The sequence below is a fragment of the Cyprinodon tularosa genome, unplaced genomic scaffold (genome assembly GCF_016077235.1).
Source record: "Cyprinodon tularosa strain WSP-4 unplaced genomic scaffold, ASM1607723v1 ctg354, whole genome shotgun sequence".
NCBI lineage: Eukaryota > Metazoa > Chordata > Actinopteri > Cyprinodontiformes > Cyprinodontidae > Cyprinodon > Cyprinodon tularosa.
The window spans coordinates 346264-490442 of record NW_024039068.1 but is presented as its reverse complement, the minus strand read 5'-3'; the positions used below and the strand labels follow the sequence as shown (position 1 = coordinate 490442).

General features: G+C 38.7%; 1 protein-coding gene across 7 annotated transcripts; it reads left to right on the top strand.

Annotated features, from left to right (window-relative positions):
• The first annotated feature begins 53199 nt into the window (after nt 1-53199).
• LOC119790060 (DNA-binding protein SATB1) lies at nt 53200-133387 on the top strand. 7 transcript variants are annotated; one of them, XM_038295380.1, is made up of 14 exons: nt 53200-53543; nt 55044-55077; nt 69956-70197; nt 76206-76382; nt 76969-77095; nt 81109-81232; nt 93096-93207; nt 95466-95543; nt 99937-100430; nt 102347-102559; nt 106342-106464; nt 107708-107863; nt 127140-127346; nt 130927-131556. In XM_038295380.1, exons 3-14 carry the CDS (start codon nt 69981-69983, stop codon nt 131554-131556), a joined length of 2658 nt encoding a protein of 885 aa, XP_038151308.1. In that variant the 5' UTR covers nt 53200-53543; nt 55044-55077; nt 69956-69980. The 7 variants fall into 7 exon arrangements, with proteins under 7 accessions (XP_038151308.1, XP_038151306.1, XP_038151312.1 ...); XM_038295378.1 differs by lacking the exon at nt 55044-55077; XM_038295382.1 differs by lacking the exon at nt 55044-55077 and having other exon boundaries at nt 53201-53543; nt 81109-81157; nt 130927-133387.
• Nucleotides 133388-144179: the final 10792 nt, after the last annotated feature.

Below are 144179 nucleotides of genomic sequence, written 5' to 3'. Positions count from 1 at the left end.
ACTTGAGCTCAATCCTATAAACGCACGGACACAGCACACAATGCCTCCTCACACCCGTCCCCCCTCCTCAAACCGCCTCCCCAACAGCCATAAATGCCCTGTGGCTCAGATCAGGTTTTATCAGCCTTCTCTCTCTTCCCTCCTCTCCTCCTACATCCATCCATCCATCCTGCTCTCCCTGGTTTATAGTCTCTTACCTCTGCTCCAACTTTCCCATCGTCTCTGAGCTCAGTGTCTCATATTCAGAGACAAATTCATCAATTTCTTAGCTGTCTTTGCAGAGCTGAGGGTTATTTTTGTCAAATTAGAACACCAGATTTTCTTCCTTAAGGTTGATCAAGTGCCATTTATTTGTTTTAACAAACAAATAAATGGCACTGCAAATGCATAGTACAGTATGAACCACATCTTCTGTGACTTTTAAGAGCAAAGATAGAGAATAATTTGATATAATTGTGCTGTATTGTTGGTATATCTCCCTTCTGTTTAAGTGTAAGGAAATAAAATCAGATTTTTTAGAGCATCAATCCCTATTATGTCTATGTGTTTGTTACATTTGACCTGCTGCTGATATGAAGAGTATGTGGATTGGGATTTTTGCTGCATCATTACTGGATATGTTATTTTTCCTGTCACTTCTTGTGTGTTTTTTGTTGTTGTTGTTTATTTTATTTTTTTTCTTACATATTCATGTTCCACTAACAATTTACGAATTCACTTTCAGTCCTTCCAAAGTTCCTCAAATGGTCACTTTAGTTCATATTTTAAGCATCTGGCATCCTGAGGTGAGTGAATGAAGCCATTATTGGGTCATATTTGAGTGGATTTCTTAGGTGTATTCATGTTAAACTAAAGCTTTGAGGTTAACGGTTTAGCATTTTTTAAAATGTCAAAAAATGCATTCACTGCCCGTCTTTTAGGGGGATTTAATCGTGGATATTACAGTGTAAAGTCAGAAGTATGGCAGTACCATTGGTATCCTCTTCTATACCTGGACGGGGTCACCTTTTGCAGCTGCTTTTTGTGTCTCTGCTTCTGTCTCCTTGAACCCCAGCCGGCCTCAGCGAATGGACGCTCACACTGAGCCTTGTTCTGCTGGAGGTTTCTTCCTGTTAAAAGGGAGTTTTTCCTCTCCACTGTCGCTACAAGCATGCTTAGTGTGAGAGATTGTATTTGAATCAGTGAGTCAATGCAATCAACTGGTTTTCCTTAGATAGAAAACTTTGAATCAGTTTGACTGTATGATCTGGTTGAACTGTAAAGTGCCTTGAGATGACATGTGTTGTGAATTTGGAGCTATATAAATAAACTGAATTGAATTGAATTGAATTCTTTACAACCAAGTAAGAAGATCACTCTGCTTCATTTCATTAATTTCCAGACAGTTTAAATTTTTTGGCACTTTTGTGCAGTCAGCATCAAGCCTTATTGTGTTTAACTGGTAAACAGCTGATACCTTTAAGAACCACTAAAGGTAAAACCAACCTCTGCCAACTGCAACTATTACTACTCATACTGGTAAGGGTAACTCTCAACAACAGGGCAGGCTGATAATGAAGAAAAATGGATATTACTAAATGGAGCAAAGGGCTGCTGATGTGAAAATCCTTAAAGCTTAGTCTAAACTTTACAATTGTTTGCCCTTTGTTTATTATAAGTAGGTGATGTTGTAGCTGTTGTTTTGATTGTTAGCTGTTGTGGCTAATAGTACAAATAAACATGTGCAGCACTACTGAGCGACTTTTTGCCTTAAGAAAACATTTATTTTAAAGAAGGATAAAATTACATTTTATGATTTAGCGTAGCAATTTCTACATTAGCCAGCCCTATAAATAGCTCTAAACAAGGTTCATATAAAATCATCCATGACTCTTTTATTAACTCTATGCTTCACTTTAATGATCTCCTGTCATGCTTTAAAAACATCTAAGCCTGGTTCTGCTGGAGCTTTCTTCCTGTTAAAAGGGAGATTTTCCTCTCCACTGTCGCTACAAGCATGCTTAGTGTGAGGGATTGCATTCAAGTCAAAGAGTCGATGCAATCAACTGGTTTTCCTTTGATAGAACACTTTGAATCAGTTTGACTGTATGATCTGGTGAACTGTAAAGTGCCTGGAGATGAAACTGAATTGAATTAATTCTATAAGCTTACTTTTAAATAGTCTTAATTTTAGTATTTCTAGTATTTTTACTAACTGAAACTTAAAGAAAAACTTAGCTTAAAGGTTTTCTTTCTTTATTTCTTTATTTATTTTTTATAAATATAGAAGTTGTTGTTGGAAAGAAAGGTAACTAATTTTAAACGTTGTGTCTAAAAATAAAGAGCTTGAAGAAGGTATTGTTCTTTTCCTTTCTGGTGCGTAGCCAGAATATTCACCACGTTCGTCTATCATGTTCCAAACATTAACACTACAGAAGTAGTGAAAAACGGCAAAGACAGTAGGTCCATGCCATCTATAAGTTTTACATTTGCAAATCAAATAAAAAAAATAATTAAAGGGATAAAATTACCTATGGTTGGTTGTGCCTCCTAAGTTGTGACATAATCACAAGGCTTGGCTTTGATCTAAATTACTGTAAAGCAAAATGAAAAATTGAAGCAATTTCACAGACATTTCTAATTGTGTTTGGGTTTTCCGCCTTTGGTTTGAAACTTTTTTTTCAGAGTAAAATGCTTTCTTTGTATTTATCAACTAATGTATATTTTGGGATATCCCCCTTTTCCTATGTAGGTGTTTTTCTTAAAACCTCAGGTTTGTAATGTGGCCAAATGTGATCATTTTGAAGCCAAATGTTACCATAGTTGGAAAGGAGAGCTCTCTGAAGTCTAAAAACGGTTTAATTTCACTGTTTTATCTCAGAATAAACCGAAACTATTGAATATACTTTTTGAAATGTCAAATGGCGAGCAAAATATGCTGATTTTGTATATTATGATGGATGTTTTCTAAGGCAGTTCTCAGCAACCTTTTGTGGTATCGCACGTTAAGGCACATCCTGACTGGTGCAATGCTGATGCAGACAACCCGAGTTTCAGCTCCTCAGGCCATCAGGGCTGACTAATCGAAAAAAGGATTGGGCTCATTGTTGCCGTCCTATTAGCTTTTGGTTTTACAAGAAAGCAGGAAACATTTACAGGAACCCCAAGCTGTTAGTTCGAAACATGTCTGCGGGTGATGTTATTACTCTAAAAGTCACAGTCCTCTGTTTGATCCTGTTTGGCCACAAGAGGACCTTTTTCAAGAGAAAATGCAAGGTGCTGCTCTTAGACTTTGCATACAGCAAACTCTGGAACTACTTATCAGCCATCAGTTAATTTTATTTGACCTCACTACACTAAGCTTTGCATTTGCAAGCTCTCTGCGGCTTTAATGTGATTATACTTTGTAGCATGTGGTGAATAAGTGAACTGAAGATGGCTTGTGGCTTCGTTAATGTAGGTCAGCACCAGTTTCCATGATAGATTTAACTGATGTGCACCCATTTTCACAAAAGCTCCAACAAACCTTTGCATCAACTGATGCCCCACGTTCACCCCCCCCTCCCCTTGACCTGAACTATGGTGGCCTCTGATTGGATAAGGGGGATGACGGTGGGACTCTCTGTGAGTGTACATTCTCTGGAGAACCACGCGGCGCCCCCATGTTCTCCTTCGGATCCGTTCCCTGGGATGGTTAGCAAAGCTCTCTCTCCTCCAACTTCCCCACTACGAGTCCCACCCCCAGCCTTCCCTTCCCCAACCTGCTGATTAAATCAAACCTGCACAGGGCAAAAGCGAGATAACAGAGACAAAGTAGGCCGCCTTCGCTCGCTGTCACAGGAAGAGGAAGTGCCCTTGTGTGCCTTCACCTGTGCTTGGTTCCTCGCTGGCGATGCCGCTACAACGTGTTGCACAGCTGGAGACGAGACGACAGGCATGTTAGATCAAAGACGTACGCATGGTTCCTGCGACTGTCAGCGCGTCGAGTGACCGTCTGAGGCCTGAGAACAAAAGACGAGCGAAAACCAAGTCTTATTTTTGATTTTATTGGGAAAGAAAACCTTTTTTCCTTCCTTTTAGCTGAAACACACTTCATACATCTCGTTAATCCGACTAACCCACACTTGATTCCTAAAAAAATTAATAAATAAATGTAGTAATTTGGTTGAATTTAGTTCACACATGTCTCTAAACCCAAATGAATTTGGACATTTAGCCACCAAAGTGAAGGAAAGAAAACAGCTTTGGGTTATTATATAGATTTTACCCACATTATCTTGCCAATTCCCTGGAACATCAGAGATGTGGAATGGCGAGCCCTTCTCTATAAATTCTATAAATGTCTGGTCTTTTTTCATGGATTACCGTCATTTGCCATCCACTATTGTAAGCGCCTGCCAGCCTGGCTTGGCATTTCTGGGCCTGTGGTTCCAACCTTGATACATTTGCCAAATGAATATTTGAAGCCGTAATTAAATTTATCCCACCTCTACACCTTCTGTGAGATGGCCACCTTGCACATTTCTCATAAGAATATTTCAGCTCCTTTCTTTTGTTTGTCTATAAAGAAAAATGCAGCTTTTGACAGTTTAATGAGTTGAAAATTATGAGACTTTTTTTTCAAAAGTAAATCTTATTTTAGGATACTTGAAAATGTTTCTACGTGTCTATTCAGACATAAATACTCTGTGTGTTGAGAGGAGCTTTAAGATCTGCCTCTGGCTTCGAACAGAAACTCAATAAAATGTCAGTAAATATTCCCCAAATTTTGGCAGATTAAATGATGCCAGCATCGAATGCATTAAGCTGCTTTTGACAGACAAGTTACCGTTTCAAGACAACGAAGAGGCATTTAAAATTAGCATGAATGTGTGGTTAAAAAAATGCTTCCACTTACATATCTGCTGAGGAGGTGTGTGTCTTTTCCTCCCTATTAAACCTAGAATCTTAAGCTTGTTCATGTAACATCATGTACAAGAGACTGGAGGACAGACACTGCAGATGTGTTTAGAAGTTAACACTTATCAGCACAAATCTGGTGTTGTTTTAAACTCATTATTATGTATTTAAATTATTTTTTTAAGGAATGAATGATTTTTAACATATAACTACAAGATCTTAAAGCCAGAATTGATTACAAGAGTAATGTATTTATTGTGTAACTTGGACACAGAGTGTATACAAAACGACATTTTGATGCATACAGCTTATGACAGTAAAATGCATATTACCATTTATAAAGAGCAGCAGTGATCTGAATGTAAACAGTGTAAGAGACAAGGTGCAAAAGGCATTGATATGGAACGGTTCAGTGCAATGCAAATGGATAAATATGGTGCATATATAAAAGCAGTAGAACATTGATACATTGATATTGATCTATAATAAACACATGCTTCATGTATGTATATATATATATATATATATATATATATATATATATATATATATATATATATATATATATATATATATATATATACTATTATTTGAATAAAGTTGGGCGAAAAGCAATTGATTTCTGTGTCTGTGGTCATTTGATAAAACGATAAGATAAGATGAAAATCTCTACTGTCACTGTACCACTAGAGTCTGCGGTTGTACAATGAAATTGCTCCATTGACCTATTTAAGGTAAAAAGAGAAACTCTATAACAAAAGCTATGAACCAAATTAATACATTGTATTAATAGTGCAACCATAAATAAGCAAAAGAACAACTGACACTTGTGTTTTGCACATGGCTTGCTTTAAAAGAAGGTAGGTAGTGATCAAAGGTATGGCATTATTGTAAAAACTCTCTCAGAGTCTGCTTTTTGTATCTCTGCTTCTGTCTCCTTGAACCCCAGTCGGCCTCGGCAGATGGCCGCTCACACTGAGCCTGGTTCTGCTGGAGGGTTCTTCCTGTTAAAAGGGAGTTTTTCCTCTACACTGTCGCTACAAGCATGCTTAGTATGAGGGATTGTATTTGAGTCAATGAGTCAATGCAATCAACTGGTTTTCCTTAGATAGAAAACTTTGTATCGATTTGACTGTATGATCTGGTTGAACTGTAAAGTGCCTTGAGATGACATGTGTTGTGAATTTGGCGCTATATAAATAAACTGAATTGAATTGAATTGAATTGAAGTAGGTCGGACTACAGCCCTCTGTGTTTGTAATCATAGGGGAGCTGGGTGTGTACAGTCCCTCAGAGCGCCATTATGCAGTTGCTGAACCATATAGATTTATAAGTCAGCTCATTGTCAGAAGCTGTAGAAAACAATCAGAAGCTCTGACTTTACGGTTAAACCTTTGTCAGAGCTATGTCGGAGGTCTGCATGCATGCACACACCCACGAACTTAAACTTAACCACCTTCACCAAACATTTCTCACTGATGTTCAGATTTACTCTTCCTGAAGTCAAGATAACCTCTTTGGTCTTAGAGATGTTGTTGCCCAAGTTGTTTTTTGCATCCAGGCCCCATTATTCTGCATGTTGCCTCATCACCATGAGCCTCTGCAACTCAATGATGGGGTTGTCAACATACAAGCTCTTAGCACAATGCACAGTCTATATTTAACCAGGATTCTTTGCAGGCTGGGAAGTTAAATTGAATTGGTCGCCTCCCTGTCTCACACACAGCTTTTAGCTATAGCATACAAAAAAAGTCTCAAAGTCAGGGTTTCACAGTGACCCTTAGAATTATCTTTTTGAAAAACTAGATGTTTGTGAACCGCCCTGGAGGCATTGAACCTCATATTTGCAGAACCTGGAAGTCCAGTATCTCAGTCCACAGTGAAGCCAGTTTTACCTTGTTACTGCATGTTTCTTTATTTCTTATGGCTGCAAAAAAATGTGTGTCGGCTAAAATTTACTGGAGGTATATTTAAGCTAACTCTTCTATAAAGATGGAAGGCCATGAAGCTGGAGGAGCCACAATAGGAGTTCTTATATTCATGTGGACTAATGACAGAGGAGCAAAATGTGCTGGTGTGAAGTCCACATTACATCGAATAGCTTATTAGAAATAGAAAAACAACCACACCTTTGACGTCAACCATTGTTGCTGTTTGCTTTAGTGTGTACGCTGATGGTGATGTCTACATTGAATCAGTCCCCTTCTAACTTTTCCACTTTCCTGCTGATTTCAGGTGTTGTTAGTTTTCCCAGCTTCATAGGATCTTATTAGTCTGGTTGGATATAAAACCTAAGCTTGTACAAGTTATCTTGACCAAATACACAATAAATTGGTCAGTTTAAATGAGCTCAATAATATATGTTTTTTCCGCTTGTTTGTTTTCCCCGTTTCTTCCACTCTTTCTACAAAGAGTCTGAATGACAAAAGGTTTCCCTCGATAGCATAGATTTCCACCAACGTTTCCATTTGCCTAACAACAGTATACAAAATGGAACATAACTTTAACTTTTTCAATCAATTTATCTATGAATTGCTACTAATTTAAGAACAGAAAAGTACAATTTTAAGTCTATGAGACGTGGAACGGCTTGTAATGTAGTTAGGTCTGCAGTCTTTTCCCTTCAGAAGACGAGCTTCTGACTGAATCCTCCCTTCGCCGCCGCTGCCCTCCCACTGAAGCCTCTTAGTTACTCTTTGAAGGAGCCCACTCCTGATAATTGAAATCCTAGAGACTCCCAATGATTACCACTGGTTGCTTGCACTTTTGAGTTGCTCTTGTGGTGACATAATTCATTAGTGTTTGTACAAAGAAGTGATTCAGAGTCTTTAAAGTGCTCCTCCATGCAGAATAACTATTAAAGCAGCCATATGCACGTACATTTGGAGCGTTAAACGGTTTGTTGAAGTCAGTCAGGGTACAAGAGATGATAAACATAAATTATGGCTAATACACTGCACCAGTGGCTTTTTAAGAAGGAGAAAAAAAAATCACTGACACAGGGAAAGCACTTTGGATTTGCCGTAGTAGCTCTGTAGCCCCCCCCTCGTCTGTGTTTGCTGAAGCGAGGATGTCGGAAGCCCAACACAAATGGCTCGGGCCTCACCTTGAATATTCAGATGGGTAAGCTAATTGTTTCTGCCTGGATACGCTGTTGTCATTACCTGGCTTCACTTCTAAGCTCCCTCAAGGCAATGCAGATTGTCTTTTGTCTTTATTCACCTCCATTAAAAAGTTTCAGAGCGCACAATGAGACTTAATCATCCTGTTAAATGTTATTTCTTCTTCTCCAACAACCTGCGGTCTGCGTGCAAAGTGCAAACCAGTCTGCATTTTTCTGACAAACACCAACAAGGAGAAGGTGATTTTTCCCACCTAACAGCTGGTGCAAATGATCAAATTTTCAGCCATATTTACACCACTGTTGTCACTTTGGGGAGCTCAGTATTTTTGTTTCCTGTCTTTTATCACACATTAAATAAGAAGATGAAATTAATTCCTGCTTTGATTTTAGTGAAGCTGCAATTTTCTTTTAAATGGGAAATTATTCTTAAGATATTCAGGTTATAATATGGCTTTTTCTAAAGTTTCCATGTATGAATTTAACAAGTATTTAAGGGTTGTTCAATTGATGCTTGGAAAAATGTAACGCCAAACTTAACAAAAATAATTTTTTGTATCTGGATATAACTGTGAAACACACACACACACACACACACACACACACACACAAACACATACACACACACACACATGCATATATATATATATATATATATATATATATATATATGCATTGCAGCTCTTACACTGACATTTTCATTTTTATTCTTGACCTTCCCTTGATTCCCTTGATTCCCCTGCTCTGCATTCATCACTTTGTTTCCCCTTTTTTAAGAAAAATGCAGGAATTATTAGCAGCTTAGTATTGAGAGGCCCCTAAGTAGCTCTCAGGGTGTAAGCCTCCCTCCCAAGTCAAGGCCAACAGCACTCCGAGCCCCTTTTCAGTCATAATGTACATCTCAGCAGGGACATGCAATGATCCCTCGCTTCTCCATGCTAAATAATCATTTTCATTCTCACATTCTGTTTTTCATTCACGTAAATCCACTTCCCTAAAAAAAACCCAACAAAAACTCCCTGTAAATATTAACATGCTGTTAAACAATAGTCCTCAGAAAGGATGAATCAGCAGATGATTCCCAATTCCATGCACACAACAGGGGATTGTATTCAGGCTAAATGTGTGTGTGTGTTTGAATCAGAGTGGGTGAAGGGGAGCTTCTGTTAGCAGCAGCACGAACAGCAAAATTCCAAAACCAGAGCTCTATGATCTGTGGGAAAGCCAGGCAAAATGCAGAGCACCTCGCCCAAGTCTCCAGACGGCCTGATTTGGGAACGCCGTGAAATCCGTGGCACCTCTCCTGGCTTCCTGGCTGAACGGCTGCCATATCTTGTGATGGACTGAGGCAGGAGAGAGCGAAGCAGCCAGGGATGAATACGGCTTAATCTTTACCCAGACCACATGTGTGTGCATGATAACATGGTTGCTTTCTTCCTGCACAGGGTTATTCTCCGCCAGCTGCCAGGTTAGCTGCCGCACACAGCCGTGTTTCGTTGCGATATTTGCCCGCTGTAAAAGGAAGTACTGCACCTAAGGTGGGGGCTAATGCATGTTTTTGGAATTGGTGGTAATTCCCGACACATTTCGAGAGACAGATAGGGTGTCTTATAGCAAATGACAATATATGTAAAGACACCTAACCCCCCCTCCTCATCCTCTTCTTTTAGGTCCTAATATTTTATTTGTGCGAGCCCCATTGCATCGAAGATGAAGGTTATTTTTATACTGAAATGGCAGCATTGTGATCCAAAGCAGCAACACATGAAAACATCTAAAAACGCACAAAAAAACAAGTGGGATTCTGGGAAAACGCTGCTGAACAACGTTACGCTCGCTTCCTAATTTAGATCCAAATATCTGTGCTCAATGCGGAGTGATTTTGATGAACTTACAGAAAACAAAGTAAATTAAAGCAGCTTTATCCTCACTGATATGAAGATATTTTTATCCGTACTTATGCTGCAAGCAGCTGCTCTTCATCCATACATTTTGTTTGTGCACTCAAAGTAGCTTGGTGTTAAATTTCTCCCTCTCTCGTGTAAACTTCCTCCTCCTCCTTCTCCTCCACTCATCTGGCCGGCTGCACAAAGCCCATTTATTATGATTGCATTATCATAAATGATTTTATAACATCTGCTTGTCGATAATTATCGTACAAATCCCGAGCCCCCTGACCTGTGCACTGGATGAACCCCAGGTGTAAGGCAGAGTCGGGCTAATGAGTGGCTCCACGACTAAACATTGTCCTCACATCAGTGCACATGAGCACTTCTGTTAGAAGCTCTGATATTACCCAGAAAATTGAGGGAATATGCATTAATGAGAGGTGCAGTGTTGAATCTAAGCATGGTTGTAAGGAAAAGCATGATTTTTTTAAATGGTTTTCTGTAAAACTCAATTTGTTGAAAGTTTTTTGGCATTACTGGGCTTCATTTTTGTTTTTTTAGAAAGTAGACATACAGGACAGAGGAATAAAGGAAAGAGGGAAATGTTACTAAGATAGCCGTAGATGCTGGCACACCACAAAGGTCCTTGGTTTAAATCCCTCCCTGGTCTTTCTCAGGGACTTATGTTTGGGTTTCTCTCTGCTGTATTTGAGCCTCTTCCCGTAGTCTAAAAATATCACTATTGAGTTGACATGTCTCTCTGAATCAGGGTTTCCAATTCGTTTTCATATCTGGGAGCTTCAACATGATTGAGTCTTCAAAAGGGGAATTTCAATCTGCATAAATTAAACTTCTGATTTTGTCATTTCATTCACAAAGATCACACTGTTCTGTTATTTTAATTTTACTCTCATTGTTTTCTCTCTGTACATTAAAGAACATATACCTCTACTTTATAACAGGATATGAATTTTTGTGGCTCTTGAATGCTGTTTAAATTGCCATGATGGTCAGGATTGCTTTGACCTTGTTCATGTTTGTTTTTTATGCATTTAGCGGACACTTTTATCCACAGAGACTTACAATGAAGACACAGCGTTACATTTATCATCAATATGACAAAAAGTTTTCTAGAGGAAGATCCCTAGTCATAATCATTGGTGGGAGCCGAGAAGAGATAGAGGGAAGTACAGAGAGAGTAGTAGAGGGATACATAGCTATGAGTAAGAGTTAGGATAGGAGATGGAAGAGGTGGGTCTTTAGGAGTTTCTTGGATATAGACAGGGTAGCGCTTGATAGGTCATTCCACCATCTTGGAACACCATATGAAAACCATCTGGATTGTTTTAAGCTTAGTATGGGCACTGCTAGAAAAAAATTCCATCGCTGACCAGAGTGACCGGGTTTTGACATTAGCCTTTGCAAGAGGGTTCAGGTGGACAAGAGCCATTCACCTAAAGGCTGAGTTATAATCAGAAACCAGATCATTTAACTTACATTGATTTGAAATCTATGTTAAATAGATGGATATAACATATTACTAACAGGTTTTCTTAAAAAGAAACAAAAATTGTCCCTTTAACACTTTTTAGCTGAAGTCGAACTCAACGGGTAGAAAGGGAGGTTTTGGATTCCAATATTTCACCATAAGTAAAACTTATTCCAGCTTTTGGACTACAGAGAAATAACAAGACTAACAACAGGACAACCTTACATTCAAATTGACACATGGTAAAAATGTTCAGTTGAAATAATAAGTCACAATAAGACAATAAGTCCAGTCTCTATTTAACCAGCCTGCTCCCAGTCATCAGTGCCAGATTATTTCTCTAGAGTACCTATTTGTGTTCTCATTGCCTGATCCTTACCCATTCTGCCTTAGCACTTCAGAGCCTGCCTGTTCATGTTTGCCTGACCTCTCTTCGGACTCTTGCTGGATTCTGCCTGTGGACTGAACCTAGATCTGCTTCCTGACTTCAACCTGGATTTCCCTTCAGTACCTCTTCGGATCGCTGATCTTCTGGCTTGTCTCCTGTGAACCTCTATGGCACTGGCTTTGGCTTCACCTTCTGGAAGTCCTGCCTTCCTTCGTCTGCTTGAATCTGCTCTTCATCCAGTTCTGCTGTCTTCAAGGCTTCAGCTTCTGGAAAAATCTGAGCACCGCCACCATTAGCCATGTGCTGTTGGCAGCCACTCGGCTGGAATTCACTTCTTCCAGTTGGCACAGACTGAACTTTAGGACCATGGATTCCTGCCTTTGACGTCTCTGCACATCCTTCATTTTTAATAAACGCTTTTGAGAAATCTGCCCATCTGTTTGCCATGAATTCTAGGTCCTCCGTTCTGAGCTCTGACAGAAAGGTGAAAAGCAGTAATTTCCAGAATTTTGAGAAGATGCTGAAAACCCATTTTTCAAAGTCTTTTCAAAGACTATTATTGGACTAAAGAGGGACAAAATTAGACAAGCCAAACAGTCTAATTCCAACTACAATTTCTCGACTAAATCAAGACTATGATGGACCAACCAGATATTTTGGCCTAAAAACTAACGTCTAAATGATATGTGGTGTTTGTACGTAATGAATTCCTTCTGTTATAAATTTACTTCTAAAACATTAAAAAGATGTTTATTAAATTGTTACCTGATTTCGTAAACTGATTTACATATTTATTGACTGATTCACATGTTATTCTCTCTAAAGATCACCTTTAAAATGCCTTCTGTAATCACCGCATTTTAAAATTTTTAACAAGATTTGCAGATTTAAAAAGAGAAAGCTCAGATCAACAGAAAATAATAATGCAAAAGCAGCTATAATTTTTAAAGGCTCACATTACAAACCTGACAACAGGCGTTCAGAGCCTCTGAAATGGATCAATCGTTTTACACAAGTGGTTTTTATTCTCCCTGAACAGCAGTGTGTTTCTTCAAAACAGACACCAGAGCGAAGTCAGATTCCTCCTAATTGAAAATGTAATTAACTTTTTGAAGGCATCAGCTGTCATTTCTGCACGTCAGACTCTGTTGGAGCCCCCATGAGCCCAACTTCCTATCAGTCTTGATATCAGGGGACCTTCACTGGACTACAAGGGAACAAGTGGTCATTGAAAGTACCATTTATAAAGTATTGTTTAATTAAAGCCAAATTAAGAGAACAGTATGCATAATTCAGTTTCTGGTATGAATTACCGTTGAAAACAGAGTGCAACTCATATAAACAAACTTTTCATTATTGTGTTCTGCCTCCTGAGGTCCCTCTATGGTTTTTTCTACAGCTTTTACTCAAATTAAAAAATCAAGGATGCCTATAATATTCTACACATTTATTTTCCCTTTTTACTCATTTCATTTTCTCTTTGTCAATTGCTTTTCAGACCAAGTGATAACCTTAAGGTTTAAATGGAAAGAATGGCATGTCCAAACCTAAATCCTCTTATGAGAACTAAATAAAAAACAAATTACAATTAAATAGAATTAAACTCTAACATGGTAAGTGGTTATGTTTTATTCAGTCACAAAGGGAATGAGAGATGTCGCTTACAAATTGGAAATAATGTGTCTTCTCGAGAACAACGGGTGACCCTTGTTATGTGAAAACTGTTGACAAAGGTAAACTCTCAAAGAAAGCACATATTTCAATCTTCAGTAATTAGATTTATTATTTAAAGCATGTTCAGGAATGGACATAAAGACAGTGAGGGAAAAAGTTTTTTGATTTTAATAAGGCAACATGTTTTGCTGCTAAGAGCGTGAAGTTATAAATCAAGTCCAGCTTTAAGGTGTTACATGAACCTTGATGACCTCAGAAATATTCTAGTGTGACATTTTTCTTAAGTGAGGCTGTAAAGGTTTTTCGTTTACTAAGTTGTACCACCAACATCTTTCTATCTCACCCCAACCTATGGCCCTCTAATGCTTTAAACCTTTGCTTATTATCATTTTAGGTGGTTATGTGCTCTTTCATGGCTTATGAAAATACATAATAACAACAAGGTTCAAATGTGTAATTAAATTGCCTTGTATCTGTGGAACCTGTACCCACTTCTGATTAAAGTCTTTAGAGTTCGGAAAATAGAAAAGTATTGCCAAAATGCTTTTTGAGAATGCACACTACCAACATATGGACAGATCTGAAAAACACAATACAGATCCTTGGAGGGTCACTTAACAGAAACCAAAAAACATAAAATATAAAAATGCTTACAGAAAACTTTGAAGACAAATACTTGAAAGAAAAATAAGTTACACTTGTAGGGGACAGAAAAGAAAAAATATGCATTTACAGAAAGTTCAGTTTGTCCCAGAGTTGTTTATGAAATGGTCTGATGATCTGATTGTTAATAAGTGTGTTTGTTTCGGGTTGATAGTGTTTTTTTTGTCTGAAGAAATTAGTGATAGACTGTGTGGCAGTAATAGTAAAAAAAAAAGTCAATTGACCAAATGAAAATAGAGTAAAGAATTTAGAGAAAGAAGCTGTGAGCACAGGGTTTTAAAATTTGACCGAAGAACACTCTGGTATACAGAGTGGCTCAGAGAGATACTGTAAGTAGGCAATGTTGGTCCTCGAGTGCCACTGTCCTTCAGCTTTTAAATATGTCCTTAAAAACAAATGAATGGTTAATGGCCAGTTCTCCACTAAACTTATCGATATTTTTTTTCATGTGTGATGGGGCAGAGATGCATGCAAAGGCACTTAATGACCAATACTGCCTACCCCTGGAGTAGCCGGTCAGATATTTCTACTTTACTCTGGTTAAATGATCTTTTAGGTAAAGTCGAGGCTTCTTAGATTAAGATCTTTTCTTTTTCAGCTTTTTTAAAAGAAGATATACCTGTTTGGTTTTTTTTTTCTTTACTCAGCTTCATGAGCTTTCACAATTAATATGCTAAGACCTGTAGAGTCTGAGCTGGAGATCCTGGAAATTTGACAATTTCTCTGATGATTCCGTGGGCATTGGCATTGGATTTATATTTACATTCATTTCTTGGAAGATCTGCAGCTGTACTCATATTTTCAACTTCTGAAATTTTATTCATGGTTTGAAATGTTGTATTTTAAATTGTTTAGAAATTGTCACATCAATCCATCTTGATTGACTGGCAGCAAGTGTTGTCTCTTTAATGTCAAACCACCACAATCCCTGTTTTTATAGAGGTAGTCTTAGCTGTAACTGACTCCAATAAGTAACACTGGGTTGCAAATGATCCTTTTACATCCTATTGAACTAGCAGAAGTCTACTTGGTTGTAATTTAAATAAAGAGTTTTGTTAGTATTACCTTTTTCAGGTCATGTAATTTAAGGTGATCCAATCTGCTATCATTTATCTATCTTTCTCTCATTGGTTATTTTTTTTGTTGAGTTAAAGTTTTTTTTTCTTTAAAAAATGAAATAAATTTAATTTTAATTTGGTCTTGTTTTTACTGATAGAAGGATGGTTATACAAAACTTGTTTTTTTTTCTTTTTTGTAACAAGAGTGCTTGAGCTGACATGCACTATTAAATAAACCATCTTTTGACCCAGTTGAGTCCTAATTTTGCATATTCATGCTGAGATAAGGCCAATTCATTCAAATGAAAAAGGACAGGCAGAAATTCCCACCTTTATCTTGCTTTGTCATTTTAGGGTGTAAAGACAAATCCTCCTGTGTTTTTTCCAGGGGTCAGCGCAGGTTTAATTGATTCTTCTTCTCATTCCGTCTCTTATTAAGGCCCCAGCGCCTCTCCATGGGAACAGCTAATTGGCCCTCCCCTGTGGCCACTTGGGAAAGCAGACAGACGTGGTGTGGAAGACACGTTTGCTGTTCCACTGGGACAAAACAAGATAAGAGATTCACGACGACTGCGCGGCTTTGCATCGCTTCTTTGGGGACGTCAGTCGGATGTTTCCCTGCTCCACCATCTGGACTCCAGATTTACCCACAAATGGATCAAGACTAGAGAGACTCTGGAAACATGATTTTTAGCCCATTTGTTTCTGTATATGTAAGAGTTCAGTTATGTATCAGGGCTCTGGTTGATGACTGGTAAGGAAGATACTTGAAAAATTATTACATTTTCAGCACATTTTTATAAAATGTGTTTTCATTTAAATTCCTAATCAGATTTTTTGCAACAGAAACATATTGAATCATGAATGTTCTGCTTTCTGGTGGAAATCCATTTGCAGTTCAGATCATTTATACAGCAGAAAAACTAAATAATCCAATATTTACATTAGAATATGTAGATTTTAATTTTACTCCAATTACTTCCAATCACTTTAATTATAGTCACAACAAAGGTATTTACATTAAATATAATTAAAGTGCTCTCCCAAATGATCAGAATCAGGCCAACAGGATGAGACTTGCAGAAGGCTGTGGATGTTTTTGGACTGTTGTGGTTGACTATTGCACGCAGTCCGTTTCCAGCTTTGAGGTCAGAAGGTGCTTCCTACTCCTCAGCCTCCTTTTATCTACTTCACACTTTTAAAATACAGACTTAGAACTCCACTTGGATTGTGTGACTTTCACCTGGGTCGTGGTGCAATAGACCAGAGCTTTGTTCTTGCAGATTTAATAACGGAATCATGAGAGTTTTACCTTCGGAACTTCATGTGCTTAGCAGATTAAAAGGAAAATGTCTAAGGTCCCCTGCTGTGTTTTCCTCTGTTGTAACTATGGGGCTCTAAAGGGTTATGCACTCTCAGAATCACAAAAACTAAATATTTGTCTGCATACTTGGTTATTTAAACCTTGCAGGGTTTCTTCTTGTAACAGATCCTGTTTGTAGTGTTAATGCATGGGATGTCATTGGGTTCTCTGGAAGAGGAGAGGGGAAATCTAAATCTTATTTTTAATTTAGTTGAGTAAGTGATTTTACCGGAGACTTAAAATGTATCATTTCTGTTGTGATTCTCCCATTTTAGACTTTGAGTTTTTACTTGTCATCTAAGTATTTCTGCTTTGTTGATATTTGGTTTATTTTCCATTTTGTGTTATTTTTACTGTAAGGTGTCTTAAAGGGGTATAGAATGATTATATAGGGTATTTGGTGCTGGTCCTTAAGGTCTCTGAATAGAGTTTTTTTTACATTGTTTGGGCTGAAAACGGCATATTTGCTGTTCTATGCACCCTAATGCAAGCCTGGTTAAAAGCCCTAGAATGCAACAAAAGGTTTTCTTGATAAGATAATTGTTGAGGCATCTTAAATACATTAAAGGTAATGTGGAGGATTTTTTTTAAATCTCCACAAAAAAAGTGCATGTACAGTAAGATCATGCACGAGCCCATTTCTCCTCGTGCATTCCCTGTTTGAAATGAGCGGTTCTCATAGCTCATATAGCTTACTGCATCCACATACAGCAGGGACTATATAATGGACTTTATAGTAAACTCAGTTAACTGACCTTTCGGACAGATGATCACTGATTTTTGCTCCATCAGTGCCTGCACCATATTTGTTATTAGTCTCCGCTGTCGGGTAGCTATAGTCTATGGCGACAGTGAGCCGCTGTAACAGGAAATCCCATTGAAGCTGATCAGAAAGGTAAGCTTCAATGAGTGTCTGAAAGCGTAGCTCACCACACATATGCAGCACAAGTGTGTATGTGCAGAAAAAGACTGCTAATGGGGTGAGCAAGTAGGATGGCCTTAGGTAAACATCACCAGAATGATTGACAATTAGGAGGACCACTTATTTAGATTATCCACCCAGAAATAAATGATCGTCCTTTATACCTTTAAGAAGTTAAACCTTTTAGGTTATTTATGTTAAAATCATTCATAGCTGGACCCAGACAGGCTCAGACTGGGAACAGTTTTCGACCCTGGCATTTTTCCAGGGCTCACTTATGGACCCCCATGCGTCTCAAATGTGAAACACAATACGAATACACAATGTGGACTAACAGATCTATCTTCAAGCATCACACAACAACCATCACCAAGACTTCTATACGGTTTTACTGGCTTTGGTTATTGACACGGACGCGACAGTGACTGCTGCTGCATAACGTCCACATTCACCACATCAGCAGGGTTGCTAGGTGTCACTGAATCATGTTTTCCAGCCTGAAGATAGTTCATAATCGCCTGGTTGGGTTTACAACATTTCGCCCAATTTGGAACAAAGCCTATTGATCTCTAGGGCCATAAATCTAAGGAACATTTTTTTTACCCATAGACGGCCATCCTAAACTGCAAGATTCGGAAACATGCCAATCTGGCTACAATGCACGTAAGACATTAGCCTTTAGATGCAAAACCCCAACATGCACCGCAACACATTTTTGCAAAATATTCTAACATAAATACGTCAAATATAGGAGGAACATCATAGTTTGGTTTAAAGAAAGTATTTTTGTTTTATTATAATTTTGTTTGCTGCAAGGATTTTACAGTTTGAAGAATTAGAAAATTACCATATGCCAACCGTCACTAGGGTTGCATGACAAGGAAGGGCTATATATACTGCATGCATCATTTAGGTAGTTAACATTGTATTACTTCTTGAGCTCCTTGAGACATTTACTGTCACAGGTAGGAGCTTCGGCCGGAGAGTAAGTGTTGAGGCCGGTATGATATAAGGAAGCCCACCGTGCAAATGCCCAGAATCACAGATTACCAGTCTGAGCCTGGAGCCAGATATAGTACAGTACAAAGTGCTTAGGGTTTAATGTACAGTATATGTATGAAAGTCTTAACTCAAAGTCTCCGGTAAATACAGACCATTCTGTTTACAGTCTTTGTATTCTTGCTTTCCAGTTCCTCAACAGAACAATGGAGACACACATTTCAATGGCAATTTAATTAATGTGGATGTTTATATGAATACTGCAGATTGTAAGAGTATGACTGGAGAAAAGTGTAGGATGATCTAAGGTTGTTTATGTTAAGTGTTTGGCAGACGCCCTTTAAGGTGTGAAGAGACAGAGGTTTGTGCGACAATGTTGTGGTGTGAATTGTGGACTTGGTGTTTATTGCAAGAATGCACAACATGTAGCAAACGATGTGCACCAATTTAAGCTGTGCACTGTATAGTGTGTATTTGTACTTTAGTTGTGTTCGAGTAGCTGACCTTGATGTTTATAACTCAGAAGGGAAAAAAAAAAAAACAACAACACCAGACACACGGCACACTTTCAGCCCTGTTCACACTTCAGCTTAACCACAAAAAGATGCAGCAGCAACTGCTCTTTATTCCATATCAAACTACACTTTGCATCCTGTACGTGCTCAATGTAAATGCAGTTTCCTCGAATATGACATTTAAGTCTGTGCAGGTAACATTTGAGTACCTGGAAGGTGGTGCTGGATTTTTGTCTTTTAGTCTGTTTGGTCAAAAAGATTTTCATTTCAAAGCTTTTTCTTTTCTTTTTTTTCGGGCAACATTGCGACACTGAGAAAAGAAAACGGTTTCATATGTGCATCCTGAGATATTCTCACGGTTTGGTGAGTCTGAGGATGGATAAAATTTACAGTAACTTGAATAATAGCAAAACATTCACACCATTCTGACTCAACAAGTGCCCATTGCTAAAGCCACGAATCTCACTGTCTTTGTTGTGGCACGTGTTTTAATGAAATGCCCCAAATTTACCTGAAGCACTTTGTAACACTTTCTCAGTTTCGTTTTTTGTAGACCATCAAACGGAAATCCTCAGGAGAAAAAAAAAAAAGGGTTTTCCACTGTCTGCTTGTAAATCCTCTAAAATATCTTTATTTCTAATCATGAAAAAATTGGTTAATAATTTGTTAGGCACGGTTAGAGCTCTGCTGGAGCTGCTTAAAATATTTACTGAACAAGAAAACATTCTGAGCAAGCATTAAATCATACTAAAACTCATCAGTCATAATGGTAGTAAAACCACAGTGAACTTACAACTATGCAGGAGGAGTGGAACTGAAAATGAATCAGGCGTGAAGTTTCTCAGCGTGAGTACAGACAAATCACAGTGGAATCCAGAGAGAGCCTGCGAGTCAGGATTAGTGTTTGAAGGCTAAACGGTGTTATTGGTTCTGATTAAGGAGCATGTACCTGATACTTTCCCTACCTCCGAGACGGCTATGGATGTCAATAGGGCTAATTGGCTCATTAAATTGGGTATTTAATGGTGCTATAATCATTCTGTGTCATCACTTAAGCCCTGGAGGAGCATGAGGGGCTCTGGCTATTGAATACCCCTCTAACCTCTGCAGTAATTTCTGAGACAAGATTGAGAGGCTTGTCTGACAGAAAGAGAGCAAGTTGCCTTTGAATACCTGGTGCTCCGCGGATTTTTGTTTAGATCTTTTGATTTTCTGGAAGGGAAAAATATCCAAAAGACACATTTTCCACACCTGAGTGATCTAAAATTAGCTGTGCATTAAAAGAAGCTAAATAAAATGTTGTTTTCTGTGCTTGAAACAGTAAAACAATCCAGTACATATTTTGATTTTCTATATATTTTTCCTTTTAAAGGATAGGTCTTTTCCAAACTCATATTTCAGTTATCAAATTAAAACCAAAAGAAAAGTTTTATATTTTTGTTAACAAATCATTGCTGATGGATGGATGGATGGATGGATGGATGGATGGATGGATGGATGGATGGATGGATGGATGGATGTTAGACAAATGGATGGATGGATGGATGGATGGATGGATGGATGGATGGATGTTAAACAAATGGTTGGATGGATGGATGGATGGATGGATGTTAAACAAATGGTTGGATGGATGGATGGATGGATGGATGTTAAACAAATGGATGGATGGATGGATGGATGGATGGATGGATGGATGGATGTTAAGCAAATGGATGGATGAATGAATGGATGTTAAACAAATGGATGGATGGATGGATGGATGGATGGATGGATGGATGTATGTTAAACAAATGGATGGATGGATGGATGGATGGATGGATGTTAAACAAATGGATGGATGAATGTTAAGCAAATAGATGGAGAGGTCATTGGCGGATGAACAAATGGACGGATGGATGGATGGATGGATGGATGGATGGATGGATGGATGGATGTTAAACAAATGGATGGATGGATGTTAAGCAAATAGATGGAGAGGTCATTGGCGGATGAACAAATGGACGGATGGATGGATGGATGGATGGATGGATGGATGGATAGATGGATGGAGGGATGGATGTATGAATGGATGGATGGATGTTAAACAAATGGATGGATGGATGGATGTTAAGCAAATAGATGGAGAGGTCATTGGCAGATGAACAAATGGACGGATGGATGGATGGATGGATGGATGGATGGATGGATGGATGGATGTTAAACAAATGGATGGATGGATGTTAAGCAAATAGATGGAGAGGTCATTGGCGGATGAACAAATGGATGGATGGATGGATGGATGGATGGATGTTAAACAATGGATGCTAAACAAATGGATGGATGGATGGATGGATGGATGGATGTTAAACAAATGGATGGATAGATGTTAAGCAAATAGATGGAGAGGTCATTGGCGGATGAACAAATGGATGGATGGATGGATGGATGGATGGATGGATGGACGGATGGATGTTAAACAATGGATGCTAAACAAATGGATGGATAGGTCGATGGCTGATGAACAAATGGATGGATGGACGGATGGATGGTTACATTCTACTTCAGCTGCTTGACAGTAGTTCCTACATTCTATGCCATTCTCCTCTTGTTCTTCAGAGTGTGATCTCACTGGTTCTACCCACGCTCCATGTCTTGTTTATTATTGTGCTACTTCTCTAAGTTTAATAATGTTAATGTTTTATTCTTATAAGGATACTACAGCGGAAGGATACATTATTTTAATCCACATTTTATTTCACTATTAAGAATTTTAATCAGTACAAAAGACAAGCAGAAATTTGGGACAAAATTATTTTTTACAGCTGATAAGGTCTAGTTTGAAAGTAGAAACGTAGCACTGTGGCCCTGATCTTAGATCATACCAACCATTTGTAAACAATAAAGTCATAGTGCCTCTAACCTAGAGCCTCTACCCTAACCATGTTGGACATTACAACCTCCTAACTATGAATTCCTATTCATTTGTATGCTTAAACAAAAGTGTGGGTAACTCACCAAAACTTGGTCTAGCTCAGGGGCTGACATCTTCTTTAATCTGGCCCTGACGACATACTAAACAAAAGAAAAACAAAAGTTAAAAACAGACACATCTTTTTCTCGATTCGTTTGTCTTTAATTTACTGGAAATTCGTGCCACCTTGGCCGTGGTCTTTGCTTTGAGGATGTTAGGGGGAGGTTTGAAGTCCTAAGGGCCCATAAAAGCTGGCAGGGAGCTGACCACACTGCCACTTTCTCTGAAAGGAATGTCTGGTGTGGCATCAGTCACTGCTGGCATTCTGGCGATGGTCTGCCAGACCCTCATCATTGTGCCACTGCTGCACACACGCAACACCCCAACATACTCACACAGTCACACACACGAGCGCATCACACTCTGCTCTCACCCTGTGCAGGGTAGTGATAGGCAAAGGACGAAGTGAACACATCCTTATCGACGCCAATGCAGATGAAACCTACAGACACGGTTCCTCAACACCCCAGAACCACTCGCTGCACAGTTGGCTACCATTAGTCTCCTTTAGTTTTGACTATCCCAAGGCTAAGAGGAGGTGGGGCACCTTTTTTCTGATTTGTTACATGTCCCCAGGCTAAGAGGCCTTAAGGCTTACTGGGCCATGGAGACGCAGGCTCCTACCTCCGCGGAGGTTCTCAGCCAACCCAGGCGCTTAGCATGGCTGGAACCACCCAATGGGAGCCATCCAAGAGCTGCGGATGGCCAAGATATGTTCAATCCGAGTGTGAAATTTTGATGGGTGAACGTAATGCACTTTTCTGACGGTGGACTGAATGGGAGTAAATCTACCGGCTGTTTAATGCTTTACCTGATGTCAGAGTAGAAATAATAGAATAGAATAGAAAATCCCTTTATTGCCCCACAATGGAGAAATTCTGGTGTTTACAGCAGCAAAAAGATTATAGAAAAATGGTCACACAAATGTGGACCTCAGAAAAAGGTATAAGGTATAATAATAATAATTCATCCATTAAAATAAAAGTAATTTTTGCGATCCAGCAGTGACCTTTTTACCATTACTGTCTGGTAAAATGGTGTCACTTTGACCTCATCAGGGCAAATAGGGATTATGTTTTGATAAAGAATAGCTGATCAAATGTATTAGTGTTTTAAAAACAAAGAAAAATGTTTGAAAACAACTTGTGAAGAAATAATATTTTTGTGAATAACTGCTCACCTCTCTTTGTGATTACAATTTTACATAGCTATATCTAAAATGCATAAGAATCAGAAGGATTTATAATAAATAGAATATATTTTCAATACAGAATTTTACTAAAATACAAAAGTTAAAAAGCAAACTTAAACTAAAATTAATTTGTTAATTTGTATATTTTTCAGCCAACCGGGAGCATCAGTGATTATCGGGGTCAGTGATTTCCCTGGGAAAAGGGAGCAAAACAGATGAAAAAGTTCCTACAGGATTTCCTTTTGCTATGTCTAAAAAAAAAGAGATTTTTCTGGGAATACAATGACCAACACAGTAAAACTTTTTAATTAAGTTAAAGCTTAATTTGATAAATACTAAATGATTTTCCAGGTAAATATGCAGTACAGTTAATATGAGTACAAAGCTCAATGCAGGCTCTGCTCTGGGTCACAAAGGTCAGTCTGAGCTCCTCTTTAAGATTTCAAGGTTGACCGTTTGTAACAGTGCAGTGCTGCCAAATTTTTTTAGCTACACCTGGAAGTTACATGTCTAGTGCCCACAGTGTCATCAAAATGACTTGATGATCCACAAACCATAAAAGATGCTAAAATACATATTGAGGCCAAAAGAAATGATGAAAGGTCCTCAGTTTCTATGTGTGAAGCTTTTAATTTCATTGATTTTCCACATTTGTTCCAGTGTTGTTCAGTACTTCCTCAGCTGCCATTGGCTTAGTGACTGAAAAATAGCCATAAAAATCTTGTGTAGCTATTTTAAAGCTACAGTGTGTAACTTTTAGCGACATCTAGCGGTCAGACTGCAGACTGCAGCAACATGAACATCTCCCCCCACCGCTTCTCCCCCCCAACAGTACGGCGAGCGTTACGGGACAAAATGTCTTCCACGACGTCCGCATCACCTACCTTCTCAAGTGATGAGGTTTGTTTACATAGATAATTTTACAGATAGTATTTCATTAGTCTGTGTAGGGTATAGATTTCATGTAGACTTAAGATAATAAATATGCCCGTTATTTTTTCTACATCGTTGTGACGTTTTGGCGATCTCGCAATCGCTAGTTTGTTCGCTCTGCGCTGCCGTAGCGCAAAGATGTCTGCCTCCATGGCTGCGAGACCCGCTCCTATGTAATTATAAATAACGAATTCTAAGGCAACGCAAATATTAAGGTTAAGAGGCTGAGCTCGTAGATAATGATAAATAACATAGTTATGTATAATATATTAAATTTCTGACTGTATATCCCTGTAATTATTACACACTGTAGCTTTAAACGCTCTACGATGAACAGGGCAGAGGACATCATTTGTGACGTAGGCATATGTTAGAATAATTGTATATAATTGTATCTGTGTAGTGTTATCATGCATAAAGCTGTGTGCTATGTGCATGTGTTTATAGCCATCTTTTCTGAAGTATACTGTGATTTGTAGATTTGCTTTTGGGGAGGTTGTGGTTAATCTACGAGCAGCACTCGACCTGCTGAACTTTGGTGATCAGCTTCAACAGCTTAAACTTTGACTGAACCCTGAGATCTAGAGGACATGTTTACTGAGACTGCAAGTCTGAGTTCCTTACTGTATGTCCCCCCCGTGTAGTCTCAGCTGGGACCACTGATTCCAATAAATAGCTATAGAGAACGCTGGGACTGCAGAGTGGGTTGACATTTGTAAACTCCGCAGTCTCTTCCAACTCTCCTTGCGAGTAAAATAAATTAATTTGTCTCTGTGCCTTCTTTCTTTCCCTGCATGTATGTATGATGTTTTAGGTGCTTAGACCTGACAGCATAACTTAGGAGATAAGTGTGTTCTTAATGTTTGCCAATTTACTTAACTCCCTATAATCTAACTTGTATTTTGTTTCCTCTCTGCAGGAATAGAGGGGGGCTGACCCCCAAACACTAGATGTATGTTAGACATTGGTTTTTAGGTTGAATATGGTTGGTTCGTCATAGTCTTGATTTAGTCCAAAATAATTGCTGAAAATTGGGCTGTTAGGCTGGTCTGATTTTGTCTAATTTTAGTCCAATAATAGAGTTTGAAAAGATATTGCGAATTCAATTTTCAACGTCTTTTCGATGATCTGAAATGACGGCTTTTCACCTTTTACTTTTCAATCAAATGTAGAGATTGTTTGGACATAAATCATGTCGTCTTTACAATGTCTTTTCAACTGATTTTTGCTCGGTCAGAACTATTTCAGCAGTCTCATCCCTCAGTCTGCCTACTTTCCTGTCATTCTCAAAATTTGCATTTGTTGTTTGGATTCCCTCTGACAATAGGATACATAATAGTCAACTTTATCTACTTATTGAATCAAATCTTTAGGTAGTTTGTCACACACAGTTTAATAGGGCCGTAAGTGTAAAAGGCTGAATATAAACACATGTCAAACTTTTTACATAAATTTTACATAAATTGCTATAGAGCTCTCATTTTCCTCAACTTTATCAAGCTAAATTATTTTAAACAGGTCTATTAAAAAAGATTTCAATTGAATACAAGTTTTATTTTTAAAATTGTAACAAATATTGAATTATTCCGTTTTGTATTGATTATAGCAAGGCACTGTACCTAAAAAAATCTCTACAGAGAAACATTCAGATCGCTGTTTCGTTTACCATTGGGTGAAATCAGACTTTTATATTAGTACGAGATTTAAGTTAAAAACCGTCTAATCATCCAGTATTAATTACAGTTAAAAGAGATGCAAAGTTAAAAAAGAAAGTTTTAGCCTTATTGTTTTATGAATATTAACACCCCTAACATGTTATAAGAATATTTGACATGATCAGTAATCTGTTGTTTTTTTTCTAATAAAATGTCCCAGTGTCAACAAAATTTATTAAAGATGACACGTTGTCTAATCAATGGGGTAAAAGCACACTGATGAAGGATTGCAGTAATTTTTAATGCAGACATGTTGTTTTTTTAATTCGCTCTGACTCCCCAGCCTTTGATGGTTATGATTAATATGGTCAGGAAATGTTTGTGAGCAAGACATATACAGCGATTCATCTGCAAAATAATCCAATCATTACCAACTAATGACAGAGGAAGGTGAAAAATGATGCTGTGGCTCCCCAACATGCATCAGGGCCCCATTGATGCAGAGGATTGGACGCCCCACCTGTCACAGCCATGCAGTAATTGCATTGTGGGTTCTCCCCTCCACTCAGCTCGTGCTCTTCTCTTCCCCATCCGCTGCCATTCAGCTGCGCAGACAAAGCTTAATGAAGCCGTCTGACGAGGTGGCAATTACAGACTTCTGTCACTGTCACCGGGGGCAACCGCAGAGGCGGAGGGGGTGGCGTAGGATATCTCACCCCTGAGGGTTTTTGTGCTCCTGCTGCGTTACACTGGATGGCAGGGTGGCTAAGCTGCTGTCAAAGTCAACTGGAAAGAGCAAGCTGGATTAGAGGTTTACTGTTTGAGTAATTGTTAGAAGTGAAGTGAAGCAGTGCAGCGTATGGAGACGTCTCTGGATTGATGGATGATCCGGTGACACTTCCACATTCACTTAAAGATGGAGCATGTGCAGTCAGAAAAATGACCCCCCACTGTTTTAGTGATATTTTTCCCAGTTTTTCTTTATAAGAAAGTTTTTTATGATCCATGAGGAACTTTCCAGCATCGTCCTAAAGAAAATTTTACCAAAGTCATCTAGCGAAACGGCTGAGTCTTTCCTGAGTTAAAAGCTTTTTCCTCAATAAGAGCTTTTGCTAAACTTTGAGCTGACAGAATATTTTTGGTAACGGTGGGAACACTATGGAGGGAGGAGCTCCAGGAAAAGCCTACTGACCTCTCTTAATCCTGTCTGTCTGCTGTCCAATAAAGGCCACAAGTGCCAAAAAAGATCCTAAATTTAAGAAAAGGCTTAAATAAGTTGATTTAAATTTATCTTCCATCCAATAGATGGATAGGGATGTCTCGATCCAATGTTTATATCGGATATAGGTCCGATATAAGCCAAAGAGCTAATAAAGGAATATATCTCTGGCATCTAAAATGTCCGATGTTAACATGCTGATGGAAACACATCACTTCTGTTTAAAGTTTATATAAACCTGTTGGTTAACAAATAATTGAGTGAGTCGTAGCTTATTTATTTTGGTTGACTATTACTTTCTGTTTGAGTAATAGCACTTGATCAAGCCTTTTCTAACATTTTATACTACAAAATGTGTAATAATATCGCATCGGATCAGTATTGGTATCAATCAGTACTCAAAGCTTCAATATCAGTATTGTATCTGAAATGAAAAAGTATATATACATCCATAGTAATAAAGTAAATTTTAATCTTTAAAAATCTTTCAAATGAGTGTATTTTAGTTTTTTGAGAGGGACTAAATGTTATCTTTGCAGGGAGAGACTCTGGCCAGGGTGAACTATGGAGGCTGAGGATCAAAGGAGGTCATTGATCTTGAGATCAGAGAAGTTCACTGGGAAACCTGATTGTTGAAGGCAGGGGAGAAGCTGAAGTTCCTTTAAAGGAGGACATTTTACATCGGGGAAGTTTGGCAGGTAAATGAGAGGAGGCAGCTGGCCAGTTTTATCTTCTAGAGGCTAACTTTGTAGATGGAAGCAGGACAGCGGTAGATCAGTGATGCCTGACAGACAGACAGAGCAGAAGAGTGGCAGGGGGGCTGGCCGGTGTCTGCACAGTAGGTAGGGTGACAAAATACTCTTTCTAGGGCTAAATTAAAGCCGCTATTTTAAAAGTCACTCACAAACCTCTTAATCTCATTCCCCATCTTAAAAAAGCTTGTCTCTGCTACCTCTTTCACTATAGGTCACAGCTACATCCAGTACCTGATTGGATTTCGTAAAACAAATTTTGTAAAGCAAACAAAAATATGTTTCAAAGCCGGTGAATTTCGCGTCCTGTTCTTCGTAGGTGCGGTGGTGAGCTAGCTTCATCAAATTCACCAAAAATGAGCCATTCATCTCACTAGAACTGTGATTATCTTATGACTCTGTTTCACCTTGGTTTGCACCAGAGCCACCCTCTACATAGAGATAAGATGGAAAATCTTTGCTCCAGCTGTGAAATTCGTGCTCGGTATTAGTGCACCTTAATGATGTCATTAAGCTGTGCAGATCTCATAAACCACACTTTTATTCTGTCAATATTGAAGACAGTTTCTGAGAAAGGCTACCCACACCTTGTTAAATTTAAGGCATAATTAGTTAAGGCAATTTTCAAAGCAGAGGGTGACCCAACCTGGCACCAGCTAGGTGAGCCTAGTAAAGTGGCCAATTTAGCATAAGTGTGAACGAGTTGGACCTTTGACATTCTTCAAAAACACTAATACATCACCGTGCCTGTTGTAGAGATGGGTTTTGGTCCTGCTTTACCATTTGCAAAGTTGGACCATGTATCATGTCACATTTTTATTATACCTCACAGAAACAGCAAATCATTTTTGGCATGCCAATAATTGTTGTACCAGTGGTTTTGTAATAATTTGACATCTCAAACTACAAAATTAGTAATGCATTTCTATTTTTACAGCTGTTTTATTCCAAATTGACTAACTGGTTCAGTTTCATATTATGCAAATGAGTCTGCAAAGAAAGATCAATCTGTTTTATTCCTTTTTTTTTTACACATCTTTACAAGGGATGCAAAAATATATGTCAGGTGCTGTAAGTGCTGTTTCCTTACTGTAGATACTGGTGCAACTCCTACCATAGGATTTGTCTCAGATTTTCCGATCACATTCAGTGAAACCCTGTGTTATCAGGTTTCATTCTTTCTGGCTGATGTAACTGAAACCAAACAGTTTCACTACAATTGTTATAACAGGATTCTCATTTCTCTACACCATACAGTAACGTCTCACCGATTAACGAATTTCCCTGATATCTTCACCTCACCTAACTCATTATTTTTCTAATCACTTAGCATATGCAGGAAATTCTGCAAGAATACATATTTTTATGGTTGCAGGCATAACAGAGATGTTTGCTCAAGGGAACGTGCATAAGAAGCTTACACACCGTTTGTCTCTTAGTTGTGCATTATGCATTACAGTGCATTTGTTTATGATTTAAACAAATACTGGAAAATATCATTAAACCAAAACAGACTCTTCACCCTGCAGATTGTTCTATTAGAATAACAAGGAAAAAGGGATAATTAATTGTCTCCATTAAAAGTTTAACCATAAATGCTTCTCCTGAGTAGTTTTAAGGCCTCACACTCTTAAAAACACTGACAGACATACACTCATAGTTTTATCTCTGTTTTACAACAACACATATGTTGCCATAGCTACATCATGCCTCCTTGCCCTATATAATTATGTTGGATTCCATGACGTGGATTTTGAACAAAGACTATTGTAAACACAACTTGTGTGTCTCCTTCCTGCAGCTCTTTTTGATCTACTTTACTGTGAAATGTCATTTTTAGCAGAAGAGAAACAAAGATATTTAACTATGTGGGTTTATTTTTTTTCAACAAACCTCAAATTTACATTTTTTTTTTCTTCAAAATTATAATTTTTTTTCTCCCTAACAAAGACACATAATTATACAGTCATAGTAGTGGCAGATTGCTTCTCGCACAATTTAAAAACAAACTAAGGGGAAAAATAAACATTATGATTATTAGAGAGGTGTTCAAACAGTGTCTTTGTATTCATCCTATTCTCTCTAGAAAAATGTTATGATGATATTTGGATAGATTTCTTTTTTTCCTCCTCCTCCATTTTCTTCTCCTGCTTCAATACTCTTTTATTAAACTAATACGTACAGTTAATCTGGAATCCCCATTTAGGGCTGTAGTAGGAATCCTAACCTTTCAAACGTTACATAGTTTCTATCTGATCTGGCGATTCTCAACAAGGGGTGTGCAATGTGGATGAAAATGTTCAGTGGCTTATTCTTATGCACAGATGTGGAGTACTGTAAAAGTGAAAGACAACTAGAACCACACCAAAAAGTACATACCGTAGCGTCACTAACTGAGCAAAGGCAGAGATGTGATTGAGAGCTTTTTGAGGATGGACCACATCCTTTAAAGCAGCACTTAATATGGTAATCTAATTTTTTATGAGATAATTAAGAGGTCAGTCACCTTTTTCCAGTGGTAAGAAACATTTTTATGGCTAATATAAAGCCGTTGGCTTCAGTATCACAAGCTTTGAGCTGTGATACCAACAGTAAAAAAATAAAAATAAATAAATACATTTTGGTACTTTAATAAATTGTTCAAACCAGCAAAAATAAGCAAAGAAAACTTTGGTCAGAAGAGGAAAGGAATAGAAAACATCATTCAGATTGGGACAGGGAATTTGGGCAAGGCACTTGCTTGTTGACAAGACTGAAACCCAAGTATTCACAACTGATACAGACCTGGTAATTTTAATTGACTTGTAAGTACTAGTGTTGCACCGATACCGATACCAGTAACGGGCAGGTAGGCAATAAAAACTTCTACTGGATTAACTTTGTATTAGTCTTTTTCTTGCTTTACAAAGGTAGGCAGCAGCTTGACAAAGCCATGATGGACATTATTTTACATCGAAGTAGTATGCAGTCCATATATACACACACACACACATCAATTTCAAACAAATGGTATCTGTATGGTATCGGCCAACACTGCACAGCCAGGTATCGGATATCGGTATCAGGGCCAAAAAATGGCATCAGGACAACACTAGTAAGTACCACATATGCTAACCTTCGTTCACAATTGTTACTTTAGAGCAGCGACTCCCAAACTGTTTTAGCCATGAACCCCCTTCTGTGTCCCAATCAGCTTGACGCACCCCAAATGCTCACAACTTAAAAAAAAGCTAAATGCTTTTTAGACAAAAGAAAAGCTTTTTTTTTTTTAAGCCATATTAGAGACGCCATTTTTAATCATATTCAAATAACAAGAACACACATGATAAACAACAATATAGAAATGGCAGTCATCATAACACGTTATGGAAATCACATTAGAACTGAATTACCATCCCTGAGAATTATGTAAATTCTCAGAGATGTAATTCTTAGCGTTTAAGAAACCTCTAGCATCTACATAAGCGGCGGGAGAAAGAAAGAGACACAATCTCGGAGATTGGTAAAACCCTCCTCAGAAAACCTTACCTGTCTCCAAATGTGGATTCCTGGACTAAACTCTGATAATCTACCTGTGTGTGTTCTCACTTTGTTTATTTCATGTACCTGTTTCTCTATCCAAATCTGACTCACAATATACACTGCAAAGCAGAAACTTTAAGAAGTTTAATTTGATTTATGCCTGATGACATCACAGCAAAATGGGCAGTGCTGTGTTTGAAGTAGAGGCCACAGGCTAGCTGCATACGTAAATGTGTGGGATAACTTCCTCCATAATACAACTAAATTAGAAACGTCGAAACAGAATACATTATTCGTCTCAAGCATCCCTGGGGGTGCACAAACCGCACTTTCAGAAATCTCACTTTAGTGCAGGGGTCTTTAACGTTTTCCAGGCCAAGGACCCCTAAACCGATGGTGAGACGGAGAGTGGAGCCCCTAACGATATATATTGTATGAAACTGTGTTATATCAAACTGGTCCTTTAGTCTCTCTATTACAGGTGGAGTAATGTAAAGAAAGTTATTTCTCCCTGGGATTATTAAAGTATTTCTGATTCTGATTGCTGGTTGATGGGACAGGTGTTGTGAATGAAACGGTGCCCAGCTTGAAAGAGCTCCTGTGTGTCACTGAATGTGTGCATTGGTGACTGAAAAACATCGTCAGCCTCCATTTATCTGTTTACTACAGTGTGTTGAATTCATGTTAATGTGTATTCAAAGACATTTCAATTACTGGAAAAAAGCTGCAGGGGGGAATATAAAAAAAGTCTAATCAACCAAAAACTTTCGTGACCCCCATGCAGTACCTCCGTGAACCCCCTAGGGGTCTCGGACCCCCTGTTGAAGACCTCCACTATAGAGTGATTGATTTATACTGTGCCACTCTAAAACTTAGAGAGGCTTAATCTCCTTATGAGAGCAAATAATAAATGGTTTATTCAAAAGGCAGAGTTACAAGTAACAATTTGACGTCAAAAGGCTGCTGTACACTAGTTTACATATTATACATTAGATAACAAACAATACTACCCTCCACCTTTTACTCTGATATGTGTCCTTTAGCTGCTAAGAGACTAGCAGCGCTAACAAACAGTGTTCGATAATGTCTTAATGCTCCTTTAAAGATCCACTCTTTTAACAAGCTGTTTAAAAGCCTGACCTATGTTGTACAGTATATTAGTTAACTTTCAGTTTAGGGGGACTGCCATGTTACGGTGAGTATGTGGTAGTGGGTATTTTTGCTATTTTTAAATTAATTGATAAAAACCTTATGACAGACTGTGATCTAAAATGAAAGTGAATGCTTTATCTAAACCAAGGAAGTAGGTATGGAAACCAAAGTTACTAAAGATGGATACTAATGAAGACCTTGTTAGTTTGAATCAGCAGTGACCCAATGACATATCAGAGACATTACATGCAGACGTTCATCGGAACCTATCAGCCATTAGTGAGACATAGACAGAAAAAATTGCCCTGGATGTCTGGGTTCTGTGTGACAAAATAATGAGCGCACAGAAAGAAAAAAAAAAAAAAAAAAAAAAAAAAAGAAAACTCAGGACATTCAGAGGGCAAAGAGTTCAAACTTTAACTCAGTTTTAAAAGTCTGCATCCCTCAGCTTTTTAAAAATACTTTCATCCAACTTTTAGCACTGCTGGATGGAGAACAATATTTCCTGACAACAAAAATGACGCTTGATGGTTATTTGAATTGACTCGGAGTTAAAATCCCCCTGAAATATCTGCGCATGCAGACACTTTGGTTTCTCTCCCTCTCTTCGTGTCTGTCAGTGATTCATGTTTTACAAGTGAGTGAAAATTTCCCTGTTGCCCTCCACCTGGTTGCGGCAGACAGCCGTGGCTAAATCCCACCCACATGTTTGCACTAAATTACCAGCAATCAATCTGTTATTAGTTTTCCCACTCTCTGACTTTTGTCTCTTCTCTGCAGTCAGCGCTAAACTGTGACTGGCAAACTTCAGAAGTGGACTCTAAATGTCCATCATTACTGAGGCGTGCATGCTGCTCGCTGTGGTGTTATAAGTAACAAGAGCTATTAATAAAACTGAGCCATGCGTGACTACACTTCTTCTCTGCTTCTCCTTACCAAGGACTCAGTTGTGTGAGTTTGGATCAGTCTAATCACATTTGTTTAATTAAGCACAGCTAATAGACTCTCCAGGAGATGGGGTGTCTCGCTGTGACGGCGGCTCCGCGTTGAAATGCATGTCAAACACAAGGCTCGCCCATGGTTGTAGCTCTCATGGCTCCATGCTGCAAGGTGAACCTGAATTGTCAGCCATGTTCACTACAGGTGACATCCTAAAGGTATGGAGACCAATCAAAGGATTTTAACATTCCTCCTAACAGAAAATGCAACAGATTAAAGGAGGCTATATATGGCTCTGGTGAGAAGATTATACACACTAATCATGTGCATGAATGTCATAATAATTTAGACCTTTGATCTGAGTTATTACTTTTTTCTTTTTTTACAAAGTGGAACAATCATGCAACATGCAGCTGTTAAAAGCAAGAACTGGATGTGCGAGTTTGAACATTTTCTCGAAACCCCAGAGGTTATTTTAATAATTTATTTTTATACATACAAGCACGAAAAATGTTGTTAACACAAATATGGTGATCAAAGTTGGTTTCTTTCTGCCCTTTGACACATATCAGACCATGGAGAAAATTATTATTTGTTTCAAAGATAAATGTAATGAATATCTACAATATCCTGGCCTTACATGAAAATGTGATCAACAGATGTGAAATCATGAAATTACTGCAATTAATTAAACCTGACTTTCATTTCAGGAGCAACACCTAAGCCCCATTACTGCCACACCTACAGGATTAAATAAACATACCTAATTAGAAACTGTCTAACACCATTAAGGAGGCAAAGAATCTTAAAAAGTAACACGTTATGTCATGATCTAAAGAAATTCAAGAACAGATGCTTTGGGCTTATATAGTAAAATCTATATAAGAATCGTCCAGTGCACCAGAGATTAATCCAGGAGCTTATAACAGAAACATGAAAAACATCTTAAACATTACATAAGATAAAGTCAATCTTTATTACTCAGTTATAAGAAATAAATTCATACATGTGAGACCTTCTGGGCTAAAACTTATTGATTATGAGCTCAAGTGCACATGTGTCATGTATAAAGACATTAACACATTTTTTTAAGTAAACCAATAAGTTCAAACACAAAATAAAGTTTTTGGGTGACCTTTCTCACAGCACTTTACATCCAATTATCACAATCTTTTCATGCTTCTTGCTTAGAGTTATATAAAATCTTTTTTTTTCTGTTTTGACATAGATGGCTTCCTTCACCCTTCTTTAATTTCATCTGTTCTTGCTGTCCAGGTTCTGAATATTATGGTCCCCTTGAGGTACAGGGGAACTGCTGAATCTTAGCTACTGACTCTCCTGCGTTGTGTTTATGCAGTTCTTGTTTGGTTTCTTCATCCCATTCGTCACATATTTTCTCCCAATCCCTAAAAACAGCAATTATCAAACTGCTGATAAAAAAAGGGCTACTTAGACAAGTAGCTACTGCAAAACTACAGGCCCATCCCAAACCTTTCAAGATTATAGAAAATGCTTTATTTCAGCAGTTAAACACCTTTCTAACAATCACCAGCTGCTTTAATTTCTTCCAGTCAGGCTGCTATGTTCAACACAATACAAAGACTTCACCTTGTCAAGGTGTTCAATAATATTGTATAAACTGTGGAGGAAAGGATGTACTGGTGTTATTGGACCTTTGTGTAGTATTTAACACTGTAGATCAACATGCGTCTGCTTCTCTGATACAGCACAGGACTGGTTTAAATATCCTATATCTTTATGCTCCTCCTAGCTTAGATTATAATAAACAACATCATAAATCACCATAAGTATGCATATGATACCTAGTTTTAAGTCTCAGTGTCACCAGGTGACTACTAACCCATCAAAAGACTGGGCAAATGCATAGAAGAAATAAATGCATGGCTGTGCTAACATTTTCTTTGAGCAGATCAAAAAAAATAATAATAATGTGATATTTTTTTACCAAAGGAAGAGCATTTTAAAGTTAGCACACAGCTTCAGATAACACATCAATCAGGCTCATATATACAGGTGTAGTGATGGACTCAGATCTGAACCTTCCAAGGCACATAAAGACAGCAAATAATAGACCCGCACATAAAAGGGCGACAGGTTTTCCATGATGAGGTTAGAAGGAAGAGTGAAAATCATCTCACTTTTCGTTTAGGCATGGAAAAGCTGAAACCGAAATATTTACCAGTTATCCAAACAGGAAAAACAGTGTTCGGTGTTATCATCGGTCTTAGCTACTTATTACATTCAGATAATGTGGTTAAAGTATAGTTCCAAAAAAATCCCCTCCTCCTCAAGGAAAAACATTTGAAGATTACCAAGGTTTAAAAGCAAAGTTTATAGCTTAAATGAACAACTAAAATAATACTATACATAAATTAGCCTTATCTGCATGAATCTTGATGATTCTATTAATTATCTTAAGATAAGTTCATTACTATATTTTTGGATTATTATTGATACTCTTAGCTTTTTTTTCCCTCTTACGTTGTCAGTGCAATGGAAGTTAGTGTGTTTCACTATCATGTTTGTTCATGTATAGCCCTTTGAATTTTCTTGCTACTGAACTGTGCTGTATAACAAAAAATTGCCTTGCCTTGCCTTACCTTACCTTGCTTTGCCTTGTATTGCATTTGATGTAGAAGTCTAAGCAGTCCTCGTTGTACAGGATCGAATACATAAAAACCCTCATCTTTGGTTTAGTTGTTCTGTATTTGGGATAAACCAGGTTCGGTTTAAGAATGTTGTTAAGTTTGACATTTTTCTGGTGTGTTGTGCTTTGAGAAAATCCTCTTGAGTTTCCCAGAAACCTCTGACACATATGCAATGGTAATGTTTTTGCATCTCTGTTTTTTTCCATTGGGTTGGACGCAGTGTTATTATATCGGCTTGTTTGTTGGCTGACTTAACAAACTCCCAGTTCGGGTAACCACATGCTTGAAGTGATTTCCGGACATGTTTTTGTTCTTTTTGTTTCTCCACTGTAATGGTTTCTCTTCTGTAACTCTAAGTTATGATACCAGACATTTTGTGTTCCAGTGGGTGATGTGAATCAAAATGCAGATATTGATCTTTGTATGTAGGCTACCGGTAAACCTCAATATTAAGCCTCCTATCTTCCTCGATGAGCACATCACAGTCCAGAAAGGCTAACATGTTGTTCTCAGAATCCTCTCAGGTAGACCTTCTCCCCACTGGGTTGAGATGATTTGTAAATGTCTCAACTTTTAGGATTTAGATTTTGACCCACTATCTAAACCAGTGACTTGTTGGCGTTCAATTCAAATAATTGAGTCATCTGCTTTCTATCTCCTCTATGTAAAGATTGGCCATCATGGGTGAGACTGAGGAGCCCATGGCACACCTAAGTTTCTGTCTGTGAAGGTTTTTTCTGTACTTGAATATGTGGATGAGAGACAGAGGTCCAACAGGTCACAATTCTGGTTTGATGTTAAAGTAGTTCTTTCTTTTTTCGGATTCATCATGTTCCAGTTCAGCCCTGATGTTGTCTGCGGCCTCGGAAGTAATGAATTAAGGTGAAGGGAGAGTAACATTGGTTTCACCTTGTGCCAAATTCAAGTGTCAAACTTTGGATATAAAATCTGTGAAGCTTTATATGTATGGTGTGGAGAAGTGTTTTTAACCAGCAGAGCTAAAATTGTTGCATAATGCTGCGGCAGACTGGGGAGCACTGCAAGGTGTACCCCCACCTTTCATCCATAGAGTGCTGGAGACAGACTTGATACATCAGCTGGATTCCCTGAAAAACAAAGTTTTCTTCTTCTTTTTTTTTTACCAGGCTGACAGTATGATCTGATTGAACTGTCTCTCTAACATGCCTCCAGATGACATATGTAACTAAACTAAATTTAATAGATCTGAATTGTTACCCTTTCTTTGTGTATTTTTTATACCCTTATATAGTTCCTTCCAATTTAATTGTATTTCTGGGTTGGCATTATTTTCTCTTTTAACTTGACAGGGCAGTTTTCCCCCTTCTGGTTAGTGATTTGGACCTGCTTTAGCTGGTGGATTCCCTTAGCCAATATAAAATTGATTTGTTTGTCTGCAATCATTAGACTTCTAAGAGAGAAAAAAAAGTCCAAGGACCTCAGTGAGGATCTATGATTGAAGTGTCATTCTAGAATCATAACATTAATCTATTGTTTGCAATTTTATATTATTTACATGTTTCATCCTTGTGGAACAAGACCCAAATGGTTAATTTATTTTTATTTCAGTAAGTTGACACATTAATAACTTCCTACAAATACACTAAGGGACTTTGCATGATAGGCAGTTACAGAAATACTTAGAAAATATAATCGGTCAAATTTAAATAACCAAACATTAGCAAGAATGTCCAGGAACAACCAAGGATCAAGGTTGACACCTACCATGAAATGAAAATCGCTGTGTGCCAGTATCACTGTCCATGGTGGACGCAGCTTAACATCAGCATAGACTGAGACCAAGAAGCAAATGCTCCAAAACCAGACCTTCTACTTAGACTGAAATCTCCAGCTTCCCTATAAATGGCATTTAAAAGCAAATGATGACCAGAAATATGTTTGGAAGACTAAATAGTCAACTATTTAGCATGGTGGTGGCAGCATCATGCCATGGGGTTTTTTAGCTGCTAGTGGTAACATCTTTAACAGGCCTGCGTTCAAATGTTCCACCTCCGTTCTAAGCATTTAGATGGTTAAAACTTGGACGCAGTTGATGGATCCAACAAGACAATGAAACCAAACCCATGAGAGCTGGTTCAATCATTAGAGAAGACCAAAATGAAAATAAATGACTTACATTCAACCTTGAAGATAGTCTTTAGTTTCTGCTGTTATCAGACACACTGATTATCAGAAGATTACATGTTTCACAAACAGACTTCATGTCTCTGTCAGATGTTGGAACAAACATAGATACTTGCTCGAAAAAGCTTGTGCTTCTGTGGGCAGCAGCTAACTGACCACAATATTGGAGGCTGGTATTTTGAGGCGAAATGGTCATCTGGATGTTAATATATGGATGTTTATTTCTAATAAATAGAAATAAATAATATTTGTCTAAATCTGTTTATGTTAGTGTTAGTGTTTTATCTAAAGTTCAGGAAGAGGAAGAATGAGAACCACTGTTTAGTTTTATTCCGGCAATGGTCAGTCACTAACTAACCAACTAACTAACTGACTAACTAACTAACTAACTAATGTTGTGGGAAAATTTATATCTTTCTCTGTCTTATATATTAATATTCATATTTACTCACTATAAAAGTTTTCACTTAGTCTGTTTCTCTCTCAAGGCCACACCATTCCCTGCAGAATGTTGTTTGTAGACCAGACATAGCTTCTTCCCATAACAATCCAGATTCTTTCTCAAGGTTTATTCATAACATGTTACTGTTAAGCAAAGTGTGTGTAATTTGTTATGACTCTGACTGCTTTCCATTGTTGTAACTAGGGGGGAACGAACCCTGCCCAGATCAGAACAGAGCAGAATGCTGTGCCATGATGACTGTTCTCTCTTTGCAAAGATGATTAATAAATGTGCCGACTGAGTGAAATCCATCGATCTCCGTTTATTTAACTAGGATGAATAGTTGAATACTTTTTTCCCACGACAATTTGGCGTTGTCAAGGCAGGATCTCTTTGACTGATTTTTTCTGAGGACAGCGATTGTCAGAAGTGTCAGGTACCACCTGGAGGAAGCAGTCTTCCAGCCTCAATACCCCGGTTAGAAGGTTAAGGGAGTGAGGACTTCTGGCATCGAGGTCCCTGGAGGTCAGCAGGAGGATCAAAACGAACCATTTTTTTGAGACGGTGAGATGATCTTTTGTCGGCACAGTTTAAATTAAATTTCAAAAACTAAATCACAAAACAACAGGTTGTTTACAGATTTAAAGATAATTAGAAATCAAATACTGGAAAATTTGTTCAAACAAAGTCCTCTTCTTCTCCATTAAAATTATAATCTAGCAAGAAACTAATTAATAGGTTAATCATTTTAATGTACTAAAATTTGTATAATACTAAAGATTATACATATGAAATAACAGATAATTTTCCTTTTTGGGGAGCAGAAAGGCAATTCAGGTTTTTGTTCCACCTGTGAACCAAAAGACCTCGCATAGGAACGTGAGGCTCTCTCTAAGGGTGAGAGGAAGGTTGTAAGTGCCACCAGAAAGCATTTAATTTTACTGAGACGTCGGTAATCTAGAGTGGGATCCCCCCTAGTTATCCAGGTCGGCACCAGAGGAATGGTGTGCAAATTGGAAACCGGTAAATTACCTGTAGATAATGGGAAAGGTTTTGCAGTTCTACAGTATGGTAGTAGAACAAAAGGCAAGGTTCTGTGGAATTGTCAACTGCCCAAGGAGAAATTTTTGGTCAATTGCAGAGAAAGTAGGGTTCTTTTAATGTTGCAATAGACAAAAATGTTGAAGATAAGATAAACAAATATCATAAGAAGTTAGAGGCTAAAAAGAAGGTAAGGTAAGAAATTTACAGATTTTGAAAAAGAAAAAAATAAATAAAAAAGAGAGAAAACTGTTTAAAATGATGGATGGTTAAAAGGAGAGTTCAAAGAAACTCTCAGCTTCAAAAAGAAATGGGTTAAAATAAGAAGTCAAAAAGAGTGTTTAAACCTTATACTAAACATATTTACACTGTATCACATATTAAACTTACACTATACTAAGTTATAATAATGAATTTTAATTTCAATGGTGCTTTTAAAGAAACAAAACTCTCTCAATTTTTACAGGAAGTTAATAACTCATAGCTAAAAATAAAAAACTATTATATTATTACAGAAAAAAGTAAGTAGGGCATAAAATAAGGTCAAATTAAAAGTTTAAAACCTGAAAGAACTTAAAATAGAATAAAATGGAGGAATTAACCTGAAATTAAATAAAGAAAACATACAAAATTAAATAGAGAAAAGTAAGGTTGATGATAAAAGCAAAATTTGAGAAAATTAGATGAGAAAAGTTTGTGACGAGAGGGAAACGTGACTTAAAGTGACTGAAGGATGAAGTGGGGCGACTGACGAGACAACATTCCTTTCCTGAAAAGGCTTCTTCTTTTATATGGTAAAGATGAACAACTTTATTTTTATTTTTTATTATTATTATTCATTTGAAATATTGAAACTTAAACTAATCATTGTTTTTTTTTACTCCCTGCCCTTCAAACATGGACTCCCTGATCGGAGCCGCTCAGAATTCAGACCTGGAGGAGATGCCCCCCCTCCCATCAGCCCGCCGGAGAAAGGCAGCCTGCTTCAAGCATCAATCTCCCCCCACCCCCCCAAGGCACACACACCGACACAGCAACCGGATGGAAATGATGGGTTAAAATCTGGGGAAAGCAACACAAAAGGATTTTCATCTGCTCTGAACCCCTGACCCTAATAGCTCACCTGAGCTGCAACCTGCTCCACAATGTGTGTGTGTGCAAAAACCATGAGGACAGAGACACTGGGGGGAAACAAGGAGGAGGTGCAGCAACATAAGGCGTTCCTTCTCTCCGGTGCTAAATTATTATTTAATTAGTGAATAATTTTTTTTGTTTGAGAAGTGGCTGACCTTTTTGACTGAGGTGGTGGAGCTCCAGGACTGAAACCGCCTGTTGGCAGAAATCAGTAAAGGGTAAAGTGATCGATTATATATTTTCTTTTTTACTTTTCTTTTATTTCATTTTCCATTTCCATAGACTTCCAACTATTCAAGAAAAGTTTGATAACTTTCTCTTATTAGATTCCTTTCTGCATCTTGCAATGAAGAAAATGCTTGCTGACAGACTTTCTGACTGACATGACTTTATCTATGGGAAAATGTCTAATGAGGGTGATAATGAACGGCCTGGTTGGCTTTCACTAAACCATGATTCTTTTAGTGTAATTTCTGATCAAATTAGAACCAACCTTAAATATCTAAACCAAAAATTATCTTTTTAAAAGAGAAAAACTCAGCAGCAACTGTCTTTTCCTATGTCGGCTTCAGGACTGGAAAACAAAACGTTTATTATCAGGCCTGTGGTTGTTTAAAAACAGGACGGGTCTCGTTTTGTTCATTTCCTGCTGTCACCATGTTCCATAATGTTATGGACGGACCTGGAGATGAAAACTGAGGCAAATCCAGAGAGAGAAAAGGGTCCAAACATGGTCTGACACAGTAGTTGTGAAATGCGCACAGGTTTTAGTCACAAACCAAATTCTCTATTTCCACAGCAGCCACTCGGAGAGATTAGCTTCATCTCTTCATGATTTTGTGGTATGTTGCTTTATCCCTGTGCCATGAATGTCTGAGGTTCTGACTAAGACAGAGAAAAGGTGATGGTTGCTCTGACTTATGAAAATGTAAACAAAACAGCAACTTATAGATGAAAAAGGATGAATAATATAATCCAATAGGATAAAATCTAAAGTTATGTGTCAGTTTAATCTGAATTAGATTTCTCTAAATGAAAAACTAAGAGAAATTGATTTTCCTTTCCTCCAAAAATATTATTATTTACTTATATCATTTAAAACATATAAACAATGAAATCAGAAATTTTCATCCCTTAAGTGTTTAAAATAAATAAACCTTACAGTTAATCAAATATATGGGATGTAGTTTGGGGAATTGCAACTAAAATATATAAAAGCTATGAGTTTATTAACTAAAATTATAGATTTGCAAAAATAAATAATTAATTCCTGAAAGATTTGAATCAAAGTGGCATATTTTCCTGAGAGAGTGAAATATTAATAACAATTTCTGGCTCATTTAAAACAAGTATGTTTTAAAATAAATAAAACCTAAAACCTGCTTAATGGATTTAAATCAAGGATGATAAAAAATGAAAAAAACATCCTAACTTTCAGAATTAGGACTGAAATAGCACCTGACATAAAGTTATAAATGGTTGGCTTACAGCAGAATAGTAACTGATTCGCTGTTTAGAGTTAAAGTACCTGCGTATAAATAGACTGAGAAGCGTCCATTTTACCGTTGACCCAGTTACAGGAGGTTCGGTAAAGATGGGCAGGCTAAGGGCCCCCCACCAGTGAGAGAAAAGGGCCTGACACACATGAAGGTTTGCATGCAACAATTACGTTTAATCATTTATGTTATGGCCATTTGTTTGTGTTTTGTTTGTCTTATCTGTTTGTCTTATATGTTGTCTGTAGTGTCTGTGGATCCACTCTAACTATTGTATGTTGTCCATTTGTGAAATGATAGTTTAGTTATTTTTTGTCTTGGTAAAATAGAAATGAGGGAATAATTAAGGTTAAACTGTAAAATAAGGACAGTTTCTAGTTTCTGTGGCTCATTCTTTTCCCTAACCTGTTTTCAAAACAAAGCAGGAGTTAAATGTGTTAAAGATAATGCACAGCTGTTTGAATTGGTAATAAAGGGGATTGACATAAGGTTCAAATATCACAACAAATAAAGTTTAATGAGACAGATTTTAAAAATTAAATCAAATGAACAGATTATGCTTGTTTAACAATAATTGGGCATTTCTTCAAATAATCAAGGACCTGTGTCATTATTTAAAAGCTAAATGCTAAAGTTTAATTTGTTAACCTTAATTCTTTAAGATTTAGATTAAACTTTAAGGGTAAATAAATCTATATGTGTGTAGCACAAATAGCTTGTATAAAAATAAATTAGGCTGATTGAATTTGCTTTTACATTATTTACAATTCTTTAAGAAGTAAATCTATCTTAAGCTGATCTGGAATAAATATGCAAATTTATTTAACATAATTATTGGTTAATAATTATACGGTGTTCAAATGACTCAATTGGAAATAATGATGATAATAGCATTATTTAATAATAATAATAACGATAACATTAATAATAATGATTATAATGATAGAGGATATAAATAACAGGATTTAATTCCTACATTAAGATGAATGGTGGAGACTTTAAAATGATCTATTCTCAATGGATCCATAGCTCAGATATATCTGGAGGTTAAATTGACTGAAAATTTATGGGTTTTCTTCAACAGAACATATTTTATTTGTTCTGATGAAGAAAAGGGTGGAAAGAAGATAAAACAAGAGAAAAACAGCAAAGCTAAACTAATAAGGATCCATATAGATGCTGTTTATTTTTCCATCTGGAACAGTCCATGTGGAATTTGGGTTGATAATTGAGAGCAGAATAAATAAACAACCTAAAGAAACGACTGCTAGACTTCTGGATGAAGTTTGAACACCTCAGCCTGACTGTCTGATGTGCGTTTGGGAAAAACCAGCTTTGTTGATGTTGGTTGATGGTTCAGCTTCTTGCACCCCTGGTTTGGTGTTTCTTCACCTCATGAAACTCTTGTTTCTGGTTCTTTGATTTTGCTTCGCCTTGGAAACATCGTTCTTGAAATCGGATGGAAAGCCTATATTCTTCTTCCACACACATCATGTCTGGTGGAAGCAACAGAGAAGGCTGTGCTTGTTTACATTGCTGCAGCCCACTGACACACACAGTCCTCTGCTGAGGAGAAGTTTGTTTGGATTTCTGCAGGTGCAGAAGTGATAAGGGTACCGAACACTAAGGAAGTACATTTACTGGGTAAGTTTGAAATTATGGAATAATTCAATGATTTGTGACAAAGTTTAAAGTTCAAATTTTAATCTAAAGTTCTTTAAGCTACATGAAATTATTTTGATCTACTATTGTTTGTGAAAGGGTAAGATAACATCTGATCTGTCTTTCCCTCAGCTCCTTTAATTCAGCATGTTGGTAACTTTGACTCCCAGTTTTCCTCCCCATGAGCTCATGACGGGTCGACCCGTTCCTGGACCACAGAACGGGCCTGACCACTGACCTCTGGCCAGACTGGGACTGACAGGTGACACATTAAAATGACCTACAAGACCTTTTTTTCCCCTTAGTCAGAGAAGGCTTTACAGAGGGACCAAGGTGCCTGGAGACCCTAATGCAGGACCATCACAGCCATCCTTCCATCCTTCAGCAGGAGGAGGTGTGGCTGAGAGTCAATAAAAGAAAGTGATCAGAGCTCATCGGAGCTCATCTGGAAGGAACCAGGAAAAGCTTCAACAATCAGAATAAAGGGGCAGAATAATCCCCTCTGATTGGTTAATTAACACATCAGTAGTCCACCTGATGTGTTGAGGACCAGCTGCTCTGTAGACAACGTTCAAAATGTCGCCTGTATAAGGGACCAACATCAACAGAAAGATGAAGACGCCCACCTGAAGATGTCTGACATCAGCTTTGGCTTTTTGATTTTTAATCATACAACATGAATGAGAAGGGAAATGTGTTGTGATGTGTTGCATTTTAATCAAAGATTAACATTTTTAGTATCTAAGTGTTTGATATTACTTTTCTTGATAATAAAAAGAAAGTCCAAGTGTTAGATGACCACCTGATGGCTGATGGTCAGTATTGGCAGAGATTTCTGGATTAGAGAATGAACTCTGATGATCGGGTCATCTCAGCCACCATTGGGAAAGAGGAGCGCTGAGATTAAATCCTCCAACTTTTCAATGTGTGCTTTGACTGAGCCTGATTCTGAAGAGCTGAACTCGTCATCTGCGTGAAACAACTTTGTGTTATGATTTTAACATTTTGCATAGAGATTGATCTTTTTTTACTTTTAATGAAGCTCAGATTAATAATTTGACTTACAGTTTGTAGACATGAAGGGGTCTATTGTTTTGACTGATTTGAACTTTTCTCTTTCCAGGGAAACAAAAAGGGTAACTGATAATGATAAGAAAAAAATTTTACATTTTCAGCAAATAGATATTTTACCATAAAAGTATCATAATGGGAAAAAAACAGTAAATATTTTTGCCAACTAAGGTGTGATTCCAGGGCTCTATTTATTGGCAACATATTTTAGCTATCATAATCCTTTCCATGATTTTTCCATCTATTATAATCATTTAACATTGTCCACCGACTTAATGCAGTTGTGGATTTTTGATGCATTATTTTTTAATTATTATTTTTCTTCTTCTTATGATTTTTTTATATTTTTACTGTAGTGTCTTAGATTTTAGCTTTCTTTACATATATTCAAAATTTTCAGTTTTAGCTTTCTTTACATATACTCACAATTTTAGTTTCTTAAGTTTTTTATATTCATAAATTTTCCTTTTTTTATGATATCGATTACTCAAGGATAATATCCTTTTATAATCGAAAGGGTGGACTGTTGTGGGAAAATTTATATCTTTCTCTATTTATATATTAATATTCATATTTACTCACTATAGAAGTTTTCGCTCAGTCTGTTTCTCTCTCAAGGCCACACCATTCCCTGCAGAATGTTGTTTGTAGACCAGACATAGCTTCTTCCCATAACAATCCAGATTCTTTCTCAAGGTTTATTCATAACATGTTACTGTTAAGCAAAGTGTGTGTAATTTGTTATGACTCTGACTGCTTTTCCATTGTTGTAACTAGGGGGGAACGAACCCTGCCCAGATCAGAACAGAGCAGAATGCTGTGCCATGATGACTGTTCTCTCTTTGCAAAGATTTTAATAAATATGCCGACTGAGTGAAATCCATCTATCTCCGTTTATTTAACTAGGATGAATAGTTGAATACTTTTTTCCCACGACACTAACTAACTAACTAACTAACTAACTAACTAACTAACTAACTCACTCACTCACTCACTCACTCACTCACTCACTCACTCACTCACTCACTCACTCACTCACTCACTCACTCACTCACTCACTCACTCACTCACTCACTCACTCACTCACTCACTCACTCACTCACTCACTCATTCTTCGTCTAAAAAAGAATACCAAAACACCAGAAGTGAGTCCTAAAAATAAAATAATTTTCAGCAATAAACTCAAAATAAATTTGTAATTATTCATATCAGTTTAATAAAAATGTTTTATTTTCACTTTGCATAATTTTACAACAAGCATAATTGCTGTATTTTTAGTAATATAAACTTCCACATATGTTTCATTTGACCTTTTATTTTGAAGCCATATCTACAAAAAAAAAAAAAAAATCTAAAATATGTTATATTTTTGAACCCAGATTGTTTATAATATTTCAGCCTGGAATTATATAAATAAATGATGATTAACAAATTAATCAAAAATCAATGTTCATTCTAAAATTTCTCATCATAACTGGAATGACTCTGTGATATTAAAACATGAATTTCCCTGTTTTATTGCAACATACTGTCAGTTCAACCTTTAGCTGAAGTTTTTGACACCTGCTGTCTAGTTGCTCCCCCGACAGGCAGATTAAAGCCATTCAGAACAGGATGTATAAAATGCAGTTAGTGTAAAATTAACTGTGAATTCACACCTAGGAAACGCAGCTTATCATGAGCGGAGCGTGGTGGTAGTGATGGGGGGGTTATTCAAGCATCAAAACCACATTGCAGAGTACAGTGACTACATTGTATTAAGGCTCTGGCTATTATATTCTCAATAGCCTCTAGTCACTTTTTTAAAGTGTATATCCATATGATGCAGACAATACTTAGATTTAGAGGAATAGCCAGAGCATAAAGGTCTGAGCAGTGTAATGGTAATGTAGCCTCAGATTTATTAATCTGCTCAACAATAGCTCAACCAAACGGAAAGGTCTTGAGCATCCTTTGGTGTTTTATAAATGCGGTGATGGCAACAAATTACAGCCCTTAGCTTGTGGGTGAGACAGTCATGACATTGCATGTATGCTGTTAAGTCTGCAAATATAAGCATGACCTGGTAAAGATTCTTAGTCATCCAGGTCATAGTCATACCAAAAAAAAAAGAAAATTAAAAAAAATCCATTGGACTTTGTTTTCAAGTTTCAAGCGAAACACCTTCAAACTTGAAAACAAAGTCCAGTGGATTGTTTTTAATTTTCTTTTGTTGGAATCAGCATGACCTGTTTCTTAAATCATGATCAAGTACAACTTGCCAAAATGCAACACATTCTTTAAACACTTGTTCCATTACTGATCTGTGGTCCGCGCTTGCTTGTTAACTCTGCCTCCTACAGCCGAGTAATGTCAAGGTATGACAATAATATGCTTTGCATGGCTTTGCTAGTTTGCTCCGAAGGATGGAAACATATCACTAAAAATACTGGTAATAATTGTTTTTTCTACTTCTAAATATACGGCCGTTAAGCAAGTATGTGGCGACAGTAGAAAGGAAGTACATTTTTAATGGGAAAAAATGCAGAAGAATGACAAAATAAGCCATTATGTGGATTTTAGAATCAGTTCTTTGTTTTTTCATTAATTCCTCTTAATTTATTTGAAAAACAGTGCCATTCAAATAGAAGCTAAACAATTTCTGATTCTTGGCTCCCTTTGCTGTAAGATTTCTCTGGTTGGGAAAAAAAAAAAAAAAAAACATCAAATGGTCTCAGTATTGTTGGCCAGTTATTCCTTCACTGACGGACGGACTGGTGATCTGCAGGTCAAATTACTGAAAATGTTAATACTTTACATATATCTTTCTACTTATTTAAATGCTTTAAACTGTAAACAACAATCAGCATGATGCTGACCCTCTTCACTGGCTTTCAATGAGTTAATTTCTTGCGAGAGGAGTGAAAATTCCTAAAGCAGCACCAAGTCATTTTTGAGATGTTCTCCCCCTACAGGCCGTTTTGAAAGTAGAACACTGGTAAATACTGGCTGCCCTCTGTTTGGCCCGCATCCCACAGCTATAGCGCACTCTAGAGGCTGATTTAAGGCTGATTTATTCTCAGAAACCAGGTCGTCTGCATGTGTGTCGCAGTGAACGTATATGTGCCCCCGCCCCTTCCGCAGAAACTCTGGCGATCCTTTCCAAAATTTTAGGTGACCGCAGACAGGAGGCCTCTGATTGGTCAAATCTACATCCATTCTACAATATGCGTATTTCCGGTTTGGTACCTTACTGACTTGTTTTGTTTGTGTGACTGCTATTGTGGAAAACGACTCGTGGAGTTGGAGCAGCTAGAAGAATGAGGTGTGCAAGATTGCTGGGATCCTTTTTCCAGCTGGTTCCCTGCTCTTTTTTGCCCTGATGTCCGTGTGTTGTTGCACAAACTCGCCCCCACTTCCTCATCGCCTTGGCTGTATCTAGACCCACAGCGAGTTCCTGATTGTCCATCCTGCGTTGTTGCGTGGAATAACATGGAGCAGACCATGCTTCATTATTGGGCATAAATCAAAAGTATCTGCGACAAGCTTACTGCGACACACTGCTGCTGGGAGTATAATCAGCCTTTCACTATCAGAGCAGCTGCTAAACACAATCACTACAACATATCTAAAGAGTAGGGTAGTATTGTAAAACATTTACTGCAATATACAAATAATGTTAACTAGTGGACAGCAGCTTATTTCCTACATGTTATGGTTATACTGATCGGTGAAGTATAAGTCTACCTTTTGGGTAAACGGTTTTTAATTGCTCTCATAAGGTGATTCATCCTCTCCATGTTTTATAGTAGCGCTCTAAAAACCAATCAGTCTAAAGTCCCAACAGTTACGCTAACAGAGCTTAGCATGTTTGGTACTTGTTTTCTGTCTTGTATGTCTTGTTTCTGTGTGAAAGCTTGCCAAGGAGTAAATACCATTTTACTAAAATTGACTCTTGCTCGAGCCCAGTCAAGATGTTATTTCCATTCCTCTTAGCAGCAAAGGTTTTATTTACCTTTTTATTCCGGCTCCTCCGTGTCATAAACCTTTAAAATCCAAAAGAGTTTTCGATGATGACCTGATGTAGCACAGTGAGAGACGTGTGGCTGTTGATACCTCTGGATTTACATTAGGCTTATTCAAAGCTAGGCCTTTTTTCCTCAGGAAAAGACTTAAGACTGCTACTGGGTCGGTGGCATTAAATGTGAAATTGTGGTTTTTCTGATCAGAGACAGAAGGAGAAATGAAAGACATCTCTTAAACCCTTAGATTACTATAACAGGGAGTAAGATGATGATATATTAAGGTAAAAGTGTTACCCAGTGCTGCTCTGATCAAGGTGAAGGGACTTTTACATCCTTAATGTATATCCATACAGAAACATTATGTTATTGGCTACAAATCAAGCAAGAAAAAAAAATTGACTTTTTAGAAAAATGTGGAGAAGACAGATCCTGAAATCTTCTAAATAGATGGTAGGCCACCAAGGGTAATTCAGTTCAATTCAGTTTATTTATTTATATAGCGCCAATTCACAACATAGGTCATCTAAAGGCACGTTAAAGAGACAATTTAACCAGATCATAAAGTCAAACTGATTCAAAGTTTTCTATCTAATTACTAAAGAAGTTTTCCAGAGTGCTCTATCCAAGCATATCCATAGACAGGTTGTGTGAAATGAAAAGGTGGAGAAAGAAAGCATTACCAGCAGCAAGTTTAAAGTTGTTTCCTAATCATGGATGGAGTCAGAACTTCAAGTCTTTCCATAGATGTATGCTGAGTTATGGGCTACAGCTATTTTAATTCTGTTGTTCAGAAAGTCCTGAACCAGGAACAACAGAAGCATCTAACATGAACTCAACTTAAAAAATAAAATGACTTTGTCAGTGCTTCCAACTGCCTATTGTCAGGAAAAAAAATAATTCTGTATTTTATTAGAGAGTTTGGAGGAAGAGTGAAGAGGCTCAGAATCTGCTTGAAGTCCTCTACAGTAAAAGATGATTTAGCCATTAACTAGGAGATTATAAAGTACTTAATGCTTCCTTTCTGGAAATAAGGGTCATGGAAATGCAGGACATTGAATAAACATGTTGCAGATGAGCTAAAAGCCACTACTAAAGCAGCCGGGGCTTGTTTGACACCTTAGCAGTTCCACAGTTTGATTGTTGCCATTCCATTCTGCATCGTCAAGGTGATATATATATATATATATATATATATATATATATATATATATATATATATATATATATATATATATATATATATATATATATAAACTATGTAAATATTGTACAAATGCTATACAGTATACTTTTGTACTTATATCATGTTTTGATTTGAGAATTTGGCAATACTTTTTGTTAAATTCTTCAGCTATATTGTGTCATTATGAAATTAAGCATAATTTTTTTTTCTACCTGTAATGAATTCATATATGAGTTTCAGTTTTTTTACACTTTCTTATTGCTATAAAATGTTTTCATGATTTTAAAATGTGCAGAGATGCACCTGTATTTGACAGAAACCCAAACTGGAACAATTGCTAGACGGAAATAAAAGCAGGTGACTGGGGGAAGATAGGGTGAAAATCCAGCCCTGTTCCAGACTTAAACCTGCAGACAGGTTCCAGTCTTCCCAAAATGCCTTGTTGAGCTTTAAAGGCAGAATAATTATAAAAGAGCTGCAGAGGAAAGTTGCAGAGGCAAACCACAAAACCAGATCAACTGAACGGCAACGGAGCATTCCACATTTAGACGAGACGTCTGTCTTGTAGCTCTTGGGCATCTTTCTGAGACAAATTACTTTCTGTAGTCAATAGCCTGTAATTAAAATATACCCACTTGATGGAGAGAGAGCAGTGTCTTTCTATTTAGTTATGGGTTGGAAAGATTAATTCTGGGGTGTATAACCCTTGTAATTTTCCAAGAGCTGTTTATTGTTTTCACAGTTGGAACAAAAAAAAAAAAGTGCAGATGATTAAAAGTCTCAGCTCAAGGTCGGCTTTGATTTGTTTACACTTAACACATGTGTGTTTCAGCGCTTTATCAGGCCGCCTTTATGCTTTGGAAACATAGATGCACATTAACAATTTGCATTTGGAAAGCTCTCAAACGTCTAATAAAGCTGACTGTGTTTGAAAGCTAAAGGTCAGGGTTTGTTGGGTTTAAATAAAAAGAGTTGGTGCAGTTAGCCTGAAGGCAACAAATGAAAAATAAAGTCTGAAAAGAGCCTTAAAAAGAGAGGAGGGAGGGGGGGTCAACATTAGATGCCCTCTGCTTCTACAGTACTCTGCAAAAATGAGGCTCACCGGCCCCCTGGTGGTGACAGTTGGACTCACACCCAAATGAATGGTTGCATTAATCAGAGGCTGCATTCAAAATCACCAGCTGTTGTCATCCGCGATGAAAACATCCCCAACTTAGCATGAATTTATAATTACGCAGAAAGCAAATCTGAATCTCTTTACTGGAACTTTTCAATTCCCATTTAGAGTCTCCCAGGAGAAAGAGCTGGTGTGAATCATTCACAGAGATTCAGTGTGTGTGAGGGAGATAAGATTCTTTCTTTTTTTCTTGTTTTCTTCCCTTTTAATGCAGATCTCACATACTTCATAGTGAAACTTTTTGTGGAGTCCCAAAACCACAACAAATGAACTTTTCGGAGAACTATTTGCACACATCAGTTACTATAAGGACTCCAGAGTCCCTGCATCTCCTCTGATAAATAATCTCAGCATAAGAATAAAAAAAGTAAATTCATTTCAACAATGTCCAGACTAAACCATCTAAGTTTATTATAAACCTCCCCACTCCTCCCATTCTAAATTTAACACTGAGTGTAAATGAAGTGTAAATGTAAAAACGGATCAGTGAGTTGTTTGTGCTAGAAAACACGCACGTATTGGAAGTAAACAGCTGCGTTACCTGTGGGCTCCTGCACACCTGCTACTGCAGAGCAGTTGGCCTGTGCACAGATGCAAACTGTCAATCATTTTTTTTTCCACGCAAAAAAAAAAAAAAAAAAAAAAAAATCCACGCACACACACTGGAATATGCATAAAAGTTCTAATGCGTGGCACAAATTAGAAAACAAATACAGTGAATGCGCAGACTTATTAATATGGGATAAACACAGAGAGCAGAGGAAGCCCAGCCAACGCACAATTATTCCATTCATGCACAAATAATTTACCTTTAAAAAGTCTTTAAACCACATCAAAAATATTATGGTGCATAAAATCTGAATAAAAATCAGGGGGAAAAAATTTGAGTTTAATAAATCTAAAATGCTCTAAAAAAGGACAATTTCATTTATAAGAACCCGAAAGTATTAAAAATCCCCACCATTTGCAGAAGGTGAACCAAATAAAGTCTTTGAATTTGTTTTATTTTTCCGAAATCGGCCCATTCACAGTTATAGTATAAATTACAATTATTTACCTAATCTGTTCTCTGCGTCTTCTGGTTAATAATAGTCTTTTAAAATAAAATTAAAATAAATAAACTTAGATATGTGCGTAATAAACATTGGATTTTTCTGCTCCTATCTAATTAATAAGGAATTCCTATTAGATTATCTTTTTTTTTTTTTTTTTCGCATGGCCCTGTGTGTTTGAGGAAAATAGACAACAGCTGATAAACTCAGCAACGACGCATTAGAAATGTTTCCTGCAGAATGAACCGAATAATAATCAGGATATTTTCCTATTAAATGCTTTGTTCAATTAGCGAAATTAATGAGATTAAAACGGGCAACAAGTATTTGAGATAGCATTTTTATTTATCACTGAAAAGTCATTTTTACGCACTTTTATACTATTTCCTGCAGCACTCCTTCAGCCGGTGATGACTGAGGGTTTCGCTCAGGTGTGCGCAAAAAGGAAAAGAAAGCGCAGCGCAGCGAACTGCGCGCACTCCGCTGTTTATCAGCCTTTTGTTTTTATTCACTTCTTTTTCGTTGTTTTTTCAACCTTCCACCCCTCCTTGACATGCGAAGGTGTAGCGTGTAAATGTGAGAGTGAACGTGAGTGAATGAGTGAGTGAGTGCGCTCTCCTGGCGCGCTCCGCTCTCTCTCCCCTCCGCGCGTCCCCGGATACCAAACTGGGGCAATGAGACGAGCCGCGCCGCAGCTGGCAAATCATCGATTTGAGCATCATGCAAACGGGGAGGGGCGCTTCTTTTACCTGCCACCCCTTCATCTCAAAGCAGCCCTCCTTCCTCACATGCCGCCACTCTTCTCTCCTCTCCTCCACTTCACCCACGCTGCCCGCAGCGCACGGTTGTTTGCGTTTCCAGCGCTCCGTGTGCGCTCCTTCAACTTCAACCTCTCCCCGCCTGTGCGGTCTCCACAAGACCACCCCCTCCTCCACCTTCACCTCCTCCTCTTCCTCTTTCTCCTCCTCATCCGTCGGACTTTTGACTTTTCAGAGCAGCTTTTCCTCCCACAGAGCAGTCGCCTATTTTTGGATCTCTCGCAGTGGAGCGCTGAAACGGAGAGGCTGTTCAACTTTTGATGGAAAACAGGAGGTCGAGCGGCTGCTGACTTTAAAGGTACGGTCCCTCATAGCCGCACATGGCCATCCTCAGCCGGTCCGGGGTCATTTAAAGTTTAACTAAAATCAAATAATCATATAATAACAAGCGTTATCAACGTCTGCACCCTTAAGGACATTATATAATCACAATTTTCATCCAAAATCTATAATATTTTTAATAAAAAAGTCACCAAGAACGTTTATTTTTGATAATATCATTTATATATGCTGGTAAAAGTCTGAGGCTATTTAAAAGAGGACAAGAGGAGGAGTAAAAAGTGAAATAAAAACTAATTAAGATGATATTTTCTTATATCAGTCGTAGAGTTGTTGAATGCAGGAAACCTGTTAAAGTTGGACAAAGTTGCTCCGCTTGTGCAAATGTTGCACACCTGTCACCTCCAGCTCCCTTCTTGCTTTGAAAGACATTTAAAAATCTTTTCTTCTTTAGTCAGTGTCTGACCTCAGGCCCAAAGGTCTATTTCTTATTTGAGTTTGATCTTTATAATCTTTTCCACATAAATAATGCAGATTCTCCTGCTGTTTAAGAGGTCTAAACTTTTGCTCTTAATCCATAAAACAGGGATGCTACTTTTATACAATCAAGTCGATTTAAAAAACTAAGGATGTTTTCTGGTAAATCGTCAAGAAAAAAGCAAATATGTGCAAGAACAAACAGATAAACATTTATAAATGTGTTGAAGTTTAATAACAGATGCACCAAGAGAACAATGACAAATAAGTATGATAAAGGAGGTTGTGTTTGTGGAACATCTGGATGCAGATATAGAAAAGGCGTGCAAAAGCAAAGCTGCTTAGATGCTTTTTAAAATGATTTTATTTTTAACCTAATAAAGTTACAGTAAGCTTTGTGCATCTTAGACTCACCTCATTTCCTCTCTGCTATCACTTTCTCTTGACCGCTGTATGATCAAAACTTTTTTTTTAAAAGTTTTATTTATGCCATAGTTCAAGTTAGAGAGCCTCTTCTTGTTTTTCAGCTTTACTTGGTTTCAGGCCGTCCAGTTAGATGCAGGTTGAGGATATAGAGATGATGCCTCTTCTCTGTCACTGTACCGATGAAATAACAACCAGAACAATGTGCAGGTTGTGTGTTTTTTTTTAACAGAGAACACACAGAGCGATGTAGGGGGAGCGTGTGTTGTTGTCTCTGTCATGCGTGGGCACCTATGTGGTCTGCCTCCTTTTAAACGTCTCACTCTCTGCTCCTGTAGAAAAAAAAAATAGCTGACATTTCACACAGGCAGTGGCTCGGCCACTGGCTTAATCAAGATCGTTCATAAATAGACGTCAGCAGAAATGCAGGTATGACCTGATGACTCATAGACCTGAGATGTGTCACTCAGCTCAGATCGAGTTATTAGTTGGGGATTTTCTTGAAATAATCATGCAAAACAATTGTGCACCGCTGAGACGAAGCTTGGCACTTTCTTTTGCATCTGAGAAAACAGGTTATGGCAAAGAACCGGTGATTTTTCTCCTTTTATCTTTGCAGATCTCTGGCAGCTCAAGGTGCTGTGGCTTATCTGGTCAGTACTGTTGAGAGCAGCTACTCACACACATACACCGACAAAAACAGCCCTTTTCCTGTCTCGGGCTTGCCATGTGTCACTTCTTGTAACAAAGTCCTCAAGAAACAAAAGTTCTCAGTATTACTCCTCGGCTTTGAGAGAGCTCCTCTACAACCATTGTTTATCAGTTTGTGGTCATGAAAGTGGCACAAAAAAGACATCTCTTTCTTTCTCATACACAAATACAGACATGTCCTCAGGCGAGCACATCAACATATTTCATGAAATCTGTAAACTTGTTTGGCAGGAATGATAAGAATCAGAACACGAGGATGGCTGAACATGACTGCTAGGTCACAACGGCGCAGCGGCAGAGAGTAAAACATCTGTCATAGCTTATTAACCGTGTGATGAAATCCCGTTTCTGTTCTTACGATAACCCCTCTGTGATTTACAGTCAGCACAATGATCTCGGAAAACAATTATGGGGTTTCCACCTTTCTTCTTTTAACTCGCAGGTATAACCTTTTACACTGGTTTGGTTTTATTTTCATTCCGACTAATCGAAACCAGAACTCGCTGCTTTTACTGTACCTTTGCAGTGTATGACCAGGAAGTCAGTTTGTGATGTGCACAGAGACAGCTCTGCAGCAGTAATCCCAAGCTGTGTTTGTAATCGGTTCAGTCCTGCACGGACAGTGTTCTTTGGGAATAATCTGATGGTTGCCGAGCTCCAGAGAGCACAAGAGGAGACGGCAAAGTCGTTCCCATGAACACAAGGGACCAATTAGTGTAAGGGAAGAAAAAAATAACTATTTCTTGTGTTTATCTTTTATTTTGGTTGCTTCTGATGCACAATCTATTACTAAATAGCAGCTAGAAGTAAAGATACAATAATGAGGATTTTTCCCAGTATGGATTTCAATTTTTTCTTTGAGGTCTGACCTCCTATTTTTAAATCTGAGCAAATCATAAAAAATAGGAAAACTGTAACTGATGTAAATGTATTTGAGTTTAATATAATAGACCTGTTCATCGTTAGCGATTAAAAGTATAATTTCTATAAAGGAAACATCAGCAGACTTTCCATTTGTAGATGATATTTAATATATAGAAAGAAAAAAAAATAAGTTTGCGCCTGTTAAAGTGCCTAAAAATTAGAGACACCCTAAACGGGCCATCCAGGCCGTCTTTTTTCCAATTTTCTGTGAGGTCTCACCTGACAGTTTCAATTATGATCAGATAAGAGACGAGCAAAATCCTTCAGATCTAAAAATATTGTCACTTGTTTATATTCCAAGAGTTAAAGTGAAGGGATTAAAAAATCCTATGCATTAAAACGAATCTAATATTCATTTGTTTTATCAGTTTATACATGTTTATGCATTTATAGATAGAAAATCTTTGCTCTAATGTGTCTGACCTGTGGCTCAGCAACAGCTCAAAGAGATTCACATGTTTTTTATCTATATGCAATCATCCAAGCATGCATATCTAACCTTTGGCCGAGTCTTCTTGAACTACAAAACAGTGCATAAAAGTGCAAAGCTGCTGGTAGTGATGTGTGAAATATTCACAGTTTTTTTTTTGTCTGATGCAGTGTTTGAGTAAAAAAAAAAAGATTTCTTTCATTATATATATATATAAAAAAAGATGATCCAGAACTAATTTTAATTCAAGTAATTAGTGCATCTCAATCTAAAAGGATATGTATTTTTTAAAAGAAAAAAATATTAACCAAATCACCCATTTCCGTCACTCTCTTTATCTCTAACTGAGACTTTTCCTGAAATTCCTGCAGAAAAACGTGTTCTCCTTCATCTCTCTGGTGTTTGCGCAGATTTTAGAGCTGAGGCTGATATCTCATCTAAAACCATTAATCGTCCTTCTTTGCCACCTCGATAATTATCGCTGTGGCAAAATAACAGCTCAGCAAACAGTGAAATTATACCTGCGGTAGGGAGTGAAGTAAATACCTGTTTTAGCCGCCAGCAAGTGTATTTATTAGACTGTCGCCAGTAAATAAGAGGCCTGTCTCGTTTCTTTTTTTTTTTCATGTGTGGCTCTTTGGGGATTCGGCGTGTGCACGCTCCTCAGTGCTCTGTAAAACTACTCTGTCAGACTGCTAATAGAGGAGAAAGATAACAATGATTTTCTTCCCACAAACCTCATCTATGGCATGTTGCAGCTAGTTTGTAAAGAAGGAAAAAAAAACTGGGCAAGTTAACTGTGATTGCTGCATTCCTGGACTCAAATATATGAAAGGTAACCCCCCCCCCAACCATTTGTGCTGTCAGTTACAGATGTGCCACCCTGGTTGTAGACTCAGAAGCTGCAGCTCATTTAGTGAAACTTCTTAGTAGGAATCATAAAAAGACAGTAAAAAGGGGGGGTTGCATTGTTGTAGCATGTTTAATTGCATTTATTTTGGTATGTTTTGCATACTGTTGATCCAGATTCCTTAGCTTGCTGATAAAAGCCTGACATTGTCTCTGCGTCCTCAGAATGGGCTTAGCGAGTCCTGCTCAGGGTCCGTCATCTCCGTTTCGTCACGCTCCTCCAAAGTGACATTCCTCCTGCTGGCTTCTTTTCATTCTACTTCTTATTTCCTGCAATTAAAGGATGTGTGCATGCAAGTTTTTCATGATTCAAATCACATTACACGTCCGTCCCACCATATAGATTTTCTGGGTTTTTTTTTTTTTTTTTTGCACATCTTCTTTTGTTGTGGCGCTTGTCTTTATCCAATCTGTGTAGGTTTTTTTTCCTGAACCCTTTGTTTGGAAGAGGAAGGGAAAAAAAATAAATAAGGAGAGCGATTTGGAGGAAAGCGCATCCCGCTAAGATCAGGTTGTTAATACCCACCCACGTACCCCAATGAAACAATTTCAACACACTGTATTCTCTCCGCCTGACACACACACTTTGCTTTAACAACTGTTTTGTTCGTCAGGCGATGGATGATTTATCCTTTGACAAGGGATTAAATCTGCACAGAAAAATATGCAGATAAAGAGGCACATCTTTTAGAAAGAGCCTCTTATTAGGAGCAGTTTGCCTTCATTTCCATGCAGATCCACTTCTTGGATCACCTGCAACCCTTTTTCCTCAGGATTGCTCTGTTTAAAAAAAAAAAAGTCCCCAGCATGACATGTTGACCTTCATCACCCCTCGCTCACAAAGCCATCTCCTTATCCTCCATCTCACGCACACAAACACTCCTGTCTAGCTGGCTCTATTAATTGTTTATTTGTTGCGATCCACGAGACAGAAATTAGAGTTTAATTATTCGGTCATGTGAAGGCCGGACCGTCCAGGCTGCAGTGGCAGAAAAGTAATTTTCTTTTAAAGAAACTGCTCCGCCTCTGATGCCTGTTGATTGTCTGGCAGCTAATTGGTTCTGTAATGTAATAAAGGAAGAGCTGAGAGTTGGGCTGATAAACAGGGTGACGAAGGGAGAACAAGTTTAGGACACAGGTTGATGCTATTGAAGAAGGGGGGGGGGCTGTTTTTAGGTTTTCAGAAGGGGCGGCGAAGACTGCACGCCGAAGCCGAGCGGATGTTGGTGTATGCGTGGGTGTTGCTGCACGTACAGTGCACGCCGCGCACATTGAAGAGGTGACTTGAGATTGGAGAGCTGCGGTGCGACGACTCGGCGGGGAGGTTGTTGCTGGCTTTTACTTGCAACACAAACAGGTTTGGTGTTTGTTGGTGCAGCGCAGAAGGCGGAGGCCAACCGGCACTAGCAGTTGATGTCAGCTGATCTGAGAAGGAGACCACTTGTTCTGCTTCTAATTCTGTCTGCTTCATGTGATTATAAACCAATTAAATACTGAGGAGCCAACAGTCGATTCCTTACACCCCCCCACCCCTTTCTATTCTGTCTCTGCTGTCTTCTTCAACAGCAAAACATGAACATAAATTATGAAAAATAGCTTTTTTGATATGATTCTTATTAACCTTTGTGTGTCCACCTCATTTGTTGACCTATCACATTCCAGTTTCTGTAATAAAGTTTTATTTTTATACTCTATGGGAAACAGTTGCTGTTTTCTCTAAGAAGATAACACTTGACAAATGATTAAAGGGCACATCATGTGTATAATTCTTATTCATGGTAAAATAAAACGAGGACCTGTATGTTCTACATTATTTCTCTGTACCTCATTTACTAAAAAATACCCAATTTGGTCCGTTTTTTTCTTTCCACTTTTAATGGCTGTCTGAGCTTGTGTGCCCACCCACTCACAGAGGCGTCTTTTTGACATATTCCTCAACAGATTTATTAAAATCCTCTAATAAATAACACCATTATGTTTGTGTTATTGTGAGAGATTCTTCAGAGTCAAAACGGGTGGCGGAGCTTAGCCCCCATGCTGTTTGTGTTTGCCGCTCAGACTAATTTGTATTAGGAGGCAAATAATCGTATTAATGCACATTAGAGGCATCATAAGTGGCGAGCATGAAGACATCACAGACACCTACGTGCTGCGAGGCGCTAAATAAAGACGCTCCTCAACACTGCGCCAACTGTGATGTTTCTTAGTCATGTTTTTCCTTTTGTGTTCTAATTATTGGTGCCTTTTAAAGAAAAGGAAATTGGCTTAATGAGAAGTAAAGATGAGACCTTAACCAGGAAGGCCAAAAATGATCGATGGTGAAGTGTTACCTGTGATAATACACACTCTGCAGGTGGTGCCGATATTTTGTCATTTCTAATGAGGCCTTTTTCATTCCTAGCCATGGGGAGTATAAAAAAAAGGAAGACAATCTTGCCTGCACACAGTGGATGTAGAATCCAGAGGCCTGTAAAAACCCACCCTGAACAGAGCTAAATCTGCATTCAGCCCATGATTAGCACACAACAAGGCTAGTATTTTTAAAACCAGCTTTCTGTGCTTCAAAGCCCATTTTTTTCTCCTCTTTTCTGCGAGGAAACAAAAAACCGCTATACGTTAATTGATAATCAGCAGTGTTGATTCCGTGGTGCATTCATTGCAAATCTGTGCCCTTCTGGATGTCAGAGGGTTTCCGCGAGGCGTCCTCCGTGCCAAAGCTTCGCCTGGCAGTGACGGCACCTGTTGGCTGGTGCCAAGGGCTGGCAGGGGTTATCAGCACTCTCTCTGATGGCGCCCGACAATCGCCGTGGAAAATGACTGCGGCTGTTTGCGTCATGCCAGAGAGAAAAAGAGCATTTGTCGACAATGGTTCGTTCGCTTTTCACTGTCGCTCGGCTACTGAGAGCGGCCGGGGAGGGGGCAGGGAGATAAAAACATGCAAAAGACATCAAATGTGACATCGAATTTGTAAAACATGTGAACATGCATGATGTTTTGCAGCAGTGCTGTGAAAGTCAGGGTGTCGCAAAGCAGAAGATGCAGGGAGAGTGATGGCAGTCGGTATCAGGGGCAGTCAGAGCAGAAACAGAGGAAGCTGTGCAAATAAATAAAAAAAAATAACAGATTAAAGGGAAAATCTCAGCTTTATAAATGTGACTGTTATACCAACCCAGTGTCTGCTGAACTGTTACACAAGTAGACCTCTTTTCTTCTTAAAGAGGCACAGATTAAGTGATCAACAACACTCTCCCAAACTGGCAGAGAGCACTGCAAAGATGCAACCAGATTTAAACCTGGATTATTCTATCAAATCTGTTTTAAAGATCAATGTTTTATTTGTTCAAGACACTGTATTATCAACGTCTGCAAATTAATAATCAAAATGAGAGTAGTTCTATTCTTATTTAGGGAGAAATGTTAATGATTTGGAGCCAAGACGCAGAATACCAAAATAATTTATAACCAGAAAAAACTAAATATTTTACAGTGGCACTCAGTGATTTTGAGAGCTATATATAGATTTAAAATATATAGTATTCTTTGTATTTTAGATATGTGTATATATGTGTGTATATGTATATATATATCTATATATATATGGATGAGATATATACATATATATATATATATCTCATTTTGAGTGATGACATGTCCTTTTGCTCAGTCTTGTAACCACACTTCACACCACATCTGTGTTTAGTTTACAGTGTTGGCATTTTACCGAAACCCTGAACATTGTGAGATAAAAATTGATGGTGAATCTGTGGAGCGGCCTCGGTTTGCTGGTGAAGACATCTTGGCTTGGGGCGGGAGGGGAGAGGGGGTCTAAAACCAGCAAAGCTCTTCCCTCCAGTTTACTGTGAAAAAAAGCCACAGAAGTAGGGCCCTTTTAAAATTCAGACACCCCCTCCAAACTTCACACTCAACCAGGTGTCAACCACGATGTTGTTCCATCACGGGCCTGAAAGATGAGTTTCACATTGTAGTTTTTCCGTTGAAAGCTTCGGCCCTTTGCTGCCTTTTTTTTTTCTTTTCTTTCTTTCTTTTTTTGGATCCTAATGTATTTTGAGATTAACAAACTTTTGACCTCTGTACAGAAGTGGGTGAATTGAAGATTTAGTTTCACATGTGCCTGACGATACACCTATGTGCTACTTTTTCTGTTTTTAATTATTCAACCTATTTTAAATTTCTTTTTTAATTTCTCTTTTAACTGATCACCTTTTTGTAACTCCCACATAGCGCTCCGTCCTCTCCCGAACCGAGCACCTCTGCGGAGCTGCCTCTTCGTTCTGACTCGATTTAATCAATACTCCCATCTTGTCTTGTGCCCTGCAAAGATTTGACATGAAAGAAGCGGCTTGCAAACGCCTGACCTGCTGGGTCGCCTTAAAACCTCTGGTACTGCTGTTATGATAGGTACACAGGCTTCCTGTTTTCTGTTGGTTTCCTGTTTTTGTTCTTACGCGACCTGGACAAAAGTGGCTTCTCACCTCTTAATTGTTGCAGCAATTAAGGAAGCAAAATGCAGTATTTTACATAGTTAATCTTTTGTATCATATCATGAAACTACTTGATAAACAGCATTTTGCCAGAATTGTGGCTTTTATTAAACATCCCACAGTAAACTGTTATTATAACCCCCCTCCACCAATGATTATATACAAACACTATATCCCTGTTTCTGTTGTCTGTTTCAACAGATTATCTCCCCTGAAATAATTGCAAAAATAACGTCAATGTCCAGCTGCTTCCTGAACATTTTGTCCTCCTTCCTCCTCGAATGTTTGACAGTTCAAACGTTTGTTGACAACATCAACAGAGATTATCCTGCTTCATATTTTGGGATAATCTACTTTGACATAATGGAAGTACTGTTTAAAGTTTATAAGGCGACAGTAGTAGAGACTCTGCAAATAGCCAATGTTTGAGATGAATTTTTATTACATTTCGTGTTTTTTCATCTCTATTTCATTTTAACGTATGATTTCCTAACTTTTAATGGAAGAGCGACAAGTATATATCTGTATCTACCTTAAACAACATGATCCATGAAGATGGAAAAATATTTAACTGATGGAGAAACAAAAATACCCTCATCAAAGTTATAGCAACTATAATCAGTTAATGTACAATAAATAATAATAATAATATAATAAAATAAAAAGTTTTTTTCTCCTATCCTTTTCTATTTAATAAAAGATTGCTTATGCTACAAGACAAGACATAGTTGGATACAAGTAAAATAAAAATCTGTTTGTTTCAAAGTAAAAAATCTCTAGTGTAGTTAAATGCCTAAAGTTAAATGGTTATTTCATTTTGGCCACTTTTTCCCAATAAATGTTGGTGAAATAAAAATGGAAAAAGCAAGTCCCAAAACACAGTCAGATTGTGTGTGTGTATCTATAAATGTAGGACCGCCTCCCTCTAATCAAGGCGATTAAATATTCCCGTGTGCACAGTCTGAGATCACACCACCGTGGACATGTGGGTGTGTGCAGGAATGCATGGTCGTTTATGTCTCTGTCTTCTAGGTGTGTGTGTGTGTGTGTGTGTGTGTGTTTCTCCACCTTCTCCACTTTTACTTTTCTCCACCAGGACTCTTTGTATCTTAAAACAGGTGGATATGCTCCAATAGAGAGAGTTATTGCAGTCTGTCTTTTACATAAAAACTTGCACTCCTCCAGGGCCGGCCAGAGGTTTTATTGGGGTTAAGGGAACATTTGAATTGGGAGCCACCAGAACACCACCATGCTCAACTGGTTCCACATTTTTCTTTTAGGGTACAATGTTTCACAGTTCACTGAGCTTTTTATCTGTTTGATAGCGTCTCTCTTACATTGTTTTAAAAATATGTAGTAAATATGTGGAATCTAAATGAAAAAATGATGTAGGATAAGTTAAATCCTCTGATGAATTAACCTCGCAGAGTAGTTTTGTACAATGTTTTAATGAGGAAAAGGGTAATGTTTAACCTTTCCTGCTCATAAAAACATCAAAATTAGTGAACTACTAGTGAATTAGGGCTGCAACTAATGATTAAGGGCTGCAAATCAATTAATCTATTTATTTTTTCAATTTATCAATATATAATCGGAGAGCAACAGGTTCGTTAAAGAAGAATTTTTGCAAAATTAAACCAGGTATAACTAAAACTTTTCCACTTGAGGAGTTCTGGATAGAGCATACTGACAGACGAAAAAAGATTTTATCTTAAATGCAAAATTTGTATATATTTTTTTTACAATTTGGGTATAATTGCTGCACAAAATGGGTTTCTCTGTCAGCTAAAGGCTGGTTTATAGAGTTTCTACACTCCAGTTAATGATTAATCGATTACTAAATTAGTTGATAATTATTTCTATAATCGATTATTCAAGATTAATCCGATTAATTGCTTCAGCCCTATAGTGAAGGTTTATTTAAGAGCTCTTACAACATGTTCGGGGAACCTGCACCAAGCATTAATACAGGCTGTAGTAAATACAGGATTAGTTTCATTACATTAATCAATAAAAAGGTAACTATAAAACTATAAAAATGTTTCAATGCATGAGTTTGATCTTCATTATAAGAATCCATCCTGACTAACTCATTGGAAACTTTAGGCTTAGAAAATAAAGCAGCCTCCATATAAGAAGACTATTTGTTCATAATGTAAGCGAATATCTGAATATTATTGGGGGGGATACAAAGCTAAACCTGAAACTCAAGCTTTTGTTTATCATCAGCCTCAACGTGCAGCCTTGCAAACCTCAGTAGAGCAGTAGTTGAAAAGTCATGCTCAACTGCATCATAAAAAAAATCACTCCATGTTTTTTTTTTCACCCACTATTACTGACATGACAGAAAGATTATTGCAGAGCATAACATGGCGGTGCTGAGGGTTTAGCACTGTTACAAGCTATAAGTAGCCACCATAATTAAAACTCCTGACAAAGACGGTTGTCGTGAACTCAGAACTTGGTTAGTCTATTCTCACGGTTTTAAAGTCGTATGTGCAGTGTGAGTTAAGCAAAGAAACATTCTTAAAAAAATAGGATTATGTTTGACGGTAGCAAGACAGATGTTAATTTAAACAAACTATTAGGAATCAACCTTTAAGCTTTGAAAAGGTTGATGATATTCTAAAGTAAAAGATGGTAGACTCCTCCTTACAGGAAGTCCTGTCCATTGCAGTTTGAAATCTTGAGTAAAATCAATAAGATATATGTTAACATTTTAGTTTTACATACCTTTGTGAATAAAAAATTCATATATTTTAGTTATTATGAGTATCTGATCATCTTATATTGGCCATCCTTATAGCTTCAGAAAAAATATAAATTATAACAAATTTGGAAATATTTTAAAACTGCTATTCCAATATTGACAGATCAATTAAAAAAAGTAGACTCATTCTTATAATATTTCAAAGACAGTCCAAAATGTTCAGATTCTGCTGAGAGCTACGAGCAGCTAATATCTGATCTACAACGGATCATCCAATTAGTATCAATCTTAACTAATGGCTGGTTCTGAATTAACCAAAACTAAATGTTTAAAACTTGAAAAACCACTTCATGCTCAAAAACACTGTTGTGGTTTATGTGAATGCTATTTTAAGAACTGTTTAACTGTCAAGTTTGTGTTGGTTGGCTATTTATAGGAAACCAATAAATACTGTATGTACAAAGGAAATGGAAGGTGGAGGTGGTGCACCACCAATAATCTTCTTGTGTGAAACATGTACTCAGAACAGAAAATGTAAAGTTAACCAGAGTAACTTTGTTATAGATAATTAAGTCCGCCTTCAAGTAAGTTTGTTAATGTCTTTTTTTTTTTTATACAACTTTACTCTTATTTGCCAATTTTATAAAAATTCCTATATCCTTTTATCTGTTTCAAACAGGATGATAATTCTAGGCGCACTGCCTCCTTCCTCTGCAGTATCTGTACTTTTCTATGTAAATATCCACTAAATGCAAACATGAAAATAGTTTGGAGTTTAAAAGATTATTACTCACATACAGCTATGACAGTTTGGTGATAAAAATGGGGAATTAGGGATGTGATTTAGTCTTTTGGTACAGTAGCTTCATCCTCTGGGACAAACCATCCTAGTTGATTTATCAAATCATTTATACTGAAAAGGGAGAGTTATCTACTAGACATAAAATCATAGCAGCTTATAACCTTTTTAGCCTGACTTCAAAAAGAACCGAAGAAAATAAATTAGTAGATCTAAAAATGAAAAAAAATCGTAAACTAAGTATATTATTTAGACCATTATATATGGTTTGATTTTCTGTTTATTTTGGTTAATCGTGATAAATTGAGATTATAGAAAATGAAACTAAATTCAGTTCTAAAAATTATATAATGTTGTATAGAAGCAATTAAAAACAGGATTATTCGAGAATGTAAACGTTGCATTATAGCTCACCTAATTAAATGAACTTAAAACAGTTCCCCAAACCTTCCATGTATAGGAAAAGCCATTAAAGACAATTCAAGAATATAGATGGAAAGTTCATTCGATGGAAAAAATGTGGCAGAAAAGTATGTGGCTCAGGGCTTACCACAACTTTCAGCTGGTTGTGAAGCAAATCTCTTCAAAGAATTTGATTGAGATTCACAAAGCATGGACTGCAGCTGGAATCAGTGCTGCAAAAAGCGCAACATGCATGATATAATTAGGACATGGACTACAACTGTCAGATTCATTTTGTTTAGCCAGTCCTGAATCAGAGGCAACTTCAGAAGTATCTTAATTGGGTTAGGGAGGAAAAAGGACCGGACTGTTGCTCAGTAGCCCACAGTCCTCTTTCAAATGACAGCACATTTTTCATCTTATTTAGAAATCAAGGTCCCAAAGTCTGAAGAAAGAGCAGGAAGAAACAGAATCCTGAATGCTTGAGATCCAGAGTAAATCCTCTATTTTCAGTGATGATTAGTGGAGCCATGTCACCTGCCTGTTTTGTTCCGCCATACAGTATTTTAATTCATCCAAAGTCAGCACAGCCTCTGCTATCCTCTACTGACGAGCTTTATGGAGATGCTGATTTCATTTCCCAGCAGGATCTGGCATCAGCCCACACAGCCAAAACTACCAAACTTGCTTTAATGAGCATCGTATCCTGTGCTTGATTGCCCAGCTTGCTAGTCTGACCTAAACCCCATGGAGAATCCATGGAGTACTGCCAAGAGGAAGATGAGAGACAAGAACTAACAATGCAGACAAGATGAAGGCCACTATTAAAGTAACCCCCGCTTTTGTTGCAAAAATGGTGCCACCCAAGTATTAAGTGCACATAATGTAAATCCCTATGATCCTGGGGTCTGAGGTCTGGATACTTCCACAGCGTGCATTCAAGCTCTCCACAATCCCATTAATGAACTCATTATTTTGTGGGAGTGTTGGACTAGTGGTTAGAGCAGTGCGCTTTTGCTTTGAGAAGGTTGCAAGTACCAACTAGTAGTAGCCTCCGCTCTGGGTTCCTTAGCAAGACCCTTAACCCCACACTGCTTCCCGGGCGCCGCACAGTGGCAGCCCACTGCCATGGGTTAAATTCAGACAATGAATTTCCCCATTGTGGGACAATAAATGGATTAACTTTTTTTTTGTTTAGTATGAAAGGAGAGATGCATTTGACAGGAAAGGCACACCAGACCTCAAGGGCAGGAAATTAAGTCACGTTTTTGCTTAAATAGTATTTTTTATTTTGGTTCAATATTAGTATTATGTTGGAAATCGAATTTGGCGTTTTTATTCACTGTAATTCATAGGAAAAAAAAGGCATTGGCATACATACTAAGTGGTTAAATCATTTTTAGGATGAGCAAGTTTAACAGAATCAGAAATACTTTAATAATCCTAGAGGGAAATAACTTTTGTTACACGTATATATATATATATATATATATATATATATATATATATATATATATACACACGACAAACCACACAAGATAATAAAAATATAAATATACACACATATAACTCTTCTAAATATATATATATATATATATATATATGCGTATAACTATGCATATTAATCACTGAAATAACTGTAAAGTGCTTTGAGATGAGATGTGTTGTGAATTGGCACTATATAAATAAACTGAATTGAATTGAAATGGAGAACTTGGAGCTTTTTAATCTTTAAAAAAAGTCGTAATTAAAAAAAATCTGAACTATCCCTTTAAGCTAAATCGTTTGTGTAAATGTGCTCTCGGTCGCCCCCCTCTGGCCTTTAGGGGTCACTAAGCGGTCTCGTAGTTCGCTAATACCTCGGTCTGGCTCTTTTCCAGTCTATGTAATGTCTCTCACCTCCAGATAAGGATTTATAAATATATTTATCCCCCTCTGCTGCGCTTCTGGAGATGAGGAGGAGAAAAAGGGGGAAAGCGCAGGCGGGCAGGCAGCACCAGCAGCGGGGAGAGCAGAGCAGTGAGGGGGGTGGGGGGGTGATGAGTCAATACAACTAATAATTTAATGGGGACAGAGAGGGAGAGACGGAGTGAGAGGGGCAGAGACAGAAAGAAAGAAAGAAAGAGAAACAGAAGAGGAGCTCCGTCCGGACGCCAATCCCCATCCAACAGACAGGACGCCTCCTACTATCACCACCACCGCCGGCGGGGGCTGCTCGCCTATCCGTCCACATCGAGGCTTTATCGGCTGTTACCCGGACCGCGCGGCAGCGGCGGCGGTGTGGATGTCGCGGAGCGAACTAGAGCCGAACTCCCCTCTGTAGTTGTAACCGATGTAGCCGCGGTTAGAGGCGGCTATAACCCGCTCACTCTCCGCTAAATGTCGCCGGTTTCACAGCTCTGCGTCTGTTTCCTCCAGCTGGACGGAATGAGCTAACGTCGAGCAGCGCTCACCGATGCTCGCCTGTCGGGCTCCACATCGACCCTCGCAGCGGCTCACAGACACCGGCTTGTTGTTGTTGTTGATCCGCTGCGCTGCCGAGAAGAGCCGGAGGAAGCGGCTGGTTCATCTTTCAGCTCAGCCTCCTGCTGTCATGCACACGGAGTCCGACTAAAGAGGCAGGACTCAGGAGTTGCTATTTTTCCTCCTTTCTTTTTAATCTTTTTTTTTTTTTTTAAAGAAACATTGTTTCTACCCTGGCTAAACTTGAAGGAGACGCGTTTTCCAGGCGGTGTTTTATGTTCTCCAGAGCTGAAGTTCTAGGATTCAGGTTGGTTTTCATCCACAGCGTTATCACACCATGACTACAGGGAAAAGCAGAAATACTGGCTTACACAGCGAGACACATGAGCCACAACTCTATGCTGTCTTTAAAAAAATATAAACCATATTCTGTCTAAAAAGGGTGAATAAAACCCTTTTTATTTAGTCTGTTTTACAGGTGTCAGTAGAATCCAGAATCCTAACTGCTGCTGCTTTTTCTCCAATCAAGTCAATCCTGTTTATAAAAGCGTGGATGTCTAAATTATAATTATAAATCTTTTATAAAACCTACCAGAATATCTTCTAGAAGTAATCTAGAGCCAGCAATTTTTTTTTTTTACCTTAAAAAGAACCAGGTTGGGGATTAAAGGTCAGAACTGAAGTTGTTTCAATCAGCAATCCCTTGAAAGCTAAAATCAGTTTTTATGATTTAACTTTACTTTTAGGTTTCGTTGCATTTTTTTTTTTCTTTCAGTAAATTTTGGGTCTAAATGCTTCTAAATCCTATTCTCTTCATCCATCCTTCCCTAAACTCCGATTTGCCCCATTTAACTTTTTCTCCTGTTTTGTGTTTGAAGGTCATTTAAAAATCCTGACCTGGATCTGGACAGCATCCGGCTCTGGATTCCTCCCCAGCCCCTTTCCTCCTCAAATTAGTTTGCCTCATTGCATGTTATGAATGGGGGTGTTCATGATCTTTTGCGTGGGGTTGGAAGATTTTGCCCTTTTCTCTGGTTGAGCATTCCAGCTCACGTCCGTCAGCACGCCGTTAACCTGCACGCATCATTACATTTTCCACCTTAACGAGTGAGATCGGATTGAACCAGGATTGTGCTGAGCTGTATCCGAGCTCTGAAGCACCTGTGGGTGCTGCAGCCTTCCCACATTTACAATTTCGATGACTGCCCTTATGACTCAGCAGCTGCCTGCTGTCAACTTTCCTCGAGCCACGTTGTCCCCACCGTCCCGGGCTCGTAAACTTACTGTGGTGTTTAAAAAACTAGTGCTTTGGTTGTGAAATCTAAAAATAAAGTTCACACCTGTTGAGAAACCTACATGTCTGTCGCAGCAGTGCGACGCCGCGGCCTTTGCTTCCCTTTACCCTCCTGAGCTGCAGCATGGACGTGAAGCCACACGAAGCAATGACTCAGAGACCGAATTGCATTAGTTTCCTGCACTGCTCTGCAGAACCTCCAATCTTCTCACTGCATGCAAACCGAGCAGTATGCCGTCACACATTTAGTCGTTTGCACGACAGGTTTGGCCTTCGTTAAACCTTTTTTTTTTATACTCAGGGATATCTTCTGGGTCCATCATACTGTTAAAAAGATACATATATGCTTTAACGGTTTGCATCTTTCCTCTGTTTGTCTCCTCCCAGGTGATAGTGAGCTGAGGTGCTGAGGATGATGGAACATCTCAGCGAGTCGTGTCTGGGGAAGGAGAACTCAGAGCTAGTCGTAGGCGGCCTGACCGAAGCCAAGGCCCCGCCGGCCAAACTGCCCCGGCTGGAGCAAAATGGCAGTCCCCTGGGCAGAGCCAGGCTGGGCAGCGCTGGGGCCAAACTCGCTGGGGTCCCGTTCAAACCTGCTGGCCACCTGCTGAAAGCCTGCCACAAGAGAGGTAGGAGAGCATTATATGAAAGGGAACATTTCCTTCACTTTTTAAACTAATCACTACTACCATTTTAATTTTGATAAAGACAAAAACAGATCAAATATCTTCATTTATTATTCACATATTTTACAAGAAACAACCTATACTGAACCTGAATGTAAAAAAGAAATAAAATCAAGATGACATTAGCAGGGATGAATAAGCTAAAAAGTCAAATTCATAAAGGAGTTATTTAAATGCTGTTTTACCCTCTCACCTACCTCTGCAAGTTCTTTAGACCTCATAAACCTTTTCTTGTTTGAGAAACAATGCTCCGGTATAGTCTCCACACACTCTCCCTCTCATATTGCTAGCACGTATTTTCTCAGACAAAAGCTAATAGAGGCGCAGTGTGAGAAATGTTCCTGCACTGGGCTACAACTGCAGCTCTTATATTTGTTTATTGAGCAGTAGATCCAGTCTGAAAAGAGTCCTTTTTAAAGACAGTTTTTAAGACTATAGCTTTATATATATATATATATATATATATATATATATATATATATATATATATATATATATATATATATATATATATTGCAACTAGTGTCATGATTTATAAATGAAATATTTGGTGGGCTGTCCAATATACACTGTGCCTTTCAATTTTTTTTGTCTGGGTTTTGTAGCATGGAAGTAAAATAAGACATTTTTAAGAGTTGTAGACATATATCGGTGAAATTCCAACATTCGTCTCACTAAAATAGAAATCACAGGTCTCTTTTTCTTGCAGCAATGAGATCAACAGATAGAGCAGAGTACAGTACAGCATCTCCCCTGATAGAGCCAAACTTGAACCGTCTAATTCAAAGAATGGATCCCTTTTATTCACTCTCCTCTCGGCCTCCAGGTTCCTGACCACATGTTTTAAAGTAAACACTCCCCTTTCTTTGTCATACTGAGGTGTCTGCTCCCAGGATCCCCCCCCCCCCCCCCCCCCCCACACACACACACTCAGATTAATAACCCTCAATGCATCAAGGTATACAGGATATTGGCAGATAACTTTCTCACTGAATGTCAGAGCTTGTAGGGAATCGACATAAAGAGGAATTATTGCAAAATATAAAACATCTTTAGGAACCGCATTTCACAAAATAAAAGTCAATAACTAATACCGGGGGGGTTCCAGCTATGCACATCTAAAGACTGATTCTTCAACTCATCCTTTAAAGAACAGCTCTAGAACAGTGGATGGTTTAGGGAATGCCTGTCACCTGCGTTCTTCAAATCTTGCCTCGCTCTTCTAACTTATGAATATGCTTTAATCTGGAACACTCTATTGTTATTACTTTTGCTTGTTTATTCAAGGCAAGGCAGGTTTTTTTAGAGAATGTTTTTAGTTGTGAGAGAAATGTACGTGAACAAAATAACATAAGGATAAAACACACAGAAAAGTATGTTGCAGTGGTATAGTAGGAGAGGAAATAAAACACAATAAAACTAAGTATGAAAGGCAATAAGGAGAAATAATTAAAGTGATACAATTATAAAGAAATGATAATGTAAATTTATTTATATTATCATTTTTTTCATTAGTATAACTCTGGATATTGCTTTTGAGATTATGCTGTTTTTAAATGTTTCTTCCTAACGAGGAGGCGATTTCCTGGAATTACTTACTAGCTCATATTCACCCACTGAAACACTAATGTTTACATTGTTAACTTCAGATAACTGGGGGATATCCCTCTTTAAAATGTTTCCATTTCTGGAAAAAGAGTCAGACTGTTAACTTGATATCAGGGGAGCCCCTCACCACGTTCATAATTCAGAGTATTTTGCAGACTTTAGCAGGTTAGCAGCTAATAACATCCATTTTCCCTTCAGCTATGACCATCTTCCTCATCCCCACTAAAGAACAGCATCCCCACACCATGATATTGCCCCTGCCATGTTTCACAGGTGGGGAATACAATTTCCTTTGCTTTGACGGTCCTCTTTGTTCACTAATGTTGTCAACAAACCCTGGAGGCTTCCGCAGAACGGCTGGTTGGATACCGAGATATTAGCTCTAGTTGCTAATTTGCCAACTTTTCAGTTGGTTGCATGAGGTTCTGTTTGTGGTTGAGAGAGTAGGTTGGACTAAACAGTTATCCATGGCAGACGTTTCAGATAAAAATTTGTTAAACATGTAGAATAGTCTTTTTGCGTCACCTAGCTGTTCCCTGGTTCATCTTAAAAAAAAGTATCTAACGGTAGTACATTTGCAATATGCTGATGAAGATTCTCAGTCATCCAGGTCATTGTCATTCCCTAAAAGTTTAAAAAACAATCCACTGGACTTGGTTTCCAAGGTTTGAAGACGTTTCGCTTCCCCTCCAGGAAGCGAAACGTCCTGGAGGGGCGTTCTCAATTCAAATGTCACACATTGGACATTTGAATTGAGAACGCTTCCTGGAGGGGAAGCGAAACGTCTTCAAACCTTGGAAACCAAGTCCAGTGGATTGTTTCTTTTTTACTTTTACGGAATAGTAAAATTGCAGTTTTTAACTTGGAAAAAAGTGTAAAATTGTTGAACTTGCTGCCTAACTTTTGTTAGGCAGAGTAATGAAATATATTTAGATTTTTTTTTTTTTGTAGAAATGATGCCTGATGTGGTTTATCTTGATGATTGAAATGATGATTGTTTTTTTTTCAGCCATAGTTTCTCTTGGCTCCCAAAGTGTTTGTTTGTTTGGCGTCTTTAGTTTTTCTTTTGCCAACATGGGTGCAGGAACTCTTGAAATGTCGCTGTGGGAGTCTCCTCGTTAGGTCCGTTTTCTCTCATTCGCTGTGTTTTACAAAGGTGTTGACGCTCCGGCCGAGAGAGAGAGTTTAACTAGTCACCTTTATCATGGCCTTTCCATTTATGGCGTCCCGTTGGGTTTGGTTCTCCGAGCTTCCTTCCTCCTCATCCCTTCTTCTGATTTTTTTTTGCTGGGTGAAGCGGCCAGTGGAGGCGGGTGATTCTGTCGTTGAGGCTTCGCATAGAGCCCACAGTGGGCATTGTGTCCGAGACCGAAACAATATTTACCGCAGCCCTCTCTGGGCTCCCAGGAAACAAAGCCGGTATTGATCCCCCAAATGAACCTACACAGCAGTCTTTATTGTTAGATCTTTATCTATTAAAATCAGGGGAGGAGAAAAGCAGCTCTTTCAGCACATTCCATTGCTTTTTGTCGGCTTATTGATTGTTTTGCCAGAGCCGTGCACATCTTCTGGAATGCCTGGGATTGGAAAATATTAGAAAGTGAATCATTTTTGTCTGCAGTGACAATAAACGTACAGAAACGTTTCCGCGCGGTTGGAGAGTGAAGCAACAGAGCAGCTCGTAAACACGCACCGCTCAGATTCCCTCTTCAGGAGCTCTTTAACATAACTCCTTTTTCCCTCTTCAAATTTAAAAGGCCAAATTCTCTCCTTTTTTTTTCCTCATCTAACTCTTCAATTTACGGGGATGTTATTTTAACAGAAACGCCATACCGGCTGATATTTGCACATGTGAAAACTCGGTCTTTGGACAAGCATTGTTCATTCTTTAAAACAGCAGAGCCACTGTTGACACAGAAGACTGAACCTCGGGGTGCGGAGGTGGCTCGGGATTTGAAGCGCTGCATCATGGGAAGATGATTTTGGGTTGGCAAGCAAAGAGTAGAAAGGCAAATGTAATCGCAGTACCTTGACAGTGAATAATGAGGATATCATGCCCAAAAGGAAAAAGAGGAGAGGAGGAGTTTTAATGGCGGTTTTATGCAGAAAGGCTCCAATCAGGCTTTTATTGGCGGATCCTGATTTCTGGTTTCCCGTTGATGTCTAAGCACCTGATTCTGATTTGGTTTCCAAGGAAAAAACATCCAAATTCATTCTTTTAAACGTTGTTCTAATTTAGTGCATCCAGCTTTGGTCTTTTAATAATTAAAAAAGGCTGCAGGAATCACAGATTTTTTTTTAAAGGCAATGCCAAAAACATTTAAACTACCTTTAGCATCTCATAATAATTTTTAGTTTGGATGGATTAGTGATTTGAACGGCAGTCGTCATGTTAAATATCCCCCCCAACAATACTGAAACCTGTTTGGATTTGTCCTGTTTCCTTCTAGACAGCCTTTCAATGCTCCAAATGATAAAATGGAGCATTTTTTCTTTGCTTCTTTGTTTTTTTTTTTGTTTTTTTTTTATTTCCGATTTTTTTCCTATGACCTCAAGTCCAAATACATCAATGGTTACAGAAAGTTGCTGATCTTCGTTCCACGGTAACAACTTTCTCTAACAACTGGTATTTTATGGGCCTGTTACCCCTTTGGCATGGTGCGGTTATAACAGGATCGAGATCAGATTTTTAAATGTCCAACTGAAAGAGCTGGGATTCAGCTTGTTGTCGAGAAAGGGTGATTTCTTGGTGCGTCACCAGAAAGACGGTTAGAAGCTCTTTGATTAGTTGATAAGTTTTTAAGCCAACAAAAAGATTTTGAATGGGTGATTCTCCAATCTATAGTCTAGAGATTGACACATACCAATGATAACAGAACACTTAAAAAATAATTGAAAATGTTTTTGTTGAGTTAAATGAAATCTTACCGTTTATATCTTATGTTTTTAAGGATATCCTCTAAGCATGCTTATCTTTCTTATTCTGTGAGAGTTTTTACATTTTTGTCCACCTCAGGAAAAATCTCTGCGGCTCTGTTACCTGTTAGTTGATGGGTTTTCATTTTTTGGATTCATGGAAAAACAGATCAAAAACACTCTGCTTGCCTTTTGATTTATTATGTATTTTTGCATTTCTACTGTATGACTAGAAAATCATCACCAATTTACTAATATGCAATGTTTTAAGTACATGGAGATCATTCATTTAGGAGTATAGATGGAAGAAGAAGAACAGGATGAAAGGGCATGTGTGATTGGTAGCTGGGATCATCAGACCTGGACACTAAAATAGAATTTAAAATAATTGAACATTTATCCCAACAATCAAACCAGAAGCAAACAAATCTTTTAAAAGGAAATAATAAAACACAAAAGCTGTAACTACTGTACCTAATGGCACAAGTGTCACCATTCTCAAACTAATAAATTAGTTTCAGTTTCTATTTTCTATAACTCTACCTTGCACAGGTTTTCAGATCTGTTAGATTGTGAGGTGGTTCTGTTAAGGTGATCCCGTAGATTTTCTGTCAGTTTAGTTCTGAACTTTGCCTCATCCAAAAATCTTCAAATTGACCCTGTTGATTTGTCCAGTGTAGCTTTACACTTAACTCAGGGAGTGGTGGCTTAGTGGTTAGAGCATTGTTCTTGGGTCCCGGAGGGTCTGAGTTCAAGTCCCACACACTCCACGGACTGCCACACTGGGTCCCTGAGCAAGACCCCTAACCCCAGACTGCTCCCCAAATGCGATGGGGAGATGCAGAGAGTGATTTTCCCCAATGTGGGACAATAAATGGTTCATATTCAGTAAGTCATATTGGTTGTGGGCAAAGAAAACAAAATGTTCAAATGAAACCAATCTGAGATTAAACTAAACATATTTCAAGGTATTAAAAGACAGTTGCTGGTAGTTTAGCATGGGTTTTTACACTTTTGAAAGCCGTTAAAACCACAAGAATAACGCCCTAGAATAGAGATCCTAAAATAACAAAGAAACAGAACAAAGATTCACAAAAGACAAATTCATAATAGACATATGAGCAATCAGAAGATACAGTTTCAGATTTTACATTTAGAGAACGAAAATTTAGAGCTTAATACATGAATATAAAAGAAATGCAATATATCAGAGATATAGCTTTAAAATAGTGCAGATGTCTTTATTTTTGCATTCATTCCTGTTTTGCTGCAGCCGAGTCATTCCCCAGGCAAATCCCTTGACACTTGCTGTAACTTAATCATCAGCGCTGGGTTTCAGTCCACCAGCAGAACACTGAAGGTCAGCGTCTGCATGTGGAGAAATGTGGAACCCACTCAGTGTCTCTCCTGCATTTCTTTTCTTCAAGGCAACATGCTGCCCGTGTTCTGTGTGGTCGAGCACTATGAGAACCCCATGGACTTCGACAGCAAGGAGGAACACGCCGAGTTTGTCCTGGTTCGCAAGGACATGCTCTTCAACCAGCTCATCGAGATGGCCCTGCTGTCGCTGGGCTACTCCCACAGCTCCGCAGCTCAGGCCAAAGGTAACCAATGAGCTTTCTTAGTCACTCTATTCTCTCCCTGACATGCTTTTACCACACTGCAGCTAATCTGAAGCTACAGTAGAGCATCCTTACTCTGAGCCTAGACACTATGGGTCATGCACACTACTGTATACACTACATATATATTTATACTCAGCAGGTGTAGCTGGTTGAAGAAAGGTTCCACTAATTGTGCTGGAACACATGCAGGCTGAGGCTAGATGTTTCTCTATGTTCTTTTTAATATAACCTGTCCATCACACACACACAAACTGAAGCAGGCACCACTTCACATCCTAATCCAGCTCTCCCCTGAGCCGTCCTCCTTCCTCCATCCTGCTGTGTGGGCTGCTCCAGGTTTGAAGACGGCGTCAGGAGAAATTCACACTTTTATGTTGTGATTTCACTAATAAATAAAGAGGAACGGAGAGTGATTATGGCACCAAGATGCTTCTTGGTTGCCTACACATGGTGCTATTCGCACTTTTCACGCGTGTTACTGTTTTAAATTAGCTCAGACGCTCTCGTTCTCTCTCTTGTCCACATCTGTTGTTCACCCACGTCGACGTGTCTGTGATCCACTCAGGTATGATTCAGGTGGGGAAATGGAACCCCGTCCCGCTGTCGTACGTGACAGACGCGCCGGACGCCACGGTGGCCGACATGCTGCAGGACGTCTACCACGTGGTCACGCTTAAGATCCAGCTGCACAGGTAGGACGGCGTCCCGTTTCTGTTACACACGTACTCTCTGACCCATCAGAATGCCATTATCCCATATGATGGCTCTATGTACAACATATCTTTACAGTGGAGCTGCATTAACCCCTGATTGCACCTCTAACACAGTCTGCACATAACGTTTTCTCTTTGGCAGTTGGCAATCTGCGTGTTTCATACTCAGAATAGCATTATTAGTCATAGAAACTGCCGCTTGGCCTCTCCCAGGAAACAGGAACAGATATCTGAGGAAAAATCTCCACGACATGTGGGTGCCTAAAACACACTTGTTGTAAATGTAGTCATTTTTTTGGGTTAAAAGTCAGAAAGCAAAGAAAGGGAATCCTCCGACTAAGAATCTTTTCTGTATCCGTTTAGCTTTAAACGGTCAAAAACCATCAAAAGGATTTAGCTCCAGTAGCTGATCTAAATTTAACTGGTATGTGCTGTTAACTGATTAGCAGATTACACAGGCATCTTGTTTTGTAAATTGGTGAAGTAAAAAAAAAAAAAAAAGGGACAAAATATTAAAGCTGTGAGTCTCGATTCAAGCTCTGCACATAAAAAGAGATTCCAGCAGATTAAGATGATGCTTTCTACAATTTTTTCAAACCAGAAATAACTCCAAAAATCCCCAGATGTTGAATCCAAAAGACAATAATTTGATTTTAAGGTTTTATGCATTGAATTATCCATTTTGGACTTTGTCTTAAAATTAGTCGGACTCAACCTTAGAGGGACAACAGAAACACCTTTAACTCTCTGTTGTTGCTGGTAGTAAATGAGCTTTTAGAAAATAGGCTCCAATCATCAGTCCCATATTTGTACACCGTAAAGAAAACTTTGGTTTAGCTTTTGGCTCAAGGACGTGCTGAAAATAAACTTACAGAAAAAAAATCTGTTAAATAAGTCGATTCTATTCGCCTCCATGGGAGTTTTCATGTAAATTCCTGCTAGTGAAATGCATGCTCTATTAGCAAGCAGGAATTTAGTCGGTTTGCAAGCAGGAAAGACAACAGCAAAGAGATGACCAAATCGGTCTAAGTCTTACTGGGCCATTATATTGAAAAAGATGTTCCTCAAAAGTGGAAAAGATTGAAGAGAGTGGGCATCCTTTCCAGGAGTGGACGTCCCAAGATGGGATGTTTTGATCAGGAAAGGCTTAGAGAAATAAAGTAAAAAAGAAGTGTTATCTTTAATGACACAACGATTACAAACTTCGATAATCAAAGTAACATCTTAGCTAACTGAAAATGTGTGAAATGAGGTAAAGATGTTTCGATTGCCGTTATAGGGCTGAGAAACCCAATCCAGAAATGCCTCACAGCAGCTGTCAAGCATAAGAATGGCGGCTTATGATGTGGTTTTTTTTGCAGCCATCGTACCTGTACACCCTGGACTCAGTTTTTTTTAGATCATCTTTACAAGACTAGGTATTAAAGGTTTTATCATTTTTTTAAGGAGATGATTAAAAGCATTTTTCTTTATTATTGCGGATCCAAAAATATACAGCCTGACTATAAGACAGTGGTTTGGTGTAGAAAACAACTAACCACAAGCCTTGGATTGAATGCTGTTTCCGTCTTCCCATCACATTGGATGCTGAATTCTCCTCTGTAGGTGTGAGCCTTTGTTTTATTATTGCACCTCAAGCGCACACACGCTTTTATATTTTTGGACCCAAACAGGCTTGCATGTCCTCACGGACACAAAGACGTGCACGCACAAACAGTCAGCTGGCGCTGATGTTCAGGCTTGTGCCAGCTGCGCGCTAACCTAGTGTTCTGCAACTCTCTGGAGAGCTGTTCCTGCTCTGCCTCTTCCCCTTCTGTCCCCCCCCTCCCCTCCCTCGCCTCCCACCTTCACCAGCCGAGCACTCGCACATGCACCGACTGATGTGAGCACGTCCACCAGCCAGAATACAGAAGGTTGTGTTTGTTTCCGGCCTGCCAGCCTCTGAATGCACGGATAGCTTTCCTTCCCTGCTCCCTCCTCCCATCCTGCTCGCTCTTTCCCTCCTCTTGTTCACTTCCATCTCCCCAGAGGCTCTCTAGCTGCTGGAGCAGTTTAAGGTGTTCTGGAAAATCCATTGTCGGCCTGATGGAGTGCGTGCACGTGCAAGGCAGTATGTTTCCTCGCTAGCAGATGTTGGCCTGGACCATTGCACGCATCCTTGTCTCTTCCATTCTCCTGTTATCTCTTTGCTCAGAACAGTTTCACCGAGCAAAACGAGAGACGCTATTTTTGTGTTTTTTTTTAATGCAAAGCCAGATTAAAAAAAATATGTCTCTAAGTGTAAAGCAAAGCACGAGCATATGTCTAGCACATCCATACTGGCTGAAACCACTGGAGTCCAGTTCAGCTGCCCACACTCAGCATCTAAACATGTTTCTCATTTTCAAAGCCCAGGGGCGTTTTTTTCAGGTAGAGCTAAAAGTCTGCAGCTGATGACTCTTCCAACTGAAGGCAGCGTCGATCTGTTACAGATCGGAGTATATTGTTGTTGTTCTGAATATTTTCAGCAGCGCTATTATCTTCGTTTTGCACCCAAACCGCAGAAATCTACCCAGTTAGACCTTAAATTGTCTCAGCGAATACAACAAGCCAGGAAGGTACCAGTAACACAGAATAATAGTCGCCACATGCAGCTGATGTATAATTCATGCATCAATCCAGCAGATGTGTTGTATAAAGTAATTAACTAATCAGAACAATCAGGAGAGAGAGAAAAGGGGAGAGAGGGAGAATATGAAAGAGAGAGGAGGAAGGCAGAGGGAGAGATGGAGAGAGAGACAGAGCAATCTCCAGATGCATCTGCTTGATGCGCCAAATGAAATCTGTCTGTCTTGGAGGGACGCTTGCAGCAGGAAAAACGAGCAGAGGCCCGTGTGTTCAGCTCTCTTTTCTCTCTGGTTTCCTCTCATGTGACTTCAGTGCATCACTACATGGATTTCAAACAGTTCTGTCCTAAAACAGATTTTTTTCGAGGGGAACAGGTTTTGTGGTTGGATCAGTTTGTGGCTGCTGGACTGTGGACTGTGTCTGTGCTCCCCTTTAGAATTTAGACTCTTAGATTAATACTGAGATTTGCAAAAGATTGCTAATATTTCCAAATCCAATATTTTTGAAGTCTGAGAGGGAAACAACCCAGCAGCCTTCCTGTTATCCATTTTAAATCCTGCTCTTTCTTACTCTCCTGCAGAATTAAAGATGCTGATCTCTGTATTACATCAGATTGCTTTCTGGTGTTACTGAAAAAAGCAAACTAACTTATTAGTCAGTAAGAAATGTTTCTAAAAAAAAATTCTCAGTTTTTGTTTATGGTTTTGTAAAGAATACAAAAAAGAGTGAATTATTGATCTCTATTCACCCATTTCAACAATGCAGCTCTCCTCCTGTGGTTAACATGGCTGAATTGGTGGCTTTATTTATGGGAGTTCTGTCTTTCCAACGATGTAGATCAGTTCATTAAATGGAAAGTGAAATATGTCAACTTCTTTTCAAAAAGCGCAGCTAAAGGATAAGTTAAGGCTTTAAAACATTTTTAATTCTAACCCTAAAGGTATCAACAAACCCTAACCTGAACAAACATTTGATTAAGTTCAAAGGTTATTGTCTATATTGACTCCAATTGAGTCCAATGTATTGCCTTTATCTCAGCTTTTTCTCGAGTTTCAGTAGCTTAAATTATTACAGCAACCACATACAACCTTAAAGTATTAGGTTAAAGTTTATCACATGGTTTCTAGAATCAACACTGAAAAAAAAAAAACCAAAAAACAATTCAAATGATCTGTATATATGTATTTGATAGATATTACCAATATTAAAGCCTTTTAGTCAATTTTTAGTCTTAATTCACCAAAGTCACAGAAAAATGTTAAGACAAAACTTTTGTTTTAGCTGAGCTTTTTTATGATTACTGTCTTTTTTGCCCTTCTCTATCCCTCTCTCCTACCCTCCTCCCTTCTTATACCCCATCTCCTGTGTTTCTTTTTTCTTAACAGTTGTCCTAAGCTGGAGGACCTGCCGCCCGAGCAATGGAGCCACTCTACAGTAAGAAACGCCCTCAAGGAGTTACTCAAAGACATGAATCAGAGCTCTCTGGCTAAAGAATGCCCTTTATCACAGGTGCTGGAGCCCAATCTGCTTATTCAAAATTCCCCCCCTACAAAGAGCAAAAGAAAACAGAAAAATATTTCAACCTCACCTCACCTCTTCCCCCTCCCCTCTACTACCATACCAAACAACAAAACAAGCACCCCTATCTCCATCACCTCCGTCTCTTATCCTTCATTTATCAAATGCCCCGAGTTTGATCAAGTGGGAAAAAGAATTGGCATAGAAAACCAAAATCAATGGCTATTGTCGTCTGAATTTTTTTTCCTCCTCTTGCCGCCTACATCACGCAAACACACACAGAAGCAGAGACGTGCATGCAGCGGCAGCCAAAAAAACAGAGGTGTTACTGAACATATGGTTATTGTTAGATAAACACTGGACCAATCCCAGAACGAGCCGGATTGCTTTTTTTTTTTTCTGCTCTTTTTTTGTGTGTGTCTTTTAGTTCGTTTTGTATCACTGCTTTGGGCTCGAGAAAAACACATTCACATGTTAGGTGTTATGCTTTGTGCCGCTTTGTCAGCCAAGAGGTTCAATAGCGTGCTCTTGCACGGATATTGTATTAAAAGGCAATGCAGTCGGTATATCATGTAGGCAGCCGTGGAGTGAATGGAATAAAAAGGCAGAATATTTCAGAGTTTGTTTTAGCTGCTGTTCTGCAGGAATGGTGTGTGTATGTGTGTATTTCTCCTAAATGTGTTGGTAAAATGTAGAGAATATATCTGTGGTATTTGAGGTTTCACAGAGCGGTCAGCTCTCCTCAGGGTCCACCGATGGTCACCTGGAGACCGTGATTTGTGTTGAGCATATGAGCAAGAAGCTGCTTTCGGCGCATGTGTGTGGTGGTGGTGGTGTGTGTGTGTTTAGCTGGGCATGATGATGTAAAGAGTCCCTGGGTGGCGTTCAGGCGGAGCCCAGCCCGGTCTGGTAATCACCCTGTTTACGGTCCATATGTGAAGACGGCTCAGAGGAGAGCACACACTAGCTCGGAGGATTTAACACACAGAGCACATTCAGCCTGTCTCAGACACAAATTCGCAAGACTAAACACACACACACAAGTTTCAGATTAAATGATCAGATTATTTTCTCAAATCGGTATATTTATTTCTCTGTACCAGTTTAACTGCTTTGAATCCGGACTAAATAAAACGTAAGGTATCACTACTTTCTGGGTTACAAAGGTGACCCTTTAAATTTTTCTCCCTAGGTTACAATCTGTTATTTCGGGGGATCTTATGTCATAGTTCAAAATTGGAAAAGTGGGGAAAACATCTGTATTCTTTCACTTGTTTAGTTTCAAGCTGAAGCTATCTGCTGCAAAAGGGTCAAGTTTGAATGCAGAATGTCTGAGCAGGAGGTTTAAGGTCCTTTACTTTACTTTACTCCTGTTAATTAGATTATCAATGTCTTATCAGACCATTATACAGAAGATGGCTATAAGTTTAGACTTATATATATTTATTCATTTCACAGGGACAGTGTACATTTATAAGCATTCCTGCAAATGCACCACAATTAGACAAAAGGCTATTTTTCATCTGTTGTCCCTGGACAGATCTTAAAATTGTCTAACTAAAAAAAAAACACAACAGTAAGCATTTTAGATCCTTCTTACAAGCAAGTGACGTAATCGGGCTCACCTGCTGTCGTTCTGGTTTCCAGTTCCAAAGCTAACCTTTGATTGTTGTTTATTTTATTTAAATTTGAGAAATGTAACCGAGACAAGAAGCCATTTTATAGCCGGCTTTATAACTGAGCTAATAGGATCCACCGATGCCTCAACTCTATGTCACATGATTTCAAGCTACTATTCCTATTGGAGCAGATTTCTTTTGTGTTCATGTTGGCATCAGTATTGATATATATTGGATCTGTCAAAATAGATAAAATAATTTTTATATATATTTTTTTAGCAAAGTTAATATTTTATTCTTCACCATTTTAGAGGATGTTCTATTTTTTAAAATGAATTATTTTTAAGTAATAGTTGTAGTTATGACCTTTAATTACTAAATATAAATTGAACCTGCCCATATTTTTTAGAGTAATCGTTGTTTAACCTCCATCCAAGTTCGAAGCTTGGAGCGTTACAGCTCCTCCAGTGTTACCAAAGTTTCATGGTCTCTGCTTTAATCAATACTTCCCCATCCTGCCTGTCTGTTAGGAAGATGAGCAGTTTTGACAGATTTGAAACCAAGTTTAGTTGGATTTGGAATAATTAGAGACAATAAAACACAAAAAAGCTGAAAAGATGTATGCATTGAACTCAGGAGGTCTTGAGAGCATAAATCCTTCCACTGATGGATGGATAGTTTTAGCATCACTTTATAAGATGTTTTAAGTTTGGATCATTATTGATCCAAGCTATATATCACTGGCTTTAAACCATCCAAGGTTTTCCAGCAAACCTTCCTCACAGACTGTTTTTAGATTTACTCTGAATCACTTCCACTTTGACTATTTTTACTAATTTATGGCTTTTTTTTGTAAGTTGCACTTAATTTTACATTTAACAGAATAAAATACAAATACCAGCCACACTTACAGATATTTTGCTTAAAGGGTCCTCAATCATACTTTTTTAATTCTTCCATTAAATGTCACCTTAAGATATTAATTTAGTATTAAATTTTAGTGTTTTTCTTGTACCTTCTTTATCCAACCTGGAAGAAAGGCACAAGCATTCTCTGTTATTCCACCTCTTCCAGTGTTCGTGTTGCCCATTTCATGACGTCTCCATAGAGACCTTGCAGCATGGTATAAAGCCCCTTCTAGCGATTAATCTCAAAGTCTTCGAACTTTGGCAGCTGAAAAACACATTTTTTGCGACTTAGACAAAAGTTTATTAAAACAACGGTTGTTGTCACTGTGCAGATTAGGGGCTAAAAGAGCGACCTTATCTCAACTTTGAGCAGAAACGATCGCACTCTGCCTCACATCTGACAAAGTTAAACTGGGCAGGTGCAGCTCATACAAACTAGGTGCTTCCTTGAGTGGGCAGGTAATCACTGCTCTACATGAAACAGTGATTTCCACTCATTTTCAAGGACAGGGAGGGCTTCTTCTTAGAGAGCAGAGTTCATGAGGGCTACTCTGACAACCATGAAACAAGCACAATATTACTGAGGGCATGATTTCCATGAAGGAATAGCAATATTGCATAGTTAAAAGCTTAAAGAAAGTTGATGTAGGATATAGGCCCTTTAGAAAACAAGAATTCACTTTACAGCTATCCTCTACTGCAGTGGTCTATAATATAAAAACATTAAAGTCTGTGGTTGTAAAATGAAAATATATAAAAAGGTTCAGCATGAAAATATTTCACAAGCCTCTCTATATATACCAAACGGTTTGTTTCAGTGTGATCTATGAGAGGGCTGCCATGATGGTCTTTGACATCTGTTACTCTGTGGGGGCCGTATGTGTCCGGCTACCCCCACCCTACCTCAAACACAGAATGATAAACACACTCCCTGCCTTCCAGGCCCCTCCCTGAAACAGTTCACTCAGAATGTGAGGGCTGTGGGAGGAGAAAGGGGCGTAGTGGGAGGGAGCACCTTTTTTAGGATTAGTGTTTGCCTCATATTCTACTGTGTAATCCCAAACTAAAAGGGGAGGTGAACAGATGACAGGATAGCTGTGAGTGAATGAGCAAGCCTACCTCTGCACAACTCCCAGAGGAGACTGTTGTGCAACAAAATTTGGTTCGTCTTGAATTACTATAAATAGCTGGAAAAGGCAAACATTAACAGTTATTCATTTTAATCAAACTCACTTAATGGGTGCAACACCTGATTATCAGGAATTAATAACCAAACAGCTTTTAGTGTCTGTCAGTTCTTGTTTTATAAAAACTTACCTGTGGTATTTCATAACAATACATGGAGTAAATACTCTTGTTTGTTTTGTTTTTTAACAGCAGTCCTTACAACGCATAAACAGAATGAACACAAACAATTTCTCTCAGTAATGCAAGCATTTTTTCGGAAAATACTCTACTAAACTTCAACAAAAGGATGAAAAAAGAGCAAAAAAAAGCAACAAGTAAGAGAAAAACAAACAAAAAAATAGCAATTAAAAAAAAGTAGTTTTATATCATTCCAGAGTAAATATGTGATTTTAAAAACCAAGGTTTTTTTAGATAAAAAAAATTTAATAAAGGCTAAATTAGCTCATGTAGAAGAGCATTTTCTTGGATTTCAAAATGAAGAGTTTTAAAATCTACTGATTAATTACAGTACTTTTTGTTTACTATCCATCACAATCACTAAGTGATGGAAAAACAAGATGGCTGATTCACATTTTGGAAGACGGACCATGAAACATTAGAAATTAGCTCAGGTTGACAACAGAGAAAACGGCAGACAGTTAGCAACGTCTCTAAGCTAAATTCTTTGATAAAATGATATTGGTTCTCTGTGGCCGATCTCTGATCAGCACACAGAGCAGATCTGTAAAAGATCTCTGAAGACATTGGATGTCGATCACACATGACTAGGGTTGGAAGATTTTGTCAAAAATCTAAATTGTGATTTTTTTAAAATTCTTTTCCCATTTTATTTTGCAACAAAAAAGTTGTTGCTTTCATAACCTTAAAAGCTTTCTGGTCCAGAATCCATAGTTGCAGGACTTGATTGTTACTGTTGTATGGAAAAGGGTTTGCTTCCACTGCATGGCTCTGCTAGCTGCAGCTCTCTTCCCTTCTGTGTTGTAGCAAAGTGTATAACCAGCATCTTTAGGGCTGGAGGGAGAAAATCAGTGTCTTATTCATTGTAATGCTACCAAAAATGAGTGCCTATGAGATCAAGAAAATTGTGCTTTTTAAGTTGTAATTGTATTGTAAATGCAATCAATTGCCCAGCCTTACAGAGCATCGTACTTTACTTTAGACCCAAGGCTTCTCAAAAGATGCGATGCAAAGAAGCGTGGTCCTGCGCTCGTCTTCTCAGATGCAGCCTAAGTTTTTTATAGTTGATGTAGTTCAGCACATGTTGCCTCCCATGGTTGAGGAGAAGCAGGAAAACAGCAGAGAAGGAACAGGATTCTTAATTAGGGCTACGCTGTGTCAAACAATTAATTTCACTGTTTGTATGTTTGGCCTGAGTCGCGTTTGCCACGATTGGCTCTGACCCCCACACACACGGCAGCTCTTAAACATTCATGGGTAATGACTCGAAGAAGCATCTGCAAAATTAAACTTCTCATCCACCAATCAGGCCAACCATGGTTGCTACCAAAATGAAAAGCCCTACCCTCGTCTGGTTTGCAGAAACTATGGCAACAAACGTGACCCCCCCCCCCCCCCCCTCGGCTGCCCCGATGCACCAGCTGCTTCGTTTTGTAGCAGCAAATAGCCATCAAAATACCATCTTTGCATGCGCCTCTGCCACTGCGACTGCCACAGGCACAACCTTGCTACCATTGCGTTGCGCCTCTGTGTGTCTGCGGTGGTTGCTGAGGGGAGGGGTCATCCCGGTTGAGTGAATATGTGCCATAATTGAGCTCTGTTAGATGTTGGCGAGCGACGAGGCACAGTGTTGCAAATACAATCTTCTTTTTCCCAACCGATTCAAGACATCCGGCACAGTCGTGTGCTTACATTTGGGTGTGTGTGTGTTGTTCAGTGTGATGCTGGCAGCTGGGTGCCTACAGTACCTGCTTGCTGCACTGTGATCCACTTACACACACACACAGACACACACACTCCTTTCTCTTCCTGTCTCCTATGATGGGGAGTGGAGTAGATGTTGGGGACCGATAGTAGCCCAGTGCCACTTCCTGGTCTTGCCGATAAGCTCTCTGTGCTGCAGATGGCTATCGCTTAAAGGGTCCACACACATGCACACACACCGACAGAGTTACTACCTGTTGACACGCCGAAGCTCAGCCCTCCTGCTGGTTCCTCAGTGGAAGCAGAGGCGCTGGTTATCTGCTTGATTTCACTTAGTGCGTCTGCATGTGTGTGTGACAGAGCAACGGGGGGACGCAGAATAGGTATGTGTGTGTGTTGTTTCTCCTCACACATACAGGCTTGGCCCCCTGTGAGAGGTAGAGTGATGTATTGAGGGAGAGGGCTGATTAATGAGGAGCGTTTATTAGAACATCTGTGTCAAAGATGGCGGAGGAAAAGGGAGCGAGAGAGAGAGAGGGATCTGCAGGCCTCTTGTTTGTTGCCTGGAGCCGCCTTAGCCCAGATATACTGTAAATAAAACATGGCAGGCTAGAGGATAGGAGTTCATTATCCCACCCCCTGACTATAAGGAGAACTATATTCACTTTAAAATTAGCCTTTCCTGGTGGATTTTTGAGCTGCTTGAATAAGGTAAAACTGGAATGTATGGGTTGCTGCCAAATCCACCATTTATCATCCAGAATCTCCCCATTTATATCCCCCCTCCCAACCCCGACTAAAGAAGAGATAAGGAAACCATTCTGGCTTCTCCACATCGCAAGGAATCGACCACAAAAGGTTGAACTCGTATTTATTCTTCACTAATAACAATATTGCATAAACTGAAGAGAAGGAAGCACTTCATGCATTAATGTATGACCCATTAAAAAGCTAATTCTGACTTCCTAACCTCAACCTGAACTCCGTCAGGGTTATTTTATTGAATCAAGCCTTTTCAATACATCTATAAAAGGCCGCTTTGTTATACGGTTCAAGTCCGACTGCAGACCTCTTTGCGTCCCCCCCCCCTCCCCTTCCCCTTGTTTTTCCATCATGGCGGGATGATGCACCACAACATGCTTGGCACAGATTCACACACAGCTGCAGTCGCCAATGTGACTCCGCTCAACTATCTTTTATTTTTTTTCCCTGAAAAAATATTCAGATAAAATCAGCAGCTGAGTGTACGCTCCTTCCTCTGTACGCAGCCCTTAGAGAAAATCGATTAGCAGTGTCTTATTTGCAGTTTCAATTATAAGGTAAACCATTTGATCAACATTTAAATGTTTTCTAGCACAATCAATATCTTTTAATGACTCCTTATTTTGATACCCTCTCATTGTTTCCCCCTTGGGTATCTTTTTAAGCTGCTCCAAAAGTTTTTTTATATCCAGATTTGTGTACTTTTGTTTCAGCTTTAAATTAATATATTCATATACAGGTGCTGGTCATAAAATTAGAATATCATGAAAAAGTAGATTGATTTCAGTAATTCCATTTAAAAAGTGAAACTTGTATATTATATTCATACATTACATACAAACTCATATATTTCAGATGTTTATTTTGTTTAATTTTGATGATTACAAATGACAACAAATGAAAATCTCAAATTCATCATATCAGAAAATTAGAATATTGTGAAAAGGTTCAAAATTGATGGCCCCTGGTGCCACACTCTAATCAGCTAATTAACTCAAACCACCTGCAAAAGCCTTTAAATGGTCTTTCAGTCTAGTTCTATAGGCTACACAATCATGGGGAAGACTGCTGACTTGACAGTTGTCCAAAAGACGACCATCGACACCTTGCACAAGGAGGGCAAGACACAAAAGGTCATCGCTAAAGAGGCTGGCTGTTCACAGAGCTCAGTGTCCAAGCACATTAATAGAGAGGCGAAGGGAAGGAAAAGATGTGGTCGAAAAAAGTGTACAAGCAAGAGAGATAACCGCACCCTGGAGAGGATTGTGAAACAAAACCCATTCAAAAATGTGGGGGAGATTCACAAAGAGTGGACTGCAGCTGGAGTGAGTGCTTCAAGAACCACCACACACAGACGTATGAAAGACATGGGTTTCTGCTGTCGCATTCCTTGTGTCAAGCCACTCTTGAACCACAGACAGCGTCAGAAGCGTCTTGCCTGGGCTAAAGAGAAACAGGACTGGACTGCTGGTGAGTGGTCCAAAGTCATGTTCTCTGATGAAAGTAAATTTTGCATTTCCTTTGGAAATCAAGGTCCCAGAGTCTGGAGGAAAAGAAGAGAGGCACTTCATCCACGTTGCTTGAAGTCCAGTGTAAAGTTTCCACAGTCAGTGATGGTTTGGGGTGCCATGTCATCTGCTGGTGTTGGTCCATTGTGTTTTCTGAGGTCCAGGGTCAACGCAGCCACATACCAGGAAGTTTTAGAGCACTTCATGCTTCCTGCAGCTGACCAACTTTTTGGAGATGCAGATTTCATTTCCAACAGGACTTGGCACCTGCACACAGTGCCAAAGCTACCAGTACCTGGTTGAAGGACCGTGGTATCCCTGTTCTTAATTGGCCAGCAAACTCTCCTGACCTTAACCCCATAGAAAATCTATGGGGTATTGTGAAGAAGAAGATGCAATACACCAGACCCAACAATTCAGAAGAGCTAAAAGCCACTATTAGAGCAACCTGGGCTATCATAACACCTGAGAAGTGCCACAGACTGATCGACTCCATGCCACGCCGCATTGCTGCAGTAATACAGGCCAAAGGAGGCCCAACTAAATACTGAGTGCTGTACATGCTCATACTTTTCATGTTCATACTTTTCAGTTGGCCAACATTTCTATAAATCCTTTGTTTTTATTGGTCTTCAGTAATATTCTAATTTTCTGATATGATGAATTTGAGATTTTCATTTGTTGTCATTTGTAATCATCAAAATTAAACAAAATAAACATCTGAAATATATGAGTTTGTATGTAATGTATGAATATAATATACAAGTTTCACTTTTTAAATGGAATTACTGAAATCAATCTACTTTTTCATGATATTCTAATTTTATGACCAGCACCTGTATATGAGACACCAAGTAATCAATAGCATAACTGCAACAGCAAACCTTTCAAATCAACTTATTTTGATTATTAGAACCAGTTTTTGAGCTTAAATTCTGACAAAGAATTAAAGAAGTGAAGGAAAAAGACTACTGTACTGGAATCATTTGTTGTATTAGATGGTAAAATAAGGATTGGAAGCCAATACTTTGATAGCTTTGATTGGTGGAGCGTCAGAATCATTAGCGGCCAGGATTTTCTAAAGAACAAATTTTACCTTGATTGCAAGAGCCTAGAGTGTTTGGACATCTGGTGTAAATAAATAAATATTTGAGGAACTTAAAATAAGAATAAAACAATTAACATATCTGTATGTGACAGTTTTGCCTGTTATGTTATGAGTTTGTTCCAGAGCTGAGTACTCAGGCTGTGAGGTCGTCATTGTGTTAATCAGCTGGACCCTTTCAGGGTTAACCTATGCTCTGTTTGCACTTCATTGTTCTGATAGTTAAGTTTAAAGCAGGAAAGGCCTGTGCTTTACCACTACCATCACAGTCATGCCATTGTAAACACAAAATAGGAAAAACTTAACCAAATTTTTTTGGTTAAAAAAAGAGTCATCAAATGAATGCAACTGATAAAATTTCCCTATAAAGAAAACGATTTACCAGCTAGTATTATTAACTTGATTGTGTAGCACTGCTGCCTTGCAGCAAGGAGGTTCCGGGTTCGATTCCCGACCCGGGGTCTTTCTGCATGGAGTTTGCATGTTCTCCCTAAGTATGCATGGGTTCTCTCCAGGTACTCCGGCTTCCTCCTACAGTCAAAAAAAATGACTGTTAGGTTTATTGGCTTCTCTAAATTCTCCTTAGGTGTGAGTGTGTGCGTAAATGGTTGTTTGTCTTGTTTGCGATGGCCTGGCGACATGTCCAGGGTTTACCCCGCCTCTCGCCCATAGACAGCTGGAGATAGGCACCAGGAACCCCGCTTGGGATAAGCATGACGACAAATGGATGGATGGATGTTTTATGGGTCGTATAGATCTGGAGTCCATCTCTATCCATTATTTGATTTGATATATTTTCTGTAATATAAACATTTCCTGCTTTTCCTTTAAATTAAGACTTGAGTAAAGGCTGTGAGTTGGTGTTATGCAAATTAAATAAACTAAAGTAGAAGGAATTGAATTGAAGCAATCCTTTGTGTTTGTGCTTAGCTCTTAATGTAAAGTTTTTGCTTACATGTAGAACATAGATGAGGATTTACTTGGGAAGAAGCCTCTTGAGAGATGCTAAGCGGTTAGCGTTGTTATTTCATAGTGACAAAGGCCTTGGAAGACTGAGGGTGGTTCTTTTTCTATTGTCTGATGTTTTAAAGCAACATTGCATATTTTAATCACATATAAGTCAATAAAAGCTCACCTCAATAAGTGTAACAATGTTTTCCAGCCAAACTAGCTGAACAACCAGTTAAGGAAACAGGAAGCATATGATTAAAGATCTGGGGCAGATTGTCGTCATTAATTTGAACTAAGGGTGAAGGTGGAGATTATTTTATAATACTGACCTTGTTTAACCCATACTCTCATCAAAACTAATGCCGGAATCCATATGATGTTTCAGATTTTTTGATGTAGGTTTCTGTTGAGAGATTTAGGTTGATCAAGATTTGATCTGCTGCAGATAAAAATCTTCTTGGGTTGGGTTAAAACACAAGCTGATTTCTGTCATGTCAGAACTCCAGTCTTGTAATATCAACCACAAACATTGGTTTGTCTGTTAACCTTAAAACTCTTTTCATTTTCGAGATGTTTGGCAATAAGCTCTCACCTTCCAAATAAACATTTAAAATGGGAAAGAAGCTTACAAGAAAATGAATTTTTGCAGCAATGGGTCCAGATCTCAGTTCCTTCTTATTCAGATATCATCCAGTAGGAAAAAAAATGAAACAAGCTTAAGATTTAGCTTTTTAAAATGAAGTAGGTAGGTCTGACTTTAAACAGAGGCTCAGTATGGTGGAGGGTCTGTGGTGCTGTGGGCCTCTTCTCTCTGTAAGGGTCTAAACAGGAAGATGCATTCTATTAGGCTGGTATCGCATAGAAACGTTTATTAATGAGCGTCTGCAGGAAAATATTTTGTGTCTGGACTTCTTTTAACCTGCTGGAAAGTTTTTCTTTTTATCCTGCTGTGAAAATCTCTAAAAACAAACTAAGACACTGCAGGGAATATATCTTCCGGTCGTAACCTCTTAACAAAATCTCACATAAAGTAAATCTGAAGTATCACTTCAATGCAAAGGTCAGAAGTTCAGAGATGCTCTGACCTTTCAGACGGCACGGCTGTTGGCCTTTTTCTCCTCCCTGCAAAGACAGGCTGAAGTCAGTGAAACCAACATAATACTGAAACACTTGCTCTACCAGAAGGTCCCCACACAGTCCTCTGAGCGCATATATTATAGAAAACGATAAAGATGGCATGCCCATAATTTGAAAACAGATGGTTTGGTTCTTTTGAATATTTATAACAATCAAAAACATTTTTCTGCATTTACCCGGAGGCTGGCGAGGTGTTAAAGCATTCATTTTATTAAAACTGCATTGGGATTTAATAAATTAAGGGGGGCAGGGGGGTCTCTGTTTGTGTAAGGCTGGAGGTAAATGTTTAGAGAGCAAAGAGGCAACTATATAGGGAGAGTCAGAAGCAGGGGTGCGTCCCGGACCGACATGCTCGCTGCAGACCCTGGCCTGCTTGAAGTTTTAGTCTCTAACAGATTGCATAAATAGAGCTGGAAAATGAAAGGTTCTTATTCCCTTACTAGAAACACCTCCACAGCTGCTGATGCTTAATAGATCGTTGTGTTCCTTTTGAAGGTAAATATTTTTCTTGTTCTTGAAGAAAAGTACTTATTCTGAAAGAGACAAACTCTGTGGCATTTGATAAAGACAACAGATTAAACCTTGTTTGATGTGATTTCTTGTTCGTTTGGAAAAAACAACAATCTTAAACATCTGCATGTCGTACACTTTTACCTCCCCTCCTTATATTTTATTTGCTTTGACAAGCTGGAGCGTTGCTGCATGTTCCACCAGCTCTAATATTATGTCTGTATTTTCCACAGTGAGAATCTAAAAGTCTCTCCCGCTCTCTCTCAATCAATCTCTCTCTTTCAGAGTATGATTTCCTCCATTGTGAACAGCACTTACTATGCAAATGTGTCGGCGGCAAAGTGTCAGGAATTTGGGCGCTGGTATAAACATTTCAAGAAGACAAAAGATATGATGGGTAAGCAAAACGGAGGGGCGCAAAGTATGGCGCTCACACTTTTGTCTCTTTGCTTACACACACACACACACACACACGCTCTTAAACACACACTCGCACCAGTCATCATCACAATATGTCCTCTATCCAAACGGCTCTTTGTCTTCCTGCTGTTGAACGCTGCACAGATACATTTTTACTTTGTTATCTAATAATTCAAGGTCGAAACTGGAGTTACAACCCGTTGTAAAGAGGAAGTACAGCCACCATCAGTTCTATGGTTTGGTATGTCAGAGGAATAAAAGTGATCTGGTCTTAAAAACAAAACTGGAATTTAACCTGAAATTAACCATACAACAGATTTTAAATGGCCATTTTTTTCTGTTCGTAAAGAAAAAGTGAGAGGAATGTGGCTTTAAAATGCTGCGGATCAAACATACTTTCTTTTATGGGTGTGACCACCTCGATAAAAGCAGGAGCTTTCCCAGCTTTCTGTTAATAGACACCATCCATGGTTGTACAGGGAGAAAATGTATGAATGCAAAACTTTTATATATCCATTTTAAAGCCAAGCAACACAGCAGAAAATTACCCAGAACAACTCTTTGATTGTGTTGATCTGAAGGGGACAAAAAAAAAAAAAAAAAAAAGAACATTAGCTCTATCCCACAAACCACAGACCTCAGTTAGCATGAGGGAATCTAAAAGTTCATGACAGGACAGCTAATAAAAGAGAAAAATAGTTTGGCTTGTTTTGTTCTTTTATCTCCCCTCAGATTGCACAGCTGCATTTGAATGAACCACAGGACATGAGAAAATTAGTGTTTTAAGAAGGATGAGACCAAAGCAGAGAGATATGACAAGACTTAGAGGGACATGTTTGGAGAAACCCAAACAGCGTTTCAGCACCAACACCTCAGGTGGAGAGGACAGGATTTGGACCTGGATGACCTCTGCAGCTTGTAGATTTAAATATACTCGAATGCAGCTTGAATATATGTGGTGCAGTGATTCAAAGTCCGGATATCAACCTGATTAAAAGGACCTTAAAAAGCTGAGCAGATATCATGTCTGCAAACCTTTATTAACTGAAGTAATAGTTTAGAGAAGTGAGGTGCGTATTCCACCAGAGCAATAGGAGAGCTTATTAAAGGCCTCCGGATAACGACTGTTGACAGTCATTATTGCTAAAGTTGGTCCAACCAGCTGTTAAATCATTGGAGGAGCTCAGTTTATTCACAGTCATCATTTCCATTTTGCCCTGAAATTTTGCTTAGTTGATAATTGAAATAGCAGTGTTTTTTTTTTTTTGTTTTTTTTTAACATATAAACTCGAGGTCAGATTTAGAAGATTTTTAAACCTGATAAAAAAAACAAAGTAAATCTTTAATCAAGAGCTAATATGTAAACCCTAATAACTAAATTAGGTTCCTTTTTCTCTACCTTTACTCCTCAGAAAGATCCATTAATTCCCTAACACTCATTTTTAGCATCTACTGTACATTGTTTTTAATGTTTTGTATAATTCTTAGGTTTTCTTTGAGTAAAAACCAATAATGACTCCAACTGTCCACCGCCTCATCCCGAATATAATTAGATTTCTTATCTACCTCTGTACCGATGAATTACCCAATCTAAAAAAATAACCTTTGACAGGAAATGGGGGTCATATAATGCCAGTAGAGCCAAAGCTGGAGATAGTTATCAGATTTATATGTCTGTAGTTTTATTAAGCAAAAACAGCTTTGTGCTGTGAAACCTATAGGGCACCAGGCAATAGTGAGGTATTACTTTTAGCAATCTGTTGAACTTAATCTTTATTTTTTTTTCTGCCAGGATGCCATTCCTCATAGTGATGACAGATGAGATTCCTTATCAAAAAAATGTTCACATCCTGCATGCAAACGGTGTGCCGCCATCACATTTTGTCTGATGCTTTCGATGTGACAGCGTACGCAGGCTACAATATTTACTTCAGAGTCGCTCTTCTTGTGTATTCTCTTGCTTCACTCCTACACATTTTCTGTCTCACTTGTTTTCTGTCTGGTTTTATGTTCCTCATAAGAGGAGCTGCTGCAGCTGCCAGTCTGGCCTTTTTGTAGCGATGCTGATGTTTTTATTCCTGCATAGCTGGAAGTGGGAGAGACAATCTGTGGAAAGCCTTAACCCCTGTGTTTCTCTCCTCACACCTCTACATTGTGGTGTGTGTGTGTTTGTGTGTCTGTGTGTGTGTGTGTGTGTGTGTGTGCATGTGCGTGCCCTGCCATTCGCCCGTGCAGGCATGCGCCAACCCTCCCAGCTGGAGGGCTACCTGGGGACCTGTGTCCTCCGTGAGAGTCCGCGTGCCAATGCACTAGGTATGTTACAGCTTGGGCACACACAAACGCACACACACACACACACACACACACACACACACACACACACACAAACACACACACACACACACACACACACACACACACACACACACAAATTAATTTCCTGCAGCTTTAGTTTAACCCAACCAAAATACCTGCAAATATAACTTTTATTTTCCTGAAGTAAACCGTAAATCTTGATTTCAAACCCTAATAGAAGATGCACTCACCCACTCACCATTGAAGAAGCCACATTTTATTCCTAAATACATAAACCTAACATCTTCATAGCTACCTTCTCACTTCCCTAACTAGAATTAGAATCTTTTTTTTTGGTTCTTAAACCAATTCAAGCCAATTTAAGTCATGAGGGAAATAATCAATGGTTTTCAACAGTTATTAACAAAAGTGAGACGCTTGGGGTGGGATCCTTTTTACTCAGACACTCCTAATTAAAATCCAGTGGAACCAAATGCTTTCAGCTATACACCTCTGTAAAATCATTTCTGACAAATCGATTTCCTCTGTGACATTATCAGTGGTTTGATTTAAAACATTAGTGAAAGACAGCATCATGACGGCACAACAGAAAGGTCAAGAATGAGTTGGGGAGAATTTTAAGAGATTGAAGTTTTAAAACAATACTGAGATCTGACTGAGCTAAAGGTAAGTTGAAAGGTGGAGACAAAGGATTTCAGTCACTACACGTTAAAACAATGATTTGTTCTCTCCCCGTTCACCATTAGCTTGTGTTGGTCAATTGTATAAAATTCAAGTGAAATACGTTTAGATTTGCTTGAATTTCAGACAGTTAAAAGATATTAAGATGTGATGGATATGAATACCTTAGAGACTTAATCTATATCACATTTATTTTATTATACACTTAATAAAACAATATATTCATTCATAGATGCTAACGGATAAGCGCCAAAAGTTGGATGGATGGCAATCATACAGTGTATGACTACTTTAATCTGACATAACAGTAAAAATCTGTTTTAAATCTTACTCTCTTCCCAAAACTATTTTAATTATGTAACTTTAAAACTGAATTCCCTCTCTGATTGGTGTGTTAGGAATCTACAACTAAGGTCACACCTTTACATGTTTTTTTTAACCCCCGAGGCTGAATCATAGTTTTTGTCCAGCCTCATAAATATTAGATTGCAACTTGTTGGTTAAGTTATTTGTTTTGCTGTTGTCAACAAAGGCTGATAACAGCAGCTGTCTCTGCATTTTATTCGTTCAAACTACAGACACATGTTCTCTCAAACATAAGTTTTATGGTACTGTCTAAACAACTGATTTAAAGGGAACTTATTGGTTTGTTACGGCAGTTCTTACTGCAGTTCGTATTGATTTGACAGCTCTAATGTAGAGAATCATCGGAAAGTTTTACCTTTAAGAATACCCAGAGCTCCAATTTGATTTTAATCCTTGTGAAAGGTTGGATCTTAAAGGTGTCATGTAGATTTGCTACAGCAAAGGAAAAGGTCTATATTATCTCCTGTTCATACTGGATTTTTTAAATATATTATTAGAAAGTTACTGTTTTTAAACTTTTGCAGAAAGCCCTTAAGCAGAAGAGAGAAAAAGCCCCCAAAATGACTCATAAAAAGTACTCAAGTAGTGAGATTTGTTGGTCAAACCCTGAACATTAAGCCCATTTTCCACTTAAATATGTATCTAAGTTCTGTGTAATGGTGATAACTCATACATAGTACTGTCATATATCAAATACATCCATCTGGAATATGAAGCTGTGATAAGAAACTAACCACATCGGTACACAAACTCGCTGATAACATCTCAAGACGTGCAGACAAACTCAAAACTTTAGTACCCACATATGTTAACCAAACCTCAGATAAAAAACCCCACACACATGTCTGGTGTCCACCACAGGCCCATGGTGGGCCCTAACCTCTGGATCCATAATGCACTGATATCTGGTCTGTGTGGCAACAAACAGAGGAGAAGGTGCTGGAGGGAGGCCGTATAAGTGAACAGCCTCTCCTCTGATTTTCCTTCACAAAACATTCAGAGATTAATTGGAGACTGAAGTCAACCTTAGTACTCCCCTTATCCCAAATTGAACATCCTGATCATGGTTTTAAGTTCCTGCTTGTTGGATAAAGTTCCAGATTACGGGTTAAAGTCACTGATCACAGGTTCTCGTGTTAGATCTAGCATATGAAAGCCAACAGAAGAGTGAAAGTTGGGTCAATCCTCTTTTCATTCGCTCTATCAAACACACACACATACATTTTCTCCCTCAGCCCACATCCCATTCCCATTGTGTGTTTAATCCGGGGCTCTTTTGTGGCAGGATTCCACACGAGGACTCCTGCTTCTGTGGCAGCCGGGTTTTTTTCTCCCAGGGCCTGCCATGCTCTTCTGTCACCCCTTCTCTTTTCAATTTGCATGGAAATGCCTTCATGTGCCTCAGTGTTTGTGTGTTGTGAACATGCCCCCCAGCAGTCTGCATGTGCAAGCATATGCACGTACACACACACATTCACTTAAGAGTGAATAGGCAAGTCATACCATCAGAGCCAAGGAATGAAGAGGATTATAAGAAGAGACGTAATTATTACCAAGATTTTTTTTTTTTGGTTGTTTTGTTTTTGTTTTATCCCCTTCACCCCTCCACTCCTCATCATTTGTTAAAAAAAAAAAAAAATGCTCAATAGACCTGTCTTGGTTTTCTGAATCCTGACAGTTAAGAAACAGGCCCCCTGTAGACATGATTATCAAGAATATTTTTTGGAAAAAATCCATGCAGATAATCTTCCATCTGCTGGAAAAAAAAAAAAAACAGCTTTATGAAAATAAAACCCCTAAATTGTTTAACATGCATCCCATACGATGGATGGATCTCCGTGGGATGTGGAGGCCGCAGCTCACTTCCGTAATGTTAACATCACCATGCGGATGAATCCTTGAATGCTGCCCCCGCACTCGTTTGTCACAAAAGATGGGGAGGGGGAAAAATCCTCTGCGACCTGAAAACTATTCCAGCTGTTTATGCACTTCTCTGTGGGTAGCACTTTAAATGTTAAATCATTGTTTTCATCCTCTAAGCGCTTCATTTAAAGAAGTCTTAAAATATTCCCCAGCAGCCATTATGGACTTACCGATTCCCGAAAGAAGAGACACCACAAAAATCTCCCAAATTGGCTTCAAATAACAATGAAAACATTTGATTTTAGTTCAGTTCTAGGAGATGTTGAAAACCTTAAAACAAGGCTGTTTCTGCATCAGCTGTTGTGTTTTCTGTGTTTTTCACATTTATATTTACACCATCCTTGTCTAAAATTGTCACATTTGCCAGCGTGTGTTCCTTATTTTAGGATTAGGCATAAATCCACACATGCACATAAATCCCAGTCAAACACACACATGCAGTACTGTCTGTGTGCTATCTTTTTTTTTTACCATGAGGCCAAACACATTCTGAACTTAATGCTGAAGGCATGAGACACACAGGTCAAACACAATGAGGCTCTTTTATCAGCATTTACATCTTTTTTCCTTTTAAACCAGATAACCAGCTGTGGCGGATCCACTCGTGGATGAAGGGCCATTTGAAGGGGGGAAAAAAAGAAATATAGCTCACTGACTTACAGTATCTTTTTGTTGGTACTTTGGTTTTTAACATTTTCTTTCAGAGCTCCTAATTGTATTGCCCTCCCATAAAGAACGAAAAAATAAAATAAAAAAAGAACGTTAACTTTCAGGCAAGCACTGACCCGAGGCAGTAATTGACCCGATGCAGACCAGCTCTTTTCTCTGGATTAGAGACTGTGGTTATGGTTAGAGATGATTTGGATTTTACAGGCTGATACAGATTTCCGTTTTCTATTAAAGGTCACATCTGCTGATTTTCAATTTCGGGGTCAGCTGATTGAAAAACAAAAAACAAATTCATTTCGAAGTTCTCCTTTTGCAATGATTTTATGTAACGATAACAGACACACGTATTTCTTTTTAGCATTTATTAAATGCATTAAAGCCAAGATCTCTTGTAGTTTTTGGTCCATAGCTTCATTGAACAAAAGCACTGACTTTGATTAAACTTTTTTTATTTTTTATTAAAGGTTAAAGGCTTAAAAAGAGCAATAGAGAGGATGTTTGCTGATGCGTTTACAAATGTAAGAAAATGGGATTTCTTTTGGATTGATGCATTTATTGGACAGACAGACCATGAAGGTCTTTTGTACTTAACTGATTCTTATTTTCTCCGTTGCTCAATAATAGGCAGAACTAACTACACCTCATCTTTTTCCAAATATTCCAACAGTTTCTAGTGTTGTTTTTTGACCATCAATTTTCAGCTACTTATTATTGAGGAGTTTTCTTTGTTCTTTCTCTTTTTTTTCTCCAGCGGAGATGGACAGCCTGTCCGACCTCTCCCCTCCCGGCTCCAACCACAATCACAACCACCTAAGTTTCTCCCAGCAGCAGCCCATTCCTGGCAGCACCGCAGAGCAGACGCCATCATCACCAGTCCCGCCAATGCAGCACGCTCCTCCACATGGCGGCCAAACAGGTGGCCGGCAGCCGCAGCTTCCCAGCCTACACCACCCTGGGTTGGTGTCGACGCCAATCAGTCCGCAGCTGGTCAACCAGCAACTCGTGATGGCGCAGATCCTCAACCAGCAGTATGCAGTGAACCGGCTGCTGGCGCAGCAGTCGCTGTCGCAGCAGTACCTCAATCACCCACCCGTAAACCGCAGCTCCCACAGCAAGCCCCTGGAGCCTCAGGTGGGGTCCAACACGGAGGTTTCCTCTGAGATTTACCAGTGGGTGAGGGACGAACTGAAGCGGGCTGGCATCTCGCAGGCTGTCTTTGCCCGGGTGGCCTTCAACAGAACCCAGGTGAGGACAGACAGCAGAACTTCCTCAATAATGAACTAGATGTCGATCCTGTTAAAATACCAAAAACGTAATTTGATCATTAATTTACATCATGTTAGACCTCTTCTACCACTGATATTCACTGGTTAAATACCATCTTCATATTGCCTGGGGAAAGAGAATGTTCCCGATGAACTATCAAACCCATCTATGATACATTTCCACACTTACATCTAGCTGTAAAGTAGTCTCTTATCAGGTAAAACGTTTAAAAAAATGTTTGCTGCCTTGAGCCAGAGCCTCATGCATGACTAATTGATAACATCTCCACTGTCCTTGAGGATAAACTGTTTCCTACATGTAAATAAAGAGCTTTCAATAGTTCCATGGAACATTCTAGGTGTTTTACTTTATTTATATTTGAGTGGTTATCACCAACCTCATCTTTGGTTTGCACTCAGACCAAATTAAACTAAAATCAGGGTTCGATGCTTCACTTGGTGCTTTGCTGTTTTCACTTCCTTTTTAATTTGCGATTAATTGTGGTTAAAAAAGCAGAACAGAAACATCAAAATGTGCATCTTTCATTTCATTCTATCCTATTATCAAAAAGACAGCCATCCATCCATCCATCCATCCATCCATCCATCCATCCATCCATCCATCCATCCATCCATCCATCCATCCATCCATCCATCCATCCATCCATCCATCCATCCATCCATCCATCCATCCATCCATCCATCCATCCATCCATCCATCCATCCATCCCAAGTTAAATGCTTGCATGTTTTTCAACAGTTTCTTTTCGTTTCATTGACTAATAATGATTTAAAAAACCCTACAAACACAGAGGTGGAACTGGTGATAAACCAGAAAATTTATTTTTTTTGGTCAATAAAATGATTTTAGTCTCTTGATATCAGTGATTTATTTCAGTGTAAATTTAGAGAGCTATCATGCCTTGGCTTGTGCGTCTAAACCATTCCTTCAATATTTATTTGCTTTGAAGGTAAAGATGATTTATCTGATTTATCTGAATGTTCAGGACTGCTTTAGAAAATGTTTGTGAGTCACATTGCAGATTAAGACAGTGGAGTTTTTGTCCAGTTCAGGAAATCTCCTCCAACAGAGTCTTATCTGTTTCTGGTTTGAGGAATTGGGCAGAGTGTGCCTGAAGAGGATTATTTAGTAGGTTTGAGACTTTCCAATAAATGCAGAGAAGATGGAAAGTGAGGCTCGAAACCAAGTGTTGAAAAGTTTTCTTTTATTTATTAGGAGGAAACTGATTGACCAGTTTGTATCAATGCCTTAGAACCAAAAGCATCCAAACTGAGAGATGTTAAAAAGATGAAGAGCTTCTCTTTTGAGTTTATTATTTTTTAGCCGTCAGAAATCTCTGGTTAATCTAAGAGTATTTAAATGCTCAAAAGAGAGAGGGAAAAAAAAGCACAAGTATGTTTCCCCATCACCTTGTTTTATTATCAAATCACACCTATTGATGGTGGGAGAAGCGCAGCTACAGTTTGCACAGTGTGTGGCCAAGAGCTGATGAAAAGGCCCAATCACACATCACCGATAATGGAGTCATCGCTGTCTCATAATGATGGAATTGAGCACTATTGAAAAGTAAACAGAGGATACACTGATTGCCCGCTGAACAAGGCGAATAGCTGAGCTCTTATCAAAGGCAACCTGGGGGAAAAAAAAGAAAAACATGCAAAATTACGAGCATTATGCACACGAGTTTCAGTGAAGTGTTTTTGTCGTGCGTAAATGGACAGACGGAGCTGAAAGGGAATTGAGCTTTTCTTTGATATGAATAAAGAATGGTGTCTGCCGAAACGGCTACAGCGGCTTTTCTTCAACAAAAGCACTTACAAGTGATATCACTGTCACACTTTTTTTAATCCTTCATGTTTTTTTTTTTTTTACAGGGATTATTGTCTGAGATCCTACGGAAGGAAGAAGACCCCAAGACGGCGTCCCAGTCGCTGCTGGTCAACCTGCGTGCCATGCAGAACTTCCTTCAGCTTCCAGAGGCGGAGCGCGACCGCATCTATCAGGAAGAAAGGGAGCGGAGCCTAACAGCGGCATCTGCCATGGGCTCCACCCCCCTCATCAGCACGCCGACCAGTCGACCCGTACAGGTACTCAGCTCCATTGGCTGGTGCTCTGCTGGCTTTCCCAGTGCGAGTTAGGGCTTCTCAAATGATCAAATTTGGGTTTTTACCTTTAAATTAAGCCAGAAAAAGAGAAAAATTAAGGCGACATTTTGACCTGAATCGTGGCAACGGCAGTAAACCTCTATAAAAGCTTCTTTGGTCAAATCGAAGCCAGGGATTAAATATTAAAATGCAAAATATCTTTCGTAAATTATTGTCATTCATAAGTAGTTTTATACCCGTAGCAACAGGTTCAGTTAGTTATTAACACTAACCTTGAGTTTTACAGAAATTTTAACTAAATTCTAGATTCAATTACCTTTTTTTTCTTAAAAGTAAAGTGTACAGTAACAGATAGTTAATTCTAGTGATGGTTTACATCGCAAACAGTGTCTAAGCCAAGCTTAGGCTAAAAATGCTCCATAGAAATGCTCACAATTCACCGTGTTTTTCAGATAGTACACATTATCCATTAGTCACAAGTTAGCTCCCATCAGTAGCATAGATCAACGTTGCTTTAAAACAGACCATAGTTTTGTTGTATAAATATATAAGCCTAAAATGCAGCTGGTGAATAACTTAGATCCACCTTAAATGTAGGCAGCTGTAAAATCTCTGCATTCAGCTTTGTAATACAAAGCAAACCTCTCATCAGAGGATGTTTGAAAATTAACCACTTCCTCTGAAGTGTGTTGGAAAAGCTCTGAAATATTTTAGGTAACTTATTACTGAATAAATGAGGACAGTTTAGGAATTACTGGTTCAAAATCTATAATGATCACGCCTTGCTGGTGCACAGCATCCAAACACAATTTGGCTAAACTACCACTGTTGAACCCCCGCCCCCATTCCTACCCCTAAACCCCAGGACCAAACTATTAAAACATTTAAGCTGCCTGTTTTGACATATTATTATCGTTTAGTTAAGGCGTCCTTCAGCAGTCAGTGATGAGGAAAGGTATGCAGAGTCACGGCGCACTGGTGCTCTATTCGTCTTTCCTGGATTATCAGAATCCAAATCCAGACATGTTGGTCAAGCTGTTAGATGAGGTGGTTGCTCATTAGGTTACACATTTTATGCTGCAAACACTGACTCTTCTGGTGCTAATTAGCTCATCAACATTTTCTTCCATGTATGCATCCAAGCTTCACTTAATGATATATAGTTTTTACAGCTAGTTTAATACAGCTGCTATGTATAAGTTTGCCTTTGCTCTGGAGACATGTTTACTAAACTTTTAGGTGATTCACTTTCCTTTACCTTCTTTCTTTATGCAAATGAGCTTTGCATCCTTACCGACCTTCCCACTCATCGTTCACAAATGATGGAGGAATAAAACTCAGTGGTAATTTTGACCTTTTAGCGTGCATTAAACAGCACTTGCTAAAAAAAAATTGGTTCCTTCGGTGATGACAAGCTCCATGAAAGATCAAACATAGTTTAGTCGGTGGCTCTTTCCAAATCCCTGCATACAACAGAACAACTCTACCCTTTCTTAGAGTCAGTGTCCTTTATAAGAGACGTATGTGGCAACTTTCTACCACTTAAGTCCATTTGATGTGCGGTCAGCTGCATCAGGGAGGTGACGGGGGGGCAGACAAAGGCGTCCTCTGTCCTGTCTGTAAAGAATATTTGGCTTTTATTCAGGTGAAAGGGGGGAAAGTAAGAAAGACAAAGGCCCTTCCATCTCCAAAATCAAGCCCCCTCTTCTTTTAAGTGCTCTGCATGGCAGTAAAAAGAGTAGGACTTTGGAGCAAAAGCACTCAAGCATTTCACATTAATACGGTGAGCAGCTGAGCGAATTCAGGACAGTGATTCAGAGCCTAATAATTAATCTTTGCACAGTAATTTATTAAGGTTAAAAATTTTGGAAAAAAACCCTCCAAACTATGCTGGTTAGAATTGTCATTGTTGCACCTGTAACCAAGGTTGAGATTTGAAACGGTAACTGTTTGGTGTGTCTCTAATCACATCTGATGCAGGAAATCATTTGCTTAGAGATCTAATCTAACAAAGCCTTTTCTGCTCATATGAAACCAATTTCTGAAAAACAGAAGTAGAACTGGAGTGTTAATAGTGAAGACAAAGTCCATTTAAAACAAGTTATTCCAACGTTTTTGGACCGGCTAACCAGGAGAAACTGAAAAAATAAGATTATTCATAACTTTCAAAAGCCGAATTTTCTTAATCTTTGAGAGGGAAGTGGAAATATTCATATATATTTAACTTAAAACCTAAAAAAGAGACTGCTTTATTTAATCAGGCAACTATTGCGGCCGAGTCAAGGTACAACTTGGAGGTGTGTGCTCTACACTCCAGCTGGAAACCCCAACAAATGAGTAACCCAAGGTATTGGTGGTTTAATTTAGATCAGTTATTAAATGATCTCTTTAGTAATACTGTTAAAAAGCCCCCTTGCCACTGGCTTGGCCTGGTCAGTTTATAACCTGAGGATAAAGGTAGCGTAGCAACTCCAGTTTCAAACTCTAAAGCGCAAAACGTTTTTGTGCACATAACAGTCAGCTTAGTAGAAAAAAAAAGATCAGATGTGCAAAAAAAAATCATAATACAAGAACTAATGTAGTTAAAAGTTTTCAGTGTTGCATCAACCAGCTAATCAATGGAGACACAACCACTCAATGGAGACACTACAGTGACACATTTAACTGCTGTAAATATGCAGTGTTAACAGTCAAGACAAAGAATATAAAAAGTTCAAGGCATCTGCTTTTTGATTCTTATTCACACAGCTCTCACAATACTGTTGACACATCAGCCCAATCGCTCCAGGGGTTGTATACTTCCCCCATGTGACTACAGCTCGCAGACATTTATCTTATAGAGCCGCTCCTGTACAAGGCAGTTCTCACGCACGACCACAGGCGCAGGTTTGCTCGCTTGGTGCGCCCTGGCCATCTGCCAGGCTCAGCGGTGGAGCAATGCAGTGTAAATTCAAGCACATAAATCAGCCAAGGTGGCAATTGAGCCAGAGACAGAGGAGGCTTTTTATTGGCCTCATAAAAACAGATGCAGAGGTATGTTTCTCTCATGTGTGCTGAATGCTCAGCACGGCTCCCCCCAAAGCCAGTCGCTGCACGTCCCAGCCTCGACAATTTGTTTGACACGGTATCGCCCCACTCAGACTGACGGGCTACGGCGTCAAGCTGTCATGAAAGAAGATAAAAGAGGCAGGGATACCCAGACATTTCATCTAAACCACAAATTTCAGGATTCTGGGATCGGCGTTAACACATCAGCCTCGCATTAGGCGGCTAGACAAATACTTGAATATATATATATGTTTTTTGATCTCAGGCTCTTATTTGGTAGGAGTTGTTCGCTGTTGGTGTTATTATAATTTATTTGAATGCCATTCACTTGCACTCATACCCAGCCCTGTGCATGTCTCCTTTCAAAAGCCTCATATGGAATGATTCATATGCTAATGATTCTTGGGTAATGCTTTTATTAGGATGCTTGTTACCTTGTCAAAAGATTTTTGTCAAGATGCAACAAGCCGCTGATTAAAAATGATTTGATTTCACTTGACTTGCATTTGCTTTTTAATCACCAGCTCCACATAAGAATACTAACATTTCATACAACACATCGGAGTGGTTTTAAGCTAAGCAACAATCCAGCTCTTGTGTGGGTGTAATCTACACCCCTGTGTGTGTGTGCGTGTCTGTATCAGTGCAGACAGATTCCTTTTTATCGTTCCAAGTGTGAGCCTGAACAAACATGGCTGTTTCTTTTTCCTTTTCAGCCCCGACGGGAAGACTGCAACAGCGTGAGGCCAGAGGACTGGAATCCCCGAATCCCTGTGGGCATTTCACCTGTGAGCACACAGCGTCACCCACTCACCCCTCCAACTGCAACACTGCAAAATGTGAACACACGATTACACCCACGGCCACTGCATGTTCACTACACCTTTAGACAGCAGAAATTATCAGTAAATGAGGTCTCTCACTGAAAGAGTAAAGTATCAAGAAGGTGCCGCGCAGTTTGGATGTAATTTGGTACAAGTGCAGAGCAGTGATGGGTAATATGCCCCCTAGACACATCTGAAAACATTACCAGCATCTGTCAGAGTTTGATACGGGGTCACATTGAAGAAAGCTCAGTTGTGACAATGCTGTTGATTCTAACATAACCCCACATGCTGAGTGAGTGCAGGATCCGACCACTTGGCCTCATGCGTATCCATAAAGCGACCCCCATCAAACTCCATCATGTGCTGGTAAAGCTAATATGTCTGCGAGGCATCCTGTACTCCTGCTGGCCTTCACTCACTTGACACCTCCCTGTAAATCATATGAACCATATGTGTCTGAACAAAGTAATTCTATCCTTTGACTGTCTTTTATATTTTGTCATGCTAAAAATACACATTTTTAAGTCGGATTTTATACAAGTAAACTTAATTTGTTTAGCACTTTTCACAGACTTTTCAAAAACACATGATACAAATAAACAAAGAAAAAACAATTAAAATTAAAGTAAAAATTAAATGAATAAGATGATTAGCTGTTTTGAACAGCTTGTGTAAACAATCATGTTTTCAGCTGCTTTATAAAAGTGTCCACAGAGTCCAGGGAGCATAGAGATGAAGGAAGCTCGTTGCCACTGCTTTAAAAGACCCGTTTCCTCGACTTCAAAAACTGGTTCCAGGAACCAGAAGCAGATTTTCACTTGAAGACCTCAGGCTACGAGGAGAATCAGACCAGGAATGCAGTCAGGCCTAAAAGTAGGGACTAGGATTTTAAAATGTATCCTGGAAGCGAGATGAAGGAGAGGAGTGATTTTGATAGACTAACACTGAGATATAACAGCGAAGCAGTAGGAGAATGATTGAAGAGTGGCAGATTGAAAGCTGTTAATGAGAGAAAACCATGAAACTAAAGATTTCAGGTTGCCATAAACTGTATCAGGAAAAAAATGGCAAATATGCAGAAGATAATATGACAAAAAACGACTTTTTCAAAATCATGTTTGAATAGGAAAGGACCTTCTGGATACTTTACTGTTTCTGGTAGTTTAGTTAAGTAGAGTTTATAGAAAATAAAATACATTTTCATTTCAAAATGCTCAGACTTCTTTAGCAGTTTTCTCACCTTTTCTCTTTTTAGGTGAAACCATCGCCTCTGCCGAGCGAGTGGAACGGAAAGACCGAGAACTGCATCTTGAACATCACCTCCACCATCTATGATGAGATCCAGCAGGAGATGAAGCGGGCCAAGGTGTCCCAGGCCCTGTTCGCCAAGGTGGCTGCGTCTAAGAGCCAGGTACCTGAACACACCACAACCAAACGCCCAACAAATAAGATCAAACAAAATGGAGAATTTTTTGTTGTTATCTGGTTTAGTTTACCTTTAAAGCAACTTTAAGTAGCCTGAAAAAGATAGATCCTTTATTAATTTAACCCCTTATAGAGATTCCCTAATCTTTGATCACCCTCATGATAATAATCGAGATGCAAACTTTTAGGTAAAAGGAGAGAATTGTGTTTGACTCCAGAAACATGGCAGCAGTGAGTTATCGTCATCATGTCTTCTTTATTGTGGGTTTGGAGTTCAGTTGACGCTGTTTCAACACCAAACAAACCTGTTTATATTAGCTCGGCGCAGTAAGATGATGATGAGGGGCCCCTGTCAGCTCTCACAAAGCTCGAACAATACGAGCCTGTGTGTGCTGGAAACAGAGAAACAGACGAGGAGAAAACACACCAGCAGTTTAACTCTTTATTAAAAGCAATTAAAGCTGCGGCACCCAGGACTTAGCGTTAATGTGTGTGTTGCAGGCAGAGCTGGAGAGATTTCCACAATTGTGCCTGATGAGGAGGACGGGTGGGGAAATAGATCACCAAGGGCGGAATAATCTCGAAATATCTGCAAAGGCTTTATGTTTTTTTTCTTGCTGATTAGGATGATTATAGCCCCAGATAGCTTTGTTTTACCAAATTGCAGTTTGATGCACAAACCACTGTTTTTGTTAAAGAGTTCAAAGACTCCTTCGTAGGATGGAGAAAGAGAAAAGGCAGTCGCAGTATTAACTCGCTCCTGTCTCACCTCTTCCCAAATTGACGGCTTGTCTGGGAACCGATTTCCACCGTGCCCTCCCCGCCTCCCCTCCCGTCTCTACGTCTTGCCCCTCTGCCTCCGCCGTTCCCTCCGATTTCTGCCTCTTTTTCACTTTCCATTCATGGCAGGCGGGTGTGAATGTGAATTGAGCTGCAGATAAGAAGTGTGCTAATTATGCCTCTGAAAAGGGGCCTGTGAGAGCACTTATCTCTGGCTCCATCTCGTAATGGGCGCTTCCCGGGCAGCTGGTCTCCCCCCTTACCTCAGCAGCCGCCACAGCTCCCAGCAACCTTCAGACCAGTCGCTGCTCCAAACGCAAACCTGCTCCCTAAAAAATGTTGGAAGCTAACAGAAAAATGTGTCTCCTTGTCACTTTTTGAAGAGCGTTAAGGTGGTGGCTTCTATTTTAATCTTTCCAAATTTATGTAGATTTATTGCGTGTAAAGAAATTTTGTTCAATTGAGTTATTTACATATCATTTTAAGAAACTTCAGACATGTTCCAGTCATATCCTGTTATGTTAAAGATGCACCGATCAGGCTTTTCCTGCTAATCCAGACTTCAGATTATTTTTTAAAGTCAGATATGGAACCATTAAACCAGTAAAAAAGTTTTCAATGTTGTAGATTCTTATATAATCTAGCAGTACTGAAATTGTATAAAAAGGAAATCCCCACTAACCAGGAGCTGTTAAAATGAATATTATCTTAGGAAATGATAACATTTGTTGGTTTCAGCTCCATTTTTTTATAAAACATTTTTTCTTTTGATAAATCAGCATGAAAAAAGCAAAAAAAAAGTTCCTTTGCAGTTTTAAAAGAAACTGTTTGTTCATATATTTTCCAAGTTCAGCTAGAAATGGCGATAAGAAAATAGTAGGCGCTACCTAATCTGTAATAAAAAACAAAAAAAAACAATCTGCTCAGTGTTGTATAAATTGGATCACCTGTTTCAAAAAAAAAAAAATAAATTAACGGATCATTTATTTCAAATTAGCACATAATGTGAAACTTCAGATAAATGGTCAAAAAACGTAATTTTATAAAGCAAAAATACGCAAAGAACTAGATAAAAAAAAAAATGACCAGCTTGTTGATAGATCAAAGATTTCTTAGGTTCTAACCTCGGGCTGCAACAATAAATCAGATCAGTGATCGCTTGATTTAGCCAAACGTTACAAAAAAACAGAATTTGCACTGATGAGGAAAAAAACGTTTCTTTAAATATATTCTTAACATAATTACTAGAACGTTTTAGCTTTACAAGGCTTAAATTCTGTAAAAAATCTATCAAGTTGCCTTTGTTATCTGTTTATTAATCTATAAGAAATAAAATTAGTCAACAGATTGATTACCAAATGGCAGCTCTACCTATGTGGCACATTCAGGTCTTTATCCAAGGAATCAAATATTTTTTATTTAATAGAATTTACAACAAAAACAAAGTTTTTCGAATCTTGTGGATTTTTGTCAAATGTTGCTGATTTTTCTTGTATAAAAGTCGTACATTTTGAAACTAAGCTGATCTAAGTTGTCCGGGGAAATAGGCCTTTATCATGCTAACCAAAATAAAGCCAGCTTCAGTGATGTTTAATGATTTGTTGCCCACATTGATCTTAACCCTGCTAGATGTTCTAAAACAGTAATAAAAATAGATTCATTTGCCGAATTTTAAATTTTCGCCTTTTTCTTTTCTAAAATATAATTGTGATCGTGATGGTGATTTATTGTTTAACCTTGAATCTCCTCTTGAGATACGTGATTTGTTTTTGTTAGGGGGTCAATGTCTCAACGAATTGCTAAAATATTCCAACATAAATACAAAACCACAGTCGAAGCCAATTAGAAACGACATGTATTTTGTTTTTTCTGAGAAAAGCTGTTTTTATAGATTTAATCTCTTCATGGTTTTCTGAAATTTAACTGCTCTGATTTCCGTGAATGCTGCTGAGTTAATACTGCCTGAAAATAAAATGTTTCGTTATACAAAAGAGGAAGAACAGAATCTACCTTCTATTCATTCATTCAAAAAAAAAAATTCTCAAGAACTCATTTCTGGGAAGGCAAAACAAGTAAGTAATTAGCACCGACTCTGTGTCTGTTTAACCCTGCTGCATGCTGCTGCCAACTCATCTCTCCTTGCTCACTTGAAAAGAGGTGTTAGTGGTGAAATCATAGCTCCTTCTGATTGGAGGATTTTTCCTCACATGAGATATCAACATCGCCATCTTTACTGCGTTTCGGTTTGTAGCTAAGGTCAAGAGATGTTTGCAGCCGTGCGAGGCAAAATATAACCCTACAGAAACCCAGAATGAAAGGATCGTGCCAGCAGTGAGCGTCGGGGACGTGGTTGGCGATGAGGATGGAGGATGGGCTCGACTGGCAGGGTGCCCATATGGGGTCCAGGGAAATAATCGTTGGGGGAGGGTGACGGAGAGGCCTCATCACCAAAGCTGGCACTGTCCCGTCAGCTCAGGCTCAGCTTGGGGGTGGGGTGTTTCAGAACACCAAATCAGCTGACCAGTGCGTCAGTCCCGTGTGCGCTCAGTGGGTGTTTGTTAGCAGCCTTATGTTTAGGAGAAGCATTTGATTTAATCAGAGAAGAGTAGCTGATAGAACCCTGAAGGAAACTCGGTCCTTATTTCATCTCGTGTTTCCTAAGATGGAGGAGTAGTAAACATTTACCTGATTGGTGCCTGCTCTGCTCTGTATAGATCTGTGTTTGTGCTTCCTCTGTAGTAGATATAGGTTTCTGTTTAGGCATATTGAATGTGTGTACTCTGTGTGTTTGGGAGGTATCTGGAACACAGCCATCCTGTTCTCTCTTAGGGCTCGTAACCACAGCAGGCCTCTGCCAGACCCTAACAGCCCCCCTTCTCCACCTCCTCTCACATATTCAGTGTTGCATTTCAATCACTCTTTTACTGCCACATTTTCAGAGATGCAACTATAGAGCTGTGAATCTAACCTGAACCATGTCACTTTATCTGATTAAAGGTTGCAACTCACTTCCAGTCAATCTGAAAAAGAAGCAGAGACGTTTTCGATTGAAATCAGATACTTTTTTTTTTTTTTGGCGAGTGAACGCTTCATGATTAGTGCGTTTCTGTTTAGCTTCAGGACTCGTCCAAATTGCAGAAAATAACTGGTTCTGATCCAGTTATGACACAGCCATTAGAAACCACAGCAGCCCGGTTTGATCAAAGCTATAGAGGTGCTAGATATGATATGAACAGCACTGATTTGATAGCAACGTTGTTGAAAGGGGAGCGGTGAGTCTGGCAGCTAATATTTAGCGTAGCATTGGGATGCTAGCTGCATGGTGGTGTGGAGCAGATTGGGCTTTGGCTTGACTTTAGTGTCTAAACATTCTCGACAGTTCCTGAGAGGAATTATGCAGTGGGTGGAATCAGAGACCCCGCTGTCGCAAAACAAGCGCCCTGGGAGCCCGGCGCACCGCGGGGCTCAATGCCCTTCGACTCCTCAATGACCAGAAGAGCACAGATCGCCGTCAACGCCACCAACGCCCTCCCTTCCAATCATCATCCTCTCTCCATCTCTCTCACACTCACTCACTCTCCCCTGGAAGAGGCTACGCTAATTAGCCAGGCTCTAATGAGACAGAATGGCACTGATCTGGTCCGCCGCTGCGCCACCGGAGGAGGGGGGGGGGCGGGGGGCCGAGCAGGGGGGCTGATGCAGTAGGAGGGAGAGGAGAGAAGAGCTCTAGGAGGGGAGGGAGGTTGGTGTATGCCATCTGTCACCCTGCACCCGCCTGTCACGGCGGTCCCTGGAGTCGTGGACGACGGAGGAAGGTTTGGGTGATGGTGGTGGGGGGGGATGAGTGAGTGCCATGTTGATCTTGAGATGCGGAGGTTGGGTGGGTGGTAAGAGGGGGGTGCAGGTGGTCACTCTGATAGGAGGAAGGGAGCTGGACCGATAAAATGTCAGAAGTTGGGAAAAAGAATCTGCTCCGTTCTCGTCATCTTTTTGAATCTTTTTCCGCAAAACCATTTTCCTCTTTTCATTTTTTTTTTTTTGCCACAACACTTCCACCCACTGCATGCATGGATGCACACATGCACACATTGCTTGTATCACTTCGTTGCATCCAGTGGCGGCTTAACAAGCGAGGCAGATGGCTGACCTTTCTCAGTGTCTGTCTGTAGACTGTGGCTGCTCAGATGTTAGTCTGTTACTGAGAAGACACTTTAAATCCGTACATTTCATCTCCAGCTGTAAAATGTATGGAACTGCATCATTATGTATCAAAACAAACAATAATGTGTAAATCCTTTAAATATCTTTAATTCATTTAAGGGAGAAGTTTGTATCTTAAAGAGTTTTATGTAGAAATAAGTTTAATGAAGATAAGAGAAATTAAAACAATTTATGAAACTAAAGTCTAAACCTCAGTGATTTATAGCAAGAATCATGTGTACTTAATGATTATATTGGTGACATTTTGATGAAATACAAAATGATAAAGACTTTTCCAGCTTTGTCTGGGACACTCAACCTTTTGACATGATGTAGGTGATGCAGTTTTAAATCAGCTCAGGTTTATTTTTGAAGGAATTGGCAGCTGCTAGAAGCATTAGTAGGAATGCTATCACTATCTCCAAGGCAAGGCAAATTTATTTGTATAGCACAATTCAGTACAAAGACAATGCAAAGTGCCTTACATGATTAAAATACAGGAAGATAAAACAGAATCAAAGCAAGTAGGAAAAAAATAAATGAAATAAAATAAAAAATGCAGAAACAAAAAAGAATATTAAAAACAGTTGGAATAAAGAAAATATGTTTTAGTTGAACTGTTTAATTAGAACAGTCGAAAGCAATCCTAAACAAATGTGTTTTTAGTCTTTATTTAAAGGAACTCAGACTTTCCGCACTTTTACAGTTTTCTGGAAGTTTGTTCCAGATAAGTGGAGCATAGGAACAAATGCTGCTTCTCCATGTTTAGTTCTGGTTCTAGGTATGCAGAGCAGGCTGGAGTCAGAAGACCTGAGTGGTCTGGAGGGTTGATACACTGATAGCAAGTCTGTGATGTATTTAGGTGCTAAGCCATTCAGAGATTTATAAACTAACAGAAGTATTTAAAGTCTATTCTCTGAGATACAGGGAGCCAGTGTAAGGACATTAGAACTGGGGTGATGTGCTCTACTTTCTTAGTCTTAGTGAGGACACGGGCAGCAGCATTCTGGATCAGCTGCATCTGTCTGATCCCTCCAGTCTGTTAGTTCAATGAAAGTTGGTTCGCATACATTTTATAATGTTTGGACAATTGGTGGCCCCTCCAAATATCTCTGGAAAATTGCATTGCACTTTTCACTTATTGCACAAACTTCTTCAACAACTTTTGAAGAGGGGACTTTTCTGCAATTGGCTTTAGGACTGTATTATATCTAAATAAAACATAACATTGATAGTAAAAGTCAGAATGATTATATGTTTTGTAGTAAATTAAGAAATGTTAGTCTAAAATTAATGTCGGCCTATTTTTTTCTTCTTTTTTTCTACAACTACAAACCCAAAATATACAGAGAGATGGTGCAAATATACTTTATGACATCCATGCAGATTTTTTGCAGTATAAATGCTTGACACAGTAATAATGGTGATAAAGTTGCGATATTATGCAACCCAAGCCCTGTGCAGAGGAAAAACCAGAACAATGCAACCTTGGAGATTCAACATGCATGTAGCACCAACATGCAATGTGATGTTTTATTTACAGGAGGCAATATTAAGTATGCATTTAAGGCATTAATATTTTTGTCAAACTGTAGAGACTCTTCCCGCTCTTCATACACACATCAGATCTAATGACAGATGCAATGAGGCTACAACATATTAGTGTAAAGCCCATATAATGCTTCATACATTCGGTCTTAGTTAATCCTTGCTGGAAGTTTGCTGTGTCAAACAATAATGACTGAACTCTCTAACTGACTGTAAAGATGGCTGTAATATTGCGGCCTGTGTGGCTTCCTCTCTGTTGGTGGCTCCTCCACACATCGCACGTCTCTCAAATTAGGCAGATCAAAGCGAGAGCACCGAAGCCCCTGGGGGTCGAAAAAGGCCCGTGACTTTTTATTAATTGATTTATTTATTTATCTCCCGTGCCTGCTTGGTTATTAGGTTGCCATGGGAAACAGGCAAGGCCAGATCGCCTCTATTATTAAAGACACAAATTTCTTGATCTGGAGACCCAGCTGTCTGAATAATTAATTTAGCCCATGAGTTATCTCACAAACGGTGAGTCCCCCCCCCCACCCCCTCACTGCTCCACATGAAATGAGTCTTTCTTTTATTGTTTAATGGACAGAGGAATTCCCAGCAGCCTTTATCTGACTGTTTAGTACAGGGTCTCAGTGAGCATGCTCAGAGCACTTTGTGTCTTTCTCTCCATCTCTCTCACTTACGCCTTACATGCCACCTCTCACCCCATCTGTCTCCCGACCGCACGGCTCCCTCACTTTTCCTCGCCTACCTCCTACCCTGCAGTCTAAACCGTGAATCTGCCCCGTCTGTCGGGACTCTGCCGTCATCACCTTAAATTCATCATTTTTCAGTAAATCTCAAATTTATAGCAGTTTTAGTTCACAACTAATGTCCAGAGTCGTCTCTGGTATAACCGTCCTGACCACGGCTTGTTTTTCATAGCTTTTTTTTTTTGCCAAACTTGGTCCCATTCCATTGACAGGTGTGGCGTGTTTTTCGTTTTGTCTTCCCAGCAAATGTTAGCTATCTAACCCACTCCCACTGTCTCTACTTCTTCTCCTGACAGACCACACAGGGCTTGTTCTGAGGCCCATTCTCACTAATCTGATCAGGCAGGCAAATACGCCGGGAAAAGTGCTTTAATGATCCCCCTAATTACCTCAAGTCAATACCAACTGTATTATTAGACTCGGGAAAAATATTCCATTAGGGTGCCCCCCGTGGGAGTCCCCCCTGTGCGCGCCGATGTCACGCGCCGCGCGCCCCCTACGCTTGTAATTAATTTTATTTACACACGCAGGAATGCACAAGGTCGCACCTGCAGCCCGGAGCCGCCCGACTCGGCCCGCCTAATCAGATCTGTCATAATTACCATTCTGCATGCTTCTGACACACGCCGGGAAATATTTCAATTTAACTACAGCCACCAGCTCCGGCAGATGCAGTCTGAGAGGGAGAGAGAGTGTGTGTAGGGGTGTGTGTGTGTGTGTGTCAGAGTGCTGGGGAATCGCATGGGGAGATATTAGAATCTATCCAAGTCCTCATCCTGCTTATGTGCACTTGGTTACACTCACATTATTTTTCCTCCTGATGTCTCATGATCTCCACGTCAATCTTTCTACACTGTATGGTACTCATCAATACTGTAATCAGGCTGATATTGTACGGCATTAGGATTTTATTTGATAGCCCCCCACCCTGATATGATCTACTAAAATCTAGCTGAAGGGTTTTTTAGTTTGTCTTTTCCTAGCTTTACATTTAGGAAGATTGATATTTCTGCCACTCTTGCTCGAATAAAATAGTAATTTCAAGTCTTGTCATCCTGCAAATCAATATAAACACCTAAAGCATTCTATGTTGACTTTGGATGTGGGATTAGTTGGTTTTCCTGCTGGAACTTGCAGCTGCCCTCCTTACTTAAGGTGTTAGCAGGGGGCTAACGGGTTCCCTTTCAGAACTGCATCTCCATCTTTTTTCACACCTACTCTGACCAGCTTCCCCGTCCCTGCGAATGAAAATAATCTCCACAGCATGATGCTGCCACCACTGTGTTTTAATATGTGCATGACATGAGGAAGATCTGTAGAGTCTATCTCCTGACAATCATTTCATTCAGTGGTTTTCTTTAAATTTAGCTTTCTTATCTGTCTATGAAGGATTTTTTATGTTATCACTGATTCTCCCACCTGAGCTGTTGATCTCTGCAGCTCCTCAGCAAACAGTATTGGCCCCTGAGCTAATTCTCTAACTAACTCTCATTGTCTTTCCATGTTTGAGGTGATGGTTTAAACCTTGATGAAATAAGGCTCCATAATAGGGTCATAGATAGATATCCTCTCCACATCTTTATTCCTGACCCATCTGTTGTGTTCCTAACTTTATTTATATAAATGTGGTTGTTTGCTGCTGTTCTCCAAAAACCTCTAAGGTCTTTACAGAACACCTGCATTCAAACCGAGATTATATGCACACAGGTGGACTGTATTCACTAATAATGTAGGATATTAATGTAATTTTTAGTAAAAAAAGGATGGATAAATCAATATGCATGCAGTAACTATAAGCCCTGTATGTTTTTTGCATTGGCCACATACAACCCACCAAAAGGGTCATTAGTTTGTGGTTATAATTGGGCAGAAATGTATGGGATTTAAAATCTTTTGCCAAGCTTCTAAAGTTACGGTAAAACGATTTTATAGAGCTTAAACCGAGACAAAAAAAGAACTTATATTCTAAACTCAAAGATAAATTACCTTAAAGATGTAATTTCTAGAACAGGGAAGCTTATTTTAACTCTGTTTTAGGGTGAATATTTAGTTTGATTAGTATCAGAGGCAAACTTGTAGACCAATTAAATAACTTATTCAACTGACAGAGACAATTTGCAAGTTCTCTGATATTTCAATCTCTAATTCAATAAGATCAGTCATGATTTATCAGCTTAATTATCCTTTGATATTAGCAATTAAACCCCAGCTTTGAATTAAATCTCAATCAAGCTCTTATAATTGATAGAATCAGACTCTACGTAGGTGCTCTACGTGATTGTGCGTGTGTGTTTGGAATGGGAGCTGCAGTTTCTGTTTGTCTGCTGTTCATTCTCGCCTTGTTTGTTATCTCGTGCGTGCGCGTTCAGCCTCCATCTGCCTCATCAGAATTGAATAGAAAAGATGATAAACAAGAGGTTAATTTGCGGTGGGTGAGCCGTGTTTGAACACTCAAACACAGGCAGTGCTCGTACCCAAATATCAGCCTACCACCAGGCTAAACTGGATTATGGTGCAATTTCAACAATATTAGTATCTGAAACAAAGAGGCACATGCACTAAAGCTCCATTGGTGACTCATTTTTTCAGCCATCTTGTGCGCATGATCTATATGCAGTGCTGCATTGAGCAAAAAGAAAAAACACTGATATTTTTATATAGGATAATAATAAAGGTGAAATCTGCCAATAATCTTCTCTCTCTTATCAGAACTTTGAAACCATCTTTCAGAGAATATATATTTTATCTGCTAGCGACTAGCATTGAGCTTTACATTAGTCCTGCAAACACAAATACATTCTGGGGAAGTCCAAAGTTGTAGTATTGTTACAGCATGATGTGCAGCTGTGAAGGAAGAAATAAATAAATAAATCTGTTAGCAAACCACACAGATGTTTAATGCGCTCTATTTTGGATGAAATGGTCATTCGCCTGTGGTTATTCTCGCTTTGCTCCATCTGCCTCTATTCGCCTGCTCGAAAATTCCCCAAACGCCAAACTGATTCGGCAGCCATGACGTAAACGGCCACACAGAGCCCCGTCCGCATTGTTTCTGGGCGCTGCCTCTCACACCGAGGGGGCCCGGTTTCCTGCACGGTCATGTCTTGCTGTCCTCCTCACAATGTGTGTGGTGTTAGCTGTCAATCTGTTAACGCTGAAAAGTCGCCTCATTGTATCCTCAGAGGTCACGACCTCTTTCAGAAAACGTTCACTGTTTGGCTAAGACCTCACCGTGTCACTGCTCCAACACAGATTTAGTGTTTGGCATAAAAGTATAATGCTACAGAGTTCACAGACCTGTTTATGTTATTGAATGATTGGAAATGTTTCTAAAGGGCAAATTTGGAATGATTTAGATTCTTTAAAACCAGCTACCCTGGAGGTAAAAAAACATCACTTAACAAGATTTAGTTTTTATCGCCATCTTCTCAAGTTTGCTTCTTTATATAACTGAGCTGAAATCAGATGGTTATGAGAAAATATGCAGAGGACAATAGATCACCATGTGCAAAACATAAAATCTGTCATTGAGCTTCTGCAGCAACCTTTAGGCAAGACTATATTGCCCTGAAGTAAACCTCTTCAAAAAACAATCTGCTAAAGCTTTAAGCACCTTTTTTTCTGAATTAGCAGGTTAAAAGGCCCGGATAGAAAGGCCAGTATTAAGAACTCTGTGACCAGTTCTGCAGGAACAAAGTTCATTCATAATCGCTGTTAGTTGTTAGGAAAATATTTTTCATCTATGAATATTGTTATTATGATTGTTAGCATCTAAGTTGTATACATTTGGTATATTTTTTTATTTATTACTCTATTTATCTTGTTACTATAAAAGTTACGAGTTTTGCTATTTTTTTTTACAGATTCGTTTTAGCTTATTACATAGAACTAGGGCTAAAATACTTAATCAGATTAATTGTGTTTAATCGATTACTAAAATAATAGTCAACTAATTAAATTAATCATTAACTGGAGTGTAGAGAATCTAAAACATGCTTTTAGCTGACAGAGTAACCCACTTAAAGCAGCAAATATACCAATGTTTGTTTTTCAAAATGTTCTTTCCAGAACTCCTCAAGTGGAAAAGTTCGAGTTTCACCTGGTTTACATTTTTTAAAGAATCTTTGGCTATCCTATTATTATAAAAAATAACCAACAGATTAATCTATTTGCAAAATAATCATTGGTTGCCTCCCTACATAGAACATATTACTTATTTAATCCTAAGATAATAAATTAAGGCCAACATTTCCCTTTGTGTGCTTTAGGTATAAAATCTTTGCATGAAATCTAAGTAAATTATCTGCTTTTTTAGATTTTTCTAAAAGACAGACACCAAATATCGAGGATTATTATGACTTGTGATGTTTTCCTTTTGCTAGCAAACCAGACTTTTTCCATGTGGATTTCTGCACAGCTGAGGGGAAAACATTAGTTTTAAACATATTAACTAAACCACTCATGCCTGCTAATAAAGTTATCTGACCCCGTTTCCTTTCCCCTCCTCTTACCACAGAATGCAAAACACATCTCAAACCGTCACTTTCTGTTTGCATACAAAGATATGCTCTGATCCGCAAATGAGCACTTGGTTACTGCTTATTGTTGCGGGAGATTCACATATGCCCGAGCATCAGGAACATCTCAGTAGTGTGCTGTCTTCAGCAGATGGGCGTCCACTGTGGCGTAATGCATTTACGGCGCAGCACACCCCAGCTTTGTTGGTCGAACGTGCATGTGCAGTTACTGGTTTGGCACTCTGAGGGAAGACAAACAGGTTTGAACACACCGCGTTATCGGCTGCATTTATCTGCACTGTGTTGTCTGCCAGTACTGGACTTTTGCCAAGTTCAAAGAGGAGGAAAGAAGACAGTAATGCATTGTCTTCCACCCCTACTTTAACTCACCCCGTTTGAGACACAGGATAGATTTGTCTGGCTGCCCCGGTAACAATCCTCTATTCCAACTAGCCAGTCACAATAATAGCCACAGACATTACTTCTTTTTTTTCTTCTTTATTATCAGTTTTGATGCATAATTTCAGCCTTTTTTTGTTCTCATATCAGCCTCAAAATATTTCCATGAGGCTAAATTGGCTTCAGTGCATGTAACACAGCAATCCGAGGACAGGGAGGGGGATAAACCTCCAATGGCAAATTGATGGACATCTGTTGGCTTATTTTATTTATTTTCACGGTGGCCGAGGTCAGCTTGATGGGGCTGATAAGGAGCAAATGAGATTAAGGGGAAGGTGTTGGCGCAGGCAGTGTGACAGACCGCTCTGTCTGTCCTTCTCTCAACTGTCCCAGTTTTTTTGGTGTTTTTTATCCAGCAAAGCCTTTTTTTTGTTGTTTTTAGTTTTTTTTTTAGTTTTTGTTTTTTAGAGTTTTTGTGTTAATGTTGGGGATTTTTTTTCAGCAGAGGTTTTGTGGTGAATGGCTCAGTGGGTGGTTATTCCTTAAAGAGCTCTCATTGGCAGCTTGTGACTCCTGCACTTATATACATGATGCACTTCATTGCTTCGCTGGGGGAAATCTTCTGGATGAATTCAGCTATTGTATACTGAGGAAAGTGTTTCTTTAAGCCAACACCACTGTTGCTACCTCGACCAGGACTAAAAGTTGTTTCTCTGTGGTTCATCAGATCTTTTGAGTTTCAATCACCCTTCTTGATCACCGACAGTTATTTAAAATTAGTCCAACATTTCAGATGATGATGCAATTTGTCAGCTCTGAATATACTCCAAAAGAAATCTGATCAATGAAGGAGTTTAAATATGAAACAATCTCTTAAAAGTGCTATAAAGTCCTCATTTAGAAATATGCAGTTTCTTTAGAGATAAACACTTGGGTGCAAATTTGGATAACCTTGTGTGTCCTTTATTTTCCATTGCATTAACAACCTGCATCTACTTGGAAATAAAAGCATAACCTGGATTTTCCTCATCTTCTATGTTAACATTCTCCAAAAAACCAAAACAGAGGACGAATAATTCTGAACAGAATCAGTAGGTTAGACGTAAAGAAAATCGGTAATTGGTACTGGCCAAGAGAAGCCTGAATGGTGTCGGTTGAAAACAAAAACTGGGGGTTTAACTTTGTGATGGCAATAATTTCATTTCAGTCAACTATAATGAAAATCAAATTATAGTTTGTTATGAGAAAATGCAGCTTAGATGATATGTTTTTGTTTTGCTTTGATCTGACAAAAAAAATGAAGAATCTTTAGTGTCATCATGAACCAAAAATGAAATTCCATTGTGGAAACAAATAATGACCTAAATTCTTGATTAAAAAAATCTTTTCAGTTTTTTCTCTCTAGTCAAAGCTATAAAATAAACAGCTGCACATTACGATCAGCTTTAAAAATAGCAGAATTACAAACATCCACGTCCCCAGACCTGCTGTTTGAAACTTGAACATCACATCAGTTACATCTTCGTAATGTCTGTGCTTGCTGCAGGTATCTGTTCAAGGAAAAGTAAATTTATCTTTCAAACAAGATCTCACTTTTTCTAAGAAAAGATTAAAACTGGGTGTAACAAGAATCAATTGTTATGACACTTTTAAGGTGGTTAGGGACCCTAAGGATTGGCCTGATGGACGTATTTTGAAATGCATATTGATCACTGATGTGTATGCTAATAAATCCATTTTTAAGGAGCTGTCACCTCTACAACAGGCGTCTTAACGCCTGAATCATGTAATCAAGTGTGTTTACAGAAAGCTTCCTCAACACCCGAAAGTCTAAACAGTAATTGAAGGCCTGCAGACCAAATTATACATACCTACAGTATTACCTTCTCAGCTCTGCATGTGCACCAAATTATGCTCAAATATAGTTCCCTGATAGATTCTAACCACTTTCTGGTACATAGCATAGTTTGACTTTTACTTGAATCCTATTTGATTACACGATTTCCTCCAACAACCAAACTCCCAATGAAAGGCCAATGAGACTAAAAGGCTGCAAAGTTTTCTCGGCGTAAAGACATGCAGGGTTGTCTTACTGTTGCTCTACTGGGTGCGGTGTAGAGGTACTCCCCTACAAAATAACTGACCATCAACCTTTCATGAATCACAGTCATAGAGAGCTGCAGTAAGCTCTCTATGACTGAAACAAATTCAGTGGATTTCAGTGCAATGTAGTTTCTACTATCAGCTTTAAGGAAACTTAAAGTTATAGTGGAGGATGTTCTTTTTCGGGGTGGATCATCAAAATAAGTGGTCCTCCTAATTGTCAATCATTCTGGTGATATGTTTAGATAAGGCAATGGTACATACTCGTCCCCATTTTCACTTACTGGTGGTGAGTCTGACATTGAGGAAAAATTGCAAATCTTCTAATGGAAAGTAGGGCTTTTATGAGCTATGAGAACAGCAAATTTTAAACAAAGCGTTCCCTCTTGGAAGCGGGTACAGGGTTTTGCATGTGCATTTTTTTTTTCAATTGGAGAGGTCGGGGCTTTTAAAAAATTAGCAAAAATCATTCACTGTAGCTTAAATTGGAGATGAAATGAAGTATAAACTGAATATGGGAGATCTTTAACATCTTGACCTCTCTCATATCTCAGTTCTTGGTGTTTATGCTTGATGGGATCCGAATTCAAGTCTCTCTGACATTGTTCCCTGTGGTTTATTACAACGTGGTTTGATCAGAGATGTGAAGATGCACAGTCCTCTTACTAAAAGCATCTTACTTCTGTTTCTCATACGAATGCAGGTCATCTATAAATGATATTTATCTTATCAGTCACAGCAAGTTCCTCAAGTCTCCCAGTTCCTGTGTTCGTGCTCTTTTCAAATCAAGATGGTTAAACTGTCACATGGGAAAATCTGTGTGCTGTTTGAATTTCTCTGCTGGGCCTATCCTGAGCCACTTGTTCTATTTATTTATAGAGAGCCCTTAATGATCTACAACAAAACACAGAGTACACTGCATTGAAGAGCCCTAGATTTCTGTTTTCTGGAACATATTGAGACACTTTAGCGGCAGGGGCAGCAAGTTCTGTGATCCAATCAAGAGCAGTCGGTGCTTGTCAGCTGCAGTTGAGAGGCTCCACAAATTACATTAAACAATAAGGGGGAAAACAGATTTGCAACTGTGTGATAATAACACAAGTGTGAGAGCAGGAATGTTAAACATAGAATCAAGTTAATGCTGTAAAGCTTATGGAAAATATACATCTCTCTTCAAGCTGTTCTGGTGCGACAATTTCGCACATTTATTATAAGATTAACTGTCAAATTAAATTGTTCTTGTTTTCACGAATTAAACATCATAAAACTATTTGAGAAAGTCATTTTTGTCTATCTATTGTGGATTTTCATTTAATTCAGAAATGTTAAAAGTATACATAGACTCTGATAGGAACATGCACCCTCTGTTAGCTCTACTGTCTGTTCCTTGGGCTTCTATAGCCATCAACAAGGAATGGAAATACCATTTTTTCCTGACTGGTTGTTGATTTTAAGGTAAAATTAAGAGATTTGAAGTTTTTATCTTTTCTTTTTGCTATCCCATTCAACTTGTGTAGTACAGCAGCACTGCTGTTAGTAAAAATTAGTATCATCAGGATGCTGAGCCCACCTTGAATTCTCCAAACTCTCCTTTTGTTTTTGTAGCTAGTTAGTCAATTGGTCAGAGTTAAAATGGCCTCACTGTGGACAGGGACACTGATGATCCAACGGTTTTCTGGTTCATCTACGCCTAAATCTTAGTCCCTGATTTGTTCCGGAACATCCAAACCAGTTTTCCTCCCTTTGGCACAATAATTGACTTACAAACAGCTCTTGGAATCTGCAGTTGCTTTAAAATTACCCCAGAAGACATTTTCTACTTGTGGATAACTTCCACAAAAAGAATCATCACACTTAAACTTAAGCTCTTCCTTTTCTGATTTGGTGAAAATGCATTCTAAAATTCCCAAGTTAACGTGTGTAAGTGTATTTAAACTTCTCATCACAGCAACCTTTTAGCATATTCGTTGTTATTTGACTATGCTATGGATTTAAAGGGGAGCCTTAAATCTCCCGGCGGTGGTTCAGAGACACGAGGGACATGCTATCTTCTTTTGCTCCTCATGTGCATCTTTTTCCCGTGTTGCTGCCTCTGCCTGGCCTGTGGAAGCAATGCAATTAGACAAACACAAACAAAGCTCTTGAAACTGCCATGGAAAATGCTGACTGTCCACTGTCCTCGGCGCTGGCTGCGAGGAGACTTAACCGCTGCTTGGCATGCATGGCGTATACAACAGAAATGTTTAGTAAAATCTCCTTTTGTGGCCCATGATTTCTTTCTTTAAAAGCTAAACTGCCCCCAAATTGGCAGAGAAATAAAGAAAAAAAGCCAAATACAAACAAACACAAAAAAAAAAAACATTCATACTTGTGAACTAATAAACTCTCAGTAGTTTATTTAATCAAATGGACTTCCTGGCATTGAAATGGAGTTCACGTCGCGCCTTTGTTTGATTGGCTCTGCTGCTTTGGGTTTAATCCTGCTGGTTTGGGGAGTGTTTGAGTTGGATTACTCCATCGTTGGGGTTGGGTACTGTTTCTCTGGCTTTGACAAGATGCTGTGCGTTGGTGTGTGTGTTTATGTGTGTGTGTGTTCTTCAATACCGAATCAGCTGAAACCACAGACAGCCCAACCGGAGCGGCGTCCAAATCCCTCTGCATGCAAATTAAAAACGCAACAATAAACGTGGCAAAGGAACAAGGTGGGCACGCAGGCTTTATGGCCCCCTCTGCTCCCCCCCAGTTCTCCCTTCTCTCTCTCGCTCTCTCTCTCTCCCGCTCTCGCTTCCCTCCAGAAGCCCTCCTGGGTTTGATGTGGCTTATGGGAGGAGTTGGAACATGGGACGACCAAACTGCTGAGTTATCTCCCGCATGCAGTGCGGCGGTGTGGCTCTGTCCTCTGTTCGTGTCTTCATGTGTTTTGCCTTGTTTGTGAGCGGACCAGCAGCCCGGTGTAATCCTGTGGAAATGAAAGGTGCTGCCGCTCACTGGCCGGGAGATTACAGCGCCGCTCTGTCTCTCTGCCAGGACACACCGCAGGGCTGAGAGAGAACCCCTCCCACACACACCCAGAGGCCTACCCTTCGTTCTCCTTCGTCCTCTCTCGCTCTTTCACACCTCTCTGCAGCTTCGGCAGAGGTCTGAGATTTTCGTTTCACTCTTACTGACACACGCAGACACGCACACGAGGTGTTCAAGTTGAGGTCATCCTATCTGACCACGTCACTGAGCTTCTGAACAGCCCTCCTGTCTCTACAGCTGTGAATCTGCAGTTTACATGTGTTATAGCTGGTGTTATTCGAACTGCCTCCTTCTGCTTCCTACAATGGTTACATTTTTATCATATTCTGTTAGAATGTTTTAAAGTAGTTTTAAATAAAAATAACAATCATCAGAGATCAGGTTACATTAATGCCAGCTCCATGTATTTATTTTAGTCTATGTATATGTAGGGGAACACTGATCAACATTGGCATTCATATGGTAAAAATGTGCAACTGTTGCATAACAAGTAGTGACTTAAAGCAAATATAACTATGAAAATATATATTATTAATGGTAAGGTTAAACTATTCTAATACTTGTTACAGAAATTAGTGTGAAGTAAAACAACTGAAGTTACAAATTACATTAAAGGATAATAAGAGGCTTAGAGACAGTGTACATTTAACTTTACCTCTGAAAATAGAAATATAAGAGACACTTTGATTTTATCTTTAATGAGTTTTTGCATATATTTCAATTTAACAAGTCAAACAATTCAGCTTTGCAGCAACTATTGGCTCTAGAGGAGTCCTTTTTTATTTTTATTTCTCGCCATATCTGTTTCCATCTCTGCATTTTTCCGCTTAAAACTAAAGGTTCCAAAGTCAACAGGTTGAGATGGATTGATGTGAAGATGGAGCATGTGTTTCATCATTTTGTTCCCTGAAATTGTGGGAGTTTTGGACACAAAACCTTTGTTTCTTTTTGTAGCACACCTCACCTCTCCTTTTTTCTTCAGTACACGCTTGATATTTAAAAATATATATATTTTCTAGAGTACTTAGTTTTTATAACTTGTATTCTAACTTTGCACTAGTTTAAAAAATGTATTGATATTTCTTTTATTAATATTACTTTAAAAAGTACTGAGTTCAAAGCTTTCAGATTTATAATTATTTTGTATTTTTAAACTTTTGAATCAATTTGCCAGACCTTGAAAGAGAAATATATTTAAAAAAAAAAGATAAAGCTCAGCCCTGTTTCTACATTTACATTAAATTTTTAATATCACATGAAAGAAAGAAATATTTCTGGCCATTTTTTTCAAACTAATTGTTGAGTTATTTCATTCTGTTAGCATAATGCAACACGCTAAAATCATTCTTTTCTTTACCTTACAAATATATAATGCAGAACCTCTGAAGGCTTTATTTTATTCTTTAAAAAAAATCTGGAGCCATAAAAATCCACCAACTCTGTGTTTAATGTGACAGCCTAGATGTGGTTTCTCTGAGCTCTGTGTTTCGTAGCCCTCTGCTGGAGCGTCTCAAACACACGAGTCACTTGTTTCCTCCTGAGGGTGCTGCTCAGTGTGAGAATGAGTGCTTCTTATCGGCTAAATTGTTCCTTCCCGCTGTGCTGCTTGACCTCCAGTCACTCTGCTCGTTTTCTTCACCTGTGGAAGAGAAACACACAAAGTGCCGGCTCAGGTTGTGTGTGTGTGGGGGGGTTATTTTCTTCTGGGTTGCATATGGTTTCTGTTCACCACCTTTAAGACTGCTTGTAATAAATTAAATAACCAAGATGCTTGATTTAATCTCTGTTTTTTATTTCTGCTAAGATTTTTCTATGTTTTCAGCTTAAAAGGATGTTAACTGTTTGGATTTGATCCACAATAAATCCAAACTTTGCTCTAATCTTGGGTTTAACAGTCGATCATTTACTAAACTTTGTTTTTTCCTTCATTTATTCAATCCAGGGTTGGCTCTGTGAGCTTCTGCGTTGGAAAGAGGATCCGTCTCCAGAGAACCGGACGCTCTGGGAAAACCTGTCCATGATCCGTCGGTTCCTGAGCCTCTCTCAGGCCGAGCGCGACGTCATCTACGAGCAGGAGAGCAGCTCCGGGCAGCAGCACCACAACGAGCGGCCGTCACACCTGATACACGTTTCCACCGAGCAGCTTCAGGTGAGCAGAGCGTTTAATCAGATCCGGATACAAACGGAGAAACCACAAGCCTTATAATCCCACTTTAATTATTGTTTAAATATTAGAGCAGTCTTATAAAGTAAGCCCTCTTTAAATCTCTGGACTGTCTGATTTATCTTTTTTTTTTTACCATGTGCAAAAACCCAAGTTAACTTAAATTAAATAGAACTACAATACAGATTCCACTTTGTTGTTGTTCATTAAGACAAAACTGATATAAACAACTATAGATGAACAAATAGGTTAATCCCTTTTGCTTCTGTTTGATAAAATATATAAAGTAGCAGCCTGTCGGTTCGTATAATGTTTGTTTTTATAACAGTATGTCTAAGCAGTGTTATAAGGTCATTTCCAGACAAACTATAGCTGAACATTGTTCACTGAAATTAATTATTCAGAAGGCAAAAACATTTAACCCAGCTGCCACATTCATTTTTTTTTATCTGAGATGGTACAATACCCAGAGAAATAATGATAAAAAAAGAGGATCTGACTCCAGACACGTTAGTGAACATATGAAACATTTAACTTCATGAAAGGACAAATTATAAGGACTAAATTTGGAGAATTTTGATAAAAGATTTCATCAAAAACTCTTCTAATTTCAAACATATTGGATTCAGATATGTTTTTAGAAAACAGTTTCCTCTGTAAACTATTGCTGTTAGCTTTCCATCCTAGCATAGTGTCAGCAAATACCTGTATATTTAGGCTCCACACTCTGATAAAACTATCGACTAATTAATTAGGGATGTAACAAAACAAATCATATAATCGATTACCGAAAACATCAATCCACATCTCTATTTGATTTTCCTTCATGCTGAAATTCACAAAGCACGAGGCTAAAGTCAACGGGCGACCAGTTATTGCATCACAAATGTAAAGCAGGTTGGCAGCAGTTAGACTCCATCTTTGTTTTTTAAATAAAGTGTGGAATTTGTTGTGATTTTTGTACATTTAAGGTTAGATGGAAACATTTCTGATAAAGACAAGATCCTTCCTACCAGGATGGATTCCACCTCATTGCTGGAACTAAACCAAATCTTTTAAAATGCATGTTTCCCTTTCTTCTAATTTCTCATACAATTTAAATCCGACTCTTAGATTCATAGAAGTTTTTATTGCTTTTATTGGACAGTTTAGTTGCTAAATGAGTCATCTGATCGGAGTGAGAATAATCAGTTATTAAACTGCCTTTGGAACCGAATCACTTTTGCAGCCTGAATAAATTTGTAAACACTGCTTGTGAGACGCAGGACTAGACTCTCTTGATAACAATCTGCTTATGAGATCCTAAAAGTCTCCGTCAAAAACAAGTAGAAAAGCACCATTTTTTTCTCATTTAATGTAATTTCAGCTAATATTCGGGGAAAATAAATAAACAACGCTTAAGACTCGTAATGAACACTTGTAAATTAGAACCACAGCAACACTTCAAAGTTCCTACTTTTCACAGGAAGCTGTTTTCAAAGATATCATTAGGCTGAACTTAGTTAACAGAGCTGCTTTATACGAGACATCTGGCGTATGAATAACAAATAACACAAAGGCTCAGTTAACGGTAGAAACATCTTAATGAAGCACAATAATACTCCTATTAAAAGTCCGTGCCACAGCTGACTGCTTGATTTGTTTTTTTGGTTCCTTAGATACACGGCCAGTTGTTTCACAAAGACTCTCATTTACTGGATATAAATAAGGTAATAGGATTTCTTTCTGCAGCAGATATGGAATGAGGGAGTTTTTATGTGGACTTTGCATGCAAACAGAAATGCTTGTAGATGGATGAAATTAGATTATTTCTGATTTAATGCTGCAGCTCCTTACTGTCCATAAAAAAAAACAGGGTTTAAATATTTTCTGCAGGTCTTTCACTAACACGACACATCAGCCAAATTAACTCCCATTTGCCCAACAAGAGTTACCAGAGCTCAGTATATTGGTTCAGTAATATCACATCTCTGGGTGCATTTATGCAGCTGGCAAGCTGAGTCCCTGCAAAGTGCTGTTTTGCAAACTTGATTATGAAACACCTATCGACAGCGTCTGACTCAGAAATGAAAACACAAGAGCAGCCATTTCGCCGGGTCAACAGGGACCACGAGTTGCCCACTCGCTCCCTCTCCTGCCGCACAATGAGACATTTTACAAGTAATGTGTCATATGTTTACACCGACGGGACTCCGACCGAAGGCAAAGTGAAAGCCAGCGGTAGTAGAAAACCAGCCGGGCTGCCGCTGCACGGGTTGTGCACAGGAATGGCTTTAATGCCGGATAAGTCTGGAGACTGATAAGCTGCTGTGGACTGAATTGAACCACTGGTTTGTGTTTGTTGCTGTGTGTAGAGGTCTTTAGTGTCTCTACCAGGGTGATGTTGTCGCCTTTACCCTGAAAATGAGAGTCAACAGTTAACCGGTGCAAAGCTTAGTAAAAGCTTCCTGTAACAAGGTTTAGAGTTTTAAAGCTTGATCAGGTTTCAACAAAGCGATAGGACAGTTTTGGAAATGAGATTCTGGTTAAAGGTTCAAAGAAGCTGAAATCTGACTGAAGTAGATCAATACCTTTACTGTTTTTATTCAGTCCAGAACCAGCTGGTCCTTATGTTTGATTTTAAGTTTGTCTGAGACGGACCGAGATTAAATCATCTAAAAACAACCAATCCATAGCTGATTATTGATTACAGCTTTCCTATGGAAAAACGATCTAGAAAAAAATTGAATTAATGGTATTTACCTTTAATTTGAGCAGGTAAATAAGATAATTTGCCAATGGGATTAATATTTTTACTCTTAAAACAAGACAATTACAAAATATGAACTTGAAATAAGACAATCCAGTTTTTTTCTTTCTTATTTTAAATGTAAATAGTTTTGTTCTGTTGGCAAAGTGTCTCACGTACATCCTCAATTCAAGAAAAAATGGCCTATGGAGATTTTAATTTTTTTTAAGTGCATGTAATCAATCACTAGCTTCTCTTTAAACAGGCAGCAAGAACATGAAGAAAGGTATATGAAGTTTTATTTGAATAAACTGCTGTGAAGTTCTTTAAGATGTCAGAGATCCTCTTTGGTCTCTGCTCTTCTTATGTTGGCTGTTAGCAGAAACTTCCAGGTCCATATAATGTGGACTTTTAATAAACTATCACACTAAAAAGCTGTAGGTAAGATACTGTCAACAGAACTTCAACAAAAGAGGACAATTTTCCCTTTTGTTGCTCTTAGATCCACTCAGTTATTTCAAACTAAACTCCAGGTTGTTGTTTTTTTAAGCAGTTTACATTTGGAATGCAATTTAAGATGTGTTTGAGGGAGTAAAATTACACCAATAAAATATTTTAATTTAAATTTGAAATAAATTTGAAGCATTACAATCTTTGGTGAAATAGCCCTTTATTGCACAATGAATGAAAATGAATGAATGAAATATGGTATTTTTTGTGTTCTTAGATGTGCATGGTGTTTTAAAAACAGTCAGAATAACCTTAAAACTGAACTGTGTCAAATTTAGAAAGTGAAATGTTGAAATAATCCTGACATCCTTATCTTTCTCACTCCAGGCTCAGCCGCCTCAGAGTCAGCAGCAGCTCCAGCCCTCCCTGTCCCTCCACCCCTCCCAGCCTCTTTTATCCCAGCAGCCTTTGCAGCAACAACAGAGCAACGCGGGCCCCCGCCTGCCGCCCCGTCAGCCGTCCACAGCCTCCCCGGCCGAGACTGAAGATGAGGGCAGCCGGAGTGTCAAGTCCCGCAGCAGCGGTGGGAAGATCTCCTTGGAGGCTCTGGGGATCCTGCAGAGCTTCATCCAGGACGTTGGCCTGTACCCCGATGAGGAGGCCATCCACACCCTGTCGGCCCAGCTGGACCTCCCCAAGCTCACCATCATCAAGTTCTTCCAGAACCAGCGCTTTTACATCAATCACCCTGCTAAGGCTGCGAAAGACCCCAGCAGCAACAACTCCACCGCCACCAACAATGGCGGCAGCACAGCGGCGAACACCAGCAGCAGCAACAGCAGCAGGAGCAGCCCCGCCTTCGAGGAGGAGCTGACGGACTTCAGAGAGAGCGGAGAGCTGCTGAAGGAGCTGGACGAGAGCACGCAGACCACCGCCACGATCTTCTCCATCAAGATGGAGGAGCACCTGGGCCGCGGAGGCGAGGTGCAGTCCGAGTCCGAGCACGAGGTCAAGTAGGACCCAGACAGAGCCCGTAGACTGATCATAACGCTCCCCCTCCCCCCACGCTGAGCACGAGGAGGAGTCCTGATCTCGGGGTGTTCGGCGTCCGGACCGATGAGACGTGTTTATATGGAAATATGTGATCACACACTGGAGAGCCCATTTCAGACTCACTGAAACCAGGACTACTTTTTGGATTTTGTAAAACTTGTAATAATCACTGTAAAAAAAAAAAAAAAAGAAAAAAAAATAACAGAAAAACTGAAGCATCATTTTCATAATCTGCACAAAAAGAAAAAAAAAGTTATTGTAATTATGTTGGCGTGGATATTTGCTGGCTGCACTCGATGTACGTCGTTTTACACTGACTTCTCTTTTTGAGCTACTGATTATATTCCGAAAAAAAAACAAAAGTCCCCAAGGAGTTCGATAAGTGTTCATGTATGTAATGTTTTTTTTTTTTTTTTTTTTAAAAAGCAGATGAAATCAAGGACCAAGTGGTTGTCAAGGCCTTAATCATGAGGTATCAAGTCTGGGGCCTGCTGGCGGAAAAGTTATTCTTTTACAAAAAAAGCGTAACGTGATTCTGGATCACTGCAATCACCCAGAGCCCAGGTGCATCTCCGAGAAGAGCTCAATCTGTACTTATTATCTGTTAGGGAGGAATAATAAATATAAATATATATAGACATTATATTGTAACTGTAAAAAAATACAAAGTACAGTCTTAAAGAAACTATGCCAACAAATGCCTTGTACTATACGGCACTGCCGATGTTAGATTATTTTGCAAAACCTTCGTCACTGTAACTTGTGAAATGCCACACAGTTAGAAATGTGAATGGATGAAATGTTCTGTTGTCCGGCGTTATTTATTTGCGGTTCATGCAGTGTTTCTGATGTATAAATACAGTTTTTTATTTTGAAACGTTCTCATTTCCCCTTTTTCTTTTTTTTAATCTCCAATCTTTTTTTTTTTCTGTTCCTATTTATAAGTCTGACTTCAACGGGCAGTAAAAACAAAAAGTGTCTTAAACGGAGAAGCGTGCTTTAAAGGTTGCCTATAAAGTGCTGTCCGTCGAGCAGATCATGCTACAAGCTTCACTATTATTGTTGTATGCAATTTTTACTATCATGCAAATAAGCTGCGGTGGGACGGCAAACCTGTAGGCGAGCTTAGAAAGAGTTAATTAGAAAAAAAAACATATGCAATCTGTGTGAGGTCTGATGTCTGCGACGCGTCTTCCTTTGGTCAACGGTCCGATTGGGAAAGCTCCGGCTGTGTAAAGATCCTGTACAAAAAGTGTTTTCCTTTTTTTAAAGCCTTCATTTCAACGAGAACACCTGTTATTTTGTTACAAACCGACTGACTGTTTTCTAAGTGTTTCTCGGTTTTGTCTCTGCAGAGATATTTTGACTAGAAGTGGTTATTGATTGTTAATTACACGATTAAAGTGTTTGTATTGTTCCACAGATTTCTTGGCATTAACTTGACCAGACTCTTTTTGCCCTCAAAGGGTTTTTGATTTTCCTCCTTTTCTCTGGAAATAAAAAGATGAGACAATGTGAATTGTTTTTAAAAATCCAGCCCAGCTGGGAAAAACTGCTGTTTGTAATAACTGTAAATATCACATGGTATGAATCAATGATTGTTTATTATTGTAAATATATTTGAAGTTTGTGTAAGAGCTCATCGTACAAGAACTGAATTTTCTGTTGTGCCTCTTCCTCTCAGAGCGACTGTACCTGGGCTCCTTCCAACTGCTGAGTGTATCTGAAGCACCTGTGAAATCTGAAATAAATAAAAACGTGAGGTGTGAACACCTGGGGGTTAACATCTAAAGCAGCACAGGTGTCCTGACCTCACTGGGAGGGAATTCCCCTCACCTTTTCACACTCGAGGAAATGTGCCAGCCTGTCCTTGAGCAGCCATACTGCTGCCATATCCCGCTGTTTAGAGCGCAAAAGGGAATACTGTTCATGTTCGAGGGGGGAAAAAGAAAAAATGTAAAAGCCAAAAAAAATCTATAGGCTGTCAGAGGTGATGATCTGAGGGGACACAAAGCACATTAAGAGGTGAAAACAAGATTCGGATAAAAGGCGGCGTTTTCTCTTTGTTGTTTTTTTTCGCGCTCACTGACAGAGGTGCCAACCGACATCAGCAACGCCAGGATTAAGTCATTATCACTGTTTTCCTGACAACCAGACTGTTTCCCTTTAAAAATGTTTTTCAACAAAAAGTCAATTCGGAGACTTTTTACAGAACTAAACCAAGACGGATCCAGTTTTACTTACATTGGCTTTCTCAGTCCTGTCAGATTCAGTATATTAGTGAAGTTAGAATAAAGTTTTATAAATAAGGAAACCAACTTAAAGCCATTGGTTTCTGTGAAAACACATGAAAATAGTGGAGACAAAACTCTACCATCAGGAGGACCAAGATGGAGGCAGCTAAAAACAAAATTACTGGATCACTACTAAATGTTAAAGAGTGAAAACATAAAAAGAATGAAGAAAATCAGACAAAATCAAGCTGCTGCTTCAGCAGAGGAAAAGATTAGAAATTACAAGATTTTTTTATTTTTTTTTAAACCATTAAATGAAAAGTGATTCTAAATGTTTTGTTAAAATAAACGTCTCAAATATGTATTAATAATCTTACAAGCATTTACAAAATAATAAAATACATAAAATAAAAACTACATCAGAAAACATAAACATAAAACTTACATTACCTACAATAATGTATTCAAAAATTGAATAAAATATGTGTTGAATAAACTGTTAAAATAACTAGTACAATATCTAAATAAAAATATATCATAATACAAATGACAAATTGATAAAAAAAAAAAAATGCATAAATGTAAACCTAGGTTAGACCAAGAGTAAAGAAATAAATTCAGTAAAGATATTCAGGTTAAGGGGCAAATGTACTGGTTGAGAAACAGATGAATTAATAGAAATTACATTTCACAGATAATTTAATGGTAAAATAAAAAACAAAGAACGGTTTTAAACTTTGTGATTTTGACCATAAACCTTTTGGTAAAACAGTTTTCTAATCATGGATGTTTTAATGGATACATGTTGAAGGAGAAAAGTCCTGACTCTGTGTAACATTTTAATTTCAATGTGTATTTTGAGTCTTTTAGCAAATCTACAGCAATTTAAAGCTCTGGTTTGTGTTAAACTCTTGAGTTCCTCCACCAACAGGTAAGGCTTTTTTCTAGCTCTCCACGGCACCTCTTCAAAGACCTCCCCACATTTTAAAATAGAAATCATATTCATAGGAATAAATGCGACTGATGACTCACCCATGCTGTTACCTCAGGCACCTCGTGGTGAGGCTTACATGCTCCTAAATTTTTAAACTAAAGAGACATCATGCTGAGGTGCACAGCACCTTTTTTTAAAGTTGGTAAAAGAGCCAAACAGACCAATCTTTTTTGTGATATTTGCAGAAATACTCAGCAAACAGTTTCCACATTATGGTTCCAGCTGACGCACATGTGTGGTGAAAGCTGGGTGGAGCTCAAAACAAAGTTTAATTTAAACTGGTTAAATAAAAACGGTACAGTTTCATGAAGGTCAGTAATGGGTTACCCATACAGTCAAAAAATTATTTAAGTACCCGGTAAGAAAAATTACCTAGATCAGCATCCCAGGTTTAAAGAACCAATAAGAAAACATTTAAGTAGAAATGTGGGTAAAACACATTTTCAGGGTTACAAAATGTTTTTTGTTTTGCTCAAAGTTCTTAATTCACGAACCCTAAAATGTATAAATAACATTAGATTGAATAATCCCCAGCAATAGCAGCATAGTCTGATGCTTAATGAATTATAACCTGTAATCTGAGTATCTTTAATTAGTGTTGAAAAAACCCATATGATAAAATATTGTATAAAAATAATGGGTTTTAATTTAATTCTTTGTGCCATAGTTTTAAATACAGAATATGTTTTAATTTATACCCGATTTTTTTAGTTTATAAGAATGTCCAATAACTTCTGATTAATAATGTGTGACCTTCTGATTCTTTTGATTGAAAGGATCTTATGACACAGATGCCTCCTTTCTTAGTCATCCTTTAAGATGAGGAAAAAAAAAAACATTTCATGCCATTAAACTTAAGCAAATGTGGGTTAATCTTAAGAAATAGCCATTTACTCCTTCACCTAATCACCGAATTTCTACACGGCCAATCAATCACTTCACTTTCACATCCTATGAAGGAGCTACGTATGAAAGCAGACTTCGTCTTTATTTCAGACATGATAAGATGGTTTAAAAAAAGTATTAAGGGAAGAAGCAGGTGCCTCAAAACAGTCTCCAAGTCCAAATCCATTAAGTAACTAGCTGTTTTAGAGTGCATCGCAAAAAAACAAATGCAGATTTTGCTGAATTCTACTGAGATTCCAGCTATATTTGGTGTGAAACAAAGGATTGATAAGGTGAAGGACCTTTAAGGCTGTGGAATTACTTTTCTTCCAAATGCACTGGAAAACCTTTCTGGAGCACTTGGCACCAATAAATCTTTTTTTTTTTTTTTACTATGATAATTTGAATCAAACTTTGATGGGATCTGTCAGCAAGCTGAAGATGAGCTGTTCCTTGGTTATGATTCAGAATATATAAACTTAGAAATGCTAAAAGGTTTTATAGTTGATATTGCTGTAAGCAGAGAGCCTTTGGAATTGCCCAATCTCTAGAAAAAATAATTTTTGGCTCCTATTTTTAAAAGAAAGGTGGTTTTTTTAGAATTGAAAAAGTCCAAATAGCTTACTGTACTACATTATATTTTTAAAACAAACTTTGATATCAAAGTGATAATTTCTGTTCCATTCTAAACAGTTTTCATATGAAATAAAGATTTTCTTATACAGCTTTTGATGCAAAGAAAGGCTCCAATGGTCAGGAGCTCTGGAGAACAACCAGAGCTCCTGACCATTTGCAGAGCTTGTTTAAAGAGGACTCCCATAGATCATACCATCTCTACAATCCAACCTTTTGAAATATTACTGCTGAAGCCTAAGGGCTGTTGTAGAGACTGAAAGAGGATGGCAGAAATGATTAAAATAAGAAGTTCCATTAATTAGGGCAAACATTTCTTCATAAAAACAATTATTCTTGAGGGGGCATTCTCCATTTTTTTCATTTTTAAATTCTGCAGCTGTATAAATGTATATACATATATATACATATATATATATATATACATATATATATATATATATATATATATATATATATATATATATATATATATATATATATATATATACGTATATAGATATACATGTATAAAAATAAAGTCCATGAATTGATTTTTTTACTTGTTTAAACATGGCTTCTTTATCATTATCATTATTGGCATTCCTTAGACTATTTATTTTCAGGGCGTGGATTTTAACACTTTAAATGTGACTGTACAAAAACAAACACTTCGCAAAAATTTAAAAACAACTCTAGATCAAATAGACAAAAATGATTAAAATAAGACATTCCAATAGTCAGAGTTTACCCAATCATTAGAATTTCGCATTGCAAGGAAGCACATCTGCAGCGTGGATGTCCGTGCACGCCAAACCGTGTACGCTCCACTGAACACAATCCCCCAGAGTTCCTATGAAGACGTCAATCAATTGTGAGTATTAACACTTCACAGACGATCTGAAGGAAAACAGGAGTTTAGGCTTCATTATAACAAAGACTTCTGGAAGTGTCATAGTGTTAGGTAAACTAGGGGGATAGCTCGCTGCAATGCTCATAAAGTGATGAGAAATATAATAAAGACATTTAGGGAAACATGAGGTGGGATGGCTTTACCTATTTTGCAGGAGAAAAAAAATACACACATGGTATTAGACAATCAGAGTCTCATCTTGTCCTTGATTGGATGTCAGAGCACTTTGCAGGGCACCTTTTCCTAATTGTCATAATTGACAGCACCTGTCAGCATGTGATTTAAACCTGCCTGAGCCATCTTGCAAAGGTTTGACCCTCACAAACCTTGCTGTTAGAATTTAGCTTTGGTTTCTTTTTTATATATATATATATATTTTTTTTGTCCTTAATATAGTGCTGCTGCTGAGCTGGATTAGCAATCATGTCCCTTTCTAAAAACGAAAGTTCTTTATTTCAGTGGGCTTTTGTGGCAGTAAAAAAAGTTTTGTATGAACACCACATCTGTTCCATCATATTCAACATTTAAGGAAAAAATTACAGGTTCTAACTTCAAATAAAAACTCAACAACACATTATACAGTGGCATTATTTATTAAACACAGATGCAGTCAAAGGAAAACCAAGGACAGCCAATAATACAAAGGCTTGTTGAAACTTTAGGTTAAATATAGTGCCTTTGTGTTTTTTTACTTCACTTTATTGCCAATAACTTGTAATTTACATACATTTTAAACCTGACGTCGTAGTTTTGAACAAACAAGATCAGTTCTCCTTCAAGTAGCACTCTCTCACATGTCAAAGTCTGCCTTATAATGTTTATTTTGCTGGGTAGTCTATAAACTTTATAATCTGCGATTTTGGGGTAGCTGTTGAGTTCTTGGTCTTTACAGCGAGCTTGCAATGCACCTTGTTGACTTTCTTGTAGAGTTCAGGTGGAAGGTATAGAACATTTTGGAGTAGTTCCTTCTTAAAAGCTTTAACATCCCAGCCTTTGGTTTCCTTTGGATACTCGATATTTTCTTAAATAGTTTTGTATCAGTCAGTTTTGAATATTGCAATTGGCTGTGAGGTCTATTTCACTGCAGAGAGAAAATGGGCCTTAAGCAACCTTTCTTGTTGCCTGATGGTGTCCTCAGTAGTGCTAATATGGCCGTCCCTCTCTGCTGTCCTGATTTCGATTATCGTTGGCTTGCCTCCCATCGCTTTAGTCGAGAGCTTCAAGATTTTCAGACAAAGCTTGGTTTGAGAGCGTCCCTCTAAGTTCACCCTTCTGATTTTTTCTTGCTCCCCTATTATCTCATACTTGAGGTCTTTTACGTTGATGTTAGCCTGAGCATCCGCCGCTATACTCATTATTTGCATCAGTTGGCTGTTTGAAGCACTGCCCTTCATCCTTATTCTGATTCTGTTTGTTTTTCCTCTCACTTCTGCCACACAATGCGTTTATGTTTTTTGTAAAATCTGCAAGTTTCCTTGTTAGTTAGGAATGACATTAAGCACACAAAGCCTTCCCTCTATAATGCTGCTGATGGTAGACTGATGTCACCAAAAGTCCTGTTGTTGCCTTTTGTTGCTCGACTTAATCTCTCACAACATTGTGCCGCTTTAGTTAATTGGAGCTAGCAGACATTTATTTAGCTGTGTGAAATAACAAACTCCCAAAAACACATATTGCTAGAAGCTAATAGATGGATTAGCCTTGAATTAAGAAATGTTCCGAACCTGTGACACGCAGTCACGTGTTTGACATCAACTAAAAACACCAGGTTGAAGCAAAACAGGTGCAATGTCGGATGTACCTGTAGACTTTTCAGCAGTGTTGTGCCTGAACGCGTTCATTGAACGAAAGTTCATGAACTCGTTCATATTTTGGGCGAACGTGAACTGAACGTACTGTATTACTGCCTGATGAACGTCATTGTGAACTCGTTCATTCTGGTGTCTGTGAACGGCACGCTCTCTCAGTTCACCTCCGTTCAATAGGTTGCCAGATTTATCTAGAGCCCTCCAGGCGAAACCCGGGCTAAATCACACCGTAAACAGGCCTTAATATGTAGCGGGAAAAACACCCAATCTGGCAACACCAGCTACCAGCGTCGTAGCCTACAGCCGTGTGCGTCATCAAAACAAAATGCAGCGTGGAAGCCACAGCAGCATGGAGATGACCGTGGAGGCGACAAAGCAGCAGTATGATCACTTAAAACATTTTTATGACCAGGTGCTAATGTAAACCCTGGTTGGATAAGGATTCAAAACTGGATATGAAGATGAAATCTGACGCACAGTTTCAGTGTTACAACTGATAAAATAATTGCTGTGTGTGGTTCTACAGTAGGCTATGGTGTAATTGAGCAATATATGAAAAAAAAAAAAAAAGAACTATGAACTAGTTCATTTTTTGGAACTGTGAACTTAGTTCAAAATTTTGAATTATGAACTATGAACTGAACTAGTTCATTTTAAAATGTGTGAACTGAACTTTGAACTAGTTCACGTAGAAAGAGAACTTTCCCAACACTACTTTTCAGTCTGTTTTAGCTGAAATACCCTCTAATTGACTAGATGTTTGTGCGCTCCTGGAGTTTGATTTCTTTGGAGTAGTTGATCAGCCCTCTTACTCTACATATTCTACACTTGTGGATTAGCTTTCTTATTGTGACACGTTGTATAGAAGCGACTCCTTTCTCAAACTGATAATCAGTTTCTTCAAGGCCATACAGATGAATTTCCTTCTTGGCATTGGTAAAGTGTTGACTTTCTTTAAATTTTGCAGATTGTTTTGCTTGTTTAAAATGTGTCCTCCGTTAATGAAAGGTACATTCTTAGAAAGTCTTACACAATAGGATTTCTAAGGAACAACACAAAACTGAAACCCTGGAAAAGTATTTTCTCAAGATTACTTAAAAATGTATACATATATATATATATATATATATATATATATATATATATATATATATATATATATATATGAAATTAAAACAACATATATTTAAGTCAAAGTTAGGCTCCAACAAATACATTAGAAGGTTTATTCTTGTGTAATCTCTTCACTTGGTAGCCTTACAGACATAACAATTTATAGCAAGTCAAACATACAGGATTAGTGTCCCTTAACACATGGTTTTGCTGGTATCCGCTGGCTGTTATCTGTGTCAACATGGACACATCAACATGAACACATTCTGTATTAACAGGTCTGCATCCCGTTTACTGGGCAGTGTCTCTGCTGCGTTTCTGCCACGTTTATCTACAGATTAATAGGGACGTTACACTCAGCTTGCTGCGGCACAACATCGACAGGTCTGGCTCATGCCAGCGAGTCTTCTGTGCCTACCAGTGAGCCCTTGGGACTGTGCAGTAAATCAGACAGGAAATGCAGCAGAAAGCCCAATAAAGTTATCTTAATGATGGCAATCTCAGTGGGATCGCCACAACATAAATTGGAACTTGAGTCGACTATATCTCTGACTCTTTCCTTCACATTGAGCTGCCACACATCCCTTGCTTTCCTAAATGCTGCGAAATGGAAGGTTAGAGCTTTTCAAATTAATAACTTTAATCACAGAGTTGCTTGCTTCTCTCCCTCCTCTCTGTTTGCCTTCCAGGGTTTTGGAGAGTAGATTAAACATTAACCAAAGCGGCAGGTTGAAACTGCCCTGCTGATCATATTAGTTCAGCGGCATTACACCTGTTTTGATAGGTGTTCTGATTTATGGAAAATTAAGCTCAACAGCATTCCTTATCTGTCTGATTTTATTAACACATGCTAATTCTGCATTATCATGCTATATTAAAACTTTTACATCAGGAACAGTCAAACAAAAACGTTCTTTTGTTGATTTAGCGTGTGTACTGGGGGAATCCAGAGGTATTCACAACCTTTCCCATGGCAATAAAAGTTGAGCTCAGGGCAACTAATTTCATTTTTCAAACTATTTTTTGCTGATTGCAGTCCATCATACCAATCTGAGGAATAATGGAAGAAGCACTATGGTGAGTAAGATGAGCCAAAACGTAATTGACACCAAAATATAACTTTCTGTCCCAAATCTAAGGCATCTGGTCTTGAGAGAGGAGACAAGAAAACCTATTTTTACCAGAATGCCTGATTGGCTTCACACCATGTAGCTCATTATAGTTTTTAGCTTTTCTTTTCATAAAACAAAAATAAGTTATTTATTTAAATTTTGCCCATTTTACAAGAACTGAAAAGTGCATAAGGGAAAAACTGCTTTTGCTAAATATTTCTACTAGCACTTTTTTTTTGTTCTTGACCTCTATTTTAAAAAACTAAGGGCGTGTTGAATGTCCTCAGTTAACAGACCATTTGGAAAGATGATCACTACTTTTCGCTCCCCTTTGTTCACGTGACTCCACAACGGCACAGGCACCGTTCGGGGAGAGCTCTCCTTGCAAAGCATGCTGGATTATATCTGCTTATCTACTGACCATGGATGGTCACTACTTCTCAGGGTACATTGTGGGAAAATTTGACTCCACTACTTTTTCACCCACTTGACGTTCAGAAACTCATCGAAAATGTCACAACCACTATACAGTGGCCTATGTAGTGATTAGGGCCGATTTTGGAAACAGCCTAAGTTTCTTTTTTGTTGCCCTAATTAAATCTCCTGCTCTCGATACCAAGCAAGCTCTGCACTGGTGGCTCCGTTTTTTTATTTTTTTATTGGGGCAATTGCCAATTAATTTTTTTCACCAATGTGATTATGCTTGATGTGACAGTAAACATATAGAGAAGTTTATAATGACACCTACGTTTTTTGCATGCTTTGTAATCTTTCAGCTACGGTATATCTAGGTCAGCACTGTTCTCTAACTTAGATTTTTTTGAAAACAAAGGAACAAGAAAATCTGATCATAATCTGACCACCAAATAACTAATATAATAAACACACTGTCACAGTGACTTTATTATCCTGTGGTCATGGAAAGACATGGAAATGTCGATATGTGTGACAATCCGTGCTAGGGAGAGCATATATAGATATTGAATAAAATTGTCCTGGGAATGGAGCCTTAAGAAACCTCAAATATTCAGTTAAAATCAAAAATACTTTATCATTCCAAAAGGGAAATAAAATGTTGAAGTCACTCATCAGCCTTTCTTATTTCTAGATATGATATTTGTCCCTTTAGATGTTTAATTGCCAAATAATGCAAAGTTGTTGTGTTCTAGCAAAACAGATCCAAACAATTTTAGCATATATCACCAGGCATTGCCTCCCATTTCCCCACTATTTATCACAAAGCATTTTTAGATGCATAGTAGTTACAAAAAGTTGTTTTAAACCTTTATAAATTCAGCTTCAGTGCTGTGGTATTGCTGGAATTCTAACCAGGAAACCCTGAAGGAAAAGAAAAAATCTGTAAAATAAAAAGAGAATTAATTGAGATGTAGCAGTGGTGAAGGTTGATAACACACGGTTTATCACTTGGTTTTTAAAAATGGCACACCCTTGCACCGAATCGAGAAGGACGACCACAAAGACAGCTGGAAAGGCATAACCAGGACCAATCACAGCTGCTTTTTGTCTGCGCACTTCCACTTGAGGTCTGCTTGGGTTTGCGACGGTTGCAGAGCCTCTGCGCGGTGGCGTGGTCGTGCAGATTTGAGGGTTGCAGAGGCTATGCGTCAGAAGGCCTTCATGCTATAGGTTTATGTACACATCTCATTTGGTTTCAAACTGTTTGAGTCGTTAGCAGCATTGCAAAAGTTACAATCATATCTGTAATGACACTTATAGCTCAATAAATTGAGTTAGAAAATGTAGATAATGTCCTGTGATGGAATGGCGACCTTTCCAGGTTGTACACCGCCTCTCGCTCATAGGCAGTTGGAGATAGGCACCAGTACCCCCCTGCTTGGGATAAGCGTGATGGAAAATGGATGGATGGATGTAGATACTGAATAATACGGGGCGACAGTGGCGTCGGATGTAGGAGTTTGCCCTGAAATCGAAGGATTGACCGTTCAAGCCCCGGCTCCAGCTTTCATTGTCGTTGTGTCCAAGACACTTCACCTGCATTGTCTTCTGATGGTGGTCAGAGGGCCCGGTGGCGCCAGTGTATGGCAGCCCCACTTCTGTCTGTTAGCCCTAGGGTAGCTGGGGCTACAGTGTAGCTTGCCACCATCAGTGTGTGCGTGAATGGGTGAATGACTGAATGTAGTGTAAAGCGCTTTGGTCAAGTCTGCTGACTTGAAAAAGCACTATATAAGTACAGGCCATTTACCATTTACCAATAAAAATGGCCAAAAAGTTAAACCATGAAGATATGACCTCTCTGATTTAGTCACCATTTTTACATGTAGGATGTGAAAGGAGCGCAAAACAGTTTACTCACCTAAAGGTGCAGCCAGAATTACAATTTTTTCTTAAAGTACTGTACAATTGAAACCAACTGTTTTTCAAAAACAGGCAAATGAAAAAGGTGATCAAAACCAGTGTTCTCCTCTGGATCTAATGGTTTATTGTCATGGAAAAGATTTACTATTAGCTAAATGTCTAAACTAAAATAAAGTGAACTTATGCTTTAGTATCAAAAGACAGTAAAAACATTTAGTTTTAACCTGCTAAAGCTCTTTACAATGAATTATGCTGCATCCCACTGAAAATATTTCCTAAAAACAGAATCAGATTACCTTTGCAAAATGCATTAATTACCACTGCTGACACTTATTGCCATTTATAAGTAGGCTTCATCTCCTGGTTTCAGCCATTAGCTTCAACATTCCAAGAGTTTTATTTATGTCTGAGGTCGACACCTCATGCAGCTCTTTTCTTCAGCTTCGCTGTTTCAGACACAACAGCTTTTGTTTAAAGTTTGGAAGCAGACAAAACAAGCAGAGCTGTGGCTCCACAGTGCTCAGACCTTGCACCTCTGTTTACAATCTGAGCATCTCAAGCAGAAATGTGTGGAAATGG

Coding starts and splice junctions, on each gene's coding strand:
- LOC119790060 (XM_038295378.1), top strand. CDS start 69,981: ATGATGGAACATCTCAGCGAGTCGTGTCTGGGGAAGGAGAACTCAGAG. Junction 77,096..81,108: donor CTTAAGATCCAGCTGCACAG/GTAGGACGGCGT, acceptor TTTTCTTAACAG/TTGTCCTAAGCTGGAGGACC. Junction 95,544..99,936: donor TCCGCGTGCCAATGCACTAG/GTATGTTACAGC, acceptor TTTTTTCTCCAG/CGGAGATGGACAGCCTGTCC.